This window comes from Pieris rapae, chromosome 18 (assembly GCF_905147795.1).
Source record: "Pieris rapae chromosome 18, ilPieRapa1.1, whole genome shotgun sequence".
In the NCBI taxonomy this organism is placed as follows: Eukaryota; Metazoa; Arthropoda; class Insecta; order Lepidoptera; family Pieridae; genus Pieris; species Pieris rapae.
The window spans coordinates 575197-693124 of NC_059526.1; the positions used below are offsets into that span (position 1 = coordinate 575197).

At 34.4% G+C, this 117928-nt stretch overlaps 1 protein-coding gene and 1 non-coding gene across 44 annotated transcripts; both read right to left on the bottom strand.

The window, feature by feature from the left end:
- Nucleotides 1-3672: 3672 nt before the first annotated feature.
- On the bottom strand, nt 3673-111086 carry LOC110994581 (twitchin). 43 transcript variants are annotated; one of them, XM_045632150.1, is made up of 162 exons: nt 111033-111086; nt 93110-93336; nt 91742-91881; nt 91405-91426; nt 90854-91016; nt 89582-89723; nt 88259-88394; nt 87983-88186; nt 87608-87909; nt 86729-87355; nt 86477-86649; nt 86220-86393; nt 85884-86138; nt 85686-85802; nt 84864-85319; nt 84571-84675; nt 84368-84481; nt 84094-84258; nt 83903-84016; nt 83718-83819; nt 83508-83606; nt 83343-83438; nt 82876-82968; nt 82629-82706; nt 82431-82550; nt 82266-82355; nt 82087-82185; nt 81884-82012; nt 81714-81809; nt 81207-81299; nt 80787-80864; nt 80601-80711; nt 80434-80523; nt 79827-79940; nt 79669-79743; nt 79385-79501; nt 78980-79087; nt 78618-78650; nt 77954-77995; nt 77557-77613; nt 77030-77122; nt 76289-76342; nt 75679-75750; nt 75513-75608; nt 75324-75431; nt 75121-75234; nt 74826-74972; nt 74573-74734; nt 74452-74505; nt 74295-74372; nt 74133-74216; nt 73973-74062; nt 73719-73781; nt 73104-73277; nt 72747-72953; nt 72264-72308; nt 71664-71705; nt 67461-67602; nt 66352-66588; nt 65858-65994; nt 65204-65320; nt 64732-64815; nt 62597-62722; nt 62061-62490; nt 61665-61770; nt 61311-61471; nt 60807-60945; nt 60198-60412; nt 59245-59576; nt 58757-58940; nt 58500-58624; nt 58107-58284; nt 57823-57947; nt 57444-57470; nt 55846-56005; nt 55206-55339; nt 54715-54886; nt 53797-53948; nt 53209-53359; nt 52634-52742; nt 50306-50502; nt 49848-49989; nt 49465-49613; nt 49178-49335; nt 48375-48516; nt 47908-48047; nt 47059-47293; nt 46359-46565; nt 46022-46185; nt 45466-45601; nt 45064-45188; nt 44530-44686; nt 44050-44247; nt 43138-43397; nt 42474-42624; nt 41659-41940; nt 41337-41477; nt 40811-40969; nt 40254-40392; nt 39907-40070; nt 39120-39433; nt 38463-38730; nt 37823-37983; nt 37214-37355; nt 36847-36955; nt 35780-35984; nt 34889-35156; nt 34605-34765; nt 34227-34371; nt 33502-33654; nt 33199-33327; nt 32781-32971; nt 32284-32398; nt 31790-31985; nt 31209-31427; nt 30787-30988; nt 30353-30497; nt 29947-30078; nt 29621-29834; nt 29121-29274; nt 28712-28948; nt 28405-28619; nt 27961-28180; nt 22852-27840; nt 22475-22642; nt 22020-22172; nt 21360-21509; nt 20699-20893; nt 20086-20290; nt 19453-19611; nt 19013-19217; nt 18672-18808; nt 17985-18194; nt 17214-17463; nt 16798-16903; nt 16432-16552; nt 16050-16247; nt 15793-15912; nt 15338-15502; nt 14611-14781; nt 14302-14418; nt 13850-14015; nt 13584-13744; nt 13187-13345; nt 12102-12309; nt 11600-11786; nt 11093-11247; nt 10695-10847; nt 10462-10591; nt 9949-10048; nt 9373-9538; nt 8710-8834; nt 8326-8521; nt 7913-8082; nt 7194-7312; nt 6884-7031; nt 6372-6538; nt 5946-6084; nt 5654-5762; nt 5224-5360; nt 4624-4793; nt 3673-4377 (listed from the first exon to the last, which is right to left on the bottom strand). In XM_045632150.1, the coding sequence occupies exons 2-162, from the start codon at nt 93280-93282 to the stop codon at nt 4171-4173; spliced, it is 29760 nt and encodes a 9919-aa protein (XP_045488106.1). In that variant the 5' UTR covers nt 93283-93336; nt 111033-111086; the 3' UTR covers nt 3673-4170. The 43 variants fall into 43 exon arrangements, with proteins under 43 accessions (XP_045488106.1, XP_045488107.1, XP_045488105.1 ...); XM_045632151.1 differs by lacking the exon at nt 111033-111086 and adding an exon at nt 98014-98172 and having other exon boundaries at nt 72747-72950; XM_045632149.1 differs by lacking the exon at nt 111033-111086 and adding an exon at nt 98014-98172.
- On the bottom strand, nt 51709-51870 carry LOC123689991. Its single transcript, XR_006750833.1, has one exon. It is a non-coding gene; the product is annotated as a U1 spliceosomal RNA (small nuclear RNA).
- Nucleotides 111087-117928: the final 6842 nt, after the last annotated feature.

The following is a 117928-nucleotide window of genomic DNA, read 5'->3' on the forward strand; positions in this document are numbered from 1 at the left end:
CATGTCTGCGTAAAACGGTATTTGGTCCTGGCATTGTAATAAACGTTACAAAAACTAAATTTAAAACAACAACAATTAACAAAACCAAAACAAAATCAAAACATAATTTAAAACTGAACTCGTACCAAAAAGTCAACAAAAATGGTACAACTTTCGTGCCGGCAAGTGTAATCGAAATGTAAACGCGGTGCGGGAGGCAAGGGTCGACTAACGCACCAATAGCGCGCTGTGATCGGCGCTACGTCATACCGCGTCCCGCTTCACCACCAAAGAGACCTAAAAAACGACTTCTGCGCATCTAACGACTCTTGCCAAGTTACAAGCCGAAAATTATATTTGCGTGTTGCTCCCACGAGTATGTAAGTTCTTGCTCCTATTTCACCATGCCTCCTGCTGATAGAGGACAAATTGTTTTTAATCTATTTGATTATTATTTATTACTTAAGATGTCATGTAAAATATGGTGTAATGGTTTCGCTCCTTACAAACGTTGTGTAAAAAAACTTGGCGATTAAAAAGAGTGGCGGAGAGTTTATTTCCAGTTCTTCTCTTCCGTTCTACGCACTTGATTTAAGAACTGGCAGTAAATGTAAATTCACAATTATTTTTAATTTTTTTGACGTTCATAAGTGTACTTGTTTACCTATATGAATAACGACATTTTGATTTCATTTGATTTGTCCCTTTGGAGTTGAGTTACTCCTGGTAGATAGTGTAGGTCAGGACAATTGAAAATACTGTATATTTGATTGTTATGATTACTTATAAATAAAGGTACGTTTAAATAAATAAATTATAATGAATTGAATCGGTCATCACCTGGTGATCACATTATGCAAATAAATAAATGAAAAGCTAACATATTATCGAATTTATTATTAATACTTTAAATCCGTTTGGTGCCGGATGGTTTAAAAAGATAAATTCTTTTATCTAGAACAAAGAAAGGCTGAATTACAAAAATATGATAAAAGCCAAGATTAAAAACGATCCTGTTGAAGGAAAAAGTTTATTACGATGAAGGATAACCTCTTAACGGCTTTAGAGTAGTGTGGATGCGTCCCATTTACTTTAAATCACCAATATTTTTAATAAAAAATTCCTTGTATACTTTTTCTTCTTCTTTAGGGATATATTTAATTGTAATACAGAAATAAACACCGCAACGTTGTATGGTTCCCGATTCAAAGGATAAGGATCATTTAAATATAAGTCATTATTGTGTAGCATAACACAATTTTAGCCTTCTTTACTGTATTTATTATATTATACAAATTCCATTCTAGAAATCCTGAAAAAGTTGCTTAGGTCGTGATTACAGAAATTTTGGAAATTAATGGGTTTGTAACTAAGCAAACGAGAGAGCAAAATACCGCCGGCTGAAGGCTTATACAATATATTTCTTCAATTGTGGTTACAAATTTGTACTTTTTTCTTTATAATTACAGATTATGTATATGTAAATAATTTTACTATATCGTAAGGCAATTGCCGGCGAGTTGTGAAGCGAAGATTGGCGCTTGTCAGGCTAAACACCTACTTTTCAATTAAAATAAAACAAAGCAACCTAAGCAAAATCTCACCAATACAATAATTTTTACTTTTAAGATGTAATTGTTATATTTAAATTATTGTTATTAATATTCTAAAACAATATAATAAAGTCATATCCACGCAATGTTAACGCTAACCAGAATTAAAGAATCGAGTTAAATTCAAAAACGGATGATTTTTAAAAAATGTATTCGAGTGAACGCATTCATTTATAATAAGAAACCGAACTGACTGGAGAAAAAAAAACGAGCATACCCTTTTCGAGTTTTGTACGAAAAGAGCGATCTTGTGATAAATATTGAAATATGGAATGAGATGTGATACTTTTTGTTCTTGAAATAAGTTGGGGTTCTTTATTGTTCGTAAGAAACGTTATGTTAGTCATGATTCGAAATAAAATATACTGTCGTTTTGCCAAGATCAAGAATTATGTTGTTTTCAATTTCCTGATCGCGAAATTATTAAGTTATTAAGAGAAAATATATATAAATATGTTAAAGGGTATCTGAATAAAAAGCTATTAGAGATTTTAAACTTATTTACTTAGTTTGATAATAATAAAAGCCTTTATTCCCTAACCAAATACATACATTTACATAATTAATAATAACAATGTATTATTCTCCCATATAATGTTTACAATAATAAATTTTAACTTATTTTTATTTATTTAATTATATCAGCTGTCGGTTGGTAGGGTTGTCTTCCAACAACCTCTCCTTGTTGTTTTTTAGTTTCCATTCGTCTCCTTCACGAGCTGATCTTCACCATACTTCCGGCAGATTGTCATCCCATCTTTTTATTCGACGGTCTTCTTTCTCCCATCTCTGGCATACCACATAAGACGTTATTCGTGAAATGCTATGCATTTCTTGATTTCTGATCTTTCGATTTGTCTTTCGCTATCTTTGTATCGTTTTGAGGTGTATGAACTTGCATGAATGTGGATGGTGTTTTAAATACTAGTAACTAAATGATGGGTATTGGGATTGATCTGAATTTTTTAGAAGAAATGTTAATAATTTAGTAATCTATCTATCTACAATCCTTCATACTACTACAACTGATCACTACAACTGACCGACTATTTTAATTTAGACTCAAATTAGATAAAGTATTAAATACGGAACCCGTATCACCCAACCGTAGGCACGCTTTACAAAGCTTTTTTGTATACGTTTAGTTTTTTAATTTCTCCCTCTTAATGGCGTTCCGAACACTTTACTGCTTGTATCCTGGAGTCCGAGCTACTGTTTTATGGCCTATTAATTTTACTAGTGTTATTGCTTCGGTCAACTTGTATCGCTAAGTGTTTAATTTTAATTTGTTAATCGAAATAGATTTTATTGCATTTTATACAATTTGATTTTTATTTTTAATAATATGCTATGATTTAACATACTTTAGAGTTAAGTTTTTTTTTTATAAATCTAAGATATAATAAAATCAGTAGCGCTACAACCTTTTTAGATTTAGGCCTTAGATTTTTCACGATATTTCAATCTATGGGCAAATAGGAGATCTGTGCTTGACACGCCGTCGAGTTTTGGTGTCTAAGGCAAGGTCACGATGTTTTCCGTCAGCGTTCGAGCGAATGTTGAAACGTACATAGAATATCCATTGATCACAGCCGGGAATCAAACCTACGACATCAGGGATGAGAGTCGCACGCCGAAGCCACAAGTGAATAGGCCAACATTGCTGATCTAGATCATTAGATAGAGGTAGAGGCCCGTCTTGATACAATACAAGGCAAACCCAACTTTTTCAAATTCCTCCGTCAAATACAAACTATTTTTATTATGTAACTCTGTCACGTACCTTTAGATTATAACAAATAACCAGCAAATAGATAATAATATAAATTACAATTTATTATAAATATATATTTTTTTGTTTTTTTTTGTATGATTAGGAAATATTCTAAACTGTTTAAAATTTGAATGTGTATTCCGTTTTTGGCTTTTTTGTATAAAAAAACGTAATGAGTTGAAGGAATGCTGATGAGCAAATAGATAAATAAATAAATAAACAATCATTCAATGTGCACGATTTTATAACTCAATATTAATTCTACATTTATGGGTACGGTATATAAAAAAATTAAAGACAATTATATTTTTAAGTATACATATTTATTTATAAATTGCGGTCACATGATATAAATTTATTTATTTACAATTTAATATTACATGTTATGTAAAAAATAAAGATTGCGATTCACTGGCGACCATTTGAACTTACTCCGTGGTGGCGAACGGAATACTGGACAAAGGGTCGTCGGTTCGATTCTAATCTTCGCATATTAATTTCAAGCTTAAATCTCCAGAAGCTGCATGTTAGAGGACAATAAATAAACATTTAATGACTAGAGCGAAACGTTCCAAGCTTCTCGTAGGCATTCGATAGGGTAACACTTAAATTACTTAATAAATAGTAATAAATATTTTTAAAATTAATTATAATATATTTAAACGAGTTTCGAAGACTCCGTATAGTATAAAAAATCGTATGAAAAGTTCGAATAAATAGCGTTTTTTTTTAGAGTTTCATGGGGTCGCGCAGGGTGCCATGCCGGGGCCGCTACTTTAAATGTTATATGTCAGTCAGTGTCGTTTAGTTGTCGACTACGTTAAGGTAGAAAGCCGCGAAGGAGTCGCCCTTGGAGCCGACGGCGCGCGCTTGGTACTGGCCGCTGTCGTCGCTCGAGGTGGAGGCGATCTCAAAGCGGTACTTGGAGTTGCCTTCCATTGTGAATCTGTAGCGGGTTGATGTTTCGTCGATGGGTTTGCCGTCCTTCAACCATTGGAGTTGGAGAGGTGGCTGTAACATAATTTAATATTAAAAAAATAATTCATATATTTATATTAATTATACTTAGTTTATCTGTAGTAGAATACCAATGCTTAGAAGTTTTCCTTGAAACGGGTTTTTTGCTTTAAATGCGCCATCTAATTTTACTCTAAAAAATGATTATTCTTACATTTTTATAGAAAACCTACGATTACTGGCAATAACATTTGATACATTATTAATAAGCATTATAACTTAAATATTATGTTTAGATACCTTCTCCAACTCAGCTATGAAGGCAGCCGGCTCAGCGCTAACTGTAGTCGTGGAGTTAGGGAAGCTGGTGTATTGGGGCGTAGTGATCTCTTCGCCCGAAACACGAACGACTAACGTACACGACGAGAATGATTCACCCGCATCATTGAAGGCCTCGCATGTGTATACACCTGTATTTATTAAAAAAATTAATTAGCTTATCTTAAATTAATTTATCTTACTCGTAATATATTAGAACAATGTTTTAGATAAAAAATTGCGCCTCATTTGTTTTGACATCAAAATACTTAGTTGGGAATAAAAATAACTCTAACACTTCCCTGTCAATGTTCTTTTAATATATAATATTTTAAAAAATATTAAATGTTTTGAAATATGTATAATAAATAAATTCTGGCAAATTTATAAAAAAATCATCATCTTTAATCTTCTAATATTTTTTTCGTTAGAACGTAATATCTTCGTACATTCTTATGAAAGCCTTTATTAAAATTGCTTAGTAGCTAATTAATAGAAAGTCAAATATATTGTAACAGTATACTAGAGTTAGTTAGGAGACTTTGTTCCAATGTCCCTTTTACTTAAAAAAAAACTACTGACCAGCGTCTTCTGGGAATATCTCAGCGATGTGTAGTTTGTGAATGGAGGCTTCGCTGGAGTACTGGAAGTCCTTCGAAGGCTTAATCTCCTTGTTGTTGTGCAGCCAGACGACGTCGAAACGATCGGCACCCGTTATTCTGATGACACGTTTAGATTTGAAATAAATGAATTGTTCCCGGTCTTCGGGGCAATTAAATGAATTGTTCCCGGTCTTCGGTGCAATAAATGTGAATTTAGAAGCATTCGTTTATTTCTGACGTTCCCAAGTCTTTTAATTAACATGTAAAAGCCTGCAACTCACTAGCTCTGGCATTGAGTATCCATGGAAGTTGGTATCACTTTTTCATATAAAAAAAATTTCAATCATGGCATTAAAACTGAAAAGGAACACATACTTAAAGAAACCAATTCTTTTTTATATCCGTCTCACCTGCATGACAATGTGACAGCATCTCCATCGTTGACGATCTGCGAGATGGCATGATCCACTATCCTCGGAGGTTTGTCGCCCAACTTCGCGCTGGCACCTCCGTCTGATGCTGTGATACACACTTTGTCATTAAAATATAGATTTGTGGAAGCTACATATCTACTGTTATATGTTTTCTTAAGATATACTTTAAATTTTAAAGGAATATTAAATCTTAAGTTTCCAGGCTGCTGAAAATAGTTAAGTTTAAAATTAAGAAATTAGAGAAAAATTATGTTCCAATTGAACTTACCTTTAACACTGACGCTGCATTTGGTCTCAACTTCTCCCTGACTGTTGATTGCCTTCAGAGAGTACACACCCTCATCTTCTGGGAACACTTCATTGATGGCCAACGACGCTACGCCGTTCTTGTATTTAAGGTCAACAACCTGCAAAAACAAATAATCAATAAATTTTGTATTTTCTTTAGAATAATATCACTCGTCAAATATTTCAAATAGTTCATAAGAGGACCGTTTAATTTTTTTTTATTTGCTTAATACAATGTGCGTTTGTTACATAAATGAAATTTCCAAAACAATTACATTATTATTAATTTCTGCTATTTAACTAAGAGACAGAAAAGTGGCCAACGCAAGCGCAACGTATGCGCCAAATGTACAACTCCAACATATCTCGGACGATTTTTTTGTGAATTCTGTTCTCATCTACTCACCTCAGAGGAGTGCAACGGCTGCCCATTCTTGAACCACTCCACTCGAGGGTCGGGGTCTCCCCGCACCGAGCAGGAAAGCAGCAAGGGCGCGCCGTCCCTCGCCGCCCACGCGTCCGGCAGAGCGCGCGCGAACGATGGCGCGCACATGCTCGCGTCGGCCGCTGGCACTGAGGTATTCAACATTTAGATACGTCACAAATACACTTAGATATTATTAAGTCAAAAATGTTGTCCACAAGTTCATTTTATTTATGATATTATTCCAAATTGTTATTATTAAAATTTATGAATTTATCGTTATCGAAATTAAAAAAAAACGTTTACACGTACGTACGTACGTATTCATTCATATATAATATACGCTGTTTTTATCGAAATTATTTTTAAACGCCTGACAGAATATAATAGCAATATCACAGATACACAAAATGCAGCTGATTAAGGATTCTGAAGCCCTTTTTATAATTGACAATTTGCGTAAATAAAGAGAAACTATAATTTTGTTCACTCACATATTAATTCCTTTGTGGCACTTCTCGACCGAGACGCAGAATCCGAGTCAAGTTTGGAGCCATATTTCTTCTTGCTGGCCTCTACCGAGCTCTGTGGTGAATATTTGGGCCTCATCGTTGTGGATTTGCTTGGGGGGTCAATTGTCACCTGGATACAAACAATCAATGTCATTTTAAACTTTTAAAGCTATGAACGATATGTTTTTTGATGGAAAGTAAACTAAGCTTATAAAAATAGAGTAAACAATTTGTTTAATAAAAAGAGTGAATTCCTTTTTTGAAAAAACTGGACATTTAATTAAGTCTGTACCTTAGTCTTAGTAATGATCGGCACAGGCGCAGGCTTAAGGTGTTTCTCGATGTATCGTCTCTCGCCTGAATGCAGCAAGTTGTGGGCTAAGGCCGCTTGTTCCTCGCTCACTACTTCACCTGCAAATGGCCAAAACATATGAAAAATCGAAAACAAAATTTAATGTATAGAGAAGAGCACGAGATTCTTCTTAGAAAATTGTATGAAATTCAGCTGATGAGACATTAACAATAATTTAGATAAAGAATATTCAACTAAAAGAATAACAGGCAATGTAAAATTAATCTTCAACAAAACATTTTGTTTGCCGGGAGAACTCAAGATAACATCTAAGAAAATATTATAGTAATTTGTTTTTGATGTGAAACATCTATAGCCGCACGTAAAACCGATTTCTGGCGTGGCGACGCATGCCGTGGCGACGCATCGCCACGCTATATGATATACAGTCTAAATGCAGTAGTAAATTTCACACTAAAAATATTTAATGAAAGTAATGTTTATTCAACAAATAGTCATCGTTATCTGAAAAACAATCGTAATATTTGATTTTAACATTATGACATATTTAGTTTCTATCACAATCTGTTCTTTTCTGCATATTACATTTTCAAAATAATGTCGATGTTTCACATCTGCCAGGCGTCCCGTGACAGCTCAAATTTTTTTTGAGTTTATATATTATAATAAAAGTGTAGAAAAAGATTCTAAGTACTGACCCTCGACAATAACGACGCATGAAGTCTCGTCCGTGCCGTGCACGTTGGTGGCGACGCACGAGTACTTCCCGCTGTCCCCGGGCTGGCAGTCGATAATCTCCATCGTCACCACGCCGTCGGAGTTCGACATCGCGTAGTCGTACTTCGATAGCTCGCGTTTGTCCTTGTACCTGGGCGAAGTAAACGATTGATTAGTCCCATTCATTTGTTTTAAATACTTTCCTTCTTCTTCTTCTTTCCTTCTTTCCTACTTTAATGTTTATAGGTTTTTTTAATTGAACAGGGGGCAAACGAGCAGAAGGCTCCCCTTTTAAGTGACACCGCCACCCATGGCCACACACGCGAGTGAGTTGCCGGCCTTTATCTAGTCGTAAAACATTTCGTTTTACTCAACAGTTAATCATGACACTAACCATTTGACAGTTGGAGGTGGTTTTCCACTCAAGCAGCATAGCAGCTTGCAAGTGTCCCTGGCCTGCATGACCCTGGGCCTCAACTGGAAGGTGAAGGATGGAGCGGTCTCGCTGCTTTCTTGCCAGAAGGTGTACGGGGTGGGCTCGCGGCGACGAGGAGCTTCTGGCACATGCTGTCTCTGTACTTTAGGTACCGCTGGAATATAAAAGAATAGTAAGTACTCGATAGTCCTATATAATGCCAGTTGCGTTTCATTAAATTATGTTCAATTGTTTTTTTTCTTTTATGTAATGCAAGGAAGTGTAAATAGGAATATTAAACTCGAAAACTTATGAAAAACGTTAATAATTATCACATAGTTCACAATTCAGAGAAGTACTCACGTTGTACGTTTAAGAAGACAACTTCCTCTCTGAAGCCGTAGTGGTTCTCCGCTCGGATGATGTACTCGCCGCGGTCTTCCAACTTGGCACGGTTTATTATGAAGTAGTAGTCGTCTCCCGCGTATCTGAGGGTTAAAAACATTTATATTTCATACAACTAAGAACGTTTAAATGTCAAGTAAAAGACAATAGAATTATCGGCGAATTTAAACGGGTCTGTAATTTTAAAAAGACAAGAGCTGGTTAACGCAGTATTTTTCTATTTAATGAGATTTTGTATGTCATATAGTGCTGACATGAATAATTATGATTTTGTTTATTTATTGAAGTCATAGATTTTGGCGCGTTAGGGAAAAGTCACAAAAAATCCCCTCAAGTTAGCTATAGTCAATATTTTAGTATTTGTGATTTAAAAACTTTAAGTAAATAATACGATATGATTATAAAGATGTATTAAATACCTATTTATTGTAAGTGTTGTTTTTTCAAACGTAGAATACATTTTTTGAAAAGATTTCTATCTTGTTACACACGTTTTATTTTTATTTGCATAACCAACACTTTTCATAAACATTACCAAACCAAATGTATGTTATGTATGTATTAAAAACAAACTACCCTATAATAATGCTGATATAATAAGTGATTTAGGGGGAGTTATACCTCTTCATGTACTTGACGGATTGGCGGAGCTCCCTGTTGTTGTGGCTCCAGGTGACGGTTGGGGCGGCGCAGGCGATGATACGGCAGTACAGCTTCACGGATTGACCCTCGTAGCAGAAGGCTGATTGGGGCTTTATCACGAACCGTGGCGCCGCTTGCCGACGATCTGTTCATTTTATTAATTATAAATTATTTAATAAAACAGAAAATCCAGAGGCTAGACAACCTTTTTAGGCCTGGGTCCAAGATTTCTGTTTCTTTTCATTATCATATGTCAATCTAATAGGCAAGTAGGTAGATGATCCTCCCCTGCCTCCCACACGCTGTCGACTTTTTGGGTCTAAGGTAAGCTGCTTTCTTCCCGATTCCTTCGAGCTAATCTTAAATGTGTACATAGAAAGTCCATTGGTACCTCAACCAATTGGTGTCAACTGAAGATACTAGGCCAACATTGCTCTTATTTATTAAATGAGTGTAAAATTGTAATAGCTTAACGCGTTATGATGAAATCAAAGTGTGAAGAGTACTGCCTCTCAACTAAATTTAAAAGATTGTTTTCTTCAGGCTTTTACTCACCGAATTGTCCATCGTAGATCTTCCATTTCTCAATAAGAAGTTTACGCAGAGAACTATATTCGCTGATCCTTCCGATCGGCAGGACGAATGATGACCAGTTCTGAAAGGAATTCATTAGTAAGTTTACAAATATTACAGTTATTAATAAAATTACTGGTTATTAAGTTCTTCAAATCTCTTAATTAGTCCAAGTTTTGACAGCGCTCAAGGGAGTATTGCCAGAATACTCAAAAATCCATTTTTTTCCGGATAACGTAGATAAACACATATAAACAAACATACACAAAATAACAATCAAAGAAAAAAAATATGATAGAACTTTTATTAAGAACAAGGAAAGTTTTAAGTATGTAATGCGTGTGTGCTGTGGTTGTAATTGACCCTGACTCAGCATTATGCTGAGGAGTAGAGTGTTCCACAGCGCTGGTCAATCCGCCAGAGAGCACAGCAGCTAGTTTAGGGTTAAGTTTTGCAATATTACAATAAATACTATTTCAATTCGGTTTCACCCACCTCGTATCTCCTACGAAGCCTGTCCCGCATAGCCTCGTAGCGTCTGGCGGCGATAGTAGCGGTCCTAGAAGCGGATGCGTCACCCGCCAACCACTTGTGCATGAGGCACTCATGGGCTGTCAGACGTTTTCTGGAATTCAATATTTACGTAAGCAGAAGTGCCTGTGATCATTTGGAAGATATATTTATTTTCCACGTTGTTGAACATCTTTTATAATCTAAACAAAACTTACTCCTTGTTCTTAACCAGCAGCCGCCTGATGAAGTCCTTGGCATCATCAGATACGTGCTGGAAAGCTTCCTCGTCGAACTCCCAGTCGCAGGCCTTCACGTTCTTCAGGGTCTCGATGTCGTTGTTACCCGCGAATGGCGAGAGTCCAGACAATCTGAAGAGTAAAATTGTTACGTACAAATAAAACTTTTGTCTATCTAAATCTATTTTAAATAATTTTTTATATATCATAATATGTTTGAAAGCCAAATTTAGGTAATCTTGTAATGTAAAGTGATATTTGCACACATTTGAATTTAAGTTACATTGCTATCACGTGTTTTCTGTGGTTGCACTCCTCCTTGACCGAATTTTTTTAAGTCTTTGTTAATTTGACAAGAAGTATATTTGGTAACTCACAAGACGTAGGCCAAAACTCCAACGGCCCACATGTCAGTGTAGAAGCCAACCGGTTCTCGCTCCACGATCTCTGGGGCTGCGAACTCAGCAGTGCCAGTCGATATCTTGACCACTTCATTGGGATCTAATTTCGTGGCCAGGCCAAAGTCGATGATCTGAAAATGTGATTAATAAATCGGTTTTAAGGTATTGAAGGTTCCTGTGGCTTCATCAACATGGGAGATTTCATGACTACCGCGCCAAAGGCACACACAATGTTTAGTTAGGCTTCTTTGAAGACAGCGTTGTTTGCCTTCAGCAATGTTAAATAAAAAAAATATATTCTTAGAGTGAAATCCAATCACAAAGAGTGATTATATTATTAATTTATATAAAGATATTATTTAAAAAATGTTTTTGGTTTATTTAAAACAAATGTTGCAAATAAACTCAAAACTGAAATGTCTGAAGACCCTAAACAATATTGTATCAAAAATTAAGTATGTTTTTAGTAAGTGTGAGATTTACCTTAACGTCAGTACCAGTTCTGGTCTGACACATGACGTTCTCAGGTTTCAGATCCAGATGAATAATGTTTTGTTCGTGCATATGTTTGACTCCTTCACAGACTTGTCTCATATAGTGCGCTGCCTCGGCTTCGCTCATGTTATAGCCGGGTTCGGTTATTCGCTCGAATAACTCACCACCGGACAAGCTGCAAATTAATTATATTGTTTTAAGCAGTGCTTTATTTTTATATTTGATTTTGTTTAATGAGTACCTGTAGGAATACTTAATAATATAAATAATAAATAAATAAAGCTATTGCATAGATTGTATCACAGGGTTTGAGCGCAGCAACGCAATTAAGAATTTCCGTAACGAAAATAAAAACCTAACACACGATGGCGCGGCAATATAGGTGCGGCCAATACGCATTAGAGCGGGTCACACACACACAAACCTACTAAATCAGGTTCATATCTATATTTTCTTAGCAAAACCCTTTTTAATAAAACAAAATACTCACAATTCAAATATCAGCACCATCTCGTCATCATCTTCAAATGCATCATGAAGGTTGATCAATTTCCTATGGTGCAGCTGGTTCATAATGTCTATTTCCTTCTTAATCAATTCCTTCTCCATAGCGCCGGTGACGGGAATGAATTTAGCCGCAAATATATTTCCGGTGGCTCTCTCGCGACATCTATGTACCACGCCGAATGCACCTGTGCCTACAACATTACATTAAACCTTAGGCATCTAGTTTTAATGTACTTTATAAATTAATTCATTTATTAGAATATAAGGCATGTGTTTTTAAAGTTATTTCAAAATATATAATTTTATGATTACATTATAAAGTCGTTTATGTTTAACGCTAGAAAATATGGTATAAATAAAAAATGTGCAATTTTTAGTTGTGATTTTGACATACTAAATTATAATATAGCTATTATATTGACACATATATAAATATATAGTTCAAACCGTTATACTACTATAATGAAAAATTATTAAAGCTGATAAAATATTCTAATATATCGCTTATAATTTGAATTTATTATATTGCGTTATACATATGTCCCCCTTAATTAATGCCGTATAATTTAAAGATCAAAGGGTTTCGTCAAATAAAACGCATTTTAAGTAAGGGAGATACACCTATAAATAAATTAAAATGCGTGAGAGATAGATGCAAATAGATAGAGCAACTACATCGATCTATTCACAAACAGACCTCTGGTACGTTTCCGTTTAGATGTTCTCACGAAGTCACCTGCGAAATTCGACATTATTTACATGGACTTAGGGTTCAAGTTCAACTACTCGGGTTAGTTTGTGTTAACTAAATTTCTCAAGCAACTTCGTGAGTTAAATTCTACTTGACATGCGTAACTAAATCTATTTTTTTGGTCTACCTACATAAAAGCAAGTAACTGCTCTATGCAAACTTCAATTAATAATCAGTAATACTGTATCTATATTTTCCGTTATAAATGCCCGTTAATAAAATAACAAATTAATTATTATATATCATTTTCGAGAGTAATTTTTAAGGGTAGTTCGAAAAATATTTTCGTAGGGTAGCTACAAATGTTAAGTACTTACCAATCTCCTCTAAGATGTCGTATTTGTCGTAAACGGAGCAAGTTTGAATCTCGACTGGTTGCGGCACGTATTTGCTGTAAATATCGAATACATAGCTGTCGTAATCCTTCACTGGGCCGTGGTCTGCGTTCGTTCGTATACGTTTGCCGGTTTCGTCCACTGTAAAATGATTATGGAAACGAAAATATTTAATTTTAATTATACCAAAAATTCATCTAGAAAATAAAGTTTTTGATTAGTATTTATTTAAATCATTATTTATTACGTTTATTAATTAGTTATTTATCCATTAATTCTTTAAGGCCAAAAAACTAAAACTTCTTCAAAGTCGATTTCAAGTTACATTTTATTGTATACCTAAACTAAAAAAAATTATTTCTTGAAAGTTTTGATTTACCAGGATATTCCTTCTTCTTGAACTCCTTCTTAATAATAGACTTAGTTTGTACTAGGGACGTGGGTTCGCTTGGCTCCGAACGTCCGTAGATGTTCTCGGCGTATACGCGGAACTCGTATTGTTTGCCAGACGCAAGACCTGTTACTGCCATCGTTGTAAACCTGAAATTAATATTTTTCAATAAGCTCCATATTTAGAACTCGTATGGTATATGTTTACATGTAAATAATGTAGTAAATACAAAAAAGCCTATATATGTAAAATACCTGGTGTTGCCAACCCTAATCCAGCTAGACATAGGGTGTTCTCGTTTCTCAACCAAGTAGTTGGTGATATCCGATCCGCCGTCCCATAGTGGAGCACGCCAGCTCAAAGCTAGTGAATCCACGCCAATGTTGTCTACCGCTGGGAAGCGAGGTGGGTCCGGACGATCTAAAAACATTAATTTTTGTATACTTTTACGATTAAAAGTAGAACTCGTTATATACATTTTTATTATTTTATAAACGTAACATAATTTCAGCGGTATTTCCAATCTATGTTTTTTAAAAATTTCTTATACTTTCTAAAAATATTTTTGACAATATCATTATGATAGCAACACTCTTAGGTCAAAAACTATAATATTCGTAGAAATAGTTCCTTCATATGAAAACTGTGTCCACTGTGTTTGTTTCTACAGCACAGTAAACTTCTTGAATAGAATTATCAATGTTACCGCTAATCTCGATGTGAATGCTGGCAGAGTCCTGTCCCAATTCGTTCTCAGCCGTGATGCGGTAGGGGCCAGAGTCCAGTTTGCTCGCGTCACGAATTGTTAATATAGCGTGACGTTCTAAAAAAAAATTAGTTTTATACACGAGTAAAACTAGCTTGTGTCAAAAATCATAATAAATAATAGTAAATACATGTAAGTAGTTCTCACTAAAATAGTTGTTTAAAAAATATACTCGTACGTAATATTATAAATTACGCACGTATACATTATAGTTATACGTTTAAAAAACTTTAAAATGAATGCTATTACCTTTCCTCTCAACGTGATAGTGCAGTCCAGACTCGATGGTCTCTCCCTCCCTGACCCAGGTGATCTTGGGAACCGGATGTCCGGTGAAAGGAATCTTGATCACGACATTTTCGCCCTTGTCGAAGTAGGCCGTGTCACGGAAGCGTGGTGGGACGTTTAGTTTTGGTGCAGCTAAAATAAAAACAATTTTAATATTACCATCGGGACATAATCTAATGTGTACGTACTTATACGCACTTGTACGTACTTATACGTACTTGTACGTACTTACACGTATTTGTACGTACTTGCACGTACTTGTACGTACTTATACGTACTTGTATGTACTTGTAGGCATGACCAACAAAACGTACCAAATTAAGATATTGGACAAGGAGGAGACCTCCCCTTACTCTGTAAAATCTTGTTCAACGTGCGCCATCACTCTAATTGTGCTTGACTAGCGAAAGATTTATTTTTTATTTACTATTTTACAAGTGAACACCGACTAATTTAATATAATAGAGATATTGGTCTCGGTATTGGTGGTTTGTAGTCATCCTTAATCTTTAAAGTGTATATATCGTGGAAAATTGTACTACCACAGTAATGCCAACAATTTTCAACGTTATACATTTTTAATGGCCTCATTTAAATATAATTTCAGTTCAAGATAAGAATCTCAAAGAATTTGTCATCTGCCTCTCGAGTACGGAAAGGTAAAGTAAGCCAGGAAGTGTATACTTACTCATAATGAGAAGTTCAGCCCTGGTGCTCTTGGCACCGGCCTTGTTGACAGCTCTGCACTGATATTCGTCCGCATCCTCACCGTACACCTCTAGTACGGTCAAGAAGTGGTTGTCGCCCTCGCTCCATATGCGGTATCGGGGGCCGTTCATTATTTCACGAGCACCTGTAACATGAGCCAATTTTTTTAACCAGTCTTTATGTACACGTGTAAATAAGGTCGATGGCGGAACGTCGTGAAGCGCGTCACATCTGCCCCTTCTATTACCACTACTACATAACGATCACGACCGCTCTGTCAAGAAAGTACCAGATAAAAAGAAGTAAAGAAGGTTAAAGATTTATTGGATTCAATCTTCAGAAATAATTATAAAAAAAAAGATTCGTGGCCTAGATATTATTAAGTCCTCACTTTTAAGGAAAAATCTTACAGGTACTATAGTGTAAGGCACTTACCCTTGTACCAAGTGATGGTAGGCCGAGGTACTCCAGTGATGGTGCACTGGAACTTGGCGTTATGGTACTGGATGCAGTTCGCGTTCTTCAATGGTTTCACTATCTCTGGCGGAGTTGCCGCTGGAAATTGAAATAATATTGAAAAAAAATCCTCTAAAATAAAGTTATTATAAAGGAAACCTATTTAAGGAATTCGACCCTCATAACAGTTCCTTAACTTTTTGAGGGTAGATTCAAATATAAATTATAATAGATACCTGCAGGATCCTGTGCGTGCACTTGTTGGCTGTTAGTGCTGGGTGGTGATAAACCTGCCTCATTTTGTGCGACCACTCTGAACTCGTACTGGCGTCCCTCTATGAGGTTGGCGCAGTTAAGTTGCGTGGCCACGCAGAGACCAGGGTTCACCCTCTGCCAACTCTGAGAGCCCACTTCGCGTTTGTCTACCCAATAGCCTAAGAGAATGTGAATAGATTCGATTAGTACATTATATAAACTATATCGTCCCTGCCAAGAAAATATATCAGTGTAATAGTGGAAGGAATGTTCCTTTTCCATTTTTGATATACTAAAATAATTATAATTATTTATGCGATAGCAATAAGAAGATAGATAGAAGCAAGTGAGTCAATGCAATACCTTGTATCCGTGCACCTCCATCACTTTCAGGTTTGTCCCATTCAAGGTGAACGAAGTGTCCTCCGACTTCCACGATCTTGGGTACTCCAGGAGCTGATGGTGGGTCGAACGGCGCCTTAGCCTAAACAAAAGGTAGGTTTTGAATAAAAAAATTAACGTAAGTAAGTAATTTAAAAAAAACAGAGTTACTTGTGAGTTGTGCGAGAATATCTTTTATACTATTGAAACCCGTAGAAATGTTAGTTAGTTAGTGGATTTTTAAGAGCAAATTTATGCTTCAAAAAGTATAATAAAATTATTTTTCCGGCTTGATAAACACATTTTAAATAACTATCAAACACGTTTGATATAGTATATGTAACATACCTTAACAGGATTAACACCTTCGAGGGCGGGTCCGATTCCATTATCATTAGCAGCGTGAATCCTGAAGTTGTATTCTTGTCCTTCGGTTAAGCCGTGCACTGTGAACCTGAAAATTTTATATGATACATAATAGATTATTATTAGAAAATTCAAAGAAAGAGAAAGATGGTCTAATGCTATCTCAAAATATTGAACTATTATGCAGGATGGTGTTCTGTTCCTCCAGCCTAAAAACAGGATTCCCGACCAGTCTAAACACTTACTGGCCTGCCCAAAAGCTCTAGTGGCAGAAGTCAAGAAGTTCTACAAAAAGCGAACAGAATAATTTCGCTCGAAACGATTTGTAAGCGCAGATTGTAGGTGTCGCTACAAATCATGAGAATAACATCAGTTAACGGTTAAACAAATTGTGTTACCTGGTATCTCTAACGCACGACGCGATGGTAATCCAGGTTGTTCCAGAAATATCTATCCTCTCGACCACGTAGTGGGTGACAGGCATTCCTCCGTCGTAAGTGGGCGGTTTCCAGGCCAGAGTGCACGTGTGCCTGGTGATGTCTGTGGCTTCAAGCGGTCCTTGGGGAGGTCCGGGTAATCCAGTAACTGTCACCGAGAAGGTGTCGGATACCTCTCCCGAGCTGTTCTTGATTGTCACTTTGTATGTTCCTGGAAAATTTTCAGTGTTAAATGTTCATGTATCCCGAAATTTGAAAATATACGAGCCGTGCGTTGGTTGTTTACTGCCTCTATAAGGATAGTCTATTAATTCACTTTTTCTTTCTATGTTCGTAATGTAGGGTATATGCTCATTTTACAGTAAAAGTATATCTTAAGAAAACCGGTAAAGATAGACGCATTTGTAGCACAGAGGGCTTATTTATGAATATATTTTTTATTCCAAAACTAATCATAATAATACATCCTGGAATTATTTATAGTCACTACTTCATCAGATTGATAAAGGCTATTATATATTTTATTTTCCCAAATAGACACTTTAAGACTAAGCTGTCCTTTTAACCGTGAAATATTTGCTTTAAAAATATTTTGAAAATCTTTGGTTAAAGGTTTAAAGTCGATATTTAAAACAAAAATATATTCTAACACGTGGAAATCACATTTAGGCTTCTCTCTCAATGTTAGCCGAAATACAATATTTTTTATCGAAGTTGTCACAAAAATCTTACCCATATCATCCTTAGTGATATCCTTGATGAAGATAAGGATGTAATCATCGAACACTGTGAACTTGAAGTGAACAGACTCGCTAAGTGAACGGCCATCTTTAGAGATAGTGACGTCAGCGGGCTGGTCTCCCGTGTACAGAATCTTGATCTTGGTGTTGTCATGCTCCGGCAAGTGCAAGTCTCCCGGCATTCGGGTAATCCTTGGTGGGCCTGGGAAATAGATTACTATTTAATTTCTATGTTTTTTTTTTCACTTCGTTACCTAAGAATTGGTTACATAAATTATTATTAGGCAACGGACGGCCTTATCGGTAACAAGCGATTTCTTCCAAGTAACTCTAGTATGAAAAAGAAATAAAGAATAGAAATACTTACTCAGTAAAGAACAAAAAGTACATACATAAAAGATAAAAAAACATTTAATTACTGTAACACTAGACTACTAATTAACAACTAAATCTAGGCAGAAGAGTAATGCTCAAAAAGAAGATTTTTAAATAAGTTTAAAGACCTGTCTAATTGATACACAGTAAAAGAAGAGTGACAATAGATATATGTTCCAAGATACTGATCTACTTCCTTAAAAAGGACCACACCCTTTAAATTAGAACTTAATGTTTATAAGTGAAAAATTAACTAGGAGTGTCAGTTCTGGAGAATTAAAGATAGAAGTGTTGTTAAACTCACTTCCAATCTTGAGATGGGCAGTACAGTAAATGTGTCCAATGGAGTTGAAGGCTTCGCAGGTGTAGTCGCCTTCGTCTGCTTCCGTCACCTCCAGGATGTTCAGGCGGAGGGTACCTTCGCGGGATTCCGCTATAAATCTGAAAAATATTAATACATTTTGAATACAAGACACGCTTCCCGAAACTACCTAATGTACAGAAATGGATAGGCACCAAAAGAAGGGAAGATACTAAAAGCGTTTTATTTCATTTAATGCTGTCGATTAGATGTAGATTCAGAGCAAATCAGTAAATAAATAAAAAAAATATAATATTTAGAAATACAAGTATAACTTCACTAACCTGGTACCAAGTACAACTTCCCGTCCACCCTTCATCCACCTGCCTGTAGGCAAGGGGCTGCCGGAGGCGACACACTCCAAAGTGAATGGTCTGCCCATGGGCACGTTGAGATGAGGCGCTAACTTCTTCAGCCATTCCGGCTTGGCTCCACCCACTTCTTCACCAGTCCTCACGGGCGTTGTGCAAGAGGATGGCTCCGATTTGCCTGTTATCAAAATTAGAGATAATGAAATAGATATTGCTTTTATTACAATTGACATTTTAAAAAGCTTACATAATTTTGACGATTATTTAAATGATATTAATAAGCCTTGGGATTCCAGTTCAAACAATTTGAATGACTCAAAACTTGACAATCAAAAAGAGTGTCGGAGAGTTTCTGGCCATTTCTGCTTGGCCACTCTGAACTAATACTATATCTAGATTTAAAATGGTCTCACCAGCAGAATTGACAGCAATGATCCTAAATTCGAAGTCTGCCTTCTCGCTGAGATTGAGGGCTGTGAAGCTGGTGTCCAGAACTGTGTAGTCATTACATTTGACCCAAACGGAGCTTGACAACTCGCGTCTTTCGATAATGTAGCCGCTGATACGTGCACCTGCGATCGTTAAGTTGATAAATTATGTATATGCGTATTTACCCGGCACGTTCTAGACCCAAAAACTCAACGGCGTTCGTCAGTCACAAAAGGATGATGAACTTGTCTGTTAGTAAAAATGATAAAGAAATAGACACAAAAATCTGAGGCCCAGACAAGGTTGTAGTGCCCTTGGTATAAGGTTGATTTTTAATGTTAATTAAATAAAATAAGTTACGAGGTCAGAAAAAAAATCTTTTTTTAAAAGGTTAATTTAATTTATTAAATACTTTTGCGGTTTTTTTATTATGTTTTAATTTATTTAATTTGATTATTATTATAGTTTTGTTTAACCTGTGTAAAAGATTATCAGCAACACCTTGTTCGTATTGTGAGTGAATAATTGAGGAAATAGACAATGGTCCGTTTATTGAGAAAGCTTACTACAAGCAGATCAATATGGGCAAAAGGGCTAATAAATAATAGAAGCCTCACCTCCATCATTAGCAGGTGCATCCCAAGCCACATCAACATAGTTCCTTCCGACTCGCAACACCCGAGGGTCCCTCGGAGCCGAAGGTGGTCCGGCACGTCCGCGTACTTTGAACACTTGCGACGTACTGGAGTATTTGCTGAAGCCAGCCGCGTTCTTAGCGCGCACGCGGAACTCATACTCGTGGCCGGGTTCCAGGTTGTATGCCTGGAAAAAGAAGAAACATTTATTGCGTATTAAACATTTATTTATTAAAAAAATTAATTTAAACTAAAACAATTCCTGTCTCTAGGTTCCTGTATCTCTGATTTGGGACCCACCCTTTGCTTTCTCAATGGAAGAGACTAATTTAATTTATTTTTTCAGATAACTGGAAATTAATAAAATCAGCTGAATTTTATTCGTAAACTATCCGATGGTCCGAATAAAATGAATATAGACAGATCTTTGAAAGATAAGAATATAATAGATAATAGAAAATTGGCAAATATTTTTAATTTAAATATTAATCAATTTATCAATGAAACTAAACTTCTAAGTATTTTGGACACATTCGTTCATTTTATTTTCAACAGATTAATATATATGATCATTCGTATGTTATCAAATTCGTACCTGATAATTGCAGTCCTTAACAAGATAGTCGGCGCTGGTCCAAATCTTATCCTGTACGTCTCTGTACTCGATCTTGTATCCTTGAATACGGGCCCCTCCGTCCGACCTCGGACGGTCCCAGATGACGGTAGCCGTCGAACCGTCCCAATCGGTGACACGTGGGACGCCTGGTGCGTCTGGTACCGTGAATGGGAACTGTGGAGCATGGGGTTATGGTGATTATTGTACGAATATAGAACATCAAATGATATCGATAACATTGATATTTTTTAAATCAAATAAGTCGATATAATTAAATAAGATTACGTAGGTATTTAGATCTTTTATCTTTAATTGCCTTATTTAAACGTAAATTAAATTCTAATATAAGGTTATTCCATAATAAGCATCGTGTATCGACGTTATTTCCATATAACAAAATACAGCTTAAATTGTGAACCTTCTTTTTCGGGCTTTTTGAAGTCAGTTAAAAAATACCGCACGGTCTAGTCTACATTTTTTAAGTGTCTGTACATTATAGTAAATTTAGTCAACATAATATACTTTTGTATAAACTAGATTGAAGTCGCACTCTCTTTAGTGACCTTTATTGTACGAAAAAAAATATTAAAAGATATTGATGCGTATGTTTTCGAGTAAGTAAGTAAAAAATAATAAATACCTTAGCAATAACATGGTCATCCATAGTAAGCGGCTCTGAAACACCGTACTGGTTCTCAGCGCGCACTCTGAACAGGTACTTGCGTTCTGGCTCCAGGCCCATCACGTTGTAATGGCAGCCTCGGACGAAGGATGAGATCTTTGACCACACCTACGTAAGAAATACAACATTACTAAGGCAAAGGCAGTCTGGAAACATCTGGGAGATAATCAAACCGAGAGATTTAAATATCAAAAAAGTAATGTAATTCTCTAAATGTAAGTAAATCAATTCCAAATAATTTATTTTAATTTTCTATTTAATAATTTACAATATTATTATTTTACTATGTATATTTGTCTGTTGGTAATAGATTACTTTAAATTTTAGTCAGTTATTAATGTTTGGTTATGTTGAAAAACTTGAGTCCAACTTCTCTACCCGTATTTCCGATACTCATATTATAACAATTAGTAGTTCTGTATGTTTTAATAAATTGTTGTAATGCTACATTATCTCTGAATAACATAGCTTTAATTTTTGGAAATGAATGTCCAGACGTACAAAACCGGGACAGGTCTTTAGGAATTATTATAACCGATAATAATTTATTAACAGTAATTATTAAAAAAGTACGTTTTTGACCTATATTGGTTGTATCAATTCTCTACATTAACTTACGCCAGTATTATCCATCTTCTCCACGATATAGTTGGTAATTGGCGATCCGCCATCATCTAGCGGCACTTTCCAGGACACGGTACAAGTGTCCGGTGTGATGTCCGACGCTTCCATTGGACCCACTGGTGGGGATGGTCTGTCTACAACTAGAACCTAAAAAATATATAATTTAAACATTCCATTCTTGCGTAAGTCTTATTTGAATCCATGGTATCACAACTGGTGGTCACAAATGGTATTAGTTCATTTTGCTTTTCTAGGTTTCCTAGGTTTTCTAGGTCTTAGGCTTGGCTAATTAATGCCTGAAGCGGTTAATGAACATGTGATTGCACGTAGAGACTTAACACTTTTCAATATCAAAAACTTCTGTTGGTAATTCAATAACCTGAGATTAAATATTTTGGTAATTTAAAAGTAAGATTAACAAAATTCTAAAAAGCGTTTTTAGTACATACCCTGCAGGTTCCACTGTCTGATCCCTCAGAGTTAACAAGTTTGACGGTGTATGAGCCAGTGTCTGATCTCTTTGCGCTCGAATTGTAGAAGACAGTGTCGATGTCGGATGTGACGAAACGAATGCGGTGATCTGGGAAGACTTCATCGTTGTTCACGATCCATGATACCTGGGGATGTGTTTGGAATATTCATACTGATATTGCGACTCGAATAATCGGTTCGTAATGAAAGAATAAAATTAAGAAAGAACTTCAAGCATAGTTTTAGACTTTAGATGAAAATCTATAAGTTAATGGATATATTTAATTGAAATCGAGTCCATTTACTTATTTATTTATTTATTTCCATTAAAATTACTATTAATAAACAAGCTAACCTTCGGTCTGGGATTGCCAGTGAATGGCACGGTGATCTTAATTTCTTCCCCTGCGATAACTGTGATGTCGCGTAGACTAAGGTCGCTTGTGATTTTAGGTGCGTTGGGCGGCGCACACGCACGTATCGCATCTGAACTGGCGGAGTATGGTCCTTGGCCTGCCGCATTAACTGCCGCCACTCTGAATTCGTATTCATGATTCTCTATTAATCCTGTGACTTTGTAAGTCGTGTCTGGAATGTGTGCGTGGGACGCCTTCGTCCACTTGTCCTCGGTTATCAGTCTCTTTTCAAGAATGTAACCAGTGATCGGTGATCCTCCATCGTGACGTGGTTTGTTCCATGTGAGTGTGATTGAGGATTCCGTGGTTTCCACGGAGCTTGGAGCTCCGGGTGCTCCTGGTGGATCGAAGGGATGTCTGGCTCTGATCGGCTCGAGGGTTTGAGCCGGTTCAGATTGTCCATATTGGTTCTCAGCCATTACACGGAACTCGTAACTCCTGCCAACCGAAAGGTTCTTCACCCGTAAGAACGGTGTTGTGACGTACCCGGATACCTTCGTCCAAGTTGGAGTGCGAGCTTCGCGCTTCTCAACGACATAGTTTGTGATTTCACCACCGCCGTTGTCTTTCGGTGGGTTCCAGTATAAAGTGAGAGCTTCACCCTCAAACTCATCCGCGCGCAGGTTTTCTGGTTTTCCAGGTCTGTCGAGAACGCGAACGTTGATTGTAGCAGTGTCGTATCCTGATGGGTTTCGCAGTTGTAAGCGATACTGTCCACCGTCTGATCTCTTAGCGTTTTTGACGACGAGAGAGGCCGATTCTGGGGTAATTTTTTGGAATATTCTTGAATCTCCATCGACGTCAAGAAGGTTGTCCTCAGCGAACCAAGACGCCGTCGGCTGAGGGTATCCAGTGTATGGCACGTGGATGGAGAAGTCTTCTCCAGCTCGTACAGTAATGTCTCGGACACCTCCAAGATCCATGCATGGCTTGTTAGGCTGTTCAGCGATGACGATATCCGATGTCGGTTTGCTGGGTTCAGATTTGCCAACTTCATTGACTGCGATGAGTCTGAATTGGTATTCTTCTCCTTCCTTAAGATTAGGTACTGTGTGCACCAAGCTCGGGATAGGCGTATCGTTGACGTCCTTCCAGTCCTTATCGCCCTTGGCTTTTTGTTGAATGATGTATCCCTTGAGTTTGGATCCACCATCGCTCTTTGGTGGCCTCCACGATAACGTAACAGAGTCTTTAGTAACTCTGTCAGGCTTAGGAGGTTCAGGAGTGCTAGGTTTGAGTCTCTGTGTTTCAGCAACAATCGAGTCGGTGGGTTTACTGGGTTTACCGGGTCCGGCTTCGTTAACAGCAATTACGCGGAATTCATAGCGGTTGCCTTCACGTAAGTCTTGGACGGTGTAGCAAGTGTTGGGAGTTGGGTAGTTATTGACCTTCACCCATTCGCCTCCTCGTTCTCTCTTTTCAACATAGTATCCTGTGATAGGCTTTCCACCGGTGTTCTTCGGTGGCTCCCATTCTAGAGAACAGCTGTTTGCACTGTAGCCTGTGATTCGAGGTGTGTCAGGCGCATCTGGCGGGTCGTATGGCGATTTAGCAATGATAGGTTTGCTTTCTAGCGGCTCTGAGATACCATATAAGTTCTCAGCGCGTATTCTAAATACATATTTCTTGCCCTCTGTCAGATTCTTAACATTGAACGAGCATTTGGGACAGAAACCAGCTACTGTACGCCAGTCATTGACGCCGAATTCAGCGACTTCAACGATGTAGCCAGTGATTTCACTGCCACCATCGTCTGATGGCGGGTTCCACGTCAAACTGATAGTGTCATGAGTGACCGGTGTACAAGAAAGTGGTCCCTTGGGTGGTCCAGGTTTATCGACAACAATTACTTCAATATCAGCCGAATCCTTGCCGTGTTCATTTGAAGCCGTAATTGTGTATTTTCCAGCATCATCTCGTGTAGATTTTTCAATACAAAGCCTAGTAAGATCAGCTTTTGTCTCAGAAGACAGTCTATGTGAAGGTACAAGCGGAATGGATCCCTTAGTCCAAGAGATGGTCGGTGTTGGTGCACCGGCAATTGGAATGTTAATATTAATCGGTTCTCCCGCTCGCACTTTAATCTTACGTCCAATCAGGTGGTCTAAGCTTAGTTTAGGTTTCTCTTTCATTGGTTTAGCGATAAATACGTTAGACTCATCTGAAGGTTGACCAGCACCAGCAGCGTTAACGGCAGATACTCTGTATTCATACTGGTGGCCTTCTTGTACTCTGTCGTCCTTATATTCATTGAATCGCACGGGTTCTCGGTTTACTTTAATCCAGCGGCCCGTCGCCTTGTCTCGTCTTTCAACGTCGTAGCCCAGTATGTTTGATCCTCCATTTGAAATTGGTGACGACCATTTGATCTTAATGTGATCTTTGTCAGCCGACAAAAGCTCTGGTTTTCCAGGCTTGCCGGGGACCGTGTATTGGTTCTTGGCTACTACAGCCCTATCTGTTACCAAGGGCTCTGAACGTCCTTGTAAGTTCTCAGCGAACACTCTGAATTCATACTTTGTGCCTTCGGCCAGTCTGGGTACTGTAGCGTGGGTGTTACGTGGGTTAATATACGTGACAGCCGGCACCCAGCCACCGCCGTGAGTCAAATCTCTCTTTTCGATAACATAAGCTGTCAGTTCACTACCACCGTTATCTTTAGGTGCGTTCCAAGATAATGTAACAGATTGAGCAGTGATTTCTTCATATTCAAATTGTGGTTGCGGAGGTCCAGGTACATCCAGAACTATTAACTCAAAGCTGCCTTCATCAGATCCAGAGTCATTCTTGAGTGACAGGTGGTATTTTCCTGCGTCAGATCGTTTACAGTTCACTGTGTGAATAATTGTGTGATGACCGACAGAGGTAACCGTAGTTCTTTCGTTAGTAACGACTGGTTTGCCGTCACATGTCCATTTGACTTCAGGAATCGGTTCACCAATAAAGTCAACATCCAAGTGGAAGATAAGACCAGCTTTGATGCTGACTTCTTTGAGCGGGGTAAGAATCTTTGGTGCGACAAATCTGTCTTTAGCAGTGATAATATCTGATGGTTCACTAGGTTCAGACTGTCCCGCTTGGTTGACCGCGATGACCCTGAACTCGTAATCTTGTCCTTCTACTAAATCAGGAACCGTAGCTTTGTTCTTGTTAGCTGGGACGTGAGCCGCGTTAACCCAGTAGGGACTGCCCTTTTCTTTCTTCTGAATGATGTATCCGGTGATCGGCGAGCCACCATCAGATTTCGGCGGAGTCCATTCCAAGTCAACGTGGTTCTTACTCCAGTCTGTAGCTTGAGGTTTGCCCGGAGCGGTCGGTTCATCGAATTCATTCTTAGCAACAATGGCACGATCTAATTCTAAGGGCTCAGATTGTCCTATTGCGTTTACTGCGCTAACTCGGAACAAATATTCCTTCTTGTGAATGAGTCTAGTAACTTGGTGTGATAAGAAGGTGCTCATGCCGGCATCTGACCAGGTACCGCGAGACAGGTCCATCTTCTCGATGACGTAATGCAAGATGGGAGAGCCGCCGTCGTCGAGTGGTACTTTCCATGACAACGAGCAGGAATCTTTGGTAATGTCCGCTACGACTAAAGGTTTCTCGGGCCTCGACGGTTTATCTAATACAATAACTTGGGCAGAGGCTGAGCAGACTCCGAGGTCATTTTTGAGAGTCAATTTATAAACGCCTCCATCTGTGCGGACGGAGAATGGAATGTCTAGTATGACCCTGTTATGAAGGACTTGAATATCGATTCTGTCAGAGGGTTGAACGGGTTTACCGTTGATCTGCCATTCGACCGTGGGCTTCGGAGAGGCCTCTATCGGAATTTCGTATTGAATTCTCTGTCCGGCCTTGACAGTCTTGTCACAAAGAAGGTGTTTGTCGAAAGTCGGTGCACAGAATCGCGCTTTAGCCACTTGAGGGGTAGATGCATCGCTCGGTTCACCGTTTCCAGCTTTGTTGACGGCGATGACTCTGAACTCATACTCTTCGCCTTCTTGCAATCCGGGAACAGTTGCCGTCGTTTTGTTGCCGGGGACGGTTGCAGCGACCTCCCACGGCCCGTATTTCTTTCTCGCTTCGATGACGTAGCCGGTGATGGGAGATCCGCCATCTTTTTTGGGCGGGACCCATTCGATATCCATGTGATCTTTGTCCCAGTCTTTGACGACAGGAGTTCCAGGCTTGTCGGGCGTACCGTAGGGATCTTTAGCGGTGATCGGCTCGGTGCCGACCAATGGCTGAGATTCTCCTTGCTTGTTGACAGCGCGGACGCGGAAGTTGTAATCGTGTCCTTCAATCAAGTGATCGATACGAATGTGACAGCCTTGGACTTCACCGGCTGGAATCCAGCGCAGGTTTTCTTGATCCATCTTCTCGATAACGTAGTGTGTAATCTCGCAGCCACCGTCGTCTTTAGGCGGCCTCCATCTTAGTGAGCAACCGTTCTTTGTAATATCATCGGCCCGCAACGGTCCTTCAGGAGCCGTCGGGACGTCCATGACGAGGATTTTGACTGTGGCTGAATCGGTTCCGTTGATATTCTTGGCTTTAAGCGTGTATATTCCTGTGTCTGCACGTTTAGCGTCTACCACCCTGATTTTAGACGAATGATCGTCATTGACGATCTTAACTCTGTCCGCATTGTAAACGAGATTTGATTCGTGAAGCCATTCTTTCGTGGGTGTCGGTTCTCCGATAACTGGAACGTCCAATTCAAAGTTTTGTCCCACTTTGATTTTGATATCGAACATAAAGTTTCTGTCGATCTTGGGAGGCAGGTTTTTAGGCCTCGCAAGGTGTGGCGCCGTTCCGTCACTGGGTTCACCTTTGCCAGCCTTGTTTACGGCACGAATTCTGAACTCGTAGGTGTTGCCTTCGATCAGGTCGGGAACTTTACCAGATGTAACGTCACCCTCGATCTAAAAGTAAACAATGTAAAGTATGAGGGTCAATTATCAGTAATATCCAATTTATATTTAATTGAATAAAAATATATTTTACTTAACAAATGTGTAAAAAGTAAAAAAGTGTGAAGCTACCTGTGCACATTCTTCCCAGTCTGGCGCAAATCTATCTTTCTTCTCGATAACATATCCAGTAATGGGAGCACCGCCATCGCTGTCTGGTCTAGTCCAGTCCAGTTCCACAAAGTCTTTGTCGAAGTCCTTGATCCTGGGCGTTCCAGGCTTGCCTGCGACATCGAAGGGATTCTTGGCCTCTGTTGCATGCGGTGTCGTTAATGGCTCTGATTTTCCTTGCCTGTAACAAGTTACATAAAAAATATAATATAAGCCACGTATACGACATTAAAGATATCTGACCACAAATTTTACTGTATTAAATTCATATTTGACAAATCTTAAATTTTATTGTATTAAATTCATATTTGACAATTATTTATTTTAAACATATCATCATAATTTTTGTGATTTTTTAAGGCTTTTTTTTGTTTTATTCCTGACGATGGCATAATATTTATTTACCTATTAACAGCTCGGACCCTGAACTTGTACTTGTGTCCAGGTTGTAATCCGTCAACTGCCAAGTTAGTCGTGGGTCCATCGGTTTCTCCGGCGTTTACCCATCTTCCGGTGGCTTCATCCATCCTCTCGACGATGTACTTCTCTATGGGTTGACCACCGTCGTCTCCTGGTGGGTTCCATGATAGCTTAGCACCGTTTGCATGGACGTCGGAGACCTGATAGCAAAAAAAATGTGGCGTCAGAATTGTTAATTAACATAATTCACCGAGTTGAAAAGTTCTTCGATATTGGAACAAGAAAATGTTACCTTAAGTGGTCCTCCAGGCGGGCTGGGCACGTCCAGCACAATGACTTCCACTTCAGCGACATCTTTGCCGTTGACGTTTTCAGCAGTAATTGTGTATTTCCCGCTATCGCCTCTTCTCGCCGCTTTGCAGGTTATTTTGGTGTTATAGTCCGAATGCTGTACTTTAACATCACCGCTCGATTTAACTTCCCGCTTGCCCAAGAACCATTTGGTTTCAGGCATTGGTTCTCCAGATACCTGTTTTATTATTCATTAGAAATTATTTCATTATGTTACAAAAGTTGTGTCTCTCAATTATATTTTATAAAGGTATTAAAACAAATTGTGCTTCAAGTTTCTGAAACGGTTATCATCTCTTATAAAGCATAATAAAATATAACTGTACTTATGCAATTCAAAGTCAACTCACCTTAACGTCAAAGGCAAACTTCTGTCCAACCTTGATCTTGATATCAATGAGGTTGGTCCTGTCAATCTTAGGGGCCAGATTTCTGGGTTTGGCCACAATCGGGTGGGTACTGTCGCTTGGCACTCCCGGACCAGCCTTGTTGACCGCACGGACTCTGCAATTAAGCAATCAAAATATACCCACTTTATCACCTTGAGGCTTGGCTACTTACCATAACCATACCTTTACATGAAAATAATGAAAATATATAATAGTCCAATATAAAACTCAAAAAAGTGCGTACGTACAAACTACACATGTCACAAGTAAAACTAAGTAAGGTTAAAGCCCCAATAGATGATCATGTACCAGTATGTGATCACTCCATGTATTTGTATATTCACACTGTTTACACTGTATAGGTGTAAATGATAATATAAATCTCCCGTTTCTTCGGTAAAACCGTTCCGTAACCATTTTTAAAGAAGTTTCACATCAAAATTAATTTGAAAAGAACTCACCGGAACTCATAAGTCTGTCCTTCGACCAGGTCAGGAACAGTGCAGTTTGTCTTATCAGCAGGAACTTCCAACGCCTTCTCCCAGTTTCCGAACTTGTCCTTCTTCTCCACGATGTATCCTTCAACGGGAGCTCCACCATCTTCGGTGGGCGGAGTCCATTTGAGGTCCACGTGGTCCTTGTCCCAGTCGGTCACTGACGGCGTTCCAGGTGCACCTTTAAAGACGGGATTTTTATAAAATATATTTTCAATCATTTGAAGACTATTAAACTCTAGAAAAAAATAAATGGTTTCCCATCTATTTTCCAATCCATCTAATTCACTCACCAGGTTCATCATACGGGTTCTTAGCAACAATGCTAGTCTCCGAGACTAATGGTTCAGATTCTCCTTCCGAGTTGACCGCCGCTACTCTAAACTGGTACTCTTTGCCAGGTGTCAGGTTTGTGACATCACATTCTGAAAGCACATTTTAATTATTACGTTTTTTTTCGAAAAATGGTATAATATTATAGGTATGGTATATATAGTTAAAGTTTAACAAAATGCTTTAATTATCATATATCTGAAACAGAATGTACTAAGATTATTACAGAATTTCATTAATTTTAATAGAATTAGTACTATCATTATAATTTTGTTAGAAACGGCTTCGAATGGCTTCGTAAAGAGAAAGGGTAAATTTTTATATAAAGATTTAAAATATAGCGGTGACTTATAAGAGATTACTTACTTGGTTCATCAGATCTAGCACAAGGTACCCAGACGCCAGTCTCGGTGTCCAGTTTGTCGATCTGGTAATATTCGATCGGAGCTCCACCATCGTCCTTCGGCCTCTTCCACTTCAGGGTAGCGCCGTCCTTGTGAACGTCCGATATCTATAACATTGAAAAAATTAAATTATTATTTAAAGTTGAATCAGAAATAAAACAATAATTTTGAATTTGAAACCTAGCAAACCTATTAGCACAAAAAAAAAGAAAAAGGTACCTACGTATAAAGTACTATACACTAGTTAAAACTACAATCAAGCATAATATAACTCCTGAGAGCTCTGCACATTGGAATAAAATATTATAAAAATAACTACTACTAAAAGTCAAAGATGTGGTTTTGAATAACTGTATTCGATAAACGCATATTATGAATTTAAAATATGACACGAACCTGTAAAGGTCCCTCTGGCTTCATTGGCTTGTCGGTGACCAACACATTGATAGTGACAGTGTCTTTTCCACTGGAATTGGCCGCCGTCACGGTGTATTCCCCGGTATCGTCCCTTCTCACAGGCCGTACTATCAGTTTCGTGAAGTACTCCGGTGAGTCGATTGTCACAGCCTTGGATGAGCGCAGTGGCATGTTCTGGTATCTGTTGTGAGAAAATATAATTATTTTAAAGATTTTTAACAGAACACCTGGGTTCGATCGTATACTCTTATGAAATGCCTTAGCTTGCAAATCATTTTTGGGGTTTAGTTACAAAAACCTTCGGCCAACCTTTAATAGCAGCATAGTTATCCATAGTTGTTCTTATAAAAACTCGTTGGTATGTGTTATAAATTACGGGTAATAAAATAATATCACTTTACCTCCATTCCACAGCCGGAGCTGGTTCTCCAGTGATGGCGGCTTCCAACTTAAGAGTGGATCCGGCAGACAGGGTCACGTCGCGAAGGTAGCGCCTGTCGATCTTCGGAGCGAGGAATCGCGGTTTAGCCACGAAGTTTTTACTGGACTCCGAAGGCTTGCTCTGGCCAGCCTTGTTTATTGCGATCACGCGGAACTGGTATTCGTTACCTTCGATCAAGCTGGAAATCAAATTTCATCAATATTATTATAAAATCCGCCAAAAAACAGGCTAATAAAAACCACCAAGCATATGTCAACTAGAGTAAGTCTGCTGTAAAATTGTGTCATTGAGTTGGAAAAATTTAAAATAATTTTTATTCTACTTTTATACTGGTAGTAGAAGAGTAGAATATAATACTACCAATTATAATAATTCAATTGGAGACAATACGAATGTATTAGGTATTATGATAGTAAAAAAGTTATCCAGCGAGAAAAAAAAATTAGTAAAAAAATGTAAAACTATAAAATATTTTTTTTTTGTTGCCAAGAGTCATTAGTTGATAGCTTCTCGAGAATTGTATCGTAGAAAAAACTTTACCCGTTAATAGTAGCAGCTGGGTTAGGCGTATGCGTCTCAACAGCCTTTTCCCATAACGGGCTGTATTTGTCCTTCATCTCCACGATGTAACCAATGACCGGTGACCCTCCATCGGAAACAGGAGGCTCCCACTTGAGGTCCACGTGGTTGGCCGACCAGTCGTCTGGCACTGGCGCAGATGGTGCTTCTGGGACAGCTGTAAATAAAACATGTTTTTACAGCTATCCAGAGATGTGATTAGATAATATTAAATGTTGAATTAATTTTAGTCTGAAATTCGATACTTATCCAGAGATAGACATTTATAATAGATAGATAGATAGATATCCGCTAGTTTCATTTGAAAAGTCTAAAATTGGAAGTGTTATATTTTGATTTTTTTTAAACATTTTCTTTATCATAATGTATTTTTGGAAATTAAACCTTTAACATATACTGTAGATATAATATAGATGTGGGGAACTTGTATAAAAAATAATAAATATTCCCCTTACTAAATGGATCCTTCGCAACAATAGGTCCGAAGGTTTCGAGAGGTTCAGACTCGCCCTCCTTGTTGATCGCCTTCACTCGGAACTTGTACTCGTGGCCAGGTGTTAATCCGTCAACCTGCAAATGTTAATAGAAACTATGATTATCAGTCTTCTGAACCTTGCAAACAAAATAACTAGCCAACCCAGAGTAGTCAATATTTGTCCTATATACATTCAGTTCAAAGAATATAATATATATTTGCTAGCAGCTCCAAATTTTTTGCTGAAAACATATATTTAAAATTTCTTGTAATATTTAAACCATTCTTTTTCGTGGTTGCTGTCAACTTATTGGGGTGATAGCGTACGCAGTATGCGTTCTGTCCAGCTCTAACGCGTTTTGGCCTCACCTATATTACGTCATCGCGTTAGGTTTATTTTCGTTTCGGAATTTCTTGATTCGGTCGCAGCGCTCATAGCCCGCGACAAAATCTATGCAATAGTTTAAAAAATCTTACCTCCATCTCGGGAACATTGCCAATAGTCTTCCCGACTGGCAGCCAAGTGCCGGTTTCTGTGTCGTACTTCTCCACCAGATAGGCCTCGATGGGTTCGCCTCCGTCATCTTTAGGTCTCTTCCACTTCAGCGTACATCCTTCTTTGTGAATGTCTGACACTTCTAATGGTCCTTCGGGTTTATCCGGCTTGCCTGTAAAAAATATAACATTTTTTATATTTATTTAACTTAAATTAATTAAACTTAATCAAACATTCATTGGAATGCAAATCTCGACAATAAAAATATGGTTTTACAATAGAAAAATATAAATTCTAGATATGTTGCCTACGCCCACCTTCAAAAACTTGATCGTGTTATATTTTTATTCAAAACATGAACTATCTTCGCTGGGACAAAACTAATAGTAAAAGACTTACCAACAACAGTAATTTCAACTTCGGCCGTGTCTGATCCGTACTTGTTGACCGCCTGGATCTTGTATACGCCGGAATCCTTTCTTCGCGGACTTGAATGCTGGTACTTGCTCATATACGGAACATTAACCACTATAAAAAAACAAAGTGACGGTAAAAAAACTGTTTTATAATAATTTCTTTCTGTACTGGGAATAACACAAACACGTTTTTCCGAAAAGTATCAATTGACAAACAAATATATTTTTCTGATACTTATATTTTTTAAGTTTACAGATGAGATAAATATTGTTGTGTAGAACTTACGTTTAAGTCCGTTACCGCTAGTGACCATCTTTCCGTTGAGAGACCAAGCGACATCTGGTGGTGGTTCACCGGAAACTTTAACGTCCAATGAGATAGGTTCGCCTTCACGTACTTTGATGGCACGTAAACTACGGCGGTCGATCTTTGGTGCCACTGACAAAATAATCAAATATTTCAAAATATCGTTTTCACTAATAAAAACCGTTCCCAGCTCATACCTAACAAAGTTATATAAATATATGTGTTTTTTGCGTCTAAGATATATTTACATTAATAAACTTAAACATCCAACATAAAAAATAAATTACCTCAATTGTATGGTTTTTATTGAAGTAATTATTTGTCTTTATTAACACAGCGTAACCGGAGTAAGTTTAGCGGAAAGAGTTAGACTATGTTTATGAATATGGATGTTTAATTGTATTGATATAAATGTACATACACTTAGGGCCTGTTTCACAATGTATGGATAAAGTGCCAAATAGCTATGCAACACATAAATTATTCGAAAATTAACAGTTCCAAATAATATACTTGGTATTTCATGACGAATAGCGCTATCTGACAGTCGTGAAACGCAAAAATCCTGTTTCTCCTACAAATAAATAACAAATAGCTTATTTGGAACTTATCCGGACATTGTGAAACAGGCCCTTAATATAGATATTATAAAAGTCTTCATCATCCAATTAAACCGATTGAAAATCTTCATAGATTTTACTCACATCTCCTAGGTTTGCAGGTAACAGATTTGCTGGCATCGCTAGGTTCACCAGGACCAGCCTCGTTAACAGCTCGCACCCTGAACTCGTATTCGGTGCCTTCGTCCAAGTTACCCACTGTGGCTTTTTCGTTGTCATTAGGACCGACCTGGGAATGTCAGATTCGGTAAAACGAAACGTAGTAAAATTGTACTTATAACCTATATAGTTAGATATTTTTAAGTTATATACCAGAAACGCAGATTTTATCCATTCAGACAGTATATATCAGTACTATCTTAAAAAAAATATCCGAGCGTAAATCGCTGGATTCTACATTAAGACACCAATTGGGAGTATATTGTGTATCTCTTCCGTTTCAACATTAAATAAATGACTAACCTCACAAGCCTTGACCCATTTGGGCGATCCAACTTCCCGTTTCTCAATAATGTACCCAGTGATGGGTGCACCTCCATCTTTAATAGGCTTCTGCCATTTGAGGTCAACATGATCTTTGTCCCAGTCGACCACTTCCGGTGTTCCGGGCTTGCCGGGCTCATCTGGAAACGGCATTATTTTTAGGTGCCTGAATCTTAAGCATTAAATCTTTGTTACGAATAAAAAATTATTTGACTTCTCTCGAAGACGAGACAACTTGTAATTTATAACAAAAATTTACTAACCGAACGGATTCTTCGCAATGATGGAGTGGTCTGCTTCCAATGGTTCTGAAACGCCTTCATTATTGACAGCAGAAACTCTGAACTTGTATTCATGTCCTGGAACCAGGTTCTCAATTTCAGCCTTCGGTTCCTTAGTCTTGAGGGCTGGCAGCCATCTGCCGGTTTCTGTATCGAGCTTCTCGACCAAGTAGTGATCGATCGGAGCACCACCGTCGTCCAACGGGGCGTTCCATTTGAGCGTACAGCCTTCTTTGTGTACGTCCGAAATCTGGAAATAGAAAGAGATATTTGTAAGTAAAGAAATAACTGGTTAAGTTTCCCAAATATATGCTTTTACAAAATTTAAAAGTTGTTATTCCGAATTCACTGCTTTTGGTGATAAATCCAGATAAAATCACAAAGCACATAATAATTATGACGAATAGGATTTCCTATCTAAAGAGATCTACGTATTTGGCGTGTAAAATGAAAGTTGTTAGTATGTGGCTACATTATTAGACGAACATCCTCATTTAGCAAAAAAAAAAAATACACTCCGAAGAAAAATATTTTTTTAAAAGAAAATAAAATTTTATGGTTTTTCTTTTTTTTTTCACCTATAAATACTTGCAAAATGCATTCTTTTTGAAAAAAAAATTGTCGCCTTATTTATGTACAATTATTTATGGACTTTTTAATGTGGGGGCACTAGCAATAGATGAAGGCGCTAGCAATTTTGTCACAACCTATTTCTTTCATGAAAAGCATTGTACATGCAACAAATGCTTGGATCTTATCCGTAAATTCATATCTCAATTAGGATAACAAAACCAAATAACTCAATCCCAATCATAATTGAAAACACAACTACTAATTTTATTTAATACAAGCAGAACAGATAAGCTTGCTCACTTTAAGCGGTCCTTCGGGTTTAGCTGGCACATCCAATACGATGACTTGTATGGAGGCCTCGTCCTTTCCGCTGCTGTTCTCCGCCTTCAGCACGTACGTGCCGCTGTGCTTGCGAGACGCGATGATCACCGATAACTTGGTCCTGTAGTCTTCCACGTCCACCGTGAGATCGTCTCGTGTTGACAGACGCTCTTTGTTCTGGAACCTATAAACACCACATGATTTTACTGACAATCACAAATCGCAACCATGAACTTCAGTAGAAGTAATATTAACTTGGAAGGGCAGATAAGGTAATTGTTTGAATAAAATAGTTACAAGTGATATTGAAAGAAAGAGTTTGTGTAGTGCACTACAAAGTTGAAAATTAAAATACGGGTCTTTAATAATTTAAAAGATATACATAAACTATTTAGTACTTGTAGTAGTTATTACTTATTTAGTAATTTATTTTAACAATAAACGCCTCAATTATGAGAGTCTTTCTAGCAACTTCGATTTTGATCCCTTTAGAGTAGAGACTCTTGGGCCATGGGGTTCAAGTGCACAGGCGCTAATTATAGACTTAATTTGGCGGCGGTTGGATAGAACCGGTGACCCTACTCTGTAGGGTATTCCACGCCCAACGAATAAGTATCGCAATATCTCTCTCTTTAGTCGGCAGCTCATTTCTGAGCATCGTGGTCAGCAACGAAACATTTAGCGCGGACTATCTGCTTCCACCGGTTTCTGTCCAGCGCTTCTCTTATGACATTGTATAGCTTTGAAGACGATGAGTCTTTCACTTGATCGGTCCATCTGGTTGGTGAGCGGCCACGTGATCTTTTGCCTTCTGTGTTACCAACCACGATCAGCTTCTCCAAGTTCTCATTGCCTTTGCGCATTGTGTGGCCGAAATACGATACGATCGCAATATAGCGAGGAAATATTCCCAGTGTTAAAGTCTATTTTTATTACTACTATGTAGGTTAAGAAAATTGTAAATACTGTATATTTGTTACTAATAAAATTAATTAGAAAGAATATCTGTATGAAGTAGAGGATATAACATGTATGGTGTCACTTACCAAGTCTTTGTAGGAGCTGGTTCGCCAGTGACCTTGATGTCCAGCCTGATATTCTGGCCAGCCTTCAGCGTCAGATCACGCATGTTTGTGCGGTCGATACGTGGTGGGGCTACAAGACAACAATTATAAGGTAATATATTTAATGAATAAATGAAAACAATCTTCTATGATAGATGTACAAGTTACAATTACTGTACACAAAATTTTTAAACTTTAGTGAAAAAGGTTTTAGTGAATTTACGGAAGTTTAAAATCTATTATCTTTAAATATACCGAACGATAAAAAGAACACTATTAAATTAACAGTAATATTCCTTCTTTTTTTACTTCTTCAATTACAATTTTTGTAAATCTTTTGATAACTCACCAAATCTGTCCTTAGCCAGTAAGTTGTCAGTGGCGGTGGAGGGCTTTCCGGGGCCAGCCTTGTTCACAGCCTTCACTCGGAACTGATAAGTCTTGCCCTCAATCAGATCCGGCACTCGGGCTTCAGTCTTGGTGCCAGGCACCTATAACAAATTTCAAATATCCAATATACAAATTACGATTTCAGTACGGACGAGTTTACGTCTTACCGCTGGTAGAGAAATTTCATACAGACAAGATTTTTATAGAACAGGGGGAAAACGGTCAGGAATCTGAATTTGAGTGCCCATAGACACTCTTAATAGAGGGCATTCCTCTTAATTTGCGGCCCTTTTCTTCAAAGACCCTAACTCGAATTGGTTCGGAATTATCCTATGAAATAGATATAATCAGATGTCAATAGAGAGATAATTTAAAACAAATAATTTTATAAGAGTACCTATCGTCTCTATTCCCTAAATTTTTCTGTATATCCGACACTATATTTGCGAGTCCTTTAGAAATAAATTATCATTCGAAATTTATAAAACTATACAAAAAATGTGATTTGACTATTGATTAACGGCTTTTAAAAGCAACTATCTTTTTATTTACATTGAAAAACCCTCACCTCAACAGCCTTAACCCATTTGCCAGTGTCCCGGTCCTTCTTCTCCACGATGTAAGCGGTGATGGGAGCTCCACCATCGTTTGCTGGCTTCTCCCACTTCAGGTCTACGTGGTTCGCACTCCAGTCCTTGAACTCCGGTTTGCCTGGCGCATCCGGCTCGCCTGTACATTTTTTGAGATTAGTTTAAATTCGACATAAAACAGTTAACTGTAATAATGACGTGAACAAGATATTATAATGAAGTATTTTATACACTTCGAGAGAACTAAAAACATTATAATTAAATATTGAAAATGCAGTCTAGTTTAATATTTTACTTAACAAATTATTAAGACAATACGATTTGAAAAATAACTTATAATATATGTACCTTCCTGTTCCAGAAAGCGAGCATAAAAATATAACGTAATATTAATACAGAATTCGTTCTGTCATAAAATTAAAGAAATTGCATATACGAAGTTTTTGCCAAATTCGTGTCCTAGGTGAAAGATAATTCAAAAGTTTTTTTAAATATTAACGTTCATAAGTGTAGTTACTAAAATGATTCAATCATTTTCAATTTTACTGATAAAATAACGGGACCTCAAAACGAATTAAAAGGACAAGAAACAAAAAAAGACAAAGAAGAAAATCTTACCATAAGGATTCTTAGCCGTGGTCGCGGTCTCAGTGACCAACGGCTCACTCTCTCCCTCTGGATTCACCGCCTTCACTCGGAACAGGTAGTCCTTGCCCTCGTTCAAGCCTGTGACGTCAGCTTCTGGCGTCTTTGTGGTACAAACGGGCACCCAGCGTCCGGTTTCCGTGTCCATGCGTTCCACGACGTAGCTTTCGATAGGTTCCCCTCCATCGTCTTCGGGAGCCTCCCATTGGAGCTTGCATCCGTCTGCTTTTACGTCAGAAACCTGAGGAGATAACATATAGTTATTAAACATTACTTCTTGAATATACGGATGGGCATTGCAGTGAATTAATATTATGGAAACAAACTCCGGAAATCGAATGATAAAAAAAACTTCAAAACTAATTGCGCTGGCGCAACCCTTGGTTTTTGCATTTTTTATCATAGATAAGTAATCAGACTTTTTGTGTCTACGGCCGGTTAACTTACAAGGTTTTCCTACACCGAACGAGCAGTTGAGGGTATAACAGAGCGTTAAACAAATACATAAAAGAAAAAGCCTATCATAAACACAATGTTCTATTTATAAAATTTATTGAAGCCTTTCATAAAGACAAAATCAGTATTATTACGCACTTTAAACTAAAACTAAAATAGTTAAATACGACTTACCTTCAAAGGTCCCTTAGGTTTCGCCGGTTTGCTGACGACCATAACTTCAATCTCCACACTGTCGACTCCCGTGTCATTCTTGGCTGTCACCACATACTTTCCACCATCAGCTCTCGTCACCTTTTGCAGGGTGAACGAGGTGTGGTAATCCTGGTTCTCAATCTTGAGACGCTCCTCGACTTTGAGGGGTTTCTCATTGAGCATCCAAGTTATCGTGGGTTCAGGTTCGCCTTTCACGTCAGCTTCAAACTTAAGCGTCTGACCCACCTTGACCTTGCGTTTTTGAAGGTTCTTGCGGTCGATGCGTGGAGCCACTGTCCAGAAACCATACAAATTAAAGCATATTACTCAATTAGCCGTTAATTTTACTTGAACAAAACAATGTGTTAACAAATAAAAATCACAGTGTAATAAGTGTCACATGGAGTGTCCATGGGTGGTGGTATCGCTTAATACCAGCGGTTTCGCGATTGCGTTACCCGCCTTTCAATATTCTAAACGATAAATAATTCTCTTAGGTTCAAACCTGTGGTATTTATAAGGCGTCTTAATTATAATTAGGGCCTGTTTCACAATGTCCGGATAAGTTCTAAATAAGCTATTTGTTACTTATTGGTATGATAAATAGTATTTTTGCGTTTCACGACTGTCAGATAGCGCTATACGTCATGAAATTCGAAGTATCTTATTTGAAACTTTTATCTTTCGAATAATTTATGTGTTGCATAGCTATTTGGCACTTTATCCATACATTGTGAAACAGGCCCTTAGAAGTATATATACTTACAGAATCTCGGCTTAGCAATAACGGATTTGCTTGGCTCGGAAGGTTCTCCGGGGCCTGCCTTGTTCTGGGCGATAACCCGGAATTGGTATTCGTGGCCTTCTTCCACGTCTGTCACACGGCCCGTTGGACGATCGCCAGTTGTACGAAGACAGTCTTGCCATGTTCTGGAAATTATAACAAAGTTTATAAGGGCACGCCTATGTGCAGACCGGCTCGTGCGTTTCTCTTTTAGATGTAGAAGGTTCTGGAGGAACCCATCCCAAGCGTCTAAATTATGTGAGTGGAGACACCGAAGAGATATAAAAAGACCCTTTGGGAAAAGCGTGATGTATACAAGCACAATATACCTGCTGCCCTTCTCCTTCTTCTGTATGATGTATCCAGTAATGGGAGCCCCACCGTCATCTTTCGGCGCTGACCATTCCAAATCAACGAAGTCCTTGTCCCAGTTGCGTGGCTCGGGTCTACCAGGCTTGCCGGGCTCATCTGATATTTTATTAATATTCAATTTTTATTCGTAAAAATTTGCATAAAAGCCATACTTCTGTATATAAGTGATTATCAGGCGTCTCTTGCGCATCTTAAATATTAATCCTTGTGTGCGTATATCCAATATTAAGTTGCACACTGGCTGAATTCCCAAGAATTGAATTATTTATGATAAGTTACAAAAAGGTGTAGGTTTTAAGTTTTTACTAGTTTTGTCTATATTATTTTTAGTTTGATTTTCATTTTAATAGTTATATATTGTAAAAATAGGTAATTGAGAAAATTAATTAATTAATTTTAGCTATACGCATAGTCCATAAAATGAAATAGTCGATATTATAATAATAATAACTAAACAACTTAAGCTAAAAATTAAAGACCCAAAATCAATCAATCACATAAACACCAAACTCACCAAATGGATTCTTAGCTATGATGGTCTTATCAGTCTCCAATTCCTCTGACTCTCCCTCCTTGTTAACAGCCTTAACTCTGAACTTGTAAGGTTTGCCTTCCTGTAAGCCTGTTACATTTGCTTTGCAGTCCTTTGCTGTGCCGCAAGGGAGCCATTGACCTAAGAAAACAATTAAATGTGAAATTACTAGTAAAAACAGACTTTTTATTATTAAAATTTTGCTTTTTGTTTCCTGAAAATCTTTTATTCATCTCTTAATAAAACATATTTCGGAAGCGCAATTCAAACGGCATTAGATAGATATGTAACAATGTCACTATAAAACTAATTAATATTGTAATAATCATTATAACCAAAATTGATTAAAAAAAATAGTGGTTGTTTGGTAGATGGACCCTAATGCAATAACAGCGTGCGACGGCGGCGTCATATAATTTGTGTTTTGTAACACATTTATTTGACATGTTTTTAATGAGAATAAACTTTCTTCGAAGCTGAGAAATATTGTTCAACAATTATTGCTTACCAGTGAGTGGATCGAGTTTTTCAATCTCATAGTATTCGATGGGTGATCCACCATCGTCTTCCGGCTTCTGCCAGGTCAATGTACATCCGTTCTTAGTCACGTCTGCCACTTCCAAGGGTCCCTTTGGTTTGGACGGCTTGCCTAAAAAAAATTAATAATTACACAAAATTTGCAAAATATTTATATTTTATATTTAGAAAAAAAATTTTTTTTTCAAAAAATCTACTAAATATACTGAGTAATTAATAAAAGACAACTGTAATTTTTATAAAGGAGTGAAATCTGTTGACATAGACAATAATGACGAACCAAATTAACTAACCAACAACAATAATCTCCACTTCAGCCTCGTCCTCGCCGACTTCATTCTTCGCCTTAATCACGTATTTGCCGCTGTTGGCGCGTTTGCTCTTCATCATCAAGAACTTGGTATTGTAGTCCACGTTGATGATCTCCAGGTTCTCGCGGTTGGCGAGTTCCTGGCCGTTGAAGTGCCACGTGACGGTGGCTGGCGGCTCACCGAATACCTTCACGTCCAAGGAGACAGGAAGACCAGCCTTGACGGTGATCGGGTTCAGGTTTGTGCGGTCGATGCGTGGCTTCACTGTGAAGTAGAAATACTCAAATAAATATTGTTTTAATATGTAATATTTATTTAAATATTATTGATAAAAATATATAGCGCTATTAAAACACATAAACATTATAAATATTTTAACGGATTCTCATAAATATGAGAACGCAACGTTTCATATTTAAATGTAAGAATTACGCAAATGCGTAATCCTATAAAACTAGAAGTTTCGATCTTATATTACAGATTTTTAAGTAATTTGATCGATCGTCTCTTTCTATCAAATCTTTACGCTGTGACGAAAAGAGACATTGACAACAGTGCAATTGAACTACGGATCTAAGTTCAGAGTTGAGAAATAGCGCGAAATGTGGCTATTGAAACAAAGCTAATTTCGATTCTGACTCTTGCATACCCGTGTGTTTGGTTTTTAAAATGAGCCTACGGGATACCCAATGGCATTCATAGTAGTCATGATATCTTGCATTGCTAATTAAATACAGAACATTAAAAACAAACATTTCCCTGGCTAAAATACTTGTTTAAAATGAATAAACACTTACAGAATCTTGGCTTAGCAGTGTGCCAGTTGGTGTTCTCCGAAGGCTCAGATTTTCCAGCCTTGTTGACAGCTCGTACCCGGAACTGGTACTGGTTGCCCTCTTCGAGTTTGGGTACAGTGCCTTGGCAGATGTTGCCTTGTACTTCTGCCATCTATAATACAATAAATAAAATTTTTATCAAAAACAATTGAAAACCTTACAAATTCAACCAGACTTTAATGTAAATATTAGATTTATTATTCCTTTTTGGTTTTTTTTAATTTTATTTAAAATATTAAATGCGAGCATCTTTTTTCGCTATATGTAACAGCACAAACGGGAGGCCCATCTGATGTTAAGTGATACACTCAAGGACACTCTTAATGCTAGATGGCTGGCGAGCTGCTAGCCTTTTAAGAATTTATACGTTCTATTCTTGCAGGACCCTAAGTGGAATTGGTACGGAAATACTTCAGAGGTTGGTTCCACGTAGCTGTGGTGTGCAGAAACTTAAAAAACCACTAAGTTGTGGACGACGGACGTCGAGGTGAAACAAAAATAACTATCTACGGTATATTAAATTTCTTACGGCAAAAAGGTTTTAATAATTTCCATAAATTATTCAGTACTGAGTTATAAAAATCTCGACATACGATCACGGGCAAGTATAGACACAAAAACTTACCTTGACAAACTCTCCACGGTCTTTGTCCATTGCTTCAATGATATATCCAGTAATGGGTGCTCCGTTGTCCCGTATCGGGGGCTCCCACTTCAATTTCACAGATTTCTCGTCCCAATCCACGATATCCGGAAGTCCAGGGGGACATGGGACATCGTACGGGTTCTTTGCGAGAATGCCGTGGTCCGTCTCCAATGGCTCGGACTCTCCTTCCTCGTTGAGGGCCTTCACACGGAATTGGTATGTGTGACCCGGTTCAAGTCCTAAAAATTATAATTGTGTAGGTTCAGACTTATTTTAAAAACGCTGTTACGTCCTTATTTCTCTTATCTAATAATAATTGTGAAGCACACCCTGTAAACATGTTTTGGCGCGACTGTTTTAGTATACGTATTTATACGTTTTAATTATTTTAAAAATATCCCTCTTTTATGTAAATTGTTTGTCTCTCTCTCTGTCAAATGGTCTTTATGCTGTGACGAAAAGAGAGATAACATTGAGCTAATTTGGTACATTTAAATAAGTGACAAAAGTATCGGAATTCTTATTAAATGTCTTGTTCTTATAAAATTCGTCTTAAAAACTGATGATGATAATGAAAAGTGTCTAATACTTCTAGGTTCTGTTGGTCTTTAAAATTATTATTAAGTAAGCAATTCGTATCGGAAAGAACTTAATGTAAGTAATGTAAGAAAATCATATTTAATACTAAATTTCGATTTTTGTATAGTATAGAATATAGGGCGCCCATAAAAGGCAGGCTGGCCTTTGAGGGATTATGTTTTTTTTAACAATTAAAGGCCGTATCTACAAGGGATGCCTCCCACCGGTCGATTCACAGTTTGCTAGTTTGTAAAACCTACTATATAGTATAGTGATGAGGTGGATGGACCGTGGAAGGGCCACTACACCAACCTGTAACTGTAGCCTCAGTAACATCCGGATCAATGGTACCAGCGGGTGACCATTTGCCAGTGAGCGTGTCCATCTTCTCAATGATGAAGGCGCTGAGAGGCAATCCTCCCGTGTGCTTGGGTTTCTTCCAGGACAGCTTCACGTGTTCCGCGTGCACATCGGATACTTCCAGCGGACCTTCGGGTTTGCCTGGCTTGTCTGTGGTTAATAACATTTAGGAGATATAATAAATTGTTAATACAAAAATCTGCGTTTTCTTTCAGGATTGCTTTATCCTGTTTCATTGATTTCTGTAAGAAATTGTTTATTACGACGGAAAAGAAGAATTCTGTTTGTGGCTCTCTTTTCTACAGTCTGCCAAAAAAAATACCAGCTTTTACAAATTATACTTTAAATCTTTAGAAAAACAAATGAACTAAATTCAAAATCGAACCAATAGATGGCTCTGTCGTCAAAATGTATTTTCCACACATAACTTACCAAGTACAGTAATCTCAACAGTGGCCTCGTCCACTCCAGAATCGTTTTCCGCTTTCAGGGTGTAAATGCCAGTGTTCTTCCACGAGGACTCTGATATCTGCAGTTTGGTGTTGTAGTCCTCATTCTCCAGTTTTACACCTGGACCGGTCTCGATGACCTAAAACAGTTTGGATGCAACAGTTAAATACAGATTTCTCTTCCGAATAAATGTGTGTGATGCCTATACACAGAAAAATCATTATATGTAATATTATTTCAAATGGTAGTGCAAAATCATATCAAATACTTTATTCTACGAAACAAGAACATGATTTTTTCCTTATAATCATATTTCTGTAACACAAAGAATCTCTCTTATTTTTAACGGGCGTAACTGATCTAAGGAAAACTTTCGTCCGGTTAGCTAACGCCCGATTTAACATTCAAAATCAGTTTAAAGATGTAATTTATATAGACTAGAATCAACATTTCTCAAAGAACTGAAACAATTTTAAATCGGATTATCCGGACGTAGATGAACCTATATTAACGTACCTTGTTGGCAAACTTCCAAGTCTTGGTCGGTGGAGGTTCACCCTTGATGTCAACATCCAATTTGATAGTGGTACCAGCTCGAACACGGATCGCCACCATTTTGTCGCGGTTGATGTGCGGTTTCACTATTAAATAGAATAAATACAATCTCTGAACTACAGTTAAAGGACATGTAAACATTATTAGGTACTTAAATATTAACGCCACCGCGGCAAAAATTTATTGGTTAGCAAAGTTTTAGAATAATAACCCCTAATCACGCACCGGAAACAGTTATTTAAATAAAATATTAATATACTAACCTAACCATACAATAAATAATATCATCAGATTCCGGAGACGGATTTCTAAATCGTTATCAACTGAAGGATAACGATTTAGATTATAATAAGAGATACTTACAGAATCTAGCCTTGGCGAGATGAGGTTGCGTGGGTTCGCCCGGTTCACCCGGACCCGCCTTGTTCACCGCTCTTACTCGGAATTGGTATGTGTTGCCTTCTTTCAACTCAGGCACGCGAGCTTTGCACTCCGGCGTCTGGATAAATATTTATAAGGATTTTATTATTTGAATAAAAATAATTATGTTTTGTATTTGTGGTTTGTCAAAAATTTAGGCTTTCACCATCTCCTACATTAAATAGAAGATGGTTCGGTACTTTATTATTACTTTACCTTTACGATTTGGATTTAAAAATAAACATCAATCGACCACGATTTTTGTGTACGTCATAAATACTTTTCTTTACAGTTATAGTTCATTTAAAGATTTTAATTTAGATTTAGTATTCGCAAACGAACAGCCAATGGACACTTATTTTATTGAGTGCGTTACCGGGCTTTGAGAGAGGAGTATACTTTTCTTTAAACAATTGGACGTCGAAACCCAGTCGATTCCACTGTTCGCTAGTTCGCAAAAAATAAAGTTTCTAGTGAAAAAGATTCAAATTACACTTACAGTCGTAACCAGAGCTTCCTGCCATGTTCCGAACTTGTCCTTCTTCTCAATAATGTAGCCAGTGATGGGAGCGCCTCCATTGTTTTTGGGAGCTTCCCATTTCAAGTCTACGCGATCCACGTCCCAGTCCTCAATAGTTGGTACAGATGGCTTACCAGGGATATCTGGGAATTTATAAATTATATTTAACTTGTAACAACATATGATAATATTTAGGAAACTGTTGATTTTTAATTTTTATTAATTTCATCAACGACGCAGATTTGATAAATTACGTATGTGTACGTTAATCAGCGTGCACGTATACATTGATTAACGTACAAAGATGCAAACTTACCGTAAGGATTCTTAGCAACGATAGAGTGGTCAGTCTTAAGCGGTTCCGACTCTCCTTCGTCATTGACAGCCTTAACCCTGAACTCATATTCTTCTCCTTCCTGTAATCCCTTAATCTCCATCTCTGTGTCATCGGTCTTTCCAACCGGAACCCAACGGCCAGTCGCCTTGTTCAATTTCTCTACTACGTAACCTGTCACGGGTTTACCTGTAAATAAAAAATAATTTTAAGTTGAAAGTTGGCTGGCTGAAAAAAATCTCAGAAATCTCAATTGTAACAATATTACATCGTAGCTGTCTGAAGCTACCATATTATTGCTGTGGTCTCTGGCAGAAAGACCAACGCATCTGCTCTACAGTCTACAGTATAATGCTTAGCCAGGGCTGTAACTTGCACACACGAAATTTTGCTTATTTCCAAAAAATTTTTTTTTGGTACATTTCTTTATTTTCTTTTTAATTATTATTTTTGTTTTATATGTTACTGGAGTGTTTCGTTGGTAATAAATGTTACACTAATATTTACTATTGACCAACAGAGATGTGTTTCATATTAGTTAATAACAATTTCAAAGTCAATATCATCAGAATAATAGATAAATATTCCCCTTATAAAATCAAATCAAATTTAAACTAAATAATTTACTTTAGCCAATCTGATCTGAAACCAAGAGCCAAAATCAAAAGCTCTTTTGACTTACCGCCATCATCTTCCGGCTTCTTCCAGGCCAACTTGCAGCCATTCTTCGTAACATCCGTGACCTTGAGTGGACCGCCAGGTTTGCTTGGTGATGAGAGGACAGTGATTTCCACTTCGGCCTCATCCTTTCCGTGCTCGTTTGTCGCTAGAATACGGTACGTCCCGGTCATAGCGCGGACCGACTCCTTGATGTCCAGTTTCGTGTTGTAATCCACATTGATAACGTTTTCTGTGACCTGTAAATATCATTCGCGATTGACTGACTGAAACATCTTTGTATATAAATCAACTAAAAGCTAAAATGTATGCAACATTTTCATTATACTTCCTGTGACTTTGGAAATCCGAGACCAACTGGCTAAGACTGCCGTTACTCTGACTGACACCAGCGTTAATTATAAAATATTTGCATCTAATTATAAATTATTAAAAAAATTAAAATATTAAATCGTATATGCGTCAAATTTCGACTTAATTGCAGTTTTAATGTCGGCGTTATAGCAGTAAAACTTCTAAATCGATATAGGATTTTAATTATATTTATATCCACCAATGATCACATCACATCTAAACCAAGTTTTGGTTATCAGATTTTTTGTCCAGAAGTTTTAATTGAACTGAAACTGAAATTGAACATACACGATCATTCATGACTTTTTTTACATGTGCCTTTAGTAAGATATCATGGAACATTACCTTACAAATGACTAATAAGTAAGTTAGGTCTAACTTAAGAAAGTATCCAATAGCACTACTTACAGTCTATATTAAAGGAAAGACACTCTGTTCTTGTGTTCCATTTTTTCACTCACTGTTTAGCCCTCAAGCTGATCATGACAGAAAAACTGACCTCTTTCTCGACGTCCTTCCACTTCTGGAACCACTGCACCTTGGGCGCGGGTTCTCCTCTGACGTTGACGTCGAAGAATATGGGTTTGCCTGCGCGCACCGCAATTGCCTTCAAGTTGGTTCGGTCGATGCGTGGTTTCACTGAAATATAATATAAATTATCATCACTCCAGAAAAAATAAAAGTTGATATTAAAAAACAATTCTTGCGATTTGAATGAATCTTAAAACCCTCCGAAATGATATTATTACAACTAAAATAACTATCTAATTTCAGGAATAATCAAATTAAAAGTGATTTTTTTTTAAAGAAATTTAATTTTTCACAACTAAAAAGCCATTTATAATTCTAAATACTAACCATAATTGTATAAAATATATATAAAATTTATTTCTGTTCTGAGCTGTCTCTTTGAATAAATAAGTTAAGCTTATTAAATAAATCCATAGACAAGGAAATAATACATACATGCTTTATGTCTAATTGTAGTCATCTTGGTGGGTTCAGAGGCCTCCGAAGGTCCTGCCTTGTTAACTGCGATCACGCGGAACTCGTATTCGCTTCCTTCAGGTAAGCCATCGACTTTGCCACTTGTTGCGCTTCCAGGAACCTACGGGAATATCATTTTACAATTATTCATAGTAATATTTACCAAGCATTTGAAATGTGTAATAAATTTAATCAAAGTCCATATAAAGGGACGACTATCCGCCAATAGCCGAAGCCCGATCTTGGTACTACGATAGTCTTTCAAGAAAAAAATAAACATCTTTATGAAATTCCTTTTTATTTTCTAACTAGGGTTGCCTGGAAGACATCGCAGTATCTGATTTTATTAGTACTCTTAATTTGATTTTTGTTTTATTGATAAAAAAATGCGAACGCTCGGAACACTGATACATTGGTAAAAGAACAACAATATAAATTTTTTAATGTAACAACTTATAGCCATACACAAATAAATAATAGATATATTAAAATTACAAAAACTAAACGGAAATTGATTAAGTGTTTAACGATTGCCAGGCCAAGCTCATTAATCAGAATGCTCAATCAGGACATCGGAGAGTTTAAACCCAGCTCCTTTAACAGAATGCTTAATCTGGACATCGGTGAGATTAGACCCAGCTCCTTTACCAGAATGCTTAATCTGGACATCGGTGAGATTAGACCCAGCTCCTTTACCAGAATGCTCAATCTGGACATCGGTGAGCTCGGATCAAGCTCTTAATACAATGAAGTGAATAAAAATAAATACAAATGAAATATACCTCAGCGGCGTTCTCCCAATCTCCGCCTTTGGGCCTCTTTTGTATGATATACTTCTGAATAGGCGCGCCTCCGTCGTTTTTGGGAGGGTCCCATTTGATCTCCGCACTTTGGTTGTCGTGATCAGCCACCTCCACGTTGCCTGGCTTTTCGGCCACATCTGAATGGTATATATGAGTTTATATTATTAATATGATATAATAATTTGAATCCATATAATAAAATTACGGAAGACGGCAACATATTTAATATATTACAATAAATTATTAAAACATAGTATGAAACTCACCAAACGGATTTTTAGCGAGTATGGCCTTTTCAGTCTCCAAAGGCTCCGAGTCACCCTCATCATTGACAGCTGTCACTCTAAACTTGTACTGATGACCTGGTTCTAGACCGGTCACCTCCATTTCCAATGGTTTCTTGTCACCAGCAACCCTATAAAAAACATGTCCATTTTTTAAATGTATACTTTAAAAAAAAATATTTGAGATCTTTAGTATCGTTTGACGCATAGGCCACATTTTGTTTCTTTTTATTATATATGTTGATCTATTTATATAAGCAAGTAGGAACCGTACTTTCAAGATTACTTTAGTATTTTTTATCGATAAATATATACGAAATCGTGTAAATTGTAATTGTTGAATAGTAAAAAGAAAATATCCATACCTGCCCACGCGCACCCATTTTCCTGTTGCAAGATCCATTTTCTCCAACTCATATTCTTTGATGGGAGAACCACCGTCGTCTTCTGGTTTCTCCCACCTAACCTTGCAGCCTTCCGCGTGGATGTCTGATACTTCGAGAGGGCCTGGTAGATAATAAAAATATAATGTATTACATTTTTATTATATATAATTATTATTTTATTAATAACGCTTACTATAATATCAAAACTAAAAAAATATATATATATTATTATGTGTTTGTATGTTATACCTAACATACAAACACACTCTGTGAACATTTAAAGATACAGAAAGTGTCGGAGATACCATTCAGTAGATTAAATTTATATTCTTAAAAGGCCGGCACCGCACTTCCGAGCTTCCTGACAATGTGAGTGTCCATAGGCGGCGGTATTACTTTACATCAGATGAAACTCCTGTTACATACAACAAAATTACCTTTGGGCGAGCTGGGCTTGCCAAGTACTGTAAGTTCAACTGTCTCTTGATCAAAACCATTGCAGTTCTCAATTCTCAAGGTATATTGGCCAGTGTCACGTCTTACAGCGTTCACGATTGTGAAATCTGTGTGGTAATCTTGATTCTCAATCTTAATACGTTCTGTGTTGACTAGCTTGATGTTTTCGCGCCAAGACCTAGAAAAAAAATATAACAATTTTTAGATAATGTAGCTTTAATACAGAGTCTAATGTTAATGAATATTGTTTTGTTTTAGTGATACTGATTAATCACCTAGCTGTGACAAATACTTAAAATATATAAACTTTTTGTCACATTTCTTAAGGTTTTATATATACTCGCACTTAATCTTGAAAACTTTGTTTCGACATGGAAGAGATGTATAAAAAAATGGCTAACATTAGTTGTATTATGTGGTAGCTGCAGCACAGTTTTCTTTATATCAAGTATTATATTAAGAGACGGCATAAGGGTAAGAAGACGAAAAAGTTTACCATATCGGCATTAATTGCAGTTATATACATATATACTAATGTAGATTAATTAGGACAAATTGACGAACTGAGGCATCGTGAGTAACCCATGACCTTTAATCTAGAACCTTTCTTTTCAAATCATATAATTCAATACGTATGACGTATAAGGGGATGTAACTCCGGCGTCTGTATATTTAAACATTATGTTGATTTGCGTAGTTCCGATGTTTGTTTCGGGTAACGAACTCTGAACTGTAAGTGTAGATGTTTCACAAGATTTTTTGTATTTTCTACTACGCGTATATGATACTTCGTAGTTCGTAAATACGAGAAATACGTTTTTTAAAATGCTTTTCTAACGATTTAAACTTCAGTAATAACATTTTAAAAAGTTTTACTAGTTCAAACTTCTATACACTTGATATGTTCACTTATATCGACAGTATGTATGTGTCTTAAACCAGATCATCAAATCCTCGCGAACGGTCACTTCGTTGAAAATGATTCGTTCGCTCGATGAGCCATGAGGTCGCGGCGCGCCGTAGCGATCCGGTATTTCATATTTCCGAAAAAGCCAATCCAATATGATACTTAAATGTAAGATAATTGGAGCTAGAATCTATTTTATTATTTTAGTTTGCTTCTACTTAAGTTTAATAAGCTATTTTATGTAATTAATTACGAATGTTTATCTTTTTTAAAGTAATAAGCTATTGATTTATTTATTAATAAAACTATTTCAATATTTATATTTTATTGTTCACTCTGAACTCTGAAATCTAAACCGACGTATTACAAAATACAAACCGGAAGTCGGAACCTTTTAGTTCGTCGTATCAAATATCAATCATTCGATCGAACACAGAACTCAAGTTTGATTCAGATCATCAAATTTATTATTTTATGGGGGGACGGCGCGTACGCAGTCCCCACTACCAAAAATTACGCGTCCGAGTTATCCACATTAGGGATAATCGCAGAGGTCAACTCAACCGCAGTGCAATGGATGAATCTCGCTCTGGGGGAACCGCCTTCTTGATCACGGTAGCCCCTACGCCAGGTAAGTATGCTATTCTAAGCTTCACCCGAGGGTTATAAGTCTCCGCGAGATACAAATGCTACCGCGTTTATGGTTTTCTTTGCGTAGACAGAGCGCCCTCTAGTGATTGCTTATAACTTTAATTTAGAGAGTACGAGTTTCTAGTGTAGTCCCATGTTTTTACTAGATGGCGACATTGATTTATATTTATAAGTTTTAGACTTTTAGTAAACCAACACAGATTACCAAAACTGGCTCATTTAATATTATTATAATGTAACCTAAATAAGTGTTTAATTATGTATACTGGGTGTCAACAAAACAAAGGCTTAATCGTCATAATAATATAGTAAAACTTTGTTAACTAAAAAGAAAGTAAAAGATTTAACATATCAATATTTGAATAAATATGAGCTGTTAAGTAATAGTAAAAAAATTAAGAAATAGTGTACTTACAATTAAGTGCTTATCATTGTGTTACTTCTTCATAATATTATATACTTATTACATTTATACAATATGGTTATTGAAATAGGTATTTCAAATAACCCTAATAAACACAGGTCAGTCACAGTGTTAAACAAAAATATAATCATCTACCTTAACAACTGTAAGAAAACCTAAGGTCTTTAATCAATTTGCTTTACTGTAAATTTAAATGTTCTTTAGATTTGAGCAGTAAAATTTAATATTTTAAACATTCAAATGTCACAATCACTAATTAAGAAAAATCAATAAAAGTAAAAAATATAAAAAATTGTCAGTAAGTTAGAATCATAAGCAGTTACATACCAGGTCTTTTCTGGTGGAGGTTCACCAATAACATCCACTGACCACTTGTGTGTACGTCCAGCCTTGATTATCACAGACTTAAAGGTACTGCGCTCAATGCGAGGTTTCACTGTGAAGCATTCATAAAATTAAATGAAATAAACAAATTAACATGCACACCTTATCATGCTAACTATGATTTAAACAAAACAATTTGGTGTTATTCTACAAGTATAGATTCATAAAATAAAAGTACAGTCTATGGTACAACTATATACACTATATACAGAAAACCCTATTATATAATTTGTTGGTTACATTATCTTCTACAATAAATAAGATGTAAGTATGGCACTGAACAATATTTAATTGTTTGTTGTTGTATCAGTTTTTAACAGTTAGGTATGTGGGTAACAATATGAACAAGAAACTTCATACTAAGAAAATTAAAATAGTAAATAAAATTGTTGGTCACCTTTATTATAGAGAAAATATTGCACCAAAAAAAACTAACAATTATACCTAGTAACAGGTGCATGTCTATCAGATCTACTTACTATTCTGTTTTTATATCAAATAAAATAAATATTTCTTACAGTTCCTATGCTTGCAGAGGTGGTTTGCGGTGGGCTCAGAAGCTTCACCAACACCAGCCTTATTATATGCTTTTACTCTGAACTGGTAGATCATCTTCTCTTTAAGACCTTCTACCTTCGCCTCTGTCTTGGTGTCTGTTGTTTTAATAACCTGAATAAAGTATTGCAAACAGAATTATTGATTGTGATCTCTGATTAAATAATATATAATATTAAAATATAAACGAAATATATATATATAAGAAGTAATATTATATTTTTTCTTTTCATAAAAATTAATATAACTGATCTATGTCTTACTCTAAAAACATTAAAAAAAATACAAATATTTATTTTACACAAATGTCAGAAAAATATTTAGATAAGAGCAAATTTAATTTTTATTTTCATAAAAATTAACTTTGTAAAAAAAGGATCTAAAAAACACCTAAAGCTGTTATTGCAATATATATACAATATATTTACCTATTTATATCATTACTAATATATTGATTCTAGTATGCATAATATACATACAGCTATGAAACCTATCATATACAAGAAGGTAACATAGATATATAAATTATTTGATCATCAATTAAGTCATACCTCAATCCAATCTGGTGAGAACTTGTCCTTCATCTCAATTACATAACCCAACACCGGGCGACCACCATTGTCAGTTGGTGGCTCCCATTGTAGGGTCACAGACATATTATCATAATCAATAATAGTTGGCTTTCCTGGAGCCTTTGGAGGATCTGAAACAAGTATAAAATCATTATGCCTTTTATGTTAAGTTTTATTTAATATATTTTATATATAGATACTATATAAATTCTATGATTTAGTTAAGGATATTGTTGAAGAGTTGTAAGGTAAGTATTTTTTAACTAAATATTTCAATCCGAAATGACTAAATACTATTGAATGTGATAGTAAATTAATAGGACAAAATAATTCAGTAGGTTCTCACATTTAAGTGCATAGTAGGCACTAGGCATACAACGATTCATTTATCGAAACAAATTTATTTTTTTAATTTTGTGAACGTGTTGATTCTTAATTTATTCGTAAGTTATTGGTAAACATTTCTCCATTGATTCACTGCTACTTTCTGTTGTGCGAAAGTTTATTTTATTTATTTAAGAAATACACACATTATCTTTACAGCCTATGCCAATACGACAATGTGGAGAAACATTTCATAAAATATAATAATGTACATAAAAATTAAACACAATATCGCTACTGTGAATCCACTCTGAGAACATACAAATATGTCTATGGTATCGGAGACAGGATTTAGTAGGCGCAACGTCCTGGATAACGGGGATCTGTGCAACGGACTGGTTCTTGCCTTTGGTATTGCAAGTTGTGATACTGACGGCGAACCTCCAGTAATTAAGTGGCACAAAAAGACGAAAAGAGTTTCTGCCTTCTAAACCCTTTTTTTGTTGAGAACGTGCACTGAAAGGACGACGACAAAGAGTATTTATTGAACTAGGTGATTTAAAATGAACATACCATATGGATTCTTCGCAACGATGAATCCATCAGTTTCCAAAGGTTCAGACTCTCCCTCCTTGTTGACGGCTCGAACTCTGAACTTGTACTTGTGGTTGGGGGTAAGACCTGTGACGGTAAACTGAGTCGGTTCTGGGCCAGTCTCGCCACACGGGATCCAGTTTCCAGTATCCTGATAAAAAATAATTTTGTATGTAGGAATATACCTGTTATTGATATTAAACTTAAAGCCTTGAGCGCAAACATTGCCTTTTACATACATATTATAATAATAATAGTATTTATGTATGAATCTATTCTGATAAATATAAAGCTTTCTACACAAATGGAGCATTCATTATCTACGCGCTATTATACGCTACGCGTGCGAAGACAAAAGATCATGAATAAGACGCGGAATAGCTAATGCATGTAAAATAATCCTAATATCACGTAAGTATAACAGAAACAGACACACGAAACGAAGACCTCAGACCTCTTTTGTAACTCACCATATCGAGTTTCTCCAGCGTGTATCCAGTGATATCGGATCCCTTCCAGTCGTCTGGTTTCTGCCATTTGACAGTCGCCTTCTCCGCGCGGATTTCCGTAACTTCGATCGGACCGTTAGGCTTGTTGGGTTTATCTATAATAAATATATGAAATCCCGTTAATGTGTTTCCATATCCGTAGCATAGCATAGGTTATTTATGTAACTATAAATAACCTGTAACCTTTATATAACTGTAGCGAAGCAAGTGGTAATATGTGCATCCCCGAAACAGTGTTTGTTTCTCCAGGATATAAATTCGAATCATACGATATGTCCGTTAACGGTTATCCTATAAAAGTGGGTTCTAATTCGATCTAACAAGGCCGTATGGCGTAGATGTTCTAACTGAAACTGAGCGAGCAGCGACGAGGCTTTTTTAGATCGGATTCGAATGACCTTCGTAGCTTAGATCGTAGTACACATTCTTCAAATTAAAAGGGTTACAACTTACAACTCACTATTCATACCTATATTCCTGTACCTACCATTACATGTTTTATTACAGAAATTAAATGTCTAGATTTTATTCCCGTGTAATAAAGATCAGGTAGGTACGAAAAAATCTTTCTTGAAAAGTACACTCTAAATATCGTACTCACCAAGTACAACGACATCTCCAATACTTTCGCAGGTACCAGATGAGTTGGTCAACACCAGCTTGTATTTTCCACTATCCGGTCGCGTGGTCTTCCTTACGGTGAGAACCGTGTTCCTCTCGTACTTATCAATGGTGATACGTTCACCATCTTCATTAATTTCCTGAATAATTTCAAAATGAGAGCATGGAAACAAAATGTGTGTTATGATAACATAGATTAAACGTGAATACATTTAAATTATTCTGAAATGTAATTCGTGAAAATAGGTATACCCTATTATTTACATATATGTAATAGACACATTGATTTCCGAAATATTATACATTGCGGAATATCTGTGTTGATGTTATGATACGTTTGTATGATAATTAGTGTTGCTACTAATGGTTTTAATTTGTTTGTGTGTTGGTGGTAAGGTTCGACCCAAAATGTTCCTCATCTAAGATTTGTTCTTCATTAAGAAAATGTATTCACGTTTATTATTACAAATGAATGTCCATCGAAGTATAAACCACAACATCGAGTGTTTAGTGAGCATAATTTGTTAAATTTTGACAGTCTGAGTGATTCTTGATGGTTGAGTATATCTTTACTCATTTATTTCACATTTCCATTCATTAAGATGCATTATTACTTATTTTATGCCAATATAGAGACTTTCCTCGAATTCCGATAACACTACTTAACTCGAAATTATAAATGTTCAGTTATTTTTTTCGGTTTCATTCAATTTTAAGAGTGGTTTAAATTACGGCACTTACCAAAATTACAACCTTTTAATTTGAGTAAATAGAGATTCCTGAACCTTAATCATGATTCGGTAGTAACAGTGCATCTTAAAATTTAACATCTAAAGCTGTTTACCGCGTCCATAGCGATAAAGTGCATATGTTTGACTGAATTCGCCGTAAGTGGGGGATTTAAGTGATGACTTAAAGTTTAGATTGCTTTTAGATTCTTTACATGAGCTTTCCAGTTTTATATAAAGGTGATTCTATGTTACTCTTTGGATTAAGCGTTATAATTAGCTATGTACTATAATAATAATAATAATAAGTCTTTATTCGTTTAAGTTGGTACATTTTTCTTTTCATAGTGTAAGATTTGGGAACCCTTTTAAGTAAATATACCTGTGTTAGGGTTCCCAGCTCTTCCATAACAAAGTTAATTACATAAAATAATTTATCCAGTTCATTTCCTTTTTATTTTTTACCTGTTAAACCGTTATCATCACACCTGATTGTGTGCATGAGTAAGTGTGTGCACTATGTCTTATATTCATGAGTATTAATATTGTGAAAGGTACTAATTATCTTACGAATCTTTTTCGTGCAGAAAAAGGCTATAGTAAAATATCAATATACTCAAATCTAATTTATGTTGCCTAGTTTCTACAAAAAAAAAAAATTGATGGATGAAGACATTGATCGTTTGAGAAAATGTAAGAGTCAAGGATTCCTTTAAGCATACTCATCACTCCGAATTCAGTTAAACATAAAAAAACGTACAAAGAGTGTTGTGTTAGCCACATTGAAGTGTAAAAGAGAATGAGTATAGTTTAGAACATTATGACAACATTTATTTTTCACCCATCTAACCTTCTCCGTGAACGGCTTTCCGCGTCTCTTTTGTTGGACAAAATAATAAAATTAATAAAGGATTTTGGAGAATTATAAACTGGGAATGTTCTTATACAAGGGTTTATACTATATTATGGGGCTACTGTTTTTAGTCTAAGGTAACTACAAAATTACAGTAAGAACGTAGCTATAATACACACAAATATGCTTCAGCCATCTATAGTAGTAATAGCATCTTTCGACTCATAACCTCGAAAATTTTTCTATCCTTGATGTAGAATTTTCCTGATCATTAGTACTCAGAAGAGGTCACTTCATACAGATGCAAAATTTATCGACTCCATTGTCTATATTATATTTTCCAATTTAAATAAATAAATATTGAAAGTTTAATTACCTCTTCACCCTTCATCCATTTCACTTCAGGTTCTGGTTCACCACCATACTTGATGTCAAACGAGATAACCTGACCCTTCTTGATGATCATACTCTGAAGACCCTCGCCAACAATGTATGGTTTCACTGTAAACATAGATTTATTGTGGCTGTAAGTTTAAAATGGAAATAATTTAAAATTAATTATTTTTATATTACATATATTATAGTAAGTCATAGAATTATATTTTGTTTTAATTATCTAATAGTTTTCTTGTTATAAAGAATATGCTGGTAGAATCTTACCAAATCTACACTTAGCGATAATAGGCTTAGTGCTATCACTAGGTTCACCAGGACCGGCCTTGTTAATGGCACGAACCCTGAACTCATAGGTACATCCCTCTTTTAGTCCATCCTGAGTTGCTTTAAGTGTATCACCAGATACTTCCACACCCTTCACCCAGTCTTTGCCGAATTTTTCCTGAAATTGTATAAAATTGGTTATAAAAATTCTCTTCTTCTTCTCATGCGACAGCTATTTTGAATTTAAATGATTCTTGAATTTACTTATAAGTACATACATAAATACATTTGTAACGTTTTTACATTTATTAATGTCATTACAATGAGGTCGGTTTGTACGTTATTTTAATAATTTTTAATTTTATTTTGCACACTAGTTCCAGTTCCATTTACCTTATATTCCACTTGGTATCCGGTGATGGCGGCGCCTCCATCATTGTCTGGTTTCTCCCACTTCAGGTCTGCGTGGTCTTTGTCCCAGTCTGTGAGTTCCACGCCTTTGGGTTTGGATGGTTCATCTAATAAAATATATTATTAGTATTAAATGTAAATGCTTCCATGTATTGTTTATTAAATCTAATATAAAAACTTCTTTGACTTCATGCAGCATTTACATCGCAATCAAATCAAATTGCATATTAATATATTACCCCAAGGATCTTTAGCTAAAACTGGCTTGGCGAAGAGTCCCGGTTCACTAGAACCAATCTTGTTAACCGCACGTATTCTAAACTTGTAAGTCTTTTTGGGAATGAGGTCTTCCACTTTGTATTTGGTTGGTTCTCCTTGAGCAACTTCACCAACGTTATCCCACGCTGCTTTTAGAGACAGATCCTGGAAGATATAAACCTCTTATTTATGCATGTATAACACATTTTAAGGAAATGAATAGTTAACCGAAAATAATGTCTTGTAGCAATTACACAGGAGGCAAATGGGCAGGAGGCTCACCTGATTATGAGTGTACCGCCAGGAGGCTCGCAAGTACGTTGCTGGCCTGTTAAGAATTGTGGAACGACGGACGTCGAGGTGATTCGGATAGTATTTTAAAAATCAATGTAATATTCGATTGTAATCCCGTGAATTTTATTGTTATAAATGATTTGTTATACGCGTAAGCACAGTATTCAAGTCTTACCTGTCGTTCAATGATATATTTGATGATCGGTGAACCACCATCATCTTGAGGCGTCTTCCACGTAACCACACACGAAGTCTGGAAGATCTCGCTGACTTCCACATTCTGTGGCGGTGTTGGTTCACTCTGCATGCTAATGGTGACGTCCTTCGAGTCTTCACCTTGAGCATTCGATAGTTTGATCTGGTACTTTCCGGATGCTTCTCGGACTGGCTTTTTGATCTTGAATAGAACCTTCTCTTGTTCAACCACGGCTTCGACTTCCTTGTTAGGTAGGATTTTACCGTCCTTGATAAGTTTCGCTTCGATTTGTGTTTGTCTGTTGCCGGTTACTGAAAAGAAGGTATTATATGATTCAATCTGAATAAAATTAATAAAAAAGTAGGATTTTTCTTTTAAGAGTTTCCTAAATACATTACACAGGTATTGATATTATTGTTACGATTAACACAATGAATGCTCAAACTATGGGTACAAAGGAATAGCCGAAAACCAAAACTTTTTATGGCTAGTTTTGATTAAGTAAATATGAATGTTTGAAAAAAATATTATTTTTATTTAATAAAAATCGGATCCAAGTGGTTGTCATACAGCTCATTGGGTGTCGAATACTTGGATCCGAGATTATTATGATATTATATTATATATTGATGACAATAGTTTAAAAAATGAACGGAACGCTCGCTTCCGAGTGGGCGGCAACGCTACTATGACCCGCTCCACTCGGATCCGAGAAAAGAGCACTTAATGTGTTAAACTATAACTTACTTTTACGTAATAAGAAACCTACGTTTTACGTAATAACAGCGTTGTTAGTGATTAAAGACAACGATTACTCCACTCCTTATTAGTGTGTACGGGACTTAACACTATCTACGTTGGGGTCTTTGTGTTAAAAATAACATATACCTAGTCCCTTTAAAATATAAAGGAAAATTGTAGTTTTTACTTACTTTTATAAGGCACCTCGATAACGAAAGGATGACCAGCAGTACCGTGGAATTCATCAGGACACTCAATCATTGGCTTGGACTCTCCCTTCTTCACAGACAGCTTACATGACGATTGAAGTTTGCCAGATTCACAGACGATCTCTCCATCATCTTCCATTTCCAGCTTGTTAAAGATCAGCTGGTGCTTACCACCACCCAGGTTTTTGATTTCAATCCTAGGTAGAATAAATGTTTAAATACGCTTAGTAAACAATTTTAACGAACAAGTACAAACATGTTCTGTTATAGACGAATCACATAAATAGCCCTTATTTTCATACTACAAAATTAGAAAATTTCTGTTAGAGATAAGTCCATATTCATTTCGAGAGTCTCATTTCTTATTCTTGAAGCCAAATAGATAAAAAATCCTTAGAATAAAATGTAATCAAAAATATACTGTAAATGCCATGTCTCACAATTAACTCTATCACAACATAGCGATAAAATTAATTTGAATGTACTTTAACAATTAATATAAAAACGATTGTGCGCTTGTTTCAAAAATATGATGGTCAGAAAAACAATAAAAATTGTTTTATTTAGTTATAATAGTATAAGGTAACTAACCTCTCATTGGGAACAATGGGCTCTCCATTGAAAGACCAAACAGCTTCCGCAGTCTGATCCTGGAGTTCCACTTCCAGAACCATCTTTTCCCTTTCAATTCCTTCTGTATCCTTCAACTTCTTATTGAAGCGATTAGAGTCTGGAAGAAATCGATATATATATATATATATATATATATATATATTATATCCCTACGTTTTAAAAAAAACTTATGTATGGTAATTGATATGTTGACGAATATTTTTGCTTTAAGAAGCAAACATTAATATAAACGTTAATTTCAAACTACTGATTCTATGATGGCTACGTACAGTGAGTACCTTTCTTGGGTACACAAATTGGGATCCACTGATACTGCTTAAGGAAGACAGACACAAACACAGAAGTTCTGCCATCTTCATGAAAGGGACATCACAAACTCTTAAGCCAATACATTTTTTACATGCGTTAATTATGGCAAAAAAATGGCTCGCGCATATAAGGACATATTCTAGCAATACTCACAATTGACTATCAATTCGCAAGTAGTCTCATCAGCATTGCTGACACACTTGAAGTGGCCTGCATCTGTTACTTTAGCATCTTTGATTACGACCTTACGCTTACGACCTTCCTTTACTATGGATACTCGTTTGTCTACCTTCAGAGGCTGGTCGTTCTTGAACCTAGAAGGAAATTATTATTTTCACGTTATTGATTATCAAAGAATACATAGGACACATCTTGTCTTACTTTTTTTTAAATTTATTAGTACATCCCGAATTGGGATTGCTCAATTTGGCAGCAAAAACAGATAATATGCCAGTAAGTGAATGTTATTCTACTTTCACTTATTTTATTAAAAGAAAAGTCAAGTACCATTTAACATCACCAGCAGCATCGTCCAGCTCACAGAGTAATGTTATCGTGTCTTTTTCAATAGCTTGTTGTGACTTCAGGACCTTGGTGAATTTGTATTGGTATTCTGAAACACATTTGTAAATTTTATGTTTGGGAAATAATAACATTAGCAATATGTTCAAAATTTTAAATGTTTTTTAAATTACTTAGGAAAGGGATCGTTTTATATTAAGGTAAACGTTTAAATTTATATTGTGAAGTATAAACCTAAAGTAATAAATACGTTTTTAAATATTGCATAGATAGTTTAATCTAAGTAAAAGTTAAGTACTAGTTACTAGATGCTAATTGACAACGTTATTACGCTAGTGTGATTTAGGTACTAAATAAGGATAAGGTTAATTCTTAACTTACCTACGATCTTCAAATCACACTCAGTCTTATCAGTCTGCTTCTCAATTCGACATGAGTACTTGGCTGCATCTTCCAATTTAGCTTTCTTTATGATCAACTTACAAACACCAGACAGATCCTTTGATATGGTAACATCATCGCTATCTTCGATCTTTTCTTCTCCTTTCCACCAAGATACAATAGCGAGACTGCTTGAAATAGTACACTCCAAGACCACCTCATGCTTCGTGTACCCTGTCAAAGTTTTCTTCAAATGCTTCGTGAAACTATATGTAGGATCTGGCTCTTCTACTTGCAGGAACGCAGTGCAAGAAACACCACCAATTTCAATTGTAATTTTTCCAGTATCTTCCACTTTCGGGTTGAAAATAATCAATTTGTACGAATCCTGTTCATTTGTCATCTTATACTTCGAGCCAGGGAAAAGTTCCTGGTGATAAACAATCATAAATGTTAAGGATATAAGTGAATTAAAAAGTAGTTAAATAACCATAGACTATGTAATCTGTGTTATCTTTAAAAATATAACAACTTACATCCTTACGGAAGAACCATTTCGGCTTAGAATTTGGCTTCGAGAAGATCGCCTCGAAGGTAACCTTTTTGTCTTTGCCCTCCTTAGCATTTTGGTCAACAAGTGGCTTCAAGAAGGACTCTTGTTTCTGAAACATGCGGTAAATAATAAAATGACCGAATATTAACTGTTGTTTAATGGTGCATACAACAAGGTGCTCTGCAGACAAAAGCTAGGTGCTGTCCACCATTGACCCCTTTGCTCTTAGAACGCTGGAAATGTGTATACGATCACTCAGTACGGAAAGTGTATAAACCCAATGCATGTCAAATAGAGTAAACACTTGACTTGATGAGATTACCAAGGCCAATTAGAATGTTTTATTTATTTTGTCACTCATCAAATCAAACTGCATGCGACTGTACAGAAATTGGAATTTATTTCAATTCGAAGAATGTGCAAAAAATTATGAACCAAATTTTGTATAAGAAAAGTGATAGGTTCACAGTTTTTAAGTGCAGAGATATCTTGATACATTTAAATGTCACTGTGCCATGTTCAGTGCGTTGTGCTGCTATAGATTTCGAGAGTGCAAAAGAGCTGCCATTGACAGATTAGGTAAAGATAAGAAGGGTTCAATAGTAATAGATGTGCTCTCTTAATATTGAACTAGGTGTATGTGCGCCATCATACAGTCCGGGTAAATCACCCTTGTGCTGACATCTAAGGTACTTTGTTACAAACATCAGTTGCAATTAATGTACCGATGTCAATTGTACTTTAATTTCAATTACAATTAATTAAATGAAAGTCTGATTTAATAGACTAAGATTAAACCCAAGTCCAAGAAGATGACGCGTGCGCTGGCCTCAAACTATCATTCATTCTATTTCCAATATAATTAATTGATACTCAGAGGTAAATTATTCGATATCAGCACAAGTATTTAATTTATAATAGTCCCGGACATATCGAGATCGAGATGTGAAAGTGAACATTTCTGTGCTTTTCGTGTGGTGCATTGTGTCACAGTTCAAGATGCATTGTGTCATCTAACGACGTTAAACGCGGTGTCAAACCTCGTTTCTTTTGAACGAGTGCAGCACCGGCCAATCCGGAATCAGGTCCGCCAAGGACTGTCTTCTACTAGAGGGTCTCTACAACACATTCAGAGAACCTTACTGAACTTTCTTCACAATTAACTTACTCGAAATTAAACTATCTTTGTAGTCCACTATGTGTAAATGGCGTGTCGTGTATTGTAGTATAATTGCTTTCAAAAAGTGCTTTTCAATTACATTTTTAAAATTCCAAAATCTGCATACACCGAATGCATCAAATTAAGTCACTACCAACTCAAATGTTGGAGCATTAACAGAGAAGTTTGTAAAACTGTAGTAAAATAACGCCACCATAATAGCACTAGAAGTGTATAACTGTCTACACTTTTTAAACAAGCTTTTCCTCCGTCCCGTCCTCAGAAGCACTTTAAGGTGCACGAATAAGAACCTAATGACCGAACGATATTATTATATCATCCAATTTACAATTTATAACAACAATTTACAATTTTTTTAACATCAGAATCAGCTCGTGTCGCGTCATGTTTTAGTCATATTGAGAGATAAAATTTAATTAATTAAGTCTTCACTGTTGGTCGTACTAATGACACAAATGAATCAAGATTTGACAAAAGCTCCCCAAACTGATCTCACAACCTGAAAGAGGGAAGATAAGACCGAAAAGAGTGAATGATCATCAGTTTCATTCCACTCACAACCTGGAAACGTTAAAGAAGAAAAGTGAAGAGGTGATATAAAACCGTGTGCGAGTTATTTAAAATTCAGTTTATGCATTTTGTTTAAATCGCTTGTAAATTGATATCATCAATATCTATTCGTCTGTTTTATTATTGAGTTATTTTAGTTGTTTTAGTTACGATTCATTTTGACGATAACAATTTTCAAGGACAGATTTAGTTAAAAGTTTATTTAATTCATCTCATTCCATTATTTAAATAGAATATCTGTCCTATTGAAATAATCAAAATTTGCTTCTCCGCTCCAAGATTTTATGTAGAAGGAATGGCTTTGGATTTCAATAGAACAGAACTTCTAAAACTTTATCTTTCTTGTTTAAACCTCCTTTTTATCGAACCTTCGTTTTGACAGCCTCCATCAAGTCAGGCCAATCGGGTATTATTTCAGGCAGAGACATTCGTCTCCGATTTTTAAATATATCCTAGAATTTATAGTTAGTTTATATATTTTGTTCTATTCAAACTTATAGATGTTTATGACGTAAGCTATGTTAATGTAAGCAATGTGTTTGTCGAATATAATATCGTCGTATGTTCATCATCGTTTTCCATTTACTTACATAAAAGGCGGCGGTTATCTTTCTAAATAATCCAGCCATTATTTTCGGAAGAACAAATTCCCGACACGCAAAGAATTCACAATAACAATCGTATGACATTGTCATTGTATGTACTCAACCAAAAAGTTCTCAGCTAAAAGTATTTAATTTGAAGCAGTGTACGAAAACAAAACACGTGGTAGCTCTTTACCGTTCGTGTTCTTTAGTATGAAAAGTGGAATGAAATGACGAATTTTACAAAACTGATGACCTTAAACCAGGACCAGTTTGAGGAGTTTCTGCGCTGTGCCGGAAATCTAAGCATCTCTCGACCTTCTGACACAACCACAATATTCCCTTCGTCTTCAAAATATCCAGTTTCTAATCCCTAAGAACCAATATACAATGATGCATGCGGAGTTCTCGTTTATCTTATGAATTACAATCATTAGTCACAAAAATATGTATATAGCTAATATAAACAAGTGAAGTGTGACTAGTCATATTAATACATAGTGTTACAGTGGTGTTTCGGTACACGTAAATTTAATTCAATTCAAAATCATTTATTCATATATGTACATAATGTCCACTTATGAACGTCAATAAAGAAATATATAATATGAAATGCTTCTAATTTTACACTCACTGCCAGTTTTCAATCAATACTTTTTATAATAATTTAATATTTACACAAATGACATTTTGCCTTAATGATTTGTACAAAAATAATTGCCTGATGGAGCTGTTTTTGTCATATTTTTTTAATTTAGTTTTTAATTAACCATAAATTCGAAATGTTTCCAATTACAAAAATAAACGATTGAAATCATTTCGATTTTATGCTTATATTTTAGTTTATTTGTATTTATATTTTTTATATCACCATCTTCAATTACAATATCAAATAAAATATTATTCTTACCTTTTCAACCTTTTTTAGAGCAGGTAGAGGTTTTTCAACCTCCTTCAAATCACCCCAGTTTGGATCACCTTTGTTTTCGTCCCATTTCTTGTATTTCCGTTTCTTTAACATGGCACGGAAGTCCATACCACTGGCGTCTGTTTACATATTTATTATAATTTATTTATTTAATATAATTCAAAGATATGGACATAAAATCGCAGAAAGATTAGACTTTAGCATAATTATTTTTAAAAAAGAACCAAATAGATGTAAGGATATATGTATGTATAGAACATAAGAAAGACAGGTATCACTTATTCCACGTCTTTAAATTTGAACCTGTAGGCATTTCTACTCATCGGCAAAAAAGACAGATGGTATATAAAACTCTCGGTACTTTTTTTGGCTGTCATTGTAAAAAATTAGAGTTTTTCATGAGTTATCCGTTACTTTGTAATCAAAATCAATGTTAGCCATATCAATTTTTTATGTGGTCAACACTCATATCTCACCTGAGACGTAAAGCTGTGTTTCAGCCGAGTCTTCGCCATTGATGTTGCTAACAACCACCTTGTATGTACCTTCATCATTAGGTTTAACCTTTCGCATACATAACGTAACGAGACCCGCTTCGCCATCTGTGACGAATTTGAAGCGACCACCTTCGATAATCTCAGTGACGCCTTTGTAGAATTTGAATGTTGGTGGGGGGTTACCCTCCACCGACACCTGGATGTATCCAGTTTGATCTGTGTTAAAGAAGTATTCACGTAAGAAAATATGTAAACAAATTACCAAGACACAAAAATTACCCGTAAGCAACTTGATAATTCAAATAGAACGTCAAACTTAAATCTCGTATCAAGAACTGTTAAAACATTTTATGAAGACATATTTCGCAAGACGAGATATAAGTTACAATATTGATTGAATAATTATATGAATTATATTAAACTAATATATCTCATATAAACACTAACTTAATTTAAAGCTTCACTTTTAAACTAAGTATAATTTATCTAGCTAACTGAAGAGATAGGTTGTTTCGTACAGATACAAGAAAATCTTGTCTCGATTTAGATACATAAAATCTCTCACATTTAGAGTATGCATAGACGAACACTACATTATAAGAAGCAATGTAATAGGTGTTAACGTCTCAGAATGTATTAGAATCAATATACCGCCGACATATATATAATATATCTATCATTCACGCTTGTTTATTTCAGTAATTACTCTGTTATCGACTTGGAATTTGGCACAGCTCTTCGGTTACCTGTATCGATATTTGTAAAAATAGAATATTAGTAATTTTATTAAATATTACAACACCTGTCTCAAAAATTAAGACTGCTTATATATTAAGCAGGATTTTGTCAGTTACTTGGTAAGACTAGATCAATCGTACTTAATTTTAAAACCCAAAAAAAGTAAAGTAAATCCAATGAAATTATAATTATTCTAATGTTAAAGCCTTTGACGTCGTAGTTCTTATTTGGTTAAATATATTTTCAGTTAAACGGCAATGAGTAAGTATCAGGTTATAAATTAAAACGTGTTTTATATGTTTTGAATTATAAAAATGACGCTGATTTCCAATTAAATAAAAAATAATAACCTTCAACGGCACTGTAGTTCTCTTGGGCCTCGACAATTGGTGGGCCGTCATTTCCAGTGGGCTTAAGAGGTGTTGAAGGCTTGTTGATTAAGTCCTCCAAGTCCTGGATCGATGGTCTTCTTGAATCACCGGATTTTCTTCGCTATATCAGATATTATAGTGAATATATGTAGTCACTAAGGATTTAGATGTTATTGACATTTAATAGCAATAAGTGATCTATGTACACGAAGATTTTTATATAACACTATTTAGTTTAAAGATAAGATAATAACCAAACCTAAATAAATGATTATCCAAAAAAACTGTTCTGGGAAGTACCCTGCAAATTCCTCCTAGTTAATTCTTTGTTGATTTCAGAGGTGGTAAATATAAATTCTCTTATTATTTAAATATTTAATTCATAACATTTAAAGTGTTTCATCATTAAAAATTAAAGTTATATTTCTTTTATTAAAACATAAACCAATCTACAATATAATTAATTAATCTTCTATTACTATCTCTTATCCAGGTTTGATTATTCAAACAAAATTCTTTGTACATTTTTTTTGTAACATTTACAGAAATATAAGAACTTTTTAGAACACTGGCGTCTGAATATAGATTAAAAATAATATCGTTTTATTTGTGTTTTGACAGATGCTGTACATCATATTCGTTCGCCAAATGAGTCGAACCGACAATGAATACTGGACTTCCTGATATATGTAGCGCAAGTGCTAATGTGGCAATCATAAATTCTTTAACGTCACCTGAAGAAATATTACCTTAGCAATAGTATAAATACAAAATATATAATATACTGTTTTACTTAAACTTTTCCGCCATTAATGCCTGTTTAACTTGTATATTCTTATATACATAACATTTTAGAATTACTGTCTATCTGTAATATTATTTATATGTCTGTCTGTAATATTATTATAGTAACATAAGTTACAATACAAAAAATATAAGAAATAATTTAAATAAAATATATGACAATTATTCAGTTACGCCAATGATCTACAAAGTTTATAAATGGGTGGAATTGCATAAATTAAAAACTAAAGCTTTAAAGTACTTACCACATCAAGCTGAAAATCTATAGCAGTTACAGATAATCTACTACCAGTAGTAGAAGTAACAGATTTACCAGTAGCAGAAGATGTAACAGTTTTAGTAGAAACTGAAGATGATGTTATTGATTTACTAGATTTTTTTATAACAGCTGCCATTGTTACACATAATAAAGCAACCGCAAAACAACAGAAACTGTTCGAAACAAATTCACAGTCACTCCATAATTACACGTTTTATTTTAATCGATTTATTGCTTCGTATTTTATGTCATAAACACACATATCTGGAATTAAATGCTTGAGCTTACAAAATAATTAAAAAAGTTCGATTTGGGCAGTTCGATTCGTTACATCTAAAAATTGGCGCGAATGTCAAATGACTGAAAGGGTCGCGCGGACATAGTCGCCTCCAAGTAGAGGGATGAGGAGCGGGGAGGCACATCTATTTGTGCTCAGCACAAATCAGCAGACCAATTCAATTAATTATCAGATTAAGGTGAGTTATCCATGTGGATATTTAGAGAGTTTTATTTTGTACCAAATCGTCGTCACTAGCTTTTAACTTTTGAGTAATGAATTTGGTTCTTTATCCTTCATATCTTACATTACATGATGGTACCGTGAGATGTATTGTAACTGATTTATCCAACTTTTTTTAATCGTTATCGTTATCATTTCTAGTAACTGTATCATAAACGATCACTTAACAAGTTTAATTCTAGCAATAATTAAGAGCCAAATTGTTGATCTTTGAATCGTCTAAATCAAGCTCAATGTCTTGACCGACAATAGAGCGACATTGTCCATCATATTACTATAAGTAAAACTATGTCAATGTTTCAGAATATCTATCTCGACAATTATGTCGCAACTTTTAATAATATGTATTATTTTTTATCTTTACTATTATACACGTTTTAATTGCCTTTCGATTTTAACTGTTTTTTCTGTTTCTCGCTTTGATGTCGATTAAGATAAGTAGTAAAATTTAGTTTTATATCGAATTCTAAAAGACAGTTCTGATTTGTTTATTATAAACGAAAAATAGGCTCATCCATCATAAAACCATCCAAGGGAAAAATTGCTTAATTTTTCCTCAATGGCATATGTCAAAATTGATTTAAAGGCGCCGAAAGTTGAATGCTGAATCAACATCAATGCCAAAAGTTCTTCAGATACCAGTATTGTTGCAGCTCAGATAGCAGGCGGTCGGCCCACGCGCCATCCACAGGTATTTCTATCTATATATGTTATCTATCAATCAGATTTATATTTGTTCTTGTCTATTTGTATCTGTCCTTGTTTATAATAATAGTCTCGTCTAGTAACGTTATACTTGGCATTTATTCTCATTTAAGAGCTTCAACATTAGTAATCTATACATCTAGTGTCTTATAACATCATTTATTGCTATATAATTACCTTCTTTTATCGTGGATAAACTTTATTGCAAAAGGGTATTTTTAACGCTAACGTTATCAAACGCTACTCTTAAAGCGAACAAAACTTGATTTGCTGTAGTCGATGAACACCTGCTTATACAACAAATACTTTTATTAGTCAGATCAATAATGCAATATGCCAGCTGATTTTGTAAGACATATATCGTCTTTACAATACACGATAGCTGCAATAATTCATGAACTTTGGCAAGTTTTCGACTATTAAAGAGTGTGTGGTACTCGGGCAGCGCATATGTCTTGGCTGCTATGCAATATTTAAGAGTTATTATAAATGGCCCCTTTATACGATAGTTAATATTTATAAAAAAATCTGAAGAACTTGGATTTAATTTGGATTTAGAATGATAAAATTTTCTTTTGCTATTGATTTTATGTGATAAACTATAATTGAGGTTTTCGTTGTTTTGCGGCAGACTTCGACTCATGCTTTAACAGATAAAAACATAAATCAACGTAAAGACAAATTACCACTTAGGCAGACATAGTGTTTCGCAATTATTAAATAATAAATAACTGAAATGAGCGTCATAACATTCTTAAGCGTGGTGCGTTAATGTCACAAGTATTGAGGACAGCGTGGGCTTTTGATAGCACTTTTTGAACAATAAATTTTCTGCAGCTATTCTGTAGTAGCCAGTAAATTTTTCATTCCAGCACTTTTACCATGCATTTGTTAGGACATGTTTATAATGATGGTTGACCAAACTGTTAGGACGAATAGGTATTATTTGCACTATTTAATCTACATCGTACTACTTCAAGAAATTTTAACCAATAATAAAACCCTTTTCAGTCTTATTACTGTTTTTTTTGAGTTGTGTTGTACATTTATTAAATTAATCACTTGGCATATCCATGTTAGCCACGAATCTAATTTCTCTATAACATTGATTTAAACATATATTTCCACTCAATGTATACCTCTTCTGAAATTTCTCCCGGCCTGCCGCGTTTCTTTTTTGGAAAAAAATAATAATTTTAGTAAGACATTCAGTTAATGTGCGAATGTAAATGAGGGTGCTTTTCATTCTTCATTTGCAGTCAATATTTACTTCGTCAAACCTATGGCCTTAAGCCTATGTGTCTGTGAGTGTGCAGTCGTGCAAATCAAATAGTTTCTTATGTACAGTTTCGATGTGTGCAAAGTACATTCGTGTGAGTATGTTAGATGCCACATTATAGATGCAATTTCTTACTATTAATTCAAAGGCAGATTAAAAGATTAAAAGAGAAGATGTAAAGCCTGTTATCTATTAAACTGCCATTCATTATTTAAAGGTGCCAGAAGAGAACGTCAGAGAATTAAGTCTCTAAAAGTAGGAATAGTCACTACATTGCTTGAAAAATGATATGCAACATTTTTCGCTGTCGGCTAAGCGGCTTTAAGGTATTTGACTTAGACAGGAAAGATTTCTGTAGAAATATAAAGAAGAAGAACAGTTTATCAGGCTATAAAAACTTGCTTCATTGTAATAGATTCTACTTCTTCTAACAGTTACTGTGGGACTGTATAAGTGACAATTGAATGTATGTTTTAGTGTCACAGTGTTCCAAGTTGAAAGTGCAAAAATATTAAAATAAAAATGCCGATAAAACATAAGATAAAGTAAAATATAACAAAATGCCTTGCGAAAGCGAGCAGCGACCACCTAAATTGACCAGACCCAAACTCTCACCTTTTTCTCGTCTAAAACTTCGCCTGGCCGTAATTTCGTGACCTGTTGTTAAAAAATACTGATAGTAATCGTTACAAGACAGTTTTGCCTATCTACCTCTGCCGCCGAACCTGAGTGACCAGCCTATTCTATATACCTAGACGCATTATTCAGTGCAATGACTTCACCAGCAGTGCTTAAGTTATTCTTGGCCTCAAATTTCATGTTAAAGTGTTGTTAGTTACCCCTTCGATCAGTTTTCAAAGAAACCTGCTTCAATTACTCAATTTCTTTAGAGATATTTTTCACCGTTATTGTGTGCAAACGTGCTAACAAGCTGTGCAGTTTATTTGTGTGCTCCGAATTGCAAAAGTGTGTGCATTTAGATTTGTGCTTTTTACGAGAAATTCTAGCGAAGGAATTCACTGAAGAATTACATGACTGAGCTTTTCAATGGGTTTGATTTAAAGTGCATGTAATTAATCAGAAAATTTTGTTGATAAAAATAGTATTGCGAACCGCGTTATGCAAATTAAGTTTCTCCAAGATACGGTTAAATGACGCAACGGCATAGAATAACGAGTAGCATTCATTAAACGTTTGCAGATTATCTGCTATTACCTTCTTCTCTTCGATCACTTCACCAGGTCTTAGTTTTCTATTCTCCTGTGAATTACGTTTTTTGCTATCTTAATTTGTGTGTGTACTACCCTAACATCTAGTCTAGAAGCAGGGATTTGAGGACGAAGCTTTAATCAAAGAACTAACCTCAACCGTTACTAAAGCTCAAGGGTACCTTATCTAACATTTGTGTAGGTATTATTAGTGTCATATAAATTCTAGGACGAACTATTGTTAAGGGTTCGGCTTGACAGAACGGGGTATCTACGGGGCTAAACACTGTGATAAAAACATTGTTAAATATACTAATAGAAAATATGATTTGAGATATAATGTATATATTTTTTATCAGTATATTCATGATAAAGTTTATATTCAGACACTACAATATCCATCATCAATATTTTACCTTCATTGTCATAGTATAATTTTGCTAAAATAAATATTAACAATTTTATTTTGGTAAAATAAAAGTATAAATACCTCATCGCTGATAAGGAGTGAAGGGCGTCTACCCATTTCCTCCGGCGGAGGAATGAGAGACCCACGTCTTGCTGGAGGAGCTGGTGATAGCGATGGTTTACGAGGCATTTCTGGTTTTGGTGACTTCTCTTTAATAACTTCAATCTTAGGCGCAGCTGGTGGTTCTTCAGGTGCCTTGATTTCGGGCACTTTAGGCTTCTCAGCCTGCTGAATAAAATATGTAAATATTTTAATAATACAAAATATTTAATATTTTCAATAAGATTTTAAAGAAAAAACTAAGGACGCCGAAATAATTTTTAGCAGTGACAAATGACATCGTTATTAAAATGATAAGTCTTTATTTTCCCTAAGTACCTCTTTTTCTGGTTTTTCCCTGGTCGTGGGAGTGGGTGAAATCTTCTCATATTTCTCTAGATCAGGTCTATCATAGTCAGCAATCTCAGGCAGTTCCTCGGCCTTTTTCTTCACTGAAGTGACCTTTGCTTTCTTAGCTTCTTCTTCTACCGCTACTTCTTTGTGAGCCACTTTCTGTAATTTAATAAAAAACGTAACTATTGTAGGAAATAACATAATTTACCCATTTCTTCATTAAACTTGAAATTTCTCCAGGCTCCATCTAAACACTGAATTACCTTGAACATTACTACTGTAACATTAGTTATTTATAGTTCTTACATAACTTACCTCACTTTTATTAGGAACCGTTATTTTTAACGCAATTATTATAAATTTTCAATGAAAATAAGCAAAATAACAGATCCTTGGATTTAAGTACAGTTGGTGTTACCACAAGCGAAAGCTAGGAAAATAAGTCTAATAGTATGTAGGTAGGTTTAGTTTTCTTTGACATGCATACATGCCAAACATCTACAGTTTTATATTTCTACGTGCCTAACTACGTATGTGTGGCTAATGTGCATAAAAAATAATTTGTGCTAGATTGTGCATTTAATTTGACCATTTCTCTACCTCGTCAGGTAACTGATTGTGTGCTAATGAAGCCTTTCTCTCGTCCTGGATGTTTATTTCAGCCTATAGAAAATAATTTACTTTAATGGCGACCGTACGATGTGTAAATTATCTTTTGTGCCTTTCAAGTTTTTGTTAAGTGCATCTAAGTGCGGTGTAGAAATATGTTTGTGCTAGAGCCAGTCAAAGTGCGATTCTGTAATGCGTGGTGTAGATAAAGCAAAGTATGTGTTTTGATTTAATAGTGTGTGAACCTGAGGAGATCGTGATCTTCTCCAGGGTGCAATATCTTGTTCACGTAAAGTTGGTTTGTAATTATCCTCTAGTTCTGGTGTTTGTTCAGCCTGGTCAACAAAGGTTGGATTTAAATATGTCCGACGATATTAAAAAGATTATTATTTTTTCAATTTATACCTGCGGAATTTCAGGAATAACTTGCCACGAGAATGGCACCTCGCTTTGTTTTTTATCCGGCTCTGGGGTTATTAGAACTGGAATCTATGATAATTATATTTTTATCAAAAATATTGTTTAATTAAGATATGAATTTCAGTAATCGCAAATTAACTGTGTTACCTCTTTTTGTTTTCTCCAAGGGTATAGTGTTTTTTGTGAGATATCTGTTGCGTCAGTTTGTGTAACGTTTTGTGGTACCTAAAGAAATATCAATTTTATGTAAAAAATGCGATATCCGAGGTATATAAGCATGTATAACATTGTCTAAATCTTTTACCTTTGGTTTCGTTAAATCATTATTTACTTTTTCTTCTTGTACCTTCATTGGCTCCTAGAATAGTATTATAGTGTAAATTCATGTATGTATTTTATTATAATAAATCATCTGTTATATTTACCTCAACTGTTCTACTTTGACGGCGCCATGGATATATTTCGTCTTTATCTGTTTTATCATCTAATGGATTATGTAATAGTGTAATATTGTCGTTGTTCTGTTTTACTTGATCAGCTTGATTTATCACGGATTCTAGCTTTCCTAAGATATCTTTTGTTGTGTCCTGTGTTAAATATAATAAGTAAATATTATGTTGAGTCTAAAAGTTTTATGTCAATGTGTATAAATGTTATTTATTAAAATATTATATGTACCTCTGTTTCAAGCAGAAGCTGTAAAGGAATCTGTGTTGTTTGAGATATGTCTGATGTAGCTGTCTTTGTTGTGTGAGCCAAATCATTATTTTTATTCAATACTGACGTTGGTTTATCTGACCCAAGTGTTTCATTGGTCAAGGAATCCTAACATAAAATAGTTATATAATATAAGACACATATAAAACTAGATGCCTAGATGCTAAAACTAGAACCTCAAGTTTTTTACTACTACGTTTTGAAGAAACATTTCCTTAGCCTACTAAAGAATAGTTTTATTATTATTAATAACTACCTCATCCTCTGTATAGGGCTTCCACGGAAAACTAGGGTGAGTAGGTCGATCAATAGATGTTTTTCGGCGGATATCTCTCTTTTTAAAGAACTCTTCGTCCGAATCATCTTTTTCCTATTATAAAATTTACTCATTATCAGATAATAATATATCTTTTGAATAATGAAAAATGAAAGTTTCTATTGTTAACTAAGTTTATTTACCTCAACTTTACTAGATCGACGCCACGGATATGTGGAATCAATAGGTTTATCTAGTGATGTTTTTCGTTTGATATTTGTCTCATTTGTTTCGGTTACATCTTCGGTATCCTGTTTATCCAAGATTAAATTTGTTATAGGAATTTCAGATTACTCAATACTTTTTTATTTGGTATTTTATAAAAATATTACCTCAACTTTGCTGTGTCTTCGTCTACCGTTAACATCATCTTTGGGTTTCGTTTGATCTAAGCTAATACTACGTTTTGGCTGAGACTTGTCTGTCACCTATAAATCAGTATGTTCATGTGTTATGTGTACTAAAGTAAAATGTTATGTTTATCTCAATATTCTTTACCTGTGTGTCTGTGTGCGTAGGTCGCCATTGAGGTGAGTCTGGTGTGTCATTAATATCTTCAATGGTGTCATCCTAACAAAATTTTAAGTATGTACAAACGCACTATGCGATTATAATTTAAACATTTGCTAGCACATTGATAAACATATAATCACGTTACACACAACATTTATAAAAACGAAGGAAGTAGGAGATCACTGTATTTATATTTACATTTGAATACTGTTTTGAAATAATAGAAAAAAAAACAAAAGTATAACTCTATCAGTAGTAATAACATGTATTGAAATTGTATTTTGATGCTCTTTTAAAGATCTCTTCGTACTCTGAGTCGTTTATAGTTACTGCAGCTATTTTACCATGGATAAATTCGGAAGCCAAAAAATCAACCTTTTTCTTTAATCTTTTACTAACTGCGCATGAATTGTATCGTTTCTAAGATACACAATTATAATTCTCATCTATCAAGAGGTATTAGTTTCTAATACCTCTTGATTTGATTGGACACTCCGATTTTAACTGTCAATGTGTCTCTAATAATATCAAAAATTTGTTACATTACCACTGATAGAGTTCTAACATCCATGCATCTATCTAACAATAAACTTACCTTTAACTTAACTTTCTCTAATTCATTCACTTGAGCCTCTTGTTTTACAGCAGTCTATAAATAATTCATTAAAAGCGTTAAAGGATAGCTCTAACTACAAAAACAACGTTTCTCAATTTCTGGTCGAAGTATTCGGATTTTTGGGCAAAAGTTCTACCAAACCTCAAGCTGCCAAATCTACAAAACTCAAATAAAACTTTTGTGATTTTCATTCTACTTCTATCTACTGTTCTAACTACATAACAAACTTCTTTATAAAACTGTTTATATATCACAGAGCTAAACATAACCATATTTAAAGACAACGTTTAAGACCTTTTAAACCCTTTTACAACGTTTAAGACCTTTTAAACTCTTTTCATTAAAACAAAAACAATCGTATTGCTTTCAACTAAAACTTTCATCTGTGTTTACGGTGTGATGGAAAATTACAGATGAAGTTTCGTTAAAACGGTGCAATATACTGATGTTGTTTTCTTTGAATATGGGGAAAATGCATAAGACACATTTAAGGTTTATAGGACGTATTATTAAAGGGAAAAGTTTTCAGATGGTATAGCTTCTAACGATCCAGTTTCAACGCTATACAGCTAGCGAGATATAGTCACGAAATATAGAACAAGAAAATTTGTGTCTGGTTTGAAATTATATATATATTATATAAGTAAAAATAATATTTTAAGCTCCGCCTAATTTCTTCAAAAATTTAAATCCATCCTTTATTTATGAATATTAGCATACCTTCAGTGATCCCTTTCTCAAAGTAGAAACTTCCTGTTGTTCCGATATCGAAGATATGGAAGACTTTCTGCTTTCAGCAGATTCCTTCGTCATCTAAATATAAGACAAAGATATAATACAGGTCAACCTTTACCTTAACCCTTAACCCTGCATTCATAAACGTAGAACGTTTATATTCAATTATAAAGTTACAAAAAGATACATAACAATATATTCATTCATATTCAATGCGTTTATTAACCTTAAACGAACTCCTTAATTTTAATTTTTTTCTGAAAAATATCATGTTTTAACGACCACGTTATTTTTTGGCGTTGAGATGAAAGCATATTATCTTAATATACATATTAATTTATCAGATTAAAAAGCGTTTATCATTTTTTTATGTATTTAAACTTGACGAAGATTGAATAAGTAATACTTGCGTTAAGAATAACTTTGTTAGCGCGTTTCAAGTCATCGCTGTCATTGTAGTCGTAGATTGTAAGTGTTTTTTTTGCTTATTTGTTTATCTAAGCAAATCTTACCTTTATTGCTTTGTTCTCGATTATCGAACTCCTGCGGCTCTCGGACTTCATTTCGACCTGCGATTTTTATATTATTAAGTCGTCAAATATACACATGAAATGGCACTTAAGTTCCAGGTTGTGATTTCATAAAAGAAGATAGAGGAATAGGTAACCCAACACCGTAGGCAAATACAATGCCTGTCAAAACTTAAGGGGGTGGCAATGAAGAAAGAGATATTGACAATGTTATGGATTGATTATCTCATATACCTAAACAAAATATAAGTAACAGTTTAGTGTGAAATTTCATAACTGAAGTATGATTGGAATTAATTACATACATTAAGACTGTACTAATTTCTGCAACATTCAGAAAGTGTTAAAATGGCACATTACTAAATGGTTTTTAACTTACTTCACTTTGAATGGACGCAGATGATGTACGCCTGCTGTCGGTCTAAAAAGGTAATAAGATTGAATATTAAAATCATAAAAAACACCTTTGAAACCATAATAAATGACAAATGTTGATGATTTAATTACAATGATGAAACCACAATTATTATTTGATTTATTCTATTAGACAAGTTTTATAATAATCCTTTATTCACTGGAATTTAGAGTAGGTACAATTGTGTAGAGATGGCATAACAATTTTATTGATTGCATATTATTAAACTATGATACCGTCACTTTTTAAAGTTCTGTGTGAGGACATTGATGAGTTTTTGAAGGCTTAAATTATATACAATATTGGCCTAAACAGATTTGCCACTGTGTAGACAGTTCGACATAGGTATGTCCAACGAAATAGGAAATTTCTAGAATATAGTATCTAAATATATTTGAGCATTACACAACTGTCAGGACAGCTGCATATATTATACTTATATTGCTCTTATACATTATTTAAGATTTAGATTGAATTTCTCATAATTCCATTACTTCTACATCACGATTACACATGGATGATAAAGACCAAAGATCCTAGAATCACGTTCTCGTCTAATAGAATATTTAAAACCCGTTGAGAAAACCAAAATTATTATTGACAATGGGGACACACGACAGTAAAATACCTTTACAGATAAATGCTGTTCTGCATGTGCGACCTTTAGATTGGAAGAATAATAATATATATAATTAGATTATGCTTCAGTTTGAGATCGGTGTATTATGACTGATTTTAGTTAAACTCGATTTAAATATATTTTAGCATTATATTTTGACATTACTGCATCTGTTACATTGATTATCATTTTTCTTTATAGGAAATCACGCCTTGTGACTTTTCCTTTCAACCTACGATCAAGCATTGATTGCACATTCAAAAAAAAATGTTATAAAACATTTGTGGTTTGTATGTTTTCAGAACTCGCAATCCCTATCCGTAAAGAGAAGTACAGTAGTCACTTTGTTATCTACTGATAAATGTAACTACCTGTGTAACTTCTTTTTCTTTCTTCTCGCGAACTGTTGGAGTTGGCGTTATCTTCTCATATTTCTCCAATACCGGTCTCTCGTAGTCGTCGACGAAGTCCAGTTGGTACTGAAATCATAAAAGATGTCACTTATGCTACATGTTTATGACTATTTTTTGTTGACGCAGCATTCCATAAAGCAGCCGGAGGTAAGCTGTTGATTTAACCTGCAATTTCTGAAAGCGAAATCATGCGACTGGTTACTGCAACACGACGACTTCACGTGAATTTGTCAAAGTGGTATGGTAAGCGTTGTGTGCATTGTGCTTTATGTAAAGTATGTATTTACAGAAAAAATGTGAATGGCAGTGTTGCGAACATCTAGAAAATACAGACAACATTGAAGAGTTATGTGTTGTGTTTACCCCATCCGCGGTTTCATTGTCAGTAGCAGTGGCATTTTTGGGCTTGTCTTGTGTTTTCTTTGTTGTTTTCTTAAGTTGTGGTACTTGGAATTTACCACCTTGTATCGTGAGTGGTTCCTACGAAGTCGTAAAGTTATTTAAGGATTTTAATCGCTTAACTACTGTGACTATTTCTACAAAGCGGGTTCTATTTGTTAGTCGGATTGTTGTTTCAAATTTTCAAACCGTGTATTATACATGCAGTTTATATATTTTAAGCATCTCATAAAATAATTTATTTTTACCCCAACATCGTCTTCATTATCTTTCTTAACGACAGCTGGCTTTTTAATTTTGAGCTTAGCAGCTTCAGAACCCTCCTATGTAAAACAATGATTGTTAATTGATAATTAAATAATTGCTTTTTCTAATATGAAATGCTTAAAATACTAAATCATACTACCGTCGGCTTTTTCTTTGCTGGAGTTTTTTGTGTCAGTGATGCATCTTCAGGAGCAGTTGTGCTTGTCTTAGTTTTGGGTTTGGTGAGGCTGACTGACTCTTCGGTGTCCTCTCCCTAACATCACAATCACACATACGTGGTATTAGATACAGAAGAATACATTCCATAGGTAGAAAGTAAAGAATAAAGATTTGCAGAAACTTGGGTGAATATAATAGCTATAATATATAAAGTAACAAGAATAGAAGAAAGAATTTGGCGTAGTCTATTTGTGTATATACAATTACGAATGTTGTTTGTGCTTGACAGTTTAGTCACTATATTTAGATTTTTGTGAAGTGCTACATAAATATATTGTGCTATTTCGGTGTCGTTACGTCAATGTGATTATTTTTATCTTTCATCTTTGTACCTTTATAATATATGAGAATCTTCGTTCTATTGGCAGTTCTGACTTTGATTTATTAGGGTTGGTAAACATCTGCGAATTATTTTTAAACAAAACTTGTTGAATTTTTTTTCACAAGCATTTTCAATTAAAAGTAATTGAAAAAAAAATTACTCTAAAAAAATGGTGTTTTAGTATCGTAAGCTTTTTCAAAAATACCTTTTTAGGTTTATCCGAAGGCCGTTTGATGGTGGCGTCTTCTACAACTTCAGGCTTTCTAACCTTTAGTTTTGCTTCGGCTTCATCCACCTTGTTAAATGTTATTTATATACCATTAATATCGGTTTTTATTTTGATAAAAATGTTGATGTTATCAATATACCAACCGTGGGTGTACTATCAGCGGGTGTTTTGTGTGTAAGTGTAACGTCTTCCAGTTCAGGTTTTCCTGGTTTTTTCGGTGCAGACAAATTGACATTTTCATCAACGTCCATCGGCTATAGAAGATGATCATATATTATTGTACTTTCAAAAAAAAAAAAAATTTGTTTTATGCAATAAACAAGGATTACCTCTGGTTTATCTTTGCCTTTGACCGAACGGCGTCTCTGAACAGTTGAAGAAGGAACATCCTCAGGTGTCTTTTCTTCCTGTTATGTTTTGGTTTTATTAAAGAAGTTTTCCTCAAACGCTTTAACCACGTGCAAACACTGTATGGTTTCTAACATTTAAGGAAATTTGGATAAAGCCTCTTAATAATATTATTCGATTTCAAAGTGTTAGGCAAATTAAATTAAGCCAAGGTTGTGATTGCCAGCGTTAAGATAACCTAAATAATTCTGGGATGTAACTTTTAGTACAATTATTTTATTTGTGCCTAGGATCGTTTCTAAAGCCGTGGGTGTTATATATTTTGCATGTGTATATTTTTTCAATATTTCTCACTACACTACGAGATTATTGTGTTTTAAAGGGTGCAGGGTACTGTGTACCTTTTTCTTTTTTTCAATTGGTGTCGGCGTGATTTTTTCGTATTTTTCAAGGACAGGTCTCTCATAATCATCGACAAATTCTTCTTCCTCAACCTTTGAAAATGATGACATAAATAATAATTGCTATAAGAGCTGATAGCTAAAGCTAGAATGTTTTTCTTAGTATATGACACATCAAACAATCTGAAGAAAGATACACCTGGAAGATTCTGAAAAAGCTTTCAAACATGCAATGCTCATCACGTATTTAGTCGCCAAACCTCGTTCTGCAGAGCTAAAATTGAAGATAGATTAAGCATAGAGAATCTGCCCTGTGAATTTAGAAACAAACCAAACAATACTTATCGAATACTTCAGACTATTATCGTGTATTATACTTGCAGTGAGCTGTAGTTAAAATATGGTCATGACCATATAATTTATAGTGTGTTAAGAGGCCGTGTGTCGAAAATTCAAAACCTGTGCATGTTAATGTGTGTCAGAAGTAACTGTTGTTGAAATGTATACCTCTTTTGTTTTTAAAGAAGGACGCTTTTTCGAAATTGTTTTAACTTTTTTAATCGGTTTAATATTCTCTTTATCATCCGTTGTCTGCTCATCATCCTACACAAATACATTAAAATATTAGTTTTAATTTGATTTTTTTTTGCAATTAGCTAATTGGTTGTTTATAATACCTTTGTTTTAATAGATTGTTTGCGGAGAAGTGGTTTTGCAACTTCTTCTGGTTCATCTGATTCTTTCGGTTTTATTTTAGTGACGTTTTCTTTACGTTTTGATTTATCAATGATCGGTTCGTCGTCATCCTAATAGAAAAAGATATTATTATCTTGTTTTGACTCATATTAATGATTGATTTTTATATTGATTTTTAATATACCTTAACAATTGGGCTATCGGTATCTGTAGGTGAGGTCACATATTTGCTATCTTTTTCGGGTTTTGTTTGGTTTCTGGCGTCAGTGTGTTTTGGAATGTCCTAGTAAAAAATTGTAATGTTCTAGTTAACAAATGTAACAGTAGAAGATTTGTTTCACTTTGATGTAAAATAAAGATTACCTCTTCTTCTTTGAGAGAAGGATACTTTTGCGTTTTTTCTTTCTTTGGCCCTACCGATCGTGTCTCTGTTTCATAACTATCGTCTTCTTCCTAAGAAAAATACCAAAACAAATCATTTTATGATATTTAAGATTTTACTATTTATTTTATAGGTCTGATACAAACCATTGGTTCATTTTGTGCATTTTGGTATGTTTGTGTTTTTGTTGTTGTATCTTCATCTTTCTTTGGTTTAGCTTTGTATTCTGTTCCTGGATAATCTTCATTCTCGTCAATTTCCATTGGCTATTACAAATGTATTTATTTAGTATTTTTTAGTTATTATAAATTACAATAAATAAATTCAATTTATGTTTGCCGTACCTCAAGTTTATCATTATCTTTTACTGACTGACGTTGTACGAATGAAGTGGAGTGGATCTCTTTTGGAAGTTTTTCCTCCTATGAAAAAGTTTTTTTTTAATTTGTGTTTTAACTAAATTTATTTATTTCATTTTAAAACGGCAAACAATAAAACGTGACTTATTTTATGACATTGTAGTGTAATTTTCTTAAAATGGTTAATATATTTTTGACGTTTGTACAGTGTAGTGTTAGTGTAAAAGTGTACCTTCTTCTTTTTCTCTATAGGAGTTGGAGTAATTCTTTCGTATTTCTCAAGAACTGGCCTCTCATAATCATCAATAAATTCTTCTTCATCAACCTTCAATATAAAAACTTAAATAACTAAAGAATCGACAAAGACAATAATAAAAGCGCATTATTGATTAAAACTATAAGCTGAACAATGACTTACACTGGTAATTCAAAGCGTAGGCGATTATTTTATATCAGCCATGCAGCATATATTCTTTTGCCTTTTTGCCCTTTTGATAATGGTGATAACCATTATCGATGAATAACGTTAGATATAAAACTAAATTAAAGAAGCAAATAAGAAAATTAATTTTTGGTAGAAGATTGAGTATAAATTTGAAGAGACGTTAAGCATTAAAAAATTATAGGCCTGTCTAATATCGATGCATTGTGTTTTATTTGTTTAGTTGTATTTTGTTAACGTATATACTTGTAAGCTACCTCTTTCTGTTTAAGAGATGAACGTTTCTTTGGTTTAGTGTCATCTTTCTTGGTAGTTTTGGGCTTTGGTTTCTCATCAGAATTTTTCTCCTCCTCCTACATAATAACTTAAATTAATACCTGTTTAACGTATCTAGTACTGTAAGTGTAATTTATTTTTTTTACCTTATCTTTAACGATAGTTCGTTTTCGGAGTGCAGGCATTTCTGTTTCACCATCTTTTGGTTTAGGCTTAATTTTACCAGTCATCATATCCGTCTCATCCTATGAAAATTTCATTTGGATTTTATATAATTTTGTTTTAATTTAACTTAACAGTTCCTAATTTACCCGGAAATAAAAAATCAATAGAAGTTCATGAAAAGGTCTTAATACCTGAGTATCACTTGGACGACGTATGTCTTTTGGTGTAGGTGTAACTTTTTCGTATTTTTCAAGCTCAGGCTTTTTATAATCGTCTACATATTTTGATGGTTCCTATAAATTTCAGGAATGTATCGTTAAGTGTACTTATAACGTAAAGCGAAGCTATTAATTTTATAATTAAATTTTTGATGTACCTCAGAAATACCATTTTCTTTCTTTGTTTTATCAAGAGACGATGGAGAAACCTTATCGTATTTTTCGAGGTCTGGTCTTTCGTAATCATCGACAAACTCTTTCTGTTCTTCAGGCTTAACAAAATATAAATAGTTTAATTATATGATTTTTCCTATAATACTACTTATTTAATTACATAATACATTTCTACCTTTTTAATAGCCTTTTTAGATTGAGCGCTTTGGGGTTCTTCAGTCTGTATTTCAGTTGGTTTTGTAGGAGTTTTTGATAATTTTATCTGTGATATTTCATCAATAGGTTCTTCAGGTTTCCGAATACCTTTTTTAATACTTGTTCTTCTTGTTTCTTCAACAACCTAACGTTAAAAAGTTAAGTGTTTTAAGACAACTTTATACGTATGAGTTGTACCTATATATTATTAATTTAAACTATTATTAATTTGTTTTTTAAAAATAAAAGTGTACCTCATCATTTGTATCTATTTTGTGGTCTTTGTCTGAAGTAGTAGTATCTTTAGGTTTCTCTTCTGGTTCTTCTTGTGGCTTCTTAGTACTTTCAGAAATTGAAGCACGCTTGGTCTAGAGAAACGTGAATCGGTTTGAGATTTGTTATTTTATACGAATTTTAAAATATAATGTGTGTTTTGTAATTGTTTATTTATGTTTACCTTTGGTGTATCATCAACCTTAGGTGTTTTTTGGAGTGGTGTAGGTGTGATTCTTTCGTACTTCTCCAGAACAGGGCGCTCATAATCGTCATCAAAGTTGAATTCCTAATAAATACATATTATAACAAATGTTATCACAAAATGTCCACAACACTATTAGCATGAAACAAAAATTAACATATAATATACTCCTTGAATATCTGAAATGAATCATATTGTTACCAAACAAATAACAAGTAGTTAATTTAACATTGAACTCCTAAATGGGTTTTAAGAAATATATAGCTACTTACATCTTCTTCTTTCTTCTTAATAACCTTCTTTTTAATAACTTTCTTCTTTTCTTCTGTTTTCTTGGTAGTTTTTTCCGACTCATCTTTTGGTTCTTCTTTTGGCTTAACCGGTTTGAGCTTGGGAATTCCCTCAATTTTCTTTTCTGGTTCAGGCTCTGGTTTTTTCTTACTTTCAATCTTTTCTAAGAGTGCTTTTTTCTCTTCTTCTGTCTTTGCAGTCTTCTTCTCTAAAATTTTCTTGGTCTCTTCTTGTTCTACTTCAGCTTTCTTTATTTCTTGAACTTTAGTCTCAACTGTTTTAGCCTCAGCTTTTGTTTCAGACTTCTTTGCTTCAACTGAGACTTCTTCATTTTGAGTTTCAATTTTCATTTCCTGCTTCTTTGTAACCTTTTTAGCAGCTGCCTTTTTCTGCTCGATGATAGTAGTTTCTTCCTCCTCCGCTTGTTTTTTCTGTTCCTGTTTAAAAGTAAAAAAAGTACTTTTATTAGATATCCATACCATTATTGCATAACTTTACAGTATCATCATTACAACGGCAACTTCATTGATTAAGCTAATATAGAATATGTTTTTTCTCAAAACAGTATGGAAATAAGTACAACAGGAGTAAAAAAGAAAGATAAAATAAAGCTACAGTAAAATAAAATTTAAATACACGAACACCACATACCGACAATTAAAGTGGAGATGGACGGGTAATATGATAAGAGAGAAGATGCATAACATATAGAAAATCCTATCGGAGTAGTGCCAAACGAAAAGAGGTAGGAAATTAAGAAGATGGGTGATAGAAGAAGGCTTTTTAATTTTTTATTAACTCACTTTTCTTTCCTCGACATGATTTTCTTCAATAATTGATTTTTCTTCTACGATTGACATTTCTTCTTCAGATTCCTCAATCACCGTAGTTTCTTCTTCCTCTTCCTCCTTTTTCTTTTTCTAAAAGTAAAAAAAAACTTAATACAACTATAGCAATCATTTTTTTAAATTAATTTATCCATGTTTTTGTGTAAACATTACCTTTTCCTCAACAAGGGTTAAATCTGCACTAGACTCATCTTCTCCATATTCATTTCTTATAACAACTCTGTAATTTGCGACATATTTTGATGTCACCTTTCTTATAATAAGGCGAGCGTTTGTACCATCAAACGATGTATTTACTTCTGAAGAATCTCTTATAACTGTTGAATTTTTGTACCATGTACATCTACATGATTGATCAGATGTTTTCAAAACAGCAACAAATTCGGCTTCTTCGTTTTCTTTTTTAGCCTATAATTAAACTGTATGATTAACAACCATTTCTCAATATTTATTTTCACATTTAAACAAGATTTTGTTGTAATTACTTACCAAGCTTCTAAAATGTTTGATGATAGAAGGCTTTTCACCCTTTTCTTCAGGTATCTCGGTGATCTCCACGACTTGTGAAGTGGCTTCACCTTTCTCGTTTTTAGCAACCAATTTGTAAGAACCTTTGTCTTGTTGGCTAACATTCGAAATTTCTAACTTAACTGTAAATTCACCCTACAATAAAACATTTTATAAATACAATGATATAAATTGTGTTCACAAATGAACTATTAAAAACCAATGATTTGATTATTTACCTCTCTGGATGGTTCTATCAAAACTGTATGTCTTGAACTTTCTTTAACAGCACTAGCTTCTTTAAACCACGTACACGCAGGAGCAAATTTACTTAATACTTTACATTCAACAATCACAGTCTTCTTCTTAACTATTTTAATGATCTTTGGTTTCTCTTTAATAACTGGAATGACTGGAAAACAAACGTATGAAAATAATATTATCGATATGAAATCATTTGACGTTTAATTAAAAATAAAAAAAATTCTTACTTTCAATATTGAGCGTTAAATTCGCGTTGAGCTCCCCAAGTTCATTTTTAATATTGCATTTATACAATCCGGAGTCTTCAATGCCAGGATCGATAAGTTCTAATATTATGGTATAAATATCTTCTTTCACCTCGATCCTGGTTTTAATTTTTGATGAGTCCCGTATTTCTTTACCCTCGTGGTACCAGACGATTGTTGGTTTTGGGCTTGCTTTAACTTTGCAACCCATAACTACTAATTTTCCATTGTCCTTTGATTGAATAGTTGGTTTTTCAACAAATGTCGGACCTTCACCCTCAGGCTCTGGTTCTGCTTCAATATTTAGGTTCAGATTAGCGTTACTTTCTCCGAACTCATTTACGACATGACAGCGGTAAGCGCCACCATCCGCTGCAGTCGGGTTTGATAAAAGCAACACTAATTCATAAACATCTTCGCTAATGACTGATGATTTGATTTGAATTTTACTACTAGCTTTAATGACGGTTGATCCCCGGTACCACGTGACTTCAGCCGCCGGCTTAGCCTTGCAAACACAACGCATTGTGATGAGCGTGCCATCTTCGTTGGGAATAATTCTCGGTTTCTCAATAAACGAAGGTGCAAAACCGTTTTCGTCATCCCCACCTGTATAAAGTAATTTAATTACGGAGTTAGTCATATTTGTGAGAACTTATTCCTATTTATTGTTTAAGTAATGCTTTATTTACCCTACTTAGTTTAATCTGAAGCTATGGTGATGAACTTTAAAGTCCTATTTTAATTTTTCGTGAAGATTTAAGAATGATAAACTGCATCATGCAATTGACAAATCTACCTAACATGCATTCGCTACTGTATGCGTACTGACTCTATATATTTAACTTCCATTTTTTTTACCTTGGAAATTGAGAGCAATGTTAGCATTACTCTCGCCAAACAAGTTAAAGGCGTTACATCTATAATTTCCACCGTCTTCTGCAGTGGGGCTTAATATTTCTAACGTTAAATTGTACGTGTCTTTTCCAATAGCTTTCCTAGACATCTTCATCTTAACACCATCCTTTATTTCTTTGTCTCCATGAAACCATGTTATATCTGGTAATGGATGAGCTTCTAGTATACATTCCATAATGAGGATATCACCCTCTTGTCTAATAGTAGGCTTCTTGGGAAATCTGGGTGCTTTACCGTCAGGAATTCTGTTTAAAAGGGTAATTGTTATTATCTCTGACCTACAATTATTTAAAGTACAGTAGAGGTACAAATGCATACTTAGGTTTGTCCCCGCTTTGGAAATTCAAATTGATCTTTGCTACACCTTCACCATGCTTGTTTTTGGCAACAGCCCTATATTCACCTTTATCTGCATTCTCTACGTTTATTATTTCAAGTCGCGCAATGTGATACAGCGTTTGATCCTCTTCGAGCGATATTTTGTAACGACTACTTTCCTTAACTATATTTTTGCCGTGATACCTGTTTCGTCAAGTTTCAGTTAATGGATATTCAAGTATTTTCAGTGTTAATAGTATAGTTATTGGCCCTTACCATGTAATGGTTGGTTTCGGTTTGCCAACACATCGACATTCAAATGTTATTTTTGTACCATCTTCCGATTGTCTGATAACTGGTCTCTCCGTAAAAGTAGGTTTAATATAATCTTCAGGTACGGGCGCTTCATCGCCTAATCATCAAATTACATTCGTTAATCAATCAGGGCGTCAATCAAAAAATCAGTCATCAGTTATATATCGCATTTAAGATGTTTTCTTACGTGTTGTGTCAAATCATTATTAATTAATATTCAGGCAGGTTTTAGAGTTAAATGAGGAACATATTGAAGAAGTTAATGAATACGAATAAAGTAAAAGTATAACTGGATCATATAATAATACAAATCATAAACCTATTTTATATAATTGAATAGTACGCATAACAGTTGCTAATAAGTTTAAGATTAAAGATACATTGATTAATGAATATAAGAAAAATTAATAAAGCGTTATAGCAACTGAATTAAATAACAATGAATACAACGCTACGCGTGCATAATATGAGGGATGATTAGAGTAATTTGTGCAGTGTAATTCCGTAATTGTGAAAAATATATAAATAATATACATGCATTGAAGTGTGAGAAAACATCTTAAACGGATAACAATACATGTATATAAGTGTAATGTGTATAATAGAAATTAGTTCATGAAACAAAAGCTGCAAATTCTACATTTACACAATAATGTGAATTAAAACAAAATGACACTGATTGTTCAAAGCTTTAAAATATTATGTGTAACACTGAGGCATAAACTTCATTATTTAGTTTGAATTTTTATTGTATTAATATAGTAAACACACAGTTTATACTCTGTGAAGTTACAACAATCTGAATGCAGCTAACCCAAATTTAGGACCTGTGTTTTTTAATCAAAGCATAAACTTACTTAGAAAAAGAAATGAATGAGTGAGTGCTTAACATATTGCAAAACATCAATTATAAGTAAATCAGTTAAATGGTACTTGTTCAACTAAAGTACTCTTTCGTTTCTTTCTATTTATTTTATTTATGCTGTGATGAAAAAAGACAGATAAGAAATTTAATAATAATCTTTAAATTTACACGCGTTCTACGAAATATTTAAATTATAATATTATTTTTATCATTTACATCTCCTCAGTGTATACAATTAATTTGACTAATTGTAATATAATAATTACTTATTTTCAAACACTATTTGGGTGATTATTAATAAAATCTTAAAAAGGCTCTTTTCTTGAAAATTTGTTTAAATTCTACCGATATTGGGGAATCATAACCGAGTACGGCTAATGTTGTTTTAATTTTTTTTAATTTGGTTTTTTAATACTTACTGTCAAAGTTTAAACTTATTGTAGCGTTACTCTCTCCTAGTTCGTTCTTAGCGGTCACTCTGTATTTGCCCGCGTCTTCAACAGTCACATTGTTGATTTCCAGCGACGCGTAATAAGATTTGCCGTCCTTGTTAACCGTTAACTGAAAATTTAATTAACAAATTATAATTAAAAAACAATGGGAGATCTTGACAGTAAATTTATCTCTTAATTATTTATAAAAAAATATATTTTTGTAAGACAGTCAACTAAGTACCTACTAGTGTATTGAAAAACTACTAATATGGTTTGGTAATGCGTGTATGTTGTGATTGTATTTATTTTATATTGTATGTTATTCAAAATATCGCTACAACTTTAATAATGCGGCTTAAACCACAGATTGTTGCTAGTTTTAAAAAATAGTAAAGGTATTCAATATATTGAAAGTCTTTGTTTAAAAAATTAATGAATTTAAAATTAATGATATTGAATTTTTATTTTGAAAAAGTTACTGTGATGACAGATGGATTAATAGAATCTTTCTAAAAATAACAATATTATAATATATAAAAAAACGTAAATATCCATATTGAGATTTTTTATACTTTAAGGCTACAAAAAATGCATTTAAAATGTAGGTAATCAAGAAATTGATTTGATTGAACGTCGATAAGGTAATCTAATCTAAATCTAAATAAATATATAGGTTATCCAAGTCAAGGACGTCCATGTGTCCTGAACTAGTAATGAGGTCAAGGTCACTTCTTATACATTTTATATGGCTACATTGGTCTACTATAAGAATATAAGATTTAGGTATCACTTATTCCACGTCATTTAAATTTGTATCGGTAGACAATCCTAGAATCCTATTTATTTATTTATATATTTTATTGTTTCTACTCATCAGCAAGGAAGACCAAGAAGTAGGCCGAAAGAAAATGTCTCGGTACTCTTTTAAAATATGGAAGCGTCATACAAAATTACTATGAAAAACAATGAAAGAAACCATGTTGAGAGGGAGATGCGGCTCGCTGTTTATTTGTATTGAAATACAAAAATTAAATCCTCACAGTCCACTTTCTAAGTCTATCTAGTCTAAGCATGACGTGTGAGCCATATTTGAGGGAATCAAACGACCCTTTTTATAACATCTTCACAGACTATAAGGATAACAGTATTACTTAATAAAATAAAAATATGTCGAATAACTGTGCTAGAGTTATAAGAAATATCTCCATCGATAATTTATTAGAAAATTATGATAAAAAGAGATGCTGCATGTAATACCTTGTGTCTAGCACTAGGAGAGACGCCGGTCCCGTTATGAGACCAGCTGACACTAGGCACTGGCTCAGCTTCAATGCGGCACTCGAAGATCAATCGCTTGCCGTCGTCTTCTTGTCGGATTGCTGGCTTGCGCGCGAACGTTGGCGCCTTACCGTCTACTTGTCTGCAGACACAAATTCCTTAATTAATCCCGGCCAATTGGTCTAGTATAAAACTCTCATGCCCCATAGGGGGCTTCGATATACATAATTTTTAATTAAAACAAAAAGTATCGTTAAATCAAATAAACATATATGATAGATATCATAATTGTCCATTTAGAAAGAAATTAGTAGGAATTTGGTAACGATAAAATAGTTTTAATAAATTTTCGAATGAATTAATTTGACAATGAAATGGGGGTCAGGTTGGGAAACATTGCTCTAATGTATATTTTTCATAGCATACAGTTTTCATCTACGAGAGATATATTTTGACATTATTCTAACAGTTTTTGTAAGTATTTAACATTAAACGAAAATAAAATACTAAGAAAAGTAAATAATACTCACTTCTGCTTTTCTTCGTCTGCAGCTGAAAATCAAAAATTGATTATTTTTACTCTTATATTTTCACTTAAAAATAGAACATAATCATATTTCATCAATTCATATGATTCTTTAATCTTCTTTTCCGTTCTACGTTCTTGATTCGAAAACTAGCAGTAGTAAAATTAGAAGCAATTAATGTGTTTTTTTTACTTTTTTGACGTTCATAAGTGTACATTATGTTACCTACATGAATAAATGTTTTTTGACTGATTTGACTGACTGATTAAAAACATGAACATGAAACATGAGAAATTCATTAATATTTGTAAATAAGAACAAAAAACTTAAAAAAACTTACGGCTAAAGTTAAGATTGATGGAGGCGGCCACCTCGCCCATCTTATTCTTAGCTTTAACCTTGTAAAGTCCAGCGTCTGTTTCCACCACATCATCCAGTTCCAGTACCACCAGGTACTTGTTGTTTGCCACACTCTGGATTCTGTAAATCATTTATTTATTCATAAAAATACATATACTTCCTTAGTACTAAGCCGATACGATTGAGATGAATTCTCTCTATTCGATTCTCGGTGTATAATAATAAACGCCTGCTTTGTTACAACAATAACTAAGTATATTTCCAACACTTCTTATCCTTAAACAACCACACAGCTTACAATTTAACGTCCGTCTTCGTCAAGCGGATCGGTCCGAATAACCTCACTTATTTTAGATCGTATCAAGACTACCCTTCATTATGTTTGTCACTGTCGGTATCGAATCAATCAACTAACTTACATCGAGTAAAACATATTAAACAAATACAATCATCAAATAATCTATACTGTAAATTATAAATATTAATTATAAACATAATAAAATTGTAAAGTAATAACATATCATCATAAATTCGTTACATCGTGAATCAAGTACAATCATCAAAATAAAGTAGCTTGTAAATTGAATATAAATATTATTTAAAAATAAACGTGATTTAAATAATAAATTTGTAAAATAATAACAAGTAATCTTAAATTCATTACACGATATTGTCAAAAAGTCGACGTCATCGAAGTCACTCCGCCAACATATAAATATGATGATAGTGTCGGAGACAGAATTCAGTAAGCGCAACGTCTTTGTTAAACATACTGTTTCTGGCCCTTGGTGGTACTAACAACCTTGGCGGTTTAACATTTAGCCTAGCTACAAAGAGACCCAGTTCTTGATAGAAACATGGGTTGCTCACCACTCCAAGTCTTAACGTAAATTTAAAATTACTACTGCTGTCTGAGACAAGATTCGTATGTCCTTTTTCAAGGGTAAATACTCTTGGCATATATTGTCAAAATGTACTAAAATACAGTTTCTTAATCGTTAAAGGTAACATACATTCTTATATTATTCTTGGTAAAACAACTACGTTACAAATACTAGATGTATATGTTTAAAGAAGAAATCTTATAGAAAAAAATCCTAAAATATACCTTAAAAACTAGTCTAGAACGCTCTATTTATTAAATAGGAGGCAAACGGGCAGAAGGCTGGCCAGGTGCTAGGTGATACTGCCACCCATGGACAGTCACATAGCCTAAAGGCTCGCAAGTGTTGTCGCAAGAATTGGTACGCTCTTTTCTTTTTCTATGACGGATTGGTTCCGAAACCATTGGTACTTTTGAACAATAAATATTACTCAAGTAATACTTAACAGATATATGGATACTTACTTAAACTGTGTCCTATTATCTTCTTTCAGCAGTTCATCACTGCGATACCAGCTGATTTCAGGCTTGGGACCTGCGAAGAGCTGGCACTCGAAGACCAGCTTGTTCCCGTCATCCTCTTGCCTCAGCTGCGGCTTCTGCGTGAAGCTTGGGGCAAAATCGTCTGCCACCCCCATATTGCTAGCTGTTTGTCATTACTGGCGGGGGAAAGCTGCCGTCGCTGGGAAAACCTGAAATATTTTTTATACATATTACTTATAGCTGTGATAATGATGGACAGGAAATATAATACGAGTTTTAAATTCATGACTCTTGACTATCGACATGAATTTAAATTTATATTGTATGAAGCAGTATTTCCTAAAGTTACGTCTAAGGGGGAAATTTGATTGTTCAAGAGTGGGGCATCGAAATTTCAGATGGATATAAACAACGTGGAGACTTGAGACTCAAGCTAACCAAATTGGAGCCTAATACAAAATCTATGTACAGCATTCATCTGGCGCAAGGATCTCACTAAATTAATGTGGAAATTTGTAGGTTAAGGCCGGTTAAGATAGAGCATGGCACAAAACAGTTTGGGAAACACTGATCTGGAGAAGAAAGAAATTCGAAAATGCTTAGTTAATCTCCTGCTTTGAATGAGTGTTAAGTAAATGGCCAATTTAAAGATTAGCAGCCCTTATGCCAGGTTACCTGGTATGTGGGCTACTTATCATTTCATGGAGCACGATTTCTTCGTTTAACGAAGCCCCATAAAATGATTTTAATTTATAATTCAATATACACTGCAAATTTCATTACGAGTATCATACTACAACATAACAACAAAAACTCCACGTCATTTATTCAAAATTCAAAAATATGGACCTTAATCTAATTTATAAAATTCTCGTGTCACAATATTCGTTCCCATACTCCTCCGAAACGGAGGGACATCATCGAAGGACATCTGGGGGCTAGCGCGCACACTACTTTAGTTATTTTTTCCACCGTGATATTAATTGTTTATACTACGTATTTGCGTGTTGTTCTCACGAGTATATAAGTGCGTGCTCCTATTTCACCATGCCTCCTGCTGATAGAGGACAAATCTTTGTTTTTAATTTATTGTTTTATTCTTTATTACTCAGTATGTCATATGGAACATGGTGTAGTGGTTGCAGCTCCTTACAAACATTGTGTAAAAAAAAACTTGGCGATTAAAAAGAGTGGCGGAGAGTTTATTGCCAGTTCTTCTCTTCCATTCTACGCCCTTGATTTGAGAACTGGCAGTAAATGTAAAATTAAATTCGTTTAATATTTCTTTTTTTTGACGTTCATAAGTGTACATAGTTACCTACATGAATAAATAAATTTTGATTTGATTTGTGGAAATACTGGGTGACAGTTATGGACGCCATCCGGCGAACAAGCCCATGACGAAATGGTCACCGCACCGTTTGTTTCATAGCAGTGCACGCGTCACACAATTTGGTGCACGCAAAATAGGAAAATGGCGTCATCATGTACACAAAAAGAGAATATTAGAGATATTGATAATGTCATACATCATTACTGAATAAGTGGAAAAGAGACCAGCACTCTATGACTATTCTCTACTATTCTAGACTATTCTGACATTATTTTAAAAAGTTAGCAATGATTGGGGTAACTGACCGAAACGGTCGGTCTGTCAAAACCCATATCTGTCTGGCAAATAACGCTACGCTTTGGTGGAAGCATATGTATGAAAATCATCGTTACGAGTAAAGCGGAGTCCGTAATGGGTCTGTTCCGCTTACAGTGGAAGGCTGGCATTAAAGTCGAATACGTACTGTTACCGTGACAATGGTATGGGAAAATATTCCTGTAGTTTATTCTACCGAATCATTCGAAAGTATGTTCGGAATGCGATGCGTATAGAAAGGAGGATGTATTACTGTATATTCTATGTTCTACATAATACAAGTTAGAACGTAGTATGTTATTACTGTTATTTGATATCAAACATTTCTTATGTCATCTGACCAAACAGAGGGCTTTTGATTAGTTTAGAACTGTTACTTTTTAAGCAATTTTTCATTACCTACCTATCTACTGCTTTAAAAAAAATGTATGCAAAGCTATAAAAAATACAAGTATTTAGATTTAAAGAGTAATCATAAGGCTTTAGTGACTGTGGTTTATTGAAAAATTTAACACGTAGTTCATGAATTAAAATTTAGGAGACTCGTTTTTATTTTAAATATGGTGCAATAGCAAGATTTTGAAATTCGAACGACGAAGAGCTTCCGACTACATTACATTGTACTAATAAACAATATGGATTTTTCTTGTTCTATCTACGTATATAATATTAAGTAAATAACATAAAAGTTGACACATTTCATATTATTTGACAGAAGTCCTTTAGAGGGTTATGATAGAGCTGAATACATCTCCTAAAGCTTGTCTTTTTATATAGTTTTCATACTTCTGTGTGACTGAATAAAACTATCTGTTTTAAATATTTTATTGCTACTTGTTGTTTTATTAAATCAACTAAAAAGTATTTTTTAACTGTATGCTAAATTTACCACATCACTCGCCGTTCTTGCCTTCTTTACGCAATTTTGAAGCCAACGGCGTCGCTAGGAGGATGGAAAACAGATGGAATATTTTTGATCCCATGGAGGATGGGACTGTTTGGACTGCTACTAGTGTAACGTTATCAGCCCCTTCATACTATACCTAGTCTTTTTAAAATTAATTTTGCTTTTTTTATTTAAAGTTTATCGTAGTTTTAATATACCTATACATGTAGTTTTTTTATATAAATCTACAATTTTTTAAAAATGCAGGAAAATTAACAAAATATTTCTTTCGCCCTAAATGTATTTTTTAAACCATCTCGATAACAGGTGGTTCAATAAGTTTCGACGTATCCACAACGCTACGACATTGCTACGGTATTGTAGCATTGTGTTTGTACGCGAAAACATAATTTGTAAAAAGGGACAGTGTTTCATTGTCCTGGCTAGAATATATCCAATCGTTTGTATATTATTATTAATAAGTCTTTATTGATTGCATTTGTTAGTTAGTCTAATACATAGGCCTCTTCCAGCAGCTTCCTTTTTTTTTAAATATTTTTATATGTTTAAATATGTTTAATTATTTGTGAAGTAAATTTGCAAAACTGCATAATGCGATATACTTTTAACAAGTGCCCAAGTGAAATATACTCAAACTCTAAATAACTTTATTCACATAGGTAACCAAGGACACAGATGTTAAATTGGGCCTCTCATAGGCACTCTTTTTAATCGCTAAGTTTTGAGTTATACAAATTGTTTAAACGGGAGCAAATCAATCTCAAAGATTAGGATCATTTAAATAATCGTCAAGTTTATAAAAAGCTGTATTGATTAATTTAGATTTAACAGATTAACTTAAAAATAGAGTGGTTAAAAGTGGTATATTGATTATAATTAAGTAAAAGATTTTCAGAAATCCAGCTGTAATGGGAAACTACATCTTCCTAAAAATTGTGTGTCAAATCATGAATTAATCATATGAGGCGTTAAATTATTAGTAAAAAATATTAACATTTACAAGAGCAATGCAGCGGTTATCAAAATTATTTCAATTGATAACCTCAAAAAAAAACGTGGAATGAAATTTTTATTCTTAATAAATAAAGTAGTACGTTTCCAATGGTATTAACGATAAAATTTCACTATGTATAGATATATATACAATATCTTTGATTTTTGTTTCTTTAATTGACATAAAAATACACACAGAAACGTTTAGAAAACGAAATTATTTTTTGGTATATTTGTGTGAGATTTTAAGAAGGATAACCTTTTCCACGTCCATCGCTTATTAGTGAACCCTAATTCCCAATAATATTAATAGTTTTTAGCATCAAGCACAGAAATATACAATTCTACTCATTTTTACAATAATGAAGATATAATTGTTACGAAACTTCAAATATATTTTCTTTTAGTATTGTCTTTTATTTACATAACTTTTACACATTTAAAGAAAAACACTTTTTTAACGGATTATAGATATGTATTTATATTTAAACTTATAATTATTTGTACATAATTTTAAATTTAAACCGACGTTTCGCGTGCTTTACAGCAATAGAGAGGACGGCCTAAAATTATCAAACACCTGGGATCCAATAATATCCAAATTAAAATCTCAAAATAAACAACCCGCGAAAATGGAGGACACCGTGAGCAATTTCTGCAAAAACCCTACATCTTTTAGTCGATACCAACTCCGGGGAAATAAATACAGATAACACAACATTTTTCTGCAGCTGTAATACTTTTTGACATTTAACACCTTTGTCTTCAGTCACCGTGACCACGCACGCTGTAAAGCACGCGAAACGTCGGTTTAAATTTAAAATTATGTACAAATAATTATAAGTTTAAATATAAATACATATCTATAATCCGTTAAAAAAGTGTTTTTCTTTAAATATTTTCTTTTATTATTAATACTTGATTTATTAACGTTAAACGATTGTTTTAAAAATTTTTGACATTTATATTTTATTAGATCGATATTAAACAGGCACCTTCACCTTCTAGCTACAGACACCAGGCAACCAAGCGCAGTGACGCGTGCACAGGTATAGATCACTCATACGAGATATTATTACAAAGCTTGTAGGGAATACTATGAATCATGAAAATCTAGGATTGACATAAGTCAATCATATCATCATCCATCAGACGAACTTGGCGCGAGGCGATATGACTCATCTGGTCAGCGCCATCTAGCGAAGGCTAAGCGTGTGGGTGCCTAGTTTTCACAAGTGAACGAATAATTCTATTTCTGTAAATGTGAAGGCCTCGTCTTGCGGGAATTTTACTCGATCACCGCTAATATGAAATAATTAGAGACTTTTAAATACATACCAACAACAAAAGTAAAAAATCCAATCCACAAATCACACACACAAACACAATTAGAACGGAACTGGACCGGAAGTGGGTACTGAAATATTCGAAACTGTTCGAAACTCGGTAAGTGCCGGCGGCGGACGTCGGTTCGTTTTCGAAATCGTAACTAAACTGAAAGTTGGCGGGGTTCCGAGGCAGTGTGGGAATTTGCGTAGGAAGTTGCAAGTTGGATAACAGTGACGTTAGGTGTTTTCCGACTAAGATAGAAAATGATCTAACGAAAATGTAAATACTTTTGAAATCAATCTTAAACAACTTACGAATGTCTCTTTCATACAGTATGTATATATATTTATACACGCATATATATACGCCTCAGTATACCGAGGAGAATTTCATAAGTTCAAAGTAATAATCACTTTGACGAGTGCGATTTTCATAACTACGTTAAAGTTTGTTTGTAGTTTTAAAAGTTTAATTAGGTTTAAAGACATTTATCCTCATAAAAGACATTAATCACTTACATGAAAACACATATATGCTAACGTTACAATTTGAAAAAAAAGAAACTTGGTAAAACTTGGATGAACTTTCATTTCCGTAGATTGGGATCACTCAATAGATGGGCTTTTAATCTTAACTTAAATATTGCTCGGCTGCCTGCATTTTCTTATATTTTGTGGGAGTCTATTATAATATTTAATTCAAATGTTAAAAATATGGTTGGTCTTGACCAGTAATTAAATTTAAATATCAGTTAGTCACATTGGTTAGGAAAACAAAATACAAGTGCCTGACATTCCAAAATTTATATGAAAGACAATTTATTAATTCTCATTACAGCAGATTGAGATCATTCAATTAAAATTGTTACAATACAAGTTTCTTAATTGTTATAAATTATACAGAGTAAGGGATATTAATATAGCAAATGATTGACGTACAATATAATCTGGAGTCAAAGTTCATCCAGTTAACTATCCTTAATATTTAAATATTCAAGAAATACCTTCCTTTAAAAAGGAAAAGTATGTATTTGTACACACAATACGGTTGAAGAATAATTATTTACTCGCTATAAACAAAATTGAATGTCACAATAAATGCTAAAAGCTTTTAACCTGAATTAAAGCAATATTATGTATAAATTATTGCTTACATCAGTCTATGTCAGGTCTTGAAATATCGTCTTGAAGTTTTCAATCTATAATTAAACTTTGGTACCATTACAACAATACAAGTTCGTTGTCCTTATTATAAATGGCTTGTATAAGGCTGTCATTTGCTTATACAAAATTTTCTACAGACCGATGTTTATTGAGACTGGCCATGCAGGCAAGGGCACAGACACAGACATAGTATATAACATTAACTATGATAATGTATACGATTCGTTAAAATATGTTTTTTGTGACATTGGTCTGTTAACTGTAGGTATAGTTTATATCAATTTTTTTTTATAGAACAGGGGGCAAACTGGCAGGAGGCTCACCTGATGTTAAGTGATACCGCCGCCCATGGACACTCTCAATGCGTTGCGGGCCTTTTAAGAATTGGTACGCTCTTTTCTTGACCCTAGGTCTAGGACCCTAAGTCGAATGGGTTCGGAAATACTTCAGCCGGCAGCTGGTTCCACAAAGTACAATATATATGTCTCTATAATTGTATGAATTTTAATCATTTTTATTATTACCATATAGGTTAAGCAAATTAGTTAATACTGTATATTTTACTGTTATGGTTAGGTTTTATTTAAATAAATAAATCACAAAAATTTTAATTTAAAAACAATAAAACCACTATATCCACTTTCATAATCTCTATATTAAAATTCGCCCTTCAGTGGTTACATTTGTCTTATTTTTTCTTGGCAACTGAAATTGACCGGTTATACCGGTGAGTGAATATATAATGACATTTATTAAGATAAATATATTTTTGAAATATGCCTTCCAATAATTTTTAATAAATTTTAATATGTACCTACACGAAACCGAATTATGCAGTTTTTACTATATGTTTATATTAGACCAGTTGATGTGTATTATGTTTTTTAATCAATTTTAAATATCCGAAGTTTTATTATAACATCGCTAATTTTTAAAATTTAAAGTCTCCACACATAGGAGGTCGTATTTCACCTCTGTTTATTTCCGGCTCTATTGGCTACACCCGTAACTGTACAATTACAGGTTTGCTGGGGATGGCCACGCTTCCACTTGAAATCTGTTCAAAGTGGGCTATCAATTTCCACTTGTGTCGCTTAATCTGATGTCTAATCGTGGTTTCTCAAAAGAGGGAGTGGGGGAAAAAAGTATGTAGTTTTTATCTGAATATATTACAAATCAATTTTTGCAATATATTCAGATAAAAACTATTGATTGAATTTCATCAAACTTTATATCAAAGATTTTATAGCAGCTTTTAAATATATATATTGAAGTAGATAAGACCGTGGGTGATTTTAATATTTAATCACATTTTTCAAATTATTTGCTTGGTAAGGCTTTTGGGAATACTTCTACGTCAGGTTCGCAGTTATAATGTAGAACGTTATAGAAATTAGTTTACAGGAAATCTATTTCAGCATACGTTGAAGTCTGTGTAAACAAAGCTCTATTTTAGATCTTAACTCACCCAGGAATGCATTTCGATAAAGTTTCAGTCTTTCAGACGAGAATGTTTCAATTATTGTATACAGTTTCTCGATTTTGGGTCAACGTTTTATTCCGATAATATCGAATAAACATTATGTTGAGTTTAGTCTAGTCTCTGTTAAATGCCAATGATTCGAAGTCTAATTTAGGTCATTATACTGATGAATTTTCCAATCATATTCATTTGAGGATTATCAGAATTTCCAAGGTAATTCGATATCGAAGGTAATATAAAATTTGAATACCCATAAACGTTGTGTTAAAATAGCTGTGTTGAGTGGTACGTCTGTAACGTACTAATACATAATTTTTTTAAATAGGCAAACTCTGAAATCATAAAAATTTAGGTTCTGTTTCACAATGTATGGATAGGGTAACAAATAGCTATGCAACACATAAATTGTTCGAAAGATAAAAGTTGCAAATAAGAAAATTCACTTTGATTAGCGCTATCTGACAGTCGTGAAACGCAACAGTAGTGTTTATCCTACCAATAAGTAATAAATTTGGAAACTTATTTGGAACTCATCCGGACATTGTGAAATGGACCCTTTTCGAAATTACCAGTTTGAAAATTTCGAGTTTTGTAAGGCGTGTCACATTTATTACACGCACACAACCATAGATTTTGGATAACAATCGGATTCCATATTTGAATAGCATTGTTAGATCGTTAAGCTGTGTTATTTTTATCAATTGTACATAAAATGATAGACATTTTATACTTATGGTAATTCATTTTATTTTTATTAATTAATCCATCCAGCTGATTATAATTTTTAAAATAAAATGCAAATGCATTTTTACGAATTTTTTTAGCTTTTAGGTTGTTACAGATTTGTTGCACAATAATTAGAATTTTCTTTAAATAGATATTAATTAATACTCATCGAATTGTACCCTCGCTTTGGATTTGAAGTCAGTTCAAAACATCGTTTTTTTTTAAAGAACAGGGGGCAAACGGGCAGGAGGCTCACCTGATGTTAAGTGATACCGCCGCCCATGGACACTCTCAATGCCAGAGGGCTCGCGAGTGCTAATTATTTCCAAATGATCCGTCATTACTTAGTAATTATTTATTTGTAACGTATATGTGCGTGGGTTGTTTCTCGGGTTTTCTTCTAGTCTATAATTAAACGCGATGAATAAAGCGGAGCGTATTAAAATCGTACTTTAAAATGACACGAAGTCACGAGTGATATGAGTTGACTGCCCTTGTACAAATATTCGGTTGTCTGTAAAGTCGGTTTACTGACGATAGTTGAACGTGACAACGTCATAATACTAATGGAATGGTTGCATTTTTCAAAAGAAATTTTTAATTTTATTTGTAGGATTGATATTTTGAACCATCGCATGTCGGGAAGCGGATAAGGCTTTGCTGTTACCGCATCCCGTATAAAGCGATTGTTGGTGGCGCCTTGGGGTTTTAGCGGGTTCCGCATAACCAGTACGAAGCAGTTGCACCAAGCAGTCGCGCCGCGGAAGGGAATGCGCAATGCATTTCCCCAAGTAAAAAAAAGAAATGTAATATAGGTGTATACATTACAATATGAATAAAAAATCACAATTTTTCCCCAAATTGTGTTTTATTTAACATCGTGTTTATTCTTAACCGTTACGAACGTAAATTTGTACTTGGCATTGGTTTTATTGTACAATTTGCAACCTACATGAAATTTTAATATTATCCGTCTGGTGCAAAAACAAACAAATCTTTCATCGAGATAAGTCGCCACGGTACTTTAGATTTTGAAAGTATATATTTAAGACAAAGACTAGAAAAGGACGGCAATATCAATGGTCCAAATTCAAATTCAAATTCAAAATTTATTTATTCATGTAGGTAACAATGTACACTTATGAACGTCAAAAAAAGAAATATTAAATGAATTTAATTTTACATTTACTGCCAGTTCTCAAATCAAGGGCGTAGAACGGAAGAGAAGAACTGGCAATAAACTCTCCGCCACTCTTTTTAATCGCCAAGTTTTTTTTTTACACAATGCTTGTAAGGAGCTGCAACCACTACACCATGTTCCATATGACATATTGAGTAATAAAGAATAAAAAATAAAAAAAAATTAAAAACAAAGATTTGTCCTCTATCAGCAGGAGGCATGGTGAAATAGGAGCACGCACTTACGTACTCGTGAGAACAACACGCAAAGACGTAGTATAAACAACTAATATCACCGCAAACACGAATTCAAGTACGACCAGTCACCACAAGTAGCACCCGTTCACGAGTATGACGCATGGCCAGCCATTGGCCCCCTCGCCATATTTTAGGGAGAGAGACAACCCGACGCATGGACGCCGCCACAAGCAATGACATTTGAGTGAGCATGACGATCCTTGAAATGTGCACTTGGCTACACAAGAAAATAGTAAAAGATGATTAAGGAAAAGACTAAGGCGACATGAGAAAAGCAAGGGTTTTTTGTGGAGATCGGTTCTCGGGGAAGTATATGCTAGGAATCAGGGAAGTATCTGGAATTTTCCAAATATTAAGTATAAATTATAACCATTTTATTTCGTGTGTCGAGTTGTTCAATAACGAGTCCTCATGGCATTGAGTGTCCATGGGCGGCGGTATCACTTAACTTCAGCCTCCCTGTTTTTCAAGATATCGGAGCTTTCTATGAGTAAATTATTGCTACTAATGGTAGCAAAAATTGAACGTTTAAATAAATAACCGGAAATAATCTACCAGTGGCTGCGATAAAAAAATTAAAAAAAAAACCGAATGCTTTAAGAAAAACACTTAACACATGAAAATAAATAAAATACGTTTATTTTGGAACATAAGATCATCTAGGTATCACTTATTCCACGTCAATCAATTCGAACTTGTAGGCATCCCTACTCATCGGTAAAGAAGACAGAGGGTGTAGGCCGAGAGAAAAAGCCGGCGTAAAAAACTCTCGGTACTCTTTGTTTTTTTCATGTTCAACCCATTCTTCAGCGAGGGTCCTCAAACCCCTATAGTAAAATCTAAATTTTAGGATAACTATTGAAAGTCTTTGAATATAACTTATGTAATCAATATGTATTGTTTTACTAAACAAGAACATACATATGACTGACGCTACACTCATGAATGTATCGCCACTTAATGACAATGAATCATATTATGCATTCTTAGCTACACTTGTTAGTATCGAAAACAGCTCTGTGATTGAATGCTTTTCACAGATGAACTTTAAAATATGTACGGTGTTTAAAACTAGACGTTTGACGGGAATTTGTAATGTTATGCAAGAGGTGTATAGTTGGTGCCTATTTTATCACTATTTGTTAAAGCCTATGTATTGAAGACGCTTATATATTCTTGCCCGCTCTACGCCCTTGACTTGCGAACTGGTAGTAAATGTAAATTTACAATTAATTTAATTTTTTTTGACGTTCATAAGTGTAATTGTTTACCTAGACGAATAAAGATATTTTGTTTGTTCGTTTGTATAGAAGCAAGGATATCCAAATGGTGCACTATACCAATAAGGATATATAGTAAAAAATGTGACCGCATGTACCTACAATAATGGAACGGATAAAAATACCCACACATGCCAAAGTTATAACTACCCCTTTGTTGCGTGGATTATAAAATAGCTACAGTTTTTATAGAGATTTAATTAATAGTTGAAAAACAATTTTTACTCAAAAAAACTGTTTTAAACAAGTACCATGTACTACTGAATTGTTGACCAGCGATATATGAATTTTGTCAGAACCCTTTGGTCACGAATAAATATTAATTATTTACCACAACATAAGTGATAAGTGTTTTAATAATTTCGTTAGTATTTTGTAATATAACGACTATTCTAAGATACAATATAAATCTCCAACTTGATAATATTCCTAAAGTGGGCTCAGAATCTAAAAATCTGTTTTATGGTAACTTCTGGAAAAAATATTTTTTATACGATTTGAGCTTAGAAGCGTCTAACGCGTCATTAAGCTTTCATTTATAAAGTCACTAAGGATTTTATAAATCGTAGTTGAATAAATGGACCATAACTTCATCAAATCTTTTGATCTTCTATAAAACGTTGCAATGGAATCTTGAGTCTTTATTTTATTGTAAAACAGTTGAAAGTATATTTTACATTTCAACTAGATATTTCTTCGTCTGATCAGCTTTAAGGGCCTACCAGAATTATCCAAAAAAAGGATTGATCATTAATAAAATTGTATCAAGAATTGTATCAAACCTCTAGGCTTCTACACTAAAACTATGAAGATTTAATTTGTAAGCTTGCTTATTGAAATGTATCTGTATCACTTAACAGTTTTCAAAACTGTCACCCGAAATAAACATAAATCCGGGACGTTATTTACTGTATATTATTGTAATTTAATTATTTACCCGTTTCTATGTAATACATAGCTGGTAAGTATTATGTTTGCGCAGCCCTATAATTTAAGTGTTAGGATTGCGGTTTCACACCAAGGTATTTAAAAATCTATGAGTAATAAGTATGGTAATTTTTACTCAGAAAACTATAGATGTCAAGAGCAATCGCTAAATAAAAGCGTAAGTGCAGTATTAATAACGAATTTCACAATTATTTTCATATTTCGTAAGTCTGGCATCATGCCACGTTAGAGAGTAGAGTAACTCAACGCATGAGTGCGATAGGGACAAAATACAATTTTCATGAAAAATTTTCTCGGTTGCGAAGCGATTTCTAGTAGATGAAGCTATTTTTGTTGCCTTTTTGAAGGTGAACGTCTAAAATGTTCTGGTTTGTGTAAAGTTTTATTGTTTACGTTGAATTGTTGACAGTTAGGAATGAAGATTTGCTTGGAAAAGCAAATAACAATTTCGTGGTTTAAATAACCCTTCTTTTAAAATTTTACTAAAAACGTGTGAAATTTAACAATGCTAAATTTTATACAATAAGCTTGTATACAACTTATTGTAACAAATAATGCAATGAACTGTTAATTTTGCGAGCTGTCGTTCCGTCAGTTATATTATGATTTTTTGAATTATTTTTATACAAATGTAAAACAATGTTAAACTATTGGCTCGGTACACTCTATATAATATATACTCTATAACAATGAGCATCCTGTAATATAATTCTTTCATACACACTTTCGCTTAGATTTATTTCGTCTTTCACACATACACAATTACACAGTCATCATACCATATTCATATATTTATTATTTTTACAGTACCCTCGTTTTTTAAAACCAAATGTGTTTGTTGGTTACCCTTGCTGAAACTTGGTAAATTTAAAGAAGATTAAAACTTCTCTGACACAGATTCATATATATGTATAGTTGTGTGATTATTGCATTAAGTATGGTATACAATTATTACAACATTATCTAATTAATTAATCTTTCATTTTTTTTCTTTGATTGTTGTTAATTTGTGTGGTTGTCTGTGTTTTAATTTGTAATAAATCTTGTGTCTGTCTGTCTATCTGTCTGTATGTATTATTTATCGTCAAGATTTCTAAACACAAAATTATAAATAAGTGCATGAGTGAGGCGTTATGAAATTTTGTCTACGTGATTCTTATCACAGCCCAAGAGAATATTTTATCAAGAACACACGCGCCAAATCTGATAAAACTGCAATTACCATCTTAGTGCCAAGTCTGTTTACACTGTTCGTTAATTTAATGAAGATCACACATCTGTGCCACAATTAGTTTTTCGTTAAAAGCCTGTATGTCACAACACTTCAATCAGTGTTAATCTTGAAATGGATATCAATAGCATTTGTATATTCATGTTTCTTTATACACACACACACAAATAATAAACCCTAAATATCTGTTGTATGTTGAAGAAAACGTTGTCTCGCATACGACTTTTAAATAAACCAAATAAAGCCTTTTTTAGAAATTGAGGGTTTTTATTCATTTAAATACTTGTGTATGCATCAAATCGCATACTTAGTACTAAACACCTTTATAGGAAACATAATGGGTGTAACTTAATTCTGAATATACTTAATTTTCTGGTGTAAAAATCACTGAGTACAACGCCTAGAGACAAGAATATTATTTGCTAGAAAATAATTTTAATTGCCATTAAGATCCTTTTTTAACGTGTATTTAAGATTTTTATCTCCCTCTCTCTTTAGTCGGTAGCTCATGTCTGAGCATCGTGGTCGGCAAGGAAACATCTGGAGCAGATAATCTGTTTCCACCGATTCCTGTCCAGTGCCTCTTATAACAGTTGATCGATCCATGTAGTTGGTGAACAGCCACTTGATCTTTTCTTCCGTGTAACCAACCACGATTAGTTTCTCCAAGTTCTCATCGACCCGCAGCGCATTTTATGGCCGAAATATGATATGATTTGTTGTCGGCAGGATGCGAAGTTGGGTCAGAATCGTACTGATACTCACACTCCCTACGTCACTTTTAAATCGCTGCCCCGACGCGGGGGTCAGTCAATTGACTTCTCAACAATAAAAAAAAGGATCGATGTTGGTGCGATTTAAGATACCCGACACGTTTTACTATTTATTATGTATTGATTCATTTGGCCCTACTCCAATCGAAGATAAATAATTGTATTGTTTTGTGAATCATATGAAAACAATCTCATACGTGTAATATAAAGATTTTATATATGACATTATCTAAATAAATATAAGCAGATAGTCCGCTCTAGAAGCTTCGTTGCTGACAACGACGCTCCGAACTTGAGCTGCCGACTAAAGAGAGAGATATCTAAATATATTTATATGCATTACGAATTTCAAACCATTACCAATAAGTAAAACGCAAATTAACAATTTAATTTTATTCGATTTTGAAAAAGAAGATTGTATAAGATATTTTATATATTAATTCAATTACATGTCTAATGAACGACTTTTGTTAACGACTGATTAAACGGAGCAGTTAAGTTTATTATTATTATTATGTTTTAGTTTATTTTATGGTTTAAGTAACTCAAAGACAGATGCTCTATCTACTGGACACACTCCAGTAAAATGAATGTTAAAAGTTATTGAAGCTAAAGATCGTTAAATTTAACGTGCCAGTTAAAATATTTATGTTAGCGTATTTTATTAAATAATTTTAGTATCGTGTTTACACCAAGGACCAAATAAATTGACAAATAGATAAACTATCTAAAATATTCTGCAAGGTGAATGATATGATTTGAAAAATACATTATACCTATATAAACTAAAATATTGTATTAATGGTTATTATAGATTCCTGTCGTTAGTGCCTTTAAGACTTCTATAGTTCTGTATCTTAGTTTTATGTTATACTTTTTTAAAAATTTTATTTTTGCGTGTTTTATTTTGTTTGTTTTTTGTATCTATTTTATAACTAATGGATCGATTTTAATCGTAAAGACGAACGATTAAAATCTATAGCCTTTGTCCTTGCCTAATAGTAGTAACTAGAAAAGATAATGATAATTTGTCATCAGCAGAATTGCTTGGTTGTGAATAATTTTCATCGCGAATATAAATTCTTACGATAGAAAAAGATTATCACTCATTGATAAAACACGTTCAAAATGAGCTGGTGGAGAGACGCCAGATATTTGTAGTGTCAAACATTCTAGGTCTTGTGATTCGATCTAGATTACGTGACAGACGTCTTGAACGCCCATTCCTATTTCATGAAAGCATATACAATATATTTATTCAAGCATAAATCTAAAACTAAAGGGTTGTAACGATTAAACTTTTACATAAGTATACTATTAACTAACTCGTAAATGCAAAGTTAGGGGATTTTTAAATGAAGTTTAAATCCAATTACCTTCAGGAATTATTTTCAGAAATCTAAGAAGTTATTAAATTATAATTAGTAATAAAATATGAATTGTAATCACGCAGGTGGAGACTTTATATATTTACCAAAGAATCAACTGCAAAAAGGAAACTATGAAATAAGAATTATTAATAATATTTATTCGAATCAATTTATTACTTCATTGACGCAAAAAGTGAATAAGAGTTTCTGTAACCGAGATTTATAATTTTTTATCAGAAAATCGTAGATACCACCACGTCAATTAAAAAGCATTATAATCATTAAATATCAATTATTTAAAATCCTTTCCCATAAACACACATCAAATACTATGTTAAACAATATTTAAGAATAAATGTAATCTATGCTTTCTCTAACTTAAATGATTCGTAAGGATGATCGTTCCAGTAAAATTAATATAATGCATGTGACTACGTAAATAAAGGCATATTTTTTTGATACCTACCTTATTAGATTAAATTTGTGGCTGTTTTTTGAACTAAAATAACAAACGAATATCTGTCCTTATTAAACAATCCTGATAAAAAAGGATCCCAGTAAAAATCTATATTACCAATTACCGTGTACAGACAGAAAAAATTGAGTTTAGTTAAATAACCGTAGGAACACCAAACTAACTAATTAAAAATTAATTTAAATTTACATTGCCACAATCGCAAACAATATTATACAGTTATTGGTATGTGTAGTGGATACATTTATTGGATAATAATGATGAGTAATAATTTACCAATAATATATACGAATATATGCTATCTATCTCTTCTCTGTTACAATTTTTTGAAACATCAATTTGTTTAAGGTTCAATATCGTCTATATCTAAACAAACAAAAACAACAAAAATAATAGACACTTTAGAATATTGTCAAAAACAAATATGGAACTGGGTGGGTCATATTGAAAGAAAAATGGATTGATGAAATAAAAAGAAAAGCTGCTGAAAACTTGATCACCAAGTTAAAAGACAGACAGATGTGGAGCTAAATGAAGGAGACCTTTACCCGAAAAGGGGTCCATAATTATTTATGATACATTTATCAATCAATTATTAATTATGATTGGAATTCAAATTTAAGGAAATATAAATAGTAATATTCTGTTTTTTAATGCATCAACATATTAAGTAAGAATTAATCATACGATTGATTGAAATATATTATTCATGGAAATAAAAAGGCTATTATAATAACAATCATCATTAAAAGTCATTTACGTCAAAGCTTTCACTTATAATATTTTATATTCTTTATATTATAATATTAAGTTTTAATTAAACCTATTTGACATTTAGTGTTGTCGTATTCTTGATTTCTCAGTAGTTGTATCTATTAAACACGACCGCATTTCCGCATACATATAAATCAATTTATAAATCATTATATTACTAGATGTTTAATGTTTATATTATATTATATATAATATAAACGAGATATAGCCGAAACATATTATACTTTTTAAGACTTAACAATTAAATTAGTATATGGCCAAAGTTAAAGTATTGATCATTTATGATAACATTTGTTAATTGTAAAGTTTATATCTTTATCAGGTTCTTATGAATACTCTTTTATGTATTATAGCAATAATAAGAAAGCTACGACGTAGCACTGACCTCATGTGAACGTAGCTACGTATTTTGTTCTACAAAGTTCTACGCATTACTCTTCTGACAATTACTGCAATTTTAAATAACTATTATAGTGCATTATTATTTAATATTGGTTTATTAAGCAGAGAATAAGAGAGAGAGAGAGAATAAGAATTTAACAGCTAAACTTCCTAATGGAATATTGCACAAGTATATGAAATTAATAACAATATAACAATAAATACTTTTTAAAGTCTATTTAATTCGTAAGATAAATTAATATTTATTTTATATTATCAATATTATGTTGATACTTAGTAAATATCTTATATCTTATAAATAATATAACAATAATAATATTCAAAGCAGCAGTGTAATAACAAGTTTTTAGTTTATTTTGGGTTTTACTAGTACACAGTACACACAGTACAGTACTAACCTATGTAACGAAAATATAGAAAGTTATCTCACTTTGACGATGCATATATTTAATGTAATATTGTTTTAGGAAAAGATGTTCTTAAAGAAACAACTGAATAGTTGGTATTTATCAAATCATGTGGTATCTTGATATACAGAAAATATTTATGGCAATTAAAAGCTATTTATAGCATGCACTGTTCATGAGTTCATGAAATTGTATGTGTATGTCATATTCGTGTTAAGGTGAACAATATTAAATGTGTCATATACATTTTTTTGCGCCAGTTACTTGAACCCGGCGACGTCATCGCTAATTTAAATTTACACATCGTCAAGCATGCAAAGCTCAAATAAAAGCACGGCCACAGTCTGCGAGCTCTCGCAGAAAATAGCCAAAATATCATATCCGTTCAAAAATAGTCCGCGACGTGCGCCGTTGCATACAAAAGTGGCCCGAACGTCGGCTTATCGAATTTCTCTGCCTACGCGCGCCCACACACGCCCATTTGACAAGCGACCCCCGCCCGCGCCGGTCATGTTAGTTAGTTAGCCACTTCCACCGCCACCGAAGCATTGAAACTTACACTGGTTGAACACAGAACACACGGTACGCTCGGTGTGCGCGCCACGAACACACTGCTTTAAGATTGTGCGTTTGCCCGTTCCAAAAATACTCTTTTGTAACACTTATAATACCTAGGCTTTTCAAAGCCGGCCGCTTTAAAAATAGAGTTTGGAGTTACTGCAGTATGCTATTAACCTCAATGATACGGCCTGGATAGCGGGTTATGGACTTAATTTTTAAAGGACAGATTATGCTGATTGTAGGAAGAATTGTTATATATAAGTAGTTTTAAATTAAATATTGCGCAACTCTTGCGCAAATACCAATACCGTGCAAGAAATAAGCATTTGTTCAAATTGATTTTCCAATTAATACACTTAAATTGACATAGAGCCTCATAATATTTTTACTATGCTGCTAAGTCTATTGTCTGGGTGCGAGGTTGAGATATATGTATCCAGTGGGTGATTAGCGCTCTGTATCTGATACCAGTGTAGATTTTTAGAACTTAGACTGAGTTTCTCGCGATAAGCATCTCAATTACATACATAGAAGGCTTCACCTAAATAAACAATCCTCTTGATTTTAGTATATTTATTGCAATTTATAATAAATTGTGAATGGTCAGCATTATTATACAGAATATTTAAAAATTTACTTAAATCTACTAATGGCAACTTTGCTAAATGCCATGTAGTGTCCATTATTATATTTATCAATTTTTTTATGTAATCCTTAAACAAGGATGTTTTTTCTAAATCAGTTATGTTTTTAAACTAGTTACAACATTATTAATGTTTAAGTCATGTCTTGTTTATTAAACATTATTCATTTGTTTTATTTCACAGCATACGCCAAATTTTAACTAAGAATATGGAAAATTATTAAAAATGATTTTGGTTGCTTCTTATTTTAGGTTTCTACACCCATTCTTGAGTTAGTAGCTAAAGCATTGAGGTCATTCGATTTACTTCTAATTAAAGCCGGAACAAAAATTAATTTGAAAAGTACAAAAAGTGCCTGCATATACTTTATCCTAAAACGAAAATCAGGTTGTGCGAAGTTTTCATATTGAATTAGAAAATCCTTTATAAAAAAATTTGATTAAAAAATCCCAATTTGATTAAGAGTATACTGTATTACAAAAGGTTCATAGTTTTATTGGATTTGCATTGGGTTCACAATATCAATGTATGAAATATGTTTTTAATTGTATTTTTTAGTTTAAATTATGAACGTGAAAAGTATAAATTAACATTTAAAGTTATACTGGGTTTGAAAACAAGGCTGTAGAAAAGACGAGAAGAACTAGCAACAATCGTCACGTTTTATTTTACAAGATGATTCTTAGTAGCTGCAAAAAAAGTGTGTATGATACACATGACAAATATACATCATAATACAACCCAAACCTTTGGCTCCTATCATCATGGCATAGCGAAATAGGAGTACTAATATATTCAGTACTCGCAAACGGATACTTGATCAAATTTATTAAACTAGTGGAATAATACCTCAAGTATTTATTTTTAACACTTTTTAGTGTGACTATTTTAGTCTGAAGTTTATTGCAAAACTACATTCATATCAACTGTGCCAAGTTTCACACTTTTATTATTATTTTAAATTTAATCGCCTATTTTTTTAATCTCTACCAATGATCATTAGACGTAAACTAAATATCCTAAGTGTTCATGAATTATTGTTTTACCTTAAATAATCTTCTGAAAGGAGAAGTATTATAATTACAAGATCTCGCACCAGCTCCAAGAAATCCGATTAACCAGGAAATTAAGAGGCAATTGTAAATGCCATACAGTCCGAAGAGATTTCAATTACTCCGCAAAGACAGAAAAAGCGTGGCCCTCCCAAGCAACCGATATAGATGAGGCAAAGAGAGCCGAAAAGACTTGGAGTGAGGTGATATACGAGGTTGAAGCCCGAATTCGACGGAGACTCACTATGGGTTCCCTCTGCCATCTAAGGATAATAAACAGGACATTAAGTCAGTCATAACTGCTTGAATATGTCGTACCCTCTTCGACCACTCGTCGAGCCACTGTTAAAGCTGAATAATGTATAAGATAAAATTGTTTTCTATTGAATGTATTATATAAAAAATGGCTGAATCAATAACACAAACCGACCTATCCGTAGAACAGAGTCCGATGTGATCATTGAGCAAAAATGAGTTTAATGGCTAAACGAGATAAGGAATACGAACTCTACAGACGTGCGTTTTTAAAATTTTCGTATCTTGTTTAGTTTCGGAGATATAGAATCGAATAACGTACTATCTGACATTAATTCCGTATAAAAACGCACGACGTGATCAAGCGACGACACGCGGTAAGCGACGGCTGCGCAGACGCCCCGTCCGCTTGTCACTCCGGCCGTTGTTCGGTGGAGAGAGGGTGAATTTGTGTTATGCGCTCAGATTTTTTTTTGTTTTGATGTACAAAATAAATTAACTGCTTTGCATGTAAACACATATTTTTAAAGATGTCACGTTCAAAGAAAATATTAGATATGCTACAAAAAACTGATGCAGAAAGGCCGGAACTTAGTGCACCATTTTCAAATTTTCGAAAAAAAGTGTAATTACTGGTATATTGACGATTTCAGCTGCATTATTTCGCGATACACACTAATAAATTCTTATATTAACAAACATCATATCTGTATTGCTTTAATATTGCATTTTTGACTCAGTAAAGCATTGTGGGTGATTGATTTTAATATAGGACGTTTCTTGCCGGAGAGGTATAGAAAAGCATTTGTAGTGCGAAAATCATGCGAAAAAGCAATTGACATAATGCTAAGTCACTGAGTATTCATTTTTTCTATAATAATAAATAGTAAAAAGTAGAAGTCTTATGAAACATAAGGACGATTTTATATGAACATTTTTGGTATTTTAAGCGTATCATATGAATTTAAGACGTTTTTCTGCGTAATCTGTAATATGATTTCTTGGTTTGATATTAAGATAGGACGTTGTTACTGGGATAATGTCATCAGTTAGGACGTTGTTCATTTAAAAAAATCGTTAAATAATAATATTATAACGATTTTTTATTTACGGTCTGTTAACTTAATTTATTTATAATGTTTTATGAATAGCTATAATAATACTATACAGTATTTTTTATACTACAGCTCTGAACGCTGATGACAACGACATTAGACAACAGAGCTCACCTTTGCCCTCCGGTGAAAAAAAAATCAGTCAAGAACTAGCTGATATATGGGAAGAAGTTCTGCATGAAGATATTACCTGACCGAAGATATTACTTGTGATAGCTTCATACCCAATGTGTCTGATCCGTCTGCCAAAGATGCTTACAGAAATCAACCTAGCACATTTTCTTTGCAAGTGCCTTCTAGTTTCGAGAACTGCCAACTTCTATGCCATCTCCTACTTATATTCATTCGATTTGCGATAGCTCATTCTGCCCTAATAATGCAGACTTATTATCTGTAATTTCTTCGTCGTCTTTTAGCACCACGAATTCACCTTCTTCGCACGTAAGCTATCCCACCGTGAATCCTAAAACGACTAGAAAACGTAAGAGGTGCCAAAAAGAATGGACTGACCTTAAACGCAAATGCCTTAAGAACTTAGGTAAGAAATATGTCACGATAAAAGGAAAAGCCGTAGACGAAAAAACGATGTGGCCGTCAGGTATACCGTTACAAATGTCCTAATAAAATATCTCAACAACAGCGGTTGGAATGTTTCACAAAATTTTGCCAACTGGGATATCAAGCAGTGGAATTTCATCATCAAATATTCCGATAAAATGAAGAAGAAAAGATGCCTGAGTCAAGACACTCCTAGTAATAGAAAGCATACTTTTAACTATTATCTGGCGATGATCACAGGTTCTAGCGAATCTTACTGCGAGAAATCGAAGTATGCCAAACATTGCTTATTAATACTCTTGCCGAGATAAATATGAGATAAAAAAATGCATGGAAGAAGTACGATGAAAGTGCTATTTTAGAAGAGGAATGACGGAGTCGCCACGATAATCATAAGATTGTTATAGATGACGCAATGAAACAAAGTGTTTGTGACCATGGTCGCATTTGCATTGTAGGCATTTGCCCGAACATGGTCACATGCAAGCGATTCAGCAACTTTTTTAATTAAGCAACTGGGTCAAATGTCCCAGTCCATCGTCCATCGTATCGAATACGCAAGAATAGCCAAAAGCTCTACCTACAAGGAGACAAGTATCGCCAAAATGTTCAACTTGAATGGTTCGAACCCGAGAAATACATCTCTAAGGCTACAAAGAAACGCCAATATCGTGACATTGTCAACTTAAACTTCAATCTAGCTTTTCATATATCCAAAAGAGATTAGTGCGACGAATGTCACGTTTTTCGATTGAAAAATAATCCAACAGACCAAGAAAAAGAAACTTTTCAACAGCACCAGACTAATAAGAAGATCGAAAGGAACTTAAAAGGCCAAGATAAGAAAGACGCTGAGGAGTCAAATGGAAACATGGTTGCTGCTGTGTTTGATTTTTAAAATGTATTCCAGCGTCCTCATGGCAATATAAACTTATTTTACTATAACAGAAAGTTTTCTTCATTTAACTTCACAGTTTTTGGCATGGGTAAAAGGAAGGCCGTTTGCTATATTTGGGATGAATCTGTGGCAAAACGTGGCTCAAATGAGATCAGGAGTTGTCTCTTAGATTTTATTCAGGCTAATGTTGACCGTGGGTCAAAGAGTTTCGCTATTGGTCAGACAATTGACAATGCTGGCCAAAATCGTAACCGCTTTGTATTTTCAATGTACGTTTACGCAGCAGAAAAGTTCAATAAATGCATAATACACTGCTTCTTACAGAAAGGACACACTCAAAATGAAGGGGACAGTGTCTGTGATACGAAATGCCATTTAAGTTTTAACTTTTGCGCCAAAAAAATAGTCTTGGCTATATTTATTTATTTATTTTTATTTATTGTAAAATTTTATTGTTATTAAGTATGTTTGTTTGAACATAATATTGTTGATTATATAACTAATGCGAAGTTTAAATTTCTCCATACGCGTCTCCTGTAATTATCCTATTCTATGTACCTATCTGTAGTTTTAGACTATGTTCAAAGTGGTGCCTTCTAATAGTTAACATATCTATTTTAAGATTTTATAACTAATAAACTATTTTTAATAATATTCTTAATTTTTATTTAGTTACATGGGATCATATGGCGAACATTATGTTTAAAAAATTTAAGATGTTTATTTACATAGGACTCATAAGGGATGGGTAATTCCAACAAAAAAATACCCATGTTAATATAGAACGTCACTTAATTCATACATCTCCGTAAAAAAACGTACAATGTTCACTACGGGCACCTGCTCTTCCGCCATAAAACGTCCTATGTTTATATAAAACTCACTATCTCGTGAAATAAGAGGATAAGAAATATACACTACATAGCATTTAACTAGGCTGGGGTGTTGTCATATCATACCAAAAAATCAAAATCTCAAGTCTCACTGTTTAAGAATTACACAAGTCAACAACTTCTCTAGCCTCTACTGAAAACTATCAATCCTGCAGATGGAACTCTGTTCTACGGATAGGTCGAAACACACACAAAATATATTAAATAACGGATCAGCGAAGACTTAATCAAAAGAAAATGTGTGCATGTCTCCGGAGAGTTCACGCATTTTCATAGATCAACATTTTAAATCTACCGTGAATTTATTCAATATTACACAACCAAGCTCTTACGTTGGCTTCAAAAATTTGTCTATTTTAATTTGCTCAGTTTAAACTGACAGACAGGTGATGTTCTGTCTATGCTGAAATAAATTAGAGTAACATACTTGTGTTGTACATTATTTAAGTGCTAAATTTTGTTTATTTGTTTGACGTTCATGTTTCTAAAGAAATCACACCGGAGAGATTCTATTATTACGTTTGATTTGCAGTAATCTTTCTTCATGGACCTCAGGTTTCTGAAATTTATAAACAGCTTGAAGTATATCATCAGAATTCTTTAAAATTTGTTGTACAGTTTTATTACAAAAACAAATTGTATACATGTTTATTCTATTACAAGAAATCTATACAGTACATAAACATACAGGTACATTGCTTATTAAACCTGCGGTTCAAAGATACTTTATTTCTCGAAAGAACTCTCTTAGTGAGAAAATTTACAGTAGTTTAGTTATGTACATCGTGTTATGAAATACTTTGAAAATAAGCTATATAATACACAAATATTAGTTGCTAAAAATATGGACAATATTTTTCACAAAGTGCAAGTAGATCGCATCTATGTTACAACAGGAATAATGTCACTAATGAATAATAATAATTTCTTGGACACAGATATAAATATGCTAGAAGTAACTTTTTTGATGTTTTGTAAATACGTATTTCTTCTATTAATTTATATTGAACATTAAGATTTAAATGTGTCTCAGAGAGTAGCGACACTGATTATTTTTAATGGTATTACCACAAATGGTATCCTAAATGTGTTATTACAAAGAACACACACTTTAAAATGTTGGTATACGGCTCATGCCCTACTATAGGAGTATTTGTGTCTTGTTTACTATCCAATACAAACATAGACGGAATTGTAAGTAACTTTATCTAAAACTACATATGTATATAATCACAAATAAAGAAATTCTTATATTGAAATATCAAACACTAAAACGCATTATCAAAATGTTTTCGCCGTCGTTTAGATTTCGAAATTTCAAAGATTAATGAAAATAATTTAGAGTAGTATTTGTATATTAATAACCACAAACATTATAATATTTAGACCAATTAGATACATAACTTATGTAATATTTTAGCGGTAATGAACTTGGTCGTCTTCCAGCTGGACTAAGGTATAGAAAATGATATTAATTAT

Bases quoted from the DNA above. Each gene is read 5' to 3' on its own strand.
- LOC110994581 (XM_045632150.1), bottom strand. From the start codon at position 93,282: ATGGGGGTGGCAGACGATTTTGCCCCAAGCTTCACGCAGAAGCCGCAG. The intron at 82,707-82,875 runs GTACACTTTTAC...ACTTTTTCATAG, and splicing joins CTATAGAGAAAAAGAAGAAG to GAGGAAAAACTTCCAAAAGA. The intron at 67,603-71,663 runs GTGAGAGTTTGG...TATCTGATATAG, and splicing joins AAGTTTTAGACGAGAAAAAG to CGAAGAAAATCCGGTGATTC.